This window comes from Pleurodeles waltl, chromosome 2_2 (assembly GCF_031143425.1).
Source record: "Pleurodeles waltl isolate 20211129_DDA chromosome 2_2, aPleWal1.hap1.20221129, whole genome shotgun sequence".
In the NCBI taxonomy this organism is placed as follows: domain Eukaryota; kingdom Metazoa; phylum Chordata; class Amphibia; order Caudata; family Salamandridae; genus Pleurodeles; species Pleurodeles waltl.
The window spans coordinates 488,836,872-488,981,050 of record NC_090439.1 but is presented as its reverse complement, the minus strand read 5'-3'; positions in this window follow the sequence as shown (position 1 = coordinate 488,981,050).

Below are 144,179 nucleotides of genomic sequence, written 5' to 3'. Positions count from 1 at the left end.
GATGGAATAGCTGCCACATTTGTGATGGAGGAAATCCCTCTGTCAAGGTCCTAATAAGGCCCTAAATGTTTTGTCCACTTTTTATTCCTCTCAGTCCAAATAGATTCTGCCAAGGAAAACCCCAGCATATCTCGATGTGAAACAACTTCCTGTGGCAGTCCCTATGAGTTGCCTACGACACTGAGCCCTGAAAAGGAAATAATTGTTCTCCAGGCAGAAACATAGCATGTCGAAAAACACCATGCATTGATCTTATAGAAACAAAGGCTTGTGTCTAAGAAAACACCAACAAGTATATAATATTGGGTTTCCTGGCACATGGCATTTCAGTCATCAGTTAACATTGTCACTGACTATAGACACCACATTACCAATTACATGAGTCGGACTGAAACTATGCAGTGAATAAATCAGCATCATTGAACAGTACCCTAGAGTCACTGGAAGTATATGTGGATAATCTGGGTCCTGGAGTTGAGATCTTCCCCCTCTTCTTCCTCACTATCACTCTCATCATCTCTCTGAGGTTGCTGGGCTGGTTGGACAGCACCCTCCTCTTCCAGAAGGGGGACAGCTTTCCTTAAAGCCATGTTGTGCAGCATGCAGCAGGCCACCATTATCTTACACACCTTGTCAGGAACATAGCACAGGGATCCCCCAGAGAGATGGAGGCAACAAAATCTAGCCTTCAGGAGTCCTATAGTGCGTTCAATCACCCTCCTAGTACGTCCATGGGCCTCATTATAATTCCTCTCTGCATCTGTCCTGGGATTCCTAACAGGTGTCAGGAGCAATTGCAAGTTGGGGTAGCCACAATCCCCTGCAAAAGTGGGTAAAACAGAACTTTAACAAACTGACTTTACATGCATATAGCCTGACTGTCAGCTATGTACACATCCAGTGTCATACACACTCATCTATGAGCCATCTTATGTCCCCTTGTAGTTGTTCCATCCTGTGTGGTACACTGCTACTTCTCAGGACAAAGGAATCATGGACTGAGCCTGGGAGCCTGGCATTGACATGTGATATGTACTGGTCAGCAGTACACACCAATTGTACATTCATGGAGTGATAGTTCTTCCGATTCCTGTACACCTGTTCATTCACTCTCAGGAGTATGAGAGCTATGTGGGTTCCATCAATGGCACCTATCACATGGGGGATATTAGCAAAGGCATTAAATCCAGATTTGATGATGGGAAGTGCAGCCCTTTGGGGAAACTGGACATATGTTTGCAAGTGTTGAACAAATGCATCCAGGAATTTTGACTGGATGAGCCTGAGCATTGGCTTTGAGACCCCTGCACCCATGCCCACTGTCACCTGAAATGAGCCCGTAGCCAGAAAATGGAGTACAGAGAGCACTTGCACAGTCGTAGGGATGGTATGCTGATTTCGATTTACCGGTTTCAGTACAGGATCCTTTAATGCACAGAGGTCATGGATAGTAGCTCTATTGAGTTTGTAGGTGATAATGATGTGACTTTCCTCCATAGTTGCCAGATCAACCAGGGGTCTGTATACAGATGGGGCCCTACCTCGCCTCATGGGTCTGTACCTATGGGGAGGAAATAACACAATCTGAGTGTTAACTTACACTTGCATCCCATGATGTCACTGTATTTTTGTAAGTGTGACACGTAGGTGACACACACAAACGTAAAGTATGAAGTACACCATCAGGCAAATGTGTGCTGAATTAACTCTGTCATAATGGGATCCAAGTGTAGACACACTTCCAAAGATGGGTACATATGAGGATCCTAGGCTCATGTCAGCAAGTGACTAAGGGCAGAGATTTTGAGGCCCTGCATGAGGCCCCTGGCCAGGCTGTGGCGACGTGGTGGTAGCAAAATGGCATCCTCCTTCTATCCAGGTATGCTAGAGTGGAAATGACTTCATTCTGCTGGCGTTAGTTGTCATGGCGGAATACAGTGTTCACCGCCGTGCACCCGATCATTGGATTACATGGTTGTCAATGGGGAACCTGGGACAATCATAATCGCCTCCGCGATAGCTATGCCATTTTGTCAGACCCTTGACACTTGACTCCTGATTGCCGTGCAGGGTAGTACTCAACTGCGTGTGCTGCTGTATCCTGTCTCTGGTCCCTGAGCCGGCGTGTGTTACAGGGGAACGGGCCCCGGCCTTAACTGAGGAGGGGCTGGAGAAACAGGTGGACGGGGTCCTACCCCTGTATGCCAAGTTGTATGGGCGACCAGAGGAGCAGGCGAGTTGGCATCTGTCACCTTAGATGTGTGTGATTGTGGCGGATGCCTGTCTGCATGTGGGTTCAATGTGTAACTGCCCAGCAGTAAACTGTCTGGCATGTACCATATGTGAGTTTATAACATGCCTTTCAACAATGGCCGTTCCATAGGAAACAACATGTCATCTGTATTCGGTGCACACATACTGACGTCTGTTTTTTTACTCTGTTTGTCCCATGCAGGTCAGCACTCATCAAAAGAAAGACCTGTGGCAAGCCATCATCAAGGAGGTGTGGACCTTGGGGCTCTACAACTGGCAGAGCAGCCACTGGAGGAAGCGGTGGGAGGACCTGAGGTGCTGGGCCAGGCAGACCGGAGGGGCCCTGCTGGGGAAGGCCTCCCAATGAGGAAGGGGTGCCAGTCGGACCCTGACCCCTCTAATGGCCTGCATTCTGGCAGTGGCCTATCCGGATTTGGATGCCGCTTGAAGGCAGCACAGCAGCCACAAGGGGTTGAGCACCAACACTGTTGTGATATTGCTTTGATGAATGTATGTTCGTGCTGTGGTATGTATGCATTCTAGTGCCAGGCACTTGGACAAGTGTGTTCCTGCAGTCCTGCCTCCTCAAAGTCCCTGGGATGGTGTGAAGGCTAGTTTGGGCAGTCTCTATAGGCCCATGGGGGGCCCCTTTTCTGCCTTCTGGTACGCTTTGTGGCCTCTTGGACTTGTAAGTGCTTTGGCTGGGCATGGTCTCTCATGGGTGTACTTCACACAGTGTATCAGGTCTGTGTTTCATGTGGGTTATGTGGTGTAATCTGGGGTAATGGGCACTCGTAAGGGGCACAGTCATGACGTATGTTGTATGTGCTGTGTGTAAGTGTGTGACCTGGATGGGAGTGTGTGTGTGCCAGTGATGTACATATATTCAGGTTTTGACAAAGTTCTCTCTTGTTTTGTCCCTCTACCCCTGTAGAGTGTCCTTTGTGTACATCAGCATCATCTGGTGAGGGAGCAGTGGCACCGGCGAATGGGGATGCAGCAGCCCTCGGTTCCAAGGAGGCAGAGTCGACGGACGCCAAGGGGACCGGTGGGTTGGAGGATGAGGGGTGTACCACAGGGGAGGCAAATACCACTTGAGGTAGTGACTCTGATACCTCCTGCGATGGGATCTCCCAGGTGGTGGCAGACCCTAATGGGCACACCCATTCTATGCCATCTTCTGCCACCCCCCATGCCATCACCACCCTCCCAGTTTCTCCATACCCAGTTTCCCATGCTGCTCACCCAGGGGGGTGGGCGTCTTCTTCGCCACAGGCACCTCATCCCTTGCTCCAATCAGCCTAACTGCCCTCACGGAGGAGGCTATTGACCTCCTGAGGACCATTACTGTGAATGCCATCCAGGGACTAGCATCCCAGATGCAGCAATGCAATGCATACCTGGAAGGCATTCACAGTGCCATGTCTGGCCTACGGAGATCTTTTCAGGCTCTTGCCTCCTCTTTGACGGAAGCCAGTGTCCCTGGTCTTTCTGTCCCCCCTCCCACCACCTCCACCCCTTCCAGCACCCCACTCCCTTCACCTATCCCAAGCACATGTACAGACAGCCATGCACACAGATCAACACACAAGAAGCACACAGACAAACAAGAGCACTGCACTTCCCACCACAGGCATCCACACACCCAACATATCAAAGCACACACAACAACACCCACTTCCCCCAGTGTGTCAACCTCCCCCGCCACCCTGTCTGTCACCTCACCATGCATACCCACACTCACTGCACCCTCAGTCACTGCTGCTGCCCCCATTCATGCAGTCACCACAACATCTGGCATCCAGACATTCACCCCAGACACCACCTGCACTCACCGCAACTACATTGACAGACACTTGCAGCACACTCACCAGACCTGCAGACACCGAGACAACATCCATGTACACTGTCACCCTTCCTCTTCCCACTGTGTCCACCCTCCCTTCTCCCAAAACACTCAAACATTTGCAGACATCCACACCACACACATCCACCACACATCAGCATACTTTACGGGCACCTGCATCCACATCCGGCACATCTACCCCTGGTAAAAGCACTCCCTCAACCTCCACTCCCAGACCTGCCTCCAAATCCCCTCCAACTGCCCCTAAGAAGCTTTTCCTCTCCTGTATTGACCTGTTCAAAACCCACTGGCCCACCCCGTCTTGTCCCTAAATGTGCCCATCTTCTTGCTCAGTTCACTCCTTCCACGTCCAAGTCCTCCCCAGTCTGCCCTTTCCATTCCCGTGACCCTTCCCAGGGAGGAAGAAGCCCTATGTTGCCCCAGGTGCCTCTGCCACCCCCAGTCCAAGCCCACTCCCCCTCCTTCCAAGGACAAGCCCAAACCCCCTCCACCTCCAAAACCTAAGCCAAAGTACCCCCTTCCTGACATAAGTACCCACCCCCACCACCCCTGCCCCTGTTCCCTGAGGTGCCTGGCTGCCCCATTGATACCCCTTTCAGGTGGAGTACCCTTTGCACATGTGGAAGCCAAGTTCAGCCTGTTTTGGCCCTTCAGGCTATTTATAATGGACTGGCCAATAGTCTTATTTGGACATGATGTAATGTCTTTGTAAATAAAGTTTCAGTGCCCAGTTGTGCTCTTGGCACAATATGGTGACATTGTACAGCATTTCACTATGAAGGGGTGTACTTTGGTGCAGGTCTTTGTTGGCTTGTTTCTGGTAAGTACATTTTGTTATGGTATGTTTGGCTTGGGCTGTGTGAGGTGGGTGTGTAACTGTGCCCTTTCTTCCCATGTGTACTAGGCTGCTGTACTTACCATTGTGAACTTCGTCGGCGGTCACGGTCCTGGAAGTAAATGGCAAGGAGCAGCACTGACATTATTTCCAACTCTCTCTCCATGTCATATTCACTACATAACATTATAGTTCGGTTGACCTTTTACCCATACAAAACCATAGAAATTCAGCAGTTGTAGTTATACTACGACTTACACTTATGTGAAGAAACTATAACTATAACTCATTGCCTAAAGTTACTTTCTGGCATGAATTATAGTTTCTTCAGCTTAGTATAACTATGAGAGTAACTATAACTGCTGAATCTCTATAGTTTTGTATGAGTAAAACGTCAACTTAACTATAACATCCCTGTAACCTTTGTTTTTTTTCAGTAAATTTCTATGGTTTTTTAACACACATGTTAATATTTGTGTCAGGTTGCAGCAAGCCAATCAGGGCCTTGCTTTTCTCCAGGATCCGAGGAGGATCCTCAAATCTGTGGATCGGCCAAAAAAAGGAGCAATTTTTCACCCATGAGGGGTTCCTAAGGCACCCCTCCATTTATCCTATGGCGTCTGGATACATGTCTCCTGAACCCTTATCTGTTTTAAACTGTTTGTTCCCACTCCCTAGGCAATGCAAGAAACAAAATGGCGGCCACAACTTTTCTGTCAGGTTGCAGCCAGCCATTGCGGGCTTTGCTTTTTCTCTGAACCTGGAGATGATCTGAGGAGGATCCAAAGAGGATCCACATCCCTAAATATCTATAATAACTAGAAAATTACTGAACAAATTTACACCAAATCACAAAAACGTAGCTTCCTGGACCAAGAGCTTGCTTTCTGCCACATTTGGTGTTAGTTGGTCCAGTGGTTCGGCCGCTATTCCTGTAGAAATCTCTATAGAAATTAACATGGAAAAAACACATTTTGGGACCCCCCTTTTTCTTGCCCCCCGCTTGATGGAACACCCCAAAACTTTACAAGCATCAATTTGTTTTGGAAGCTTTCGTGGAGGTTTGTCAACCAGCAACAAAGATATAGGCAGGTTAAAAAAAACACTTTTTCTATAGAAACTAGGTCGCAACAGCCACTATATAGTTATAGTTAGGACCATGTTTCCTTAGAAAAAGCTTTTTTTGACTTGCCTATATCTTTGGCACAGTTTGACGAATCTACCTGAAATGTTCCCAAAACAAGTGCCCGGGAGATTCTTGTTGTGCATTGAAAGTTTCAGGGTGATCTGTCAATCGGGGGCCAAGAAAAAGGGAGGGGTCAAAAAAGCTGTGTTTCCCATGTTAATTCCCATAGGTCCTTTGAACACGCTTACAGCCTGAACCACTGAACAGAATTACACCAAATTTGGAAGGAAGCTAACTTTCTGTATGCAGATTGCGTTTACGCTTATTTGGTGTAAATCTATTGAGTAGTTTGTTTACAAAATGTCGGAAATCTAAATGTGTATATCTCTTGCTGCAATGACTGCAAATAATGGGAGCTCATGCAGAGAAATGCACAGCTCTGATTGGCTGCAACACTTCAAGCAAGAAATGTTGGCTGAAGCAGAGTCCCTCCAAAGAAATGTGAAAAAAAGAAAAGGGGCCTAGGCAGAGACACCCTGACCCCTTAGCTCTGATGCTTGGGTCCCAGAGGGACCCCACCAGCGAAAATACATTTTTTTTTTAACTTTTGCCACAAATTTGTGAAATTCGTAAATTTATGGCAAAATATTTTTAAAAAACAAGTGTGGGCTTGTTGTTTTTTTATGGCCCCGGATGGGCCAAGTCCTGGGGCAAAGTAAAAAAAGGAGGGGACCGACACCTCCCCGGGGCTTATTTTTCATTTAATGCGGGGGCTGCACTGCCCCCCTGCAGCCCCGAGGACCACCACCTCCTCAGGGCTCTAGTTAAATCTTATGAAGGAGATTGTGTGACACCAACTCCCCAGGGCTTGTTTTTACTTGAATGTGGGGGCTGCGGGCCCCCTCGCAATCCCTGGGGACCACCACATCCAGGAGCTCTAGTTAAATATAATGTGCTTCAGCTGTAAGCTCTGAAGTGCTCAGGGAAGAGTGGCCATCGTGACACTTGTAACAGAGTGAGGTGGGATCAGCAGTTTTACTGACCCGATCCCATTCTGTGATCAATGAGGTACTACTGCCTCCTTTCATTGGGTGACCTATAGCAAGGTCAACCAATGAGAAGAGGAAGCACTCCCAATCCTCTAGGAACCACTGAGGCTTGATGTTTGGGGCATGCATGCATGTGTGCATGTATGAATGTATGTGTATTTGTATTTGCATGCAGTAATGGGTGTGTGTGTGTGTATGTGTTTGCGAACAATGGGTGTAGATGTGTGCGCTATTGAATGTATGGGTGTGAGTGAATGTGCATTTAGATGTGTAGGTGTGAATATGTGTGTGCCTGTGTGGCCTGTCCGTCCCCCTGACAATGTACCTTGAGCTGATGTTCTGCTGCCTGTTACATACATTTAGAAACTCCTCCCTGGTGTATGGCAGCTATCCAGAATAATGTATCAACCACACCTTCTACATGCATTTGATTCACAACTGAGAAGTGCCTGTACCTAAATAGTTAAAGCAAGAACTAGAGTACCATTACAACTATCAAATCCACTTCAAGTAGGTCTAGGAAATGAGAGTTCTACCCAAAATTGTGTAAAAAAGAAAACAGTCCTACAACACGAAAACAGAGCTCAATGCTCTCCATCGAAAAGTGCAACGAATGAGAGGGCAATGATGGTGCCCTGTAGTGCTTATACTTAAATAGGGAACAGCCAATCTGCACTTATCTATCCTGAGAACCAAAACTGGAGCATCAGAAAAGCAAAGAATGCTGCTTCAAGTGGCCGCAGGAAATGCAAATCCCACCTAAGCAAACTGAGTAAGCCTTGCTGCAGCAGATACTGAACTAGGTGCTCCCTTTACAAAACACCCATAGTCACATGGGCTAAATCACCAATGTGGATCAGCACCAGAAATTAAGGTAAGGGTCTACATTAATACAAGCACTAATAGCAAAGTGGAGTAATGAGGGCAGAAGGACGAACAGATTAGAGAGTGCAATTAGACTCAGAAATTTCCAACAATGCAGAGGTTTTATTTCTAAGGCAGCACAACTTCTGCTTAGTGCAGAAGTATGCAGGACACACAAATTAGAGAGTGCACCTAGACTTAGTACAAGAAGAGGTAGAGCAATGAAGTCTTTAACTGTTCTGAGGTTTTGGTGTACTAAGGCAGCAAAGAGTAACACATATAGAATGCTTATAAGAAGTCTAGCCTGGAAGACGGCAACTGCAACATCAGCAAAAAAAGTCCATATACAACATTTGGTGATACTGTGCATCTGACAAATTAAGGCCCTGATTACGAGTATGGGTGCTATTTATTGCACCTGATAAATAACAATATTACATGCTACGTTGTTTAGGGGTGCAATAAATAACACATATTATGAGTTTGTGGGGAATAACATGCAGATTTTGCTGTTTAATTACCAAAATCCCCATGGAAATGTAAACACTGTATGCTTTCCCCTGTTAAAGTTTAGCAGGTTTGACCTGACGAAATGTAATGAAGGTTGAGATATTTAATGCATCTGAAAATTATACCTTACAACTCGTAATTCTGATCTGTGCATAAACAGAGATTTACGCAAAGGATCAGAAATAGCCAATAACTATTAATCAGGCCTATAGTCTTTATTTCTGCAGATAAGAAATAAGGAAAAGGCATGGTGGTTATAGTGTTTTTGTTGGTCTTGGCTACTCCTTCTCCGGCCTATTTGGATGTGTGGCTCTGTGTATTGATGCTTCATCCTGGAGGAATAATTACATGTGAGTGTTATGAAGCATATTTGATGCTCACAACATTATTTGAATGTTTAACATTATACCAGGTTCGTGTAGCAATGATTGTCAAAAGGCACATGTTGTGATGTGATATTGAAAGATGATTTTCACTAGATTTCTAAGGTACATAGTTGGCTTTGCAAATTGCATACCAATTTGCAAACCATTCAGTGTGACAATTGCACATCCTGTTTTGCTAATGGTGCATAAGACATTTAGGGCCAGATCTAGCAACATTCAGAATTGCGACCCGCAAATTGTGAGTCAGAGCGACTCGCAATTTGCGAGTCGCAATTCTGAATGTTGGTTGGTGTCCCTGACACCATCTGCAATTCGGAAGAGCGTCGCAAATGCCCACCTCATGAATAATCATGAGGTGGGTCTCAATTTGCGACCCCCTTGAGAATGGCGGCCCTCAGAGGGATGGTGGCCTGCTGCGGACAGCAGACCACCATGTCTGTGACTGCTTTTTAATAAAGCATTTTTTTTTTTTTAATGCAGCCCGTTTTCCTTAAAGGAAAACGAGATGCATTACAAAAATGAAAAATGAAATGTTTTCGTTTCATTTGTTCAGAGGAAGCAGTGTTCCGTTGGACCACTGCCTGCTCTGAAATTTTTTTTGCAGTGCCATTCACAACAGGGAAGGGGTCCCGTGGGGACCCCTTCCCTTTTGCGAATGGGTTACCACCCATTTGACATGGGTGCAAAATGCGATTGGTTTGCGACTGCGTTCGCGGTCACAAACTAATCCTGCGTTGCACTGTGACTCAAAATTAGGAAGGGAACACCCCTTCCTAATTGCGAGTCGTGAACCCGTTTTGCGATTTGGTAACCAGGTTACCGAATCACAAAACGGGGTTTGTGCATTGCGATGTGCTTTTTGCATGTCGCAAACAGCGAAATTCGCTGTTTGCGACGTGCAAAAAGCTTGCTACATGTGGCCCTTAGTGTATACAGGAAGCAGACATACTCTATCATACCTCGCCAGATGCATTCAGTGCAGGCCATTCAAAGTTTTTGGTCCCATCTTCCAAATTCAAGACTATTGTTTAGTACATCATAATTTATTTCTGCAGTGTCACCACTAGCACATTATTCCAAAATGTTCTGGGTCTAAATTTGATATTTTATTTTGTGCTAGATGGAGTTACCATTTTGACATTGTTAGATATCTGCTTTACAAAATGACAGCTAACCATTGTCCCTGGAATATTTTTCAAATTAAGAAGATCCAAACACACTTGTCCAAACATTTTAATGGCATAGAAGTTAGCATATGGTTATTAATTAACCTACAGTTAAAAGCCCAACATAGAAAATAATAAGAGTTTGTAAAATGTTCACGTTTGAGTTATGATGACCCATGTGGCCACCATTCATATTGAACATTGCGTTTTAACATGAGTGTTTTCCATTCATATTAAAGGATGTACTACTGTGAATTTATATGAAAAGTGTCATTAAAAGTATTGTACGAAGATGAATAAATCATACTTATATTGAATTAAATGAATGTTATTATTGCAAGTAACATGTGTGCAGAAAAATAAATGCACATTTAAAATTAGTTCTAACATTGTATGAATAATGTTGGCAATTAAATATTTTGCTTTGCATATACGAATTGTAAGGTGCGCAATAGGTTTATTAATTAATTAAATGTATTAATGTGTGTTAAGGCTTTCTTAGCTTGACTAGGCCTGAAATGATTCATTTTGCAGCAGTAATGGAAAATCATTTGTTCATTCTGTCCCCTCTGACCTGAATTATTTCCCTAGGCTGTTAATGTGAATGCTGAATGTCCTATTGTACTGTAGGCAAGAGACATATTTTAGAAGCAGCAATGTTACACTATTTGTTCTAGCTGTTAACAGGATAGGAAATATGTAGTTCTCATGGAAAAATATTGGTTTAGTTTATTGTGTGCTGTGAGAAAGGATCTCAAGTAACAAACAACTAGAGAATGTAATATTTTGTTAGAAATGTGTGAAATCAATCAATGACAATGCACTTTTCCTGAGAAGATTTTTAAAAGTAACGGAATTCGATGGTGCCATCTGCAGTGTTTGGGTGCTGAAACTGATGTCCGAGGTGAGCCCACATGAGGGACCAATGTATGGATTGTACATACTTATAATTAGTGAGAAACTTTAGAATTGAGAGTTAGTTCTTCTCCTGCCCTGAAGGTGTACAGAACCCTGTTTGAGACTGCTGTCACATTCATTTTTTTTTAATTCCATGCCGAGTTTCCTCATCATAGTCTTAATTGCTCTATTCTGTTATGTGGTTCATAACTAATAAGGCCAACTAATTCTGAACTGCTGATTTGCCCTATGTGCAGCCCTTGTTCTGCAGTGTCCTGATGCTGCTGTCAACTCACACCGGAAGAATGTGACAGTCCTGCCTGATGAACTACTATTGTCTGCTGTCCCATGAGGAGAGGTACAACTAAATGTGGTTTCTTGTTTCCTTTTCAGTTAGGTACTTCCACCAACATATTATTATAGTGGGTTGTGCTAGTTAGATGTTTTTTTCTAAATTATTTTTGTCTTTTGTTTATTTTTGCTTTTGTCTGCATGTGCTAGCCCGCTCCCACACATGCAAGTCCAAATTTGTGTTAGTGTTGGGAATGGCCCAGCTGTTGAAACAGATTTACTGATGTCACTGTCATCTGCTTTGAATTCTAACAATAATGTGCATATTGTATTGTTGCTAATCTACATTATTCTTTTGGAGTGCCTAATGTTATTGATGTTTAGTAGGTTAAATCTTTTTAGACGTTTTGGTCAGCCCATGGTTTCCATGTATCTTTATAACTTAGTTTTGGCCACCATATATGTGACATTGATTTTGGGATTGTAATAAAGCTTTGAAACTTTATTTGGTTTAGAATCTGATTGAGTGATACAATTGTTAACGGTGTTTAGAATTGTTTATAGTATAATGTCATTGATTTGTGTTTGAATGATTCTGACTATTACACTCTTCACCAAGTCCAAAGATTCAGTCGAACTCCATAAGTAAGGATAGTGATGGTGTTTCACCCGTGAGCTGGTGGTTGTTGAACCCAGAAACGGAGAGAAGAAATTCCTTTCTTGGGCACCAGGCGTGCTCCAGCAGTTGCCTCTGTCATGAACAGCTGCACTAGCTCAAATCTGAGCTGAGGGCTTGTACTTTCGACAGCTCACAGGTGTAAATTACAATTTCTCTCTCTTAATGCTTGCACTGCTGACTGTGAAGCTCAGAGAGAGAGAGAAGTAACCAATTCTAAGTGTTTTTCTCTTGTGCTGTCTACATATCATGTATTAACTCTCAGAAATTCTGAGTTATTTGTATGGCACTAAAGTGTAAATGGAAAAAAAAACTGCTTTCAGTTCTCCGACAGCTTGACTGGGGAACGAAAAGCAGGCCTAGCAAAAATGCTCAAACCAGCCTCGCTTCCTTTGGCTCCTTGTGATCTTCCTCTTTCCATCCATCCATTTTATCCATTCTATCTCTCCCCTTCTATTTTCTCCCTATTCTCTCTCTCTCTGGTCACTTTCTTTTTACATATCCCTCAATCCTTCTCTCTTTCTCTCTTGCTTCGAAGCTCCATGTGATTGCTGCTATAAATCTCAGGGAGCTGGGGAAAGTGACAAAGACACAAAGGGAGGGCCTGGGCTTTCAAAATGGCCTACAAGGCTTTAGCCCACTGGAGAAACACCCAACAGAATGAAAGGACTGGCAGACTCTGAGCTCTCCTCTGGTTAGGGAAACTGTTGATGATATAGCATTAGTTAGATCATAATACATAGGATTCTGCATTCCCTATATAAATGTTTGTCTCTAATATCTTTTTAGTTGGTGACTTTCGAAGCACCCAGCCACCCATTATAAGAAAAGACATCAGAACTAGACTGTAATAAGTTATTGCAGCTGAGATCTGATGTCACAATAACTGTTGCCAGAGCCAGCAGCCAAGTTGCAGGGCTGGTCAGGAAACGGAGCAGCTGTTTAAAGCAAAAGAAATCAGATGTTGCATTTCTTTCTTCTGGTCTATTTTTCTAGCTGAGAGAACATAGGCCCTCATTACAACCCTGGCGGCCTTGGACCGCCAGGGTTGTTGTGGCGGATTTCACCACCAGCAAGCTGGCGGTGAAATCCACAGTATTACGACCGCAGCAAAAGTGCCGTGGTCGCACCGCCGGGACCGGCGGTTTACCGCCACTTCAGTCCCGGCGGTTTTGCAGCGCTGCCCAGGGGATTACGAGTCCCCCTACCGCCAGCCTTTTCCTGGCTGTTGGACCCACCAGGAAAAGGCTGGCGGTACGGGGAGTAGTGGGGCCCTCTGACACAGCCCCGTGCAGCTTTTCACTGTCTGCTATGCAGACAGTGAAAAGCGCAACGGGTGCAACTGCACCCGTCGCACAGCTGCAACACCGTCGGCTCCATTAGGAGCTGGCTCCTGTGTTGGGGCCATAATCCCCGCTGGACCGGCGGGCGGAAACCAGGTTTCTGCCCGCCGGCCCAGCGGGGATCTCAAAATGACCGTGGCGGGAGTGCGGCTGCATTGGCGCCCGCCCGGCGGTCCGATCTTGGTGGGCGGCAAGATCGTAATGAGGGCCATAATGTTTTGCATTCCTTGGATAAATATATAAAAGTCTGAATCTGCTGCATGGGTCTAAACATTCTCAACTGCTGCAGCTTTTTTTTTTTTTTAAACAACTTACTTGTATTGAACTGCAATGTCTTTTTGCAACAAATGTCTCACCTGTTTTTTAGGTATTTACATTTTGCACTAGAGGGTCTAATTTTATTTATTCATCCCAATTCAGATCCTTCCTGTCCTTTCCCCAGCGCTGGTGCACGTGGTCTGCCTAGCGTCAATGGAGACACCCTTACACCATAGTGCAAGGGTGCCTCTGTTGCACGTATGATCATATTTGTGCAGAAAGGGGCACCTTCCTGTACAAACACAGTCCCCTGAAATATTTTCCTCTCTCTATGTCTTCTGCAGAATGCAGAAAAAATGAGGCGGAATAAGGATATTTCTCCTCGTTGCAACTCACCGTGGAAGCCATAGGTATTTGGCACGTTCATAGGCCTACCCCGTCTGGTAAATCTGTGTGTGCATCAAAATCCATGGATGTTACATGGGAACAACCATGCAACACCCATTGAAATGCCTCCCCGGTGCAAAGTGAAGCAACACAGGGATTTGCACTGCAATACATTTCTTGGGATTTATAAAGCCACTCAGGACCACGCACGGTGGCCTCATGTGGCTTCATAAATCTCATTTGTCAGATGCGTCGCTCTTCCATCATGTTGCTTGGTGCAAAAGTGACGCAAAGGGGCCCTTACTTTTTACCTTACATTGGAAATGTAACCATTGAGAATGGAAAGGCTGACTTGGTAAATAACACTTAACAATGTAAAGGAGGTAAGAGAATGGGACGGTAATAGAGAAGAGGAAGCAGATGTTTTTTCAAAAATGCCCCTTATAATTGTAATCTAAAAATATGCCCTACTGACCTGAAAACTCCAGTTGAATTGCCTACTTGTTCTGAAACATGGAATGTGTAATGACAGTCATTTGTGTCTTCCTTCCATCTGTCTTTCTTCCATCTGTCTTGCTTCCATCTCAGATGACCTCTGTTGGATCCACTGTGTCAGAGCTTAAGAGAACTCGTTTTTAGGTTGAGCATTCGAGACCTCTTGTATATACTTTAGTATATACTGCTATACTTCTTTGTGGGTTCTCTGTTTTTTCACTGGTTTGTTTCAGTGTCCTTAAAAAATCCTTGCTTGAGAGTGGTTAATCCTTGCTCTTCGTCCCACCTTTTTCACAGTTGTACACTCCCCTGGAGCATGGCCCTAGTACGTGTACCCTTCCACTTGTGCCTATGTAGCATGTGCTTAGGGATTACTTTTTTCAAAGGCTAATAGCATTTGACCAGAGTGCTGGATGTTTCAGTGGCTCCAGTCTGTTTCTGCTCTAGTCTATTACTTATTTTCATCTGCAGTCATATGTGACTTTGTTTATTTCATTCCTTACTCTCGCACATTTTCTGTTCTTGCATTGCAAATGCTTGTTCCTTTTGTCTGTCTCTGTGAGCTCACTGCAGTGATTTGAACCAGCTGCTTATGTCAACTGTTTTACTTTTTATTCTCAGTTTGTGTGGCAAGAAAACGCTAAAAGCTCAAACTCGAGCGAACACGAGACCTTTTACAGTTCATATGCTTGTTTGTATTATTGTTTTCGTGTAAAAACACGAGCGAGATGACCTCTGATTAAAGCAGCTAAATTAACTCTTCTGTTGCCGGCCCCATATCCCAATACTCACAGCTGCTCACTTTTACCCGACCAGGAGCCTGGAAGAGTAACTGCGGTGCACAAGGAACATTCTAGCAAGAGTCCTCTTGGAGGAGAGGATAAAATGCACACTGCAGCTTTCAACATGTACTTGTTTGTTCGACTTTCATGGCGCGCTGGCACAGAGCGTAAAAAGCAGTGCTCTTCTTAAACACAAGTCACTCTGCTCCTGTGCTGTAACACGAACCAGCAGACATCTGATAAAATCTGCTAAATTAACTGCTGCTGCCGGCCACATATATCACTGCTCACAGCCGCTCTTCAGCTTTCACCATTTACTTGTTTGTTCCACTTTCATAGCTGGATGGCACTGAGTGTAAAGAGCAGTGTTCTTCACAATTAACATTTATAATGCTTGTTTTTCTTCAGTGCTTACCTGTCTGCTTTCGGAACGGTGGAAACATAAACCAAAAATCCGAACACGCTACTCATTTTCTTTTTTACTTTAACTTTGTAATCAATATTTATTTACATTGGTTTTCCACAGGGCATCCTGAACGTAGGAACAAGCGAGAAAAAACTTTGTTTTAATCTGTTACTTTAAAACGTACATTTCACTTTGTACGCAAAGAATTGCAACTCAATATTTTCCTCGAAGCAGATCAGTGTGTAAAATGTGATTCCTACAGATCTTGTATAGTTGCCACTACTTTTTTGTAAATCTTCGTGTTTAAGTATGAGTCACAGTTGATTTGTCACCATTCACGATGGCGTTATTCATAGGAAATAGAGATGTTTCTCTTGCTTTAACAAGGTATCATTTTATAGAAATAGGGAGACAATGTATGCTATTTACATGGTAGATGGGCTGAAGTATTATGGTTTCTATTTGGTCATGTTTTTGTTTTTATTGTGCACCATTTCTGTTCATTTTCAGCAGTATGTATGTTAATATACTATGTTCCTACATTAATATTTAGTCTACAAACCTAATCGGAGGGGTATTATGAAAAAACACAAAATAATAATATGAAAATATAATAAATAATGGCAATATTTTCATTTCTTGCTGCAGATAGAGGGAGAAGGTAAATGGAAGTGCTTTAGTTATATGCAGGGCCACTAGAATTATGTGGCAGAGAGGACCACATTATGCTGCATGGCTGACCAATTTATGTGGCAAAGTCCACTTATGCATTTGCAACACCAATAGCTCTAACAGAAGCAAATGCAAGACCTATTGCATTGCAAATGCTTGTTTTTCTTGTAATTTGTGTGGCAAGAAAAGTCCGGTTAGGAGTTTACAACGCTAATAGCTGTAACTCGAGAAAATGCAAGACCCGTTGCATCGTGAATGCTTGTTTTTCTAGCAATGATCTGTGAGCCATTTCCACTGCAAGTGTCAACTGTACTGACAGAATATATTCGGTGCCTTCCATCCATTCTCTGGAGGCTCGATACAATGTGAAAGTCTTCCATATTCAACTGACCCTAAATTCTCTGTGACCGAGCCTCTAAAGAAAACCGATTTTTTGTCGTTGTAGAATCACATGAAATATTTTAGTAAGGAAGGCCTAATAATCCTCATGAATAGCAACAGCCTGAATCTATTGTTTTCTGAGAGATGAATTTCTCATATTGTACTCTCTAAATACTACGACAAAATAGGATATCATCTGTCACCTGAAAACATTTCTGCTCATGATAGACAACTTCATGTCATTATATTCCAATCTGTCTACAAGTCACAATAAAAAACAGCTCTTCAAGGAACAGGTAATCTGATCAATGTGGGAAGCACAACACCCACACATCCACGCACAAATAAACAGAAGCTGAAAATAATAAAAATCATATCTAATTTTCAAGATAAGAAAACACCGAAGAAGCTAAAACAAGGCAAACAGCGCTTTTATGTCATGAAATAGAAATTGCTCCTTAGCATCCCCTAAGTAATGCATTGCAAGTTTGTAAGATAAATCTGTTAAGGTAAAATGAATCGTGCTCCATGTTAAAATCAATTTCACAACTGTTTCTATCTTTTTGCTGTCACATAAATTGTAAAAGTATACTTTTTACTTACTTTTCTTCATTGAAACCTTTGTGACTTGTTTCAAAGCAGATACAAATTGCAGAGTGAATACGCCTGTAATCTTTTTATTTATTATTGTTGTTTAATTTTGTCTGAAGTTTCTTCAAGGATGAGCTCTCAAAATTGGCTTACAAAGGATGAATCATTTATCTTATTTGCAAAATCGTTGATTCATTTTTTTGCAGTAGAAGATTCAGTTATTTTCTTTGGGGGGCATAATATTAGAAATGCCACCTGATATGTTTACCTTTGTGCCATCTCGAATAAAGGACCAGTGGCAGCTGCTACTGAACAGGGGTTACAGGGAGGGGCAGGGGGTGGAAAAAAATTAAATAAAGAAAAAAAAAACTTCTTGAGGAGACGTGTTTGTCTCCCCTATGTCCTCGTCCTCTTGCCGGCTGCACTGCACACAGGCTCAGAGCCAGTCACGACGCTGCTGTCACAAGAATGACAGCAGCGTCCTGATTGGTCTGAGCGGCCTGCTTCACCGCCCAAATTGGAAGTGGGAGCCTGTGCATGTTCTCCACTCTGTTGTGCAATACAGCCGGGTAGAGAACATGCAAAGTGTGCTTGTCTGCTTGGCCGGCCAAACACTTTGTGGTTCACATTCCCCTCCTCTAGCCCCCTCCCTCCAGCCCAGCCCCACCAGGACCCTTCTCCCAGGAAAAATGAAAATTATAATAACAAAGCGTTATTATCATTTTATTTTTCCGTTTTCTAAAATCCAATGGGGCGACGCTCCTCCACCGTAGCTGAGGAGCTGCCCCGGTGCAGGATAGAACAGTCGTTCCTTAAACTTGAAGCTATTATTTATGAATTTTGTGATGCAAAAAACCTTGAGACAGGAGTTGCAGACGGCAGTAGCATCAGGGTGAAGATAAAGGCATTCTGTCAATGGCTTAAACCAAGCACCACAATTGAATCTAGGTAAGTGAGGAAGAATAATGAAGGTCCATAGAAACAACCTGGAACATGGGAAAACATAAAAAGGGGAAAGATAAGATCGAAATAAAAGAGTAGAAAGAGAAAAAACCATGCTGGACAAAAACTGACCAAAACCTTTGTGACGTATCGCAATGGTGGTCACAGTACTTTATATTCTAAAGGGACAGAATCAACTGGAAGGGAAAAAGAGCCATAATGGATTGAAAAAGCCCTCATCAAATTATAAGGAGATGGCTGTGAAGTACTATAAAAAAAACACCTGGAGCCCTGCCCCTCCCACATTGCATTCTCCCTGCTCCAAACAAAACTCTTGGGCCCAGATTTATGAAAAAGTGGTGCATCAACTTTGATGCACCACTTTTTCAGCACACCCCTACCAGCACCTAATGACACCATGGTTGTGCAGTATTTATAATACGATGCACCATGGTAGTAGTTAGATCAATAGCGTCCACATTTTTTATGCTATTGTGGCACTTTGCTACACTAGCATCAAAAATGTTGATGCTAGTGTAGCAAAGGGTAAGGAGGCCCATTGATTTAAATGGGTGTGCCATTTTAACACCTTAAAAAAAAACGCATTAAAAATAACAGAAACAATGGGGCAATGAAATCTGTTAAATTTCACTGTGCAATTTTTTTCAGGCCTCCTGGTGCCAGAATGCCTCCCCCTACATACATTATGCCTGGCGCAGGCATAATGTGGCGCAAGGGTTTACAGAGTGGCACAATGCATGCATTGCACCATTTTGTAAATATGGTGTACATTTTTGCCAACCTAACACCACATTAGCATAAAAAAAAGATGCTAATGTGAGGCAAGGTGGCGCAAGGGGTTCATAAATATGCCCCTTGGTATGGTGGTGTTGTTGTTCCCCATCTGCTATCCACCCGCAAGATGTGACATAATTTCGGTAGAGTTCCAATGGCAGCAGTGATCAAACCAGCATTGTCAGTTGCTCCATTAGTCATACTCAAGTCTCCATGATCCTAGTGGTAGTCCGAAACAGGCGATAAGGCAGATATCTGCGTTCCAGAGTTCCAGGCCTCTGGGAAAGAAAAACCTGCAAACCATGTAAAAAAAGATCTTACTAATCTGAAATGGTCCACAAATGCCATGGCCAAGCTTAGGGGACCCTCAAATGAAAGGAAAACAAGAGGATAGCCAGACTGTATCCAAAAACTGAATGCCTATGCTCAGGACATCTATTACAATTGATCTTGAGCTGCTTGTAAGCTTCTTTTGACTTTTTAGCTGACCTCCTTATAGTGCTGTAGACATTATTCAGCCATTCCAGGGGAAAACCCTTTTGTAAGCAAAAGAAAAGGATCATCTTGGTGGCACTATGTGTGATTTTATTTTATGCAAACCTCACAGAGGAAAAAAGTGGTTCCCAAGTATCAGAAGTTGCACTGCAGGAACACTGTAACACTTATTACAATGTCTTACAATGTCTTATTGATACAGTCTTATAGTCCATTTATTTTGGATGACATGAAGAAGACGGAACATTGGAATTTTGATGGACTGACAAAATAGCTTTCCAAAAGTCAGATACATACTGGGAGCGCTATCAGAAATTACGATGTGAGGTAGACTATGAAGAAGAAACAATTATTTGATGAAGTATTGGCCTGATTCCTTGGCATATGGTAATTTCTTGAATGTAATGAAGTGACCCATAATAGAACAGGCATAAACAGAGGTTCTATAACAAAATATGTAGAGACTGTGTGCCATGGACCTTGGAGTAATAGTAACGGCTTAATTAATCCACTCAGTTTTATTTGAGAGCCTCTATATTGAGCACAAACAGTGCAAAACAGCTACACATCAAATCTTCATCTTGAGTAATAACAGAACACTAAAAAGAGCAAATGACCCGATCTAAGATTTTTATCTTCCCTCATACCCAGCACTGAAAGAATCACACCAAAGTTCCAGAACTGTTCTTTGTAAATTCCAAGTAGGATCACATAAAAATGCCTTTCCCCAATAAAGATTCTCTTTTACATTGAGACCATACTTTTCAAAGAGTCTTTCCAAAGATTCATGTTCAACTGATTGCACCACTATGAGCTGCAAATCCCCAGCTTCTCTGTGCTTGAAACCTTAAAATCACCAGCAGATATAAAATGCTCTAGCAAATTAGTATGTGGCCATTGAGGAGCAAAAGAAGGATAAGTGGAAAAATGGGGAGCCACCCAGAGTTGAACACACCAATTCGAAAAAGGGTGAATTGATTATAATCAATGTACATGCAATAGTATAAATTAAGCGTTCAAATTAAAAGACTGCAAACATACCCCCATAAAAGCAGGGGGTTTCTGGTCATTGTGGAGGCAAGGAGCCTGGTTCAGGGAAAGTTTCCAGAATCCTGCAGGGGTTCTTATTTCGACACATCCAGCACAGCACAAGTACAAAAGAGGAGAACCAGCAAGGGACCAGAAAAAACAGTAAAAGTTCAAAGAGTGACAAGGAGAGTGTTGGAAATTGCACTTTTTGCAGGGTTACCCCGACGTTTTTGCCTTCCTCCTCCCCTTTTTGCTGAATTTGTTTTAGTTGGCTTTAAAACTCTGAGCATGTTACCTCTACTAAGCAGTGCTAAAGTGCACGTACTCTTGTCTGTAAACATTGTAACATTGGTTTAAACCTGTTTGACATATTTAATTTACTTGTAAGTCCCTTTAATGTGGTATACCATATACCCAGGGAGTGTAGATTAAATGCTACTAGTGGAGCTGCAGCACTGATTGTGCCATTCACTTCAGTAACCCTTAAACATGCCTCTGGCCTGCCATTGCAGATCCTGTGTGTGCAGCTTCATTGCCACATCAAGTTGGCATTTAAAACCTCTTGCTGAGACTTAAACGTCCCTTTGATTACATACAAGTCACCCTAAGGTAGGCCCTGGATAGCCTGCAGGACAGGTTGCTATGTAAGTAAAAGGCAGAGCACATACTTTTAAGTTTTACATGTCCTGGTAATGAAACTCCCAAAGTGATTTTTCATTACTGTGAGGCCTACTCATCTCACAGGCCAGCATTGGGAATTCCTTAATTACTCTTAAACTGCAATTCCTGATCGGAAAGGAGTACTTACATAATGTTTCATATCATTTGATCAGCTGGAATGATAATGAAAAATCATCTTTACTGGTGAAGTAGGGTTTATTATGACCCCTTTAGAAATGACACTTTTATAAAGTAGGCATTTCTCTTCTCTCACTGCTGTGTGTGACTGGTAGCCTGTCTCTAATACCTGCCTGGACTGGACTGAGTGACAGCTACATGTGTGCATTGCCTTCAGTAAACCACAACACAGGACACTCAACTACATCTACATACTGATGGCTCTACCTGGGCAGGAAGGATGAGAGAGGTTCAGATTTACATTTCAAAGGGTAGTGGCCTGACCCCACACAAATTACCCCCAACTGATAGTCTGGATCCAGAGATGAAAGGCAGACCTGTGCAGTTCAAGGAACTGCTTAGACGTTATCCACACTTCAAAGTCACTTTTTAGTTTAAGTACTGGGGCTCCCCCCGGAAATCACATCACTACTGTACTTGGAAAGACCTCCGCTAGAGTAAAGACTTATGTGTGGTAAGGATTGCCACTTTTCCTGGACTGACTGATCCAAGGAACTGCTTCTCTGCTTTCCTGAGCTGCTCTGCTGCCTGCTGACCTCTGCCCTGCTGAGCACAAGGACTGGACCCATCCTGCTGAACCAAGAGTGACTCCAAGGGCGTGCTGGCTTGCCAATTGTTCTTCTTCAGTCTCAGACTGCAAAGTCTGCCTGCAACGTTACTGGCGTTGATGGAATCTGTGATATGTTGTCTGCCTGAAGTGCCCCTTCCAGTCCTGGGCCTCAGAAGTGGGTTTTACAGCTGATTTCTGCAAAAACCGATGCATCATCTTGTGTGCAAGAGAAATTCTGCCACATCGCTCCTTTGACACCGATGCAGAGGCTGCTCGACAACAGCGGATTCACAGCATGCGTGGCCCAATGACGATGCTCTGTGCGGCTCAATGATGATTCATCACATTCACTTCAACAAAGTTTGACGCCGACCTCACTGTGAGGATTAGAACCAAATCATTGTGCTCTCAACAGTGACTCTTTGCTCCATCAAAGGTACTGTTTCAACAGACTCTGCATAGGTTCTGTAGCTGGCCTATCCTCCATCTCAGTGGGCCTGAACTTGGGATTTGCACTGGTCCCTCATGACCTCAAGTAACTTATTGACCACTAGTGACTTCAAAGCACTATATTATCTTTAAAAGTTCATATCCCAGCTTCTACTTATTGGCTTTTGTCATTTTGGTCTTGTTTTACTCAGATAAATATTCTCTATTTGTCTAAACCTGTGTGGAGTATTTTTGCGTTACTGTGTAGTTACTGTGTACGTGTTGCACAAATACTTTACACATTGCCTCTTACGTTTAGCCTAGTGCTCTGTGCCAAGTTATCAGAGGGTGAGCACAGGTTAATTTAGGTTGTGTAGCTGACTTACATTGACTAGGACTGTGGTCCCTACTTGGACACGGTGCATACGTCTGCCAAGTAAAGAACCAATTTCTAACAGCCGGGTACAAACTAATGCAAGAGTCAGAAACCCAACAAGGCATGTTTCACATACAGGGAGTGTTTACATCTTGCTGCTTTCTGAGGTGTCTCCGCATGGACTGAACTTGAAGAGGATGTAATTTCATTACCTGTAGTGATAGATGCCATCCTTTATTGGGCATGAGTGTGTTAAAAGTCAGTGACACATAAGCTCAGCCATCTAATTCATGAGAATTTGAAGCTACCTTCTGGAAAAATGTAAATCCAATATTCATTTAACTGCATATTCTAGGCTTTCATTCTCAACTATTTGGGAGGAATCCGTAGAAAACATGAAAGTACAGAGGGAGATGATTGGAGTAAGGAAACATGAACATGACGATCTACAGTACATGCGACTGATGATGTTATTCAGATGAACCACCGCAGAGTTTACAACAGCTTTTATCTGAAAATGGGCCAAAAAGTGAGGGTTTGAGTTTAGTTCCAGGAAAACATAAGTATTTAGTAGGTATGGAGACCTGAGCCAGATGTTAGTCCAGTGCAGACTGTGTCATTGGAATCAAGATATACCTGTCTGATGAGCCCTAAATAGGGCAAAACAGGCCCTGGGTTGCTTGTATTCCAGTTCAGAGGGAACCTAGCCTGGTTGTACGGGTTGAAATGTCCCCATTGGGGCAGGAGGAAGATTGATTTGAATATGGCTAAGTCTAAACTGAGGGGGCATGGTGTGCAAAGTAACAGAATACTGGGAGTGTGGCCATGAGTAATTATCAGCAGCTGAGACTAATTCTAGCATTCCATTAATCACTTTTTTATACTTTAGATAAGCACATCATATCTACAATGAAAGAGATTAAAAAATAAACAAATACAAAGCTGCCTAAGTGCCAGGGTATCATTAGAACATTTAGTAATAATAATAATAATAATAATAATAATAATAATAATAATAATAATAATAATAATAAAATACTGTGGGGTTAAGAGGTTAACTATTTTCCAGTGATATTCACGGACAGTAAACAATACCTTACTAGTTTCAGTGGAGTTGGTACAAAATGCGTGAGAGATTGGATTGAATGATCTATTGAGACAGCTTTGTGTAGAAGCAAAACATAAAAACAATTAAAAGAAATAGAGGAATTGGAAAAAAAAGATTTTAGGGAACTTGACCACCAAACCAAAAACTTTGATAAAGGAGACAAACAAACAGACAAGGAATTCAGAGCCCTTAACCACCAACGAAAAAATCTTAAAATTAGTGAAGGACATTAAACATTACAACAGCAAGAATACATATCCATATCTCAAAGAAAACGCCAATACCTTAGACAATATGGCAGGCCAAAATAGAGAATACCAGGGTATATCTAAGGCTTTCTCTGAAATCTCATCAGAATCAAAAGAAGAAATAAATAGTTTCCAAAATCTAGGATAGATTTTTGAACACTAATTTTCTTTTTTGCAAAGGAGTGGCAAGTGAGGAAAACTTTGACAAAGTTCAAACCTTTTAAACAAGTCATGACAAAATAACACAGTGACAATTATATTGCACGTGACACAACATGAAATTCCTATTGATAACATTTCCATACAACTGGAACAGTCCAGCTTAAACTGCCAAGCCAGGTCCTCCTTGTACTAGAACATAAGGAACCCAGGGTTTTTTCCATCCTGGTTATGAGCTCATCAGCCGAGTATAGCTTGATTCCAGTGGCACACTGTTCACGGGACCCATGGCTGGGTATACCCGTCCCACTTAGGGTGACACACTAAAGTATATGAAAAATGGATGGGATTCTTGAATTAATCTCAGCCACTGTTAATTAATTGAGGTTGCATCCCAGTCCATCAGTATTTTGTACATTGTCATGTCAGTTTGGACCCAGTTATATGTAAATCAGTATTGAATTTGCTCCAATGTGAACAATCCAGCCCAAACTGCCAAGCCAGGTCCTCCCTGACCCAGAACACAAGCAACCAGCACCAGCTATACCGTAGTTATGGGCTCATCAGCTGGGTACAGCTACGTTCCAGTGATACAATGTGCATGGGACTCATGTCGGGGCATATCAATCCCACTTAGGGTGACACACTAAAGTATAAAAAGAAAAAATGGATGGAATGCATGAATTGATCTCAGCCAATGGCAATTACTTGGGTTGCATGCCAATATGTTCTTATTTTGCACATGGCACCTTAGTTTGGACTCAGCTATTTCCAAATCAGTCTCGCCCTGCCTCAATCAGAATAGATTTTGTACATTTTCTAAAAGTGGAATTTTCGGAAGTGTGACTAAAACTTTGATGTTACCATTAAAGACTACACTACTATACTATGCAGATTTCTAAATCGCGTGGCTACCTGTAGGCCTCTCCATGCTGGCTAAGACATATCATTGCATTGGGACATGTGGCAGAAAACACAGGGCTATTAATGTGGATATGGCCATGTTTTTAGCATTTTCCTGAACTGTGCTTCATTGTTTAGACATCTTAATTCTAGGGGGAAAAGTGGTGCAAAGTTTAGGAATGAGAGAGGGAAAAGGACATATCTCCCCATCTAGCCTTGTGGATTATGGGTACTTTCAAGATTCGACCCGTAGAGGATCTTAGGCCCATATTTATACTTTTTGACGCAAAACTGCGCTAACGCAGTTTTGGGTCAAAAAAATTAGCGCCGGCTAACGCCATTCTGAAGCGCCATGCGGGCGCCGTATTTATTGAATGACGTTAGCCGGCGTTAGCCGCCGGCGCCGTCTGGTGTGCGTTAAAAAAAACGACGTACACCAGGCAGCGCCGGCGTAGGGGGATATGGGGCTTGGGCCTGAAGAAATGGGGCAAGTCAGGTTGAGGCAATTTTTTCGCCTCGACCCGATTTGCGCCATTTTTCTTTCACTCCCAACCCCCATAGAAATTACTCCTGTCTTAGCAAAGACAGGAGTCATGCCCCCTTGCCCAATGGCCATGCCCAGGGGACTTCTGTCCCCTGGGCATGGTCATTGGGCATAGTGGCATGTAGGGGGGGACAAATCAGGCCCCCCTATGCCACAAATTTTTTTTTTTTTTAAACTTACCTGAACTTACCTTAATGTCCCTGGGATGGGTCCCTCCAGCCTTGGGTGTCCTCCTGGGGTGGGCAAGGGTGACAGGGGGGGTCCCTGGGGGCATGGGAGGGCACCTCTGGGCTCCTTCAGAGCCCACAGGTCCCTTAACGCCTGCCTTTTGCAGGCGCTAAAAAACGGCGCGAAAGCGGCCGTACGTCATTTTTTTTGACCCGCCCACTCCCGGGCGTGATTTTTGCCCGGGAGTATAAATCCGACGCACATGCCTCGGAGTCGATTTTTTAGACGGGAACGCCTACCTTGCATATAATTAACGCAAAGTAGGTGTCCACGCTAAAAAATGACGCTAACTCCATGGACTGTGGCGCTAGACGCGTCTAACGCCAAAGTAGAAATATGGAGTTAGTTTTGCGTCGCAATTGCGTAAAAAAAAAAACGACGCAATTCCGGCGCAAACGGAGTATAAATATGCCCCTTAGTTTCCTACTGAGGGAGTAGGGAGTTAAAAGTGCCTTTATCATAGCTAGTCCTTGGACGTTAAGCACTCTATGTCTGCCATACAGAGTGTTTTAAATGTTATCCTTGCATCAATAGGGAGCATGTGCAGTGAAGTTAGAGCCAAGTTTGCAGCAGCAATTTCGACCACCTGGAGCCTTTTAATTACACACTTGTGGGAGACTATATACAAATAGTTCCTGTAGTCCAACTGGGAGAGAACAAAGGACTGGACTACAAGAGGGCATTCAATTACAATTCTTTAGACACCAAACTGGACCCATCCACCAACTCCAAACTGGACGTTGCAGCTTATTAAATGTAATAAGTTAACTGCATAGTTATCCTTTGGTAGAGGTAGGGACTGCAGTAGTGAAAACAAAAATCCATAAAAAACCTTCCCAGTTTTGCCTTTGCCTTGTACTTACTTCATTAAACCTACATGCACAAAATGAATGAATGAATCACATGTATCATATATAGATATAGTACGTATTGGTCTTAATTAAGAATATGCACCATATATATTTTACCTTCATGTTTGTATATATCTCTGTAAATCTGAGCATTTGTTGAACAAACACAATCTCCTATGTAACCACCCAATCGGCTTTTATGTCATGTGCCACATTTTTCAAGCTCTAAACTGATATTGTGCTTAGCAAGCTAATTATGATTCAAGAAAACAACAAAGCACATTTTTCATTGGATTTCCATGGCATGAACTTTCTCAGGTAGACATAGCATGTCTGGTCAGCAAACTGGGAATTATCAACCTCAAAAAGTAGCACTGATCATATATTCCCGGTGTCTAAGATCAACTAAATTCATCTATGTTTCTTTTAATGGTTTCTTAAAACACATAATTTTCCTTTACTTGTTCAGAAGAAATCTAATCACAACACAGACATAAGTATCACTTCCATATTGCACCTGTGGGGGACAATTTTTTTAGAAAACAATTTGAAATTAGTTATATAAAATAGTCAACAGTACCTGGAAATGTGTTTTACACTCTGCCTTTCTGAAGTGATCCCAGCATTGTGCACTGTTTCAACTCATGTTATCTAGAAATGCATTACAAGATTTCTGCCTTGAATATAGCAAGTTTACAGTTTCAGGTACTTTAATGCATACAGTGACAGGACGTTTTCATTTAGCTAACTTTAAGAGAAATGAGAAATGTTAGATTGGTGAGACTGTAAGGCAATCTGAAAAGCAATTGGACTCACATAGGACCAGATTGTCGGGAATCAAGAGAAATGTTGGACCTGTTAAACTTAGGGTGGTCTTTCCCCAAACTTTTTGCCCACTTACCTCCAATTTGTGCTGAAATTCATTTTTGTTGGCCTTAGTACTCTGTTCACTTCACAATTGCTAACCAGTGCTAAAGTGTTTGTGTTCGCTCACCTAAACATGGTTTGATTGGCATATACATATTTGGCATACATAATTTACTTATAAATCCACTGTAGAGAGGCACATCATATACCCAGGACCTGTAAAGTGAATGTTACCAGTGGGCCTGCAGCATTTATTGTGCCACCCAGGTTCCAGGCCTACCATTGCAGCCTGAATGCAGTTTTAAACTGCTGTGTCAACTTGGCATTTAAAACCCCTTGCAAAGCCTTAAACTCTCCTTTTATTACATATATGTTACCCCAAAGGGCAGACCCGGGTAGCCCATGAGGCAGGGTGCTGTGTAATTAAAAGGTTGGACATGTACTTTTAAGTTTTACATGTCCTTGTAGTAAAAAAATGTCCTGAATGTGTTTTTCACTACTGTGAAGGAAACATACCCCTCCCATAGGATAATTTTGGGGATCCCTTATTACATTTAATAAGCTATAATTCCTAACTGGAAGAAGGTAGCTATGTCATGTTGAGTACCTATGAAATCGTAATGATAAACCCTCTATAATGGTGAAGTCAGATTTTCATTACAGTTTTAAAGCACCACTTTTAGAAAATTGCCTTTTTCCTGCCTTTGTGCCTGCAGCCTGTCTTGGATCTCATGTCTAGGTTTTTCTGACTGTTGCACTTTGTGAATTCCCCACAGACATTCACACAATAGAGGGATTGGGTGTGCCTCAATGGGCCATCTGCTGGCAGTATGGGTGCGGGGCACAGACCCATATACAACTAAATACCCTGTGCTCTACATTCACACAAAGGGCTGAACAATGTTTTGTTGTCACTGAAACCAGCTCGGAGCCAGAGTAGGGGAGTCAGGAAATTCCATGCACTTCAAATAACCTTTCCAGGAGCTTCTCCGAACTTCCAGGAGGAAGGCACCAGGGTATAAAAGTATGACCTTCACCCCACATCTTAAATTCAATACTGAAACTGGGGATGGACTTTCAGAGGACCGACTGCTGTTGTGTCCTCTGTGTACTCTGCCAGACTGCTACTGTACCCAGATAGGCATCTTTGCTGCCCGGAGCCTGCCCTGATCCCTCAGAGGGCCGCCCTGCAGCTTCATCTGCACCTTGAACTACAAGAAGTAACTCCATGGTGTAGTTTGTTGGCCTCCTGTTCAGAGCCATAGGGACATAAAAACCTCCCATCATCTTGAACCCGAACATGGACCCAGCTGAGAGAGTCCTGAACCTCTCAAGAGTGTCCAAGGAGTCCTAAACCCTTGGTTGTGGTGCTTAAAGTGCCAAAACGGTCAATTCTCAAAACTGGCGACTGGTCACAACTGCTCTGAGAACCATGAGGAAACTGGGACCAATCCGCTTGTCTTCCTGCCTAAGGTGCATCACTGGTTGGATTGATTTTGTGGCTTCTCGTGCTACGTTCTTCTCCACAGCAGCAAATTATTTTCAGCATTCCTTCGTCAAAGGGATATCTGACTTTGTGAAACTGTCTTCGGCTATAGCCCTGTGCCTCATCCGCTGGAGATTTTCAACTTCCATTTCAGTGACTAAGTCCTAACGTAGAAAGCTTTAACCAGAGGCCATCCAACCATGATGCTCCCTCCTTTGACACCTCCTGCAGCATTGCCCTGCTGAACTTTACCTTTTCAGACACTTTTTCACTGAATTTCTTCTAAGTACGAAGGTAACCGCTGACTGAGGCCAATCTACTTCTTGTAACCGCACTCTATTGTGGACTGCCATATTTTTTTACTTTGATTCGATAAAAAGATGTACTCATTTTTTCTACATTGATTTGAGATTTTTTCTTGTGTTGTGCTTTCACTTTATTACTGTTTGTGTGATGCATAAATACTTTCCATATTGCATCTAAATTAAGCCTGACTGTTTGTGTGGCAAGCTACCATGAGTTAAGCACATGTCAATTTAGTGACTTTTCATAGTTCAACCAGCAAGGGATTGTGACTGTTGCTTCATCTGGGCTCACATCCCAGTCAAGCACCAAACCAATTTCTCCCAGGAAATATTAAAGATAAGGGAGATGAGTTGATAGATAGGGGCCAGATCACTTAACATGAACTCTCAAAGTGCTAATTTATGGCACAGCTCCAACAGCTGTTGGCTGATTGGTATATTAAATAGCTCAAGAATTGCAGCAGTGGTAAATGGCTGTTTATTGCTTGGAGCATATTATGCTGCCATAGAATCAAAATTAGCAGCATGTGTTGATTGTTAAAGTAAATAGAGAGCATTAAACAACACAGTAATATAATAAAAAGTAAAAAAACAAATTCACAAAATACAATCAAATCAAAACAGAAAGCAACACAACACCCATATTGCAATACAACACAATGCAATAACAATTCTCTACAGTAGAGACAATAAGGCATCACTACCATAATAAAATGCAACACAAAATAGCAACACTACCACAGCAACACAACTGAAAAACACATTACAATAATGCAGAAGAATACAACACCACTGCACAACATGAAATAACACAGTACACACTTATATTCAGAATACGAACACATAAGAACACATTAGCACAAAAAGCATGCCAGTACTGTACACTGCAGTAACACAAGAGCACTCTTTTAAAAAAGCAATGTGCATCAAAGCAATACAGCAAAACAGAAAAAAAGCTTAACCTGCTTTGATGACCAGGAGGAAACTGGAACCAACCCGCTAGCCCATCCGCCCAAGGCACATTGCTGGTTGAATTGAGCACAAAAAGCACACAACGCCTAACCACAACACCAGAACAATAAAACTCAATTTTAAATATGTGGTATTTATATTTTTTGGTTGGTTTGCTATTTTTTTCTGTTGTGTTGGTATGCTGTGCCAAATTGTTGAGTTCTGCGTTTGTGTTGTAATTGTGCTGTTGTGTTGCATTTTTGTTGTGTTGTATTGTGGTATTGTGTTGTTTAATTTTAATTGAATATTTTTGCACTGCATCGCTTTGTTTTTGTGCTGATTTGCTGTTATTGGGATGTGTATTTGTAAGACGGTGTCACCTTTTGTTGTGTTTATGCTTTACTATACTATAGCTGCAGTCTCTTCTCTCTTCTCTTCTCTTTCTGTCACACACTACCATCTTTAGGAATCTTCTTTCATTTTACAGTAAAAGCTATTAGCACAAAACCATGCCTTATTTACCACTAATGGTTGTAATCCGTTCATTGAGCGCTGCTTGTCCTATTGCCTCCATTCTAAGACCCAAGGAAAAAGAGACACAGTTGCCATTATAGTAGAGCATTGATGAGTTTAATGAAAATGAAATGCAGGATGTGCTATTCTGACTTGGCATAACGAGCTGAACTAAAGACAGAAAATATTGGGTATATCAATTTACTTTGGAAATATAGGTATAGTGTGACCTTTTGAGCAAATTGAGTTGAATTAATCACAATGTTTTGATTTCTGATTTAAATGGTCAGTTTATTTTAGCAATTTCCAAACTTTAAGATATTTAATTTTTACTTTTTTGAAACAATCTTTTTATTCCATTAGATGTGCAGAAAATGTGTCTAAAATGTACATTTAATGAAAACACACATGTAGAAATAAAATTCTCCAGTACAAAAAGGAACTAATGGGTAGGCACAAACAGGAAAATTGCCCCATATTATAATAAATGTGCTGCCCACAGTACAGCTGCAAACTAGTGCTCCCCTCAAGTCACTGAATTCAAGTGAAATACAGAGAGTCTGTTTCAAAGCTGCTCAGTGTTTCACAGTACAGGCAACAACCCACCTGGACTTTCAAGAGGTGTTAGAGTCACTCACTCTACCTACCTGCAGGGGGGTGTCTAGGGACTGCATAGGCCTCCTTTACCCTCCAGGGGCCTGTCCTCAGTGAGCGCACTGCCAATGTGCTGATTTCCTGTATGACACTATCAGTGCCCTCCTAAGGGCATGCCTCTGCACCAACGTCTATAATATGGTGAGTGCCCAGTGGCAAAGTGATTCCCTCATTTTCAGGAGGTTCCCAAGCAAATGAAGCAACACCCTCTCACAATAGCACTGGTGCCACATATGCACCAGCATTATTAGCATTGCTAAATGCTGCGCACAAGTGTCTGTGGCCCCTTCTGTAATACCAAAGTGACCCAAGGACGCACACATTTGCTGTGGCCCGGAGCACATTTTGTTATATGGCCAATGGTGCTTTATGATCAGTGGCTTGATTTCACTTTTGAAATTCTCTCTCCAATTAGCAGTGTGCACTCTTTTCCTAGTTGTCTGCCATTGAAAGCTAATCCTCTGGCTAAATTTTGTTATGGCAAGACATGAACTTAGCTGTGCATTGGGGCTCTTCTGACACTCTTGTAATCATCATTGTGCACAGAGCCAGAGATCCTGGATGACTGTAGAATCCAAACGGGTTTCCTATACTTCCTTTAAATTCCACAGCATCATCTAATTACTGCAGGTCTAGCAAAGGCAAAGTAAACTTTACTCAAGAATCATGTAGAATATTCTTTAGTTGACTCACATCTCACTCTACAGAATGATCCGGATGACAGTAGATACCCAGATACCTACCCATGAGATTTCTAAATGGCACCACAAATCACCACACCAAGCAGTTAAAGATAAGCTGCATTCCCAATTTACTAGATGGAGAGGATTCGAAACTCGTTCCAGGGCAATCATTCTCTGCCCCTAGCTCTTTGAATTCTATAATACAATCACGTGTCCTCCATCCCATTATTTTAGATTAGCTAGCAAGCTAAACAGGCTTCATAATAAAGTTGATACAATCAAACATTTTCTTCCAATCACACATCTACGTAATCTAAAACCAAAAAGGCAGTATCTAGCACAGACAACAGAATGGTTACAAATCCTTACTGGAAACTAATGACAGATCACACAGGCGGTGGGCACTCAACCCCTATTTCAGCTGGGATGAAGGGTAACTACAGAAACAGGAAAACAATGATTTACACCATCTTGCGTGCTGAATTTGGGCAGCTTGCATTCACCAGAAAAAAAGACCTTAACAAGCTCACAAGGGGAAAACGGCGAATCAATAAATTAGGCTGAACACATAACAGTGAGGTGCCCTGGCTTAAATACCTGAAGCATTAAATAAAAAACAATGGACTCCTACTGATCCAAGGTTATGGTGGCACCCATGGGCTGCTTCTTAACCAGCATCAACAGAACACTAACTGCAAATGATAGAAATGTACAATATATGTTTGGGTAATCGCTTCACGTGAGAGACAAACAATGCAGTATCCAGTCCCAAGTGAAAACTTAGTACTCACACCAACAAAATAATCAATCCGCATAAAGCTTTAAACCTAATGAAATAGCTGCACCGGCTCCTTTTGCACAGTGCTGCTTGGAAGCAGGCCATATTTTGCCTGCCACCCAGGCAGATAGATATAGGCCCTCATTACAACATCGGCTGTAAATCCCGCTTACTGCCGTGCAGAAGACCGCCAACACACCACAGCGGCCGCAAAATTCCGCCGCAGCTATTATGACCCACAGCTCGGAATCCGCCAAAATCTAGACACCCACACAAGTCCGCCACACCGAAGGTCAGTGATAAACTGGCGATAACAAAACCTCCACCGTCACGCCAACAGGAATACGCCCACACTATCACGACCCACGAATCCACGGGGCGGTCTTTCAACCACGGTATTCCATTGGCGGTTCACACCGCTGCGCTCAAAATACACACATTTATAAAACACAACCACATTGGACAATTCGAAATACACACACCTGATACGCATACACACACCACTCCCACACACTCAATACAATATAAAGCACACACCCACATTACCCACAAACCCTTACAACTCAATTTTTTTTTTAAGCTGAGAGACAGAAAAGCAAAGACCACACCAGCATAGAGAGGCACACAACACCATCACTCATACACCTTCCACGCACAAAACACCTCACACCCCTAAACATCACCCCACACATCGCAACACACACCACCTCACACATCACCCACACCACCCCATGGCACCGCGAAGACACCCCAGGTTTTCTGAGGAGGAGCTCAGGGTCATGGTGGAGGAAATCATCTGGGTAGAGCCACAGCTATTCATATCACAGGTGCAGCACACCTCCATAGCTAAGAAGATGGAGCTATAGTGCAGAATCGTGGACAGGGTCAACGCAGTGGGACAGCACCCAAGAACATGGGATGACATCAGGAAGAGGTGGAACAACCTACGGGGAAGGTGCGTTTCGTGGTCTCAAGACACCACATTGTGGTTCAGAGGACTGGCGGCGGACCCCCATCTCCTCCCCCACAACTAACAACATGGGAGGAGCAGGTCTTGGCTATACTGCATCCTGAGGGCCTCGCAGGAGAAGCTGGAGGAATGGATTCTGGTAAGTCAAAGTTTTAAATACTACATCCCTCACCCTACCTGCATGCTATCACATACCCCCACCCTCACCCTTACCCCCATCACTCCAACTCCTCACATATGTCCCACTATCACAAACCACACATCCCAACACCAAGCAAAACCTGCATGCAACAACAAAGCATGGCACCCATCACCAATGCATGTCCACTACACATACCCACACAGACCCCTAAACAATTATCACACAAGGTCCTACACAAGAATGTTAGCACTGGGGTACAGGGTCACCCACACATTGCACACCATGGCACACACAGATGCAATAATCATGCCTTTACACCCCTGCAGGACCCCTACCCAATGTCACCGGACAGGAGGTGCCAGACATGTCAACTCCCCCAACAGAAGAGGCCCACAGTGATGACAGCAGCTCTGTCCAACTGGATCTAGATGACGAGCCCGGCCCACCTGGGACCTCGGGACAGTCGGTTCCCCTGACACAGTCACAGGCCACCACAGAGCCTCCCCCCTCAGGAAACACCAGCACAGCACCCTCCCAGCGGGGCCATACCTCTGTCCCCAGGACACGTCAAGCAGAAGTGTGTCCACCACTACAGGGAACCCAGGCTAACCCACCACCCCAAGAACAGCAGGGACCTGGGGGCAGTGGCAGTGGGCACACGGTTCAGGGGACAGAGGCCCAGGAAAACAGGGGAACAGGGAGGTCTGCTGTGCGACAGCGGGAGGACAGGCCCAGGGAACCCACTCTCCACGAGGCCCTCTCCAACATCATAGGAGCGTACCATCATTCCCAGGAGACTATGGCAACGGTACTGGGCAAGTTTCAGGAGACCCAGCGGCTGCAGGAGGAACAGTATTTGGGGTTCAGGGAGGAACTCAAATCCATCAACACCACCCTGGGCAACACTGTAGGAGTGCTGAAGGACCTTGTGAACACCAGGAGGGACACTGTGGCACAACAAGTGGCCCCTGACACTAGCCTGGACGATGAACTGCCCACCACCTCTGCCAGTGCTATTGGACAGGAGGCACTGACACAGGACCACAACACCAGCACCCTACCCCCTGCAGATGGAGAACCACCCTGCAAACGGTCCCTGAAATCCTGGACAACGACAGAGAACAATGCCAAGACCCCCGCCAAGAAATGAGACCACCCTGAATGTCATCCTACTGTCCCACTTTGTCACCCTGTCCATCCTTAAACTGCCCAAGCCCCACTTCCTATGCCCCTTTGGACAATGCACCTGTGAGGCAAATAGACTGGACTCTGTCATGGACATTCATCCACCATCACCCCTGACCATTTTACAAACCCCTCCACTATTTTGCACTTAAATAAACACCCTAGAATCACAAAACTATCTGGAGTCAGTCTGTGTATTTGCAATAACTGAGGGAAATAGCAATGTCCATAGTATTGCAAACGCACATATGTCACACAGCTCTAGTCCATGAGGTAACATAGCAGATGTCACACAGTGGGACCCACATCTGCGAAATTGAAAGGCAAAGTGACAAATCAGGGTCCATACACTGGGTGAAAGTGACAGACAGAGGAGAGGTAGAACAATTATATGAGATGTAGGAGGCATTGATGCCTTCTTACCTGTGTCTCACTGGAAGTATTGCTGAATCACTGTGTTTCTGCTGTCTATGTCCTCTTCTTCTGCCTCCTCTTCTTCACTGGCCACAGGCTCCAGGGCTGCCGCAAGACCTCCTTCTGGACCATCCCCCTGCAGAAAAGGCACCTGTCATCGCAAAGCCAAGTTGTGCAGCATACAGAAGGCCACGATGATCTGGCACACCTTCTTTGTTGAGTAGTATAGGGAACCACCTGTCATATGGAGGGACCGGAACCTGGCCTTCAGGAGGCCGAAGGTTCTCTCTATAACCCTCCTAGTTCGCCCATGTGCGTCATTGTAGCGTTCCTCTGCCCTTGTCCTGGGATTCCTCACTGAGGTCAGTAGCCATGACAGGTTGGGGTAGCCAGAGTCACCTGCAAATGTCGAGGGACAACTGTTAGACACACACTAACCCTTAGGCCCAACCCCAGACCCAGACAACTATTCACACTGCATAGGGTCCATGTCCTCAACTAATAGCCACACACTGTGCCTCTGGAGTTGCCCCATCACAAAAGGGATGCTGCTATTCCTCAGAATGTAAGCGTCATGCACTGAGCCAGGAAACTTGGCGTTCACATGGGAGATGTACTGGTCTGCCAAACACACCATCTGCACGTTCATAGAATGGTAGCTCTTCCGGTTTCTGTACACCTGTTCACTCCTGTGGGGGGCACCAAGGCCACATGTGTCCCATCAATGGCACCTATGATGTTGGGGATATGTCCCAGGGCATAGAAGTCACCTTTCACTGTGGGCAAATCCTCCACCTCAGGGAAAATGATGTAGGTGCGCATGTGTTTCAGCAGGGCAGACAACACTCTAGACAACACGTTTGAGAACATAGGCTGGGACATCCCTGATACTATGGCCACTGTAGTTTGAAAAGACCCACTTGCCAGGAAATGGAGTCCTGACAGCACCTGCACTAGAGGGGGTATTCCTGTGGGATGGCAGAGAGCTGACATCAGGTCTGGCTCCAAATGGGCACACAGTTCCTGGATTGTGGCACAATCAAGTCTGTAGGTGACTATTACATGTCACTCTTCCATTGTCGACAGGTCCACCAGTGGTCTGTACACCAGAGGATGCCGACATCTCCTCACCTGCCCCAGCGGACGTGCTCTATGGATGAGAACAGCGATCAGACGGTCAGCCAACACAGAGGTACAAAAATAACAACTTTCTTGCGCACATTAGTCAATCCGCTATGTGCCTGTCTCAGTGTGTATGCAAGGCCTAGATATCTGTGACACAGTTGAAATTACTGCCATGTGGCCCCCTGAAATAGCGGCTGTCTGACCTGTAAAGTGGGACAAGGGGATATGAGGTAACTGCGCTGGCGTTGTACACCGTCCCGGTAGGCGGTCGCAGACTATGGCGCAATCCTGCATTGGTTAACATTGGAACCTATAGGTCCCAGGAGCCAATGACCATGTACGCCGGTGGGGACGGTACGCACTGCCGCGGACGTGACTGCCATTTTCTGTCTGTTCACTCACTTGAAACCTGATCTTCGACAGGAGAGGACCCACACTGCAAGTGCTGCTGTGACCTCAGTCTAGAAGGGACGATGGCTCAAGTGTCTGGGGAAAGGGCCCCTGTCTTCACTTCGGAGGAGTTTGAAAAACTTGTGGATGGGGTCCTCCCCCAGTACACGCCACTACACGGTCCTCCAGACAAACAGGTGAGTACACTGTGAGCATGCTGTATGGGCAATGCCTGTTTGGAGTGGTGTGGATGGGAGAGGGGGGGATAAGGCGTGCATGATACGACGGTGAGTGTATGTGTGTCAGGGCAAGGGTGGGGACGTGGGCCAATGACTGTGATGGGCCGGACGGTTAATGTTTTCCCTTTTCCCCTGTACTATTCCTCTAGGTCAGCGCCTACCAGAGGAATGATATTTGGCATGCCATCGCCAAGGACGTCCGGACCCTATGGGTCCACCACAGACAGAGCACCCACTGCCGAAAAAGATGGGAGGACATTCGCCGCTGGAGCAAGAAGACGGCGGAGGCCCAGCTTTGGATGGCTTCCCAACGTGGGTGGGGTGCCCGTCGCACCATGACCCCCCTGATGTTCCGGATCCTGGCAATGGCGTATCCAGAGTTGATGGGCGCTTGAGGGCATCACAACAGCCACATGGGGGTGAGTACAGTCACATCCATCTGACTCTGCACGCATTGGAGGTGTCTGGGTGGGGGAGGTGGGCTGTGGGTTCCTCTAGGGCGAACCCTGTAGACAAGGACCCTTTGTGAGGCAGGCCAAGTGGCAGCCCAACCTCACCAGCAGTAAGAGCCATCTACACCCAGTCAGGCTCCTGTGACTTACATGTGTGCATGGCCATAGTCCATGTACCCCATGTCCCTGTGATCAATTAGGGAACTCTAAGTGCATGGCATAGTGCAGAGGGCTGTTGTGTCTGTAGTGTCCGCCAATGGTAGCGGTATTGCATGCACTGAACATGTCTTTCTTCTTTCTTTCCCCCCTTTTTGTGGTCTCCCTGTTCTTGTGTGCATTAGCATCATCAGGCGGAGGAGCTGTGCCACCGGAGCAGGAGGGAGCTGCATCCCACATGGCCCTGGAGGGCGAGACCACAGACTCTGAATTCACCAGTGGGACGGAGGGGAGCTCCCTTGCGGTGGCGGGCCCCTCTATGCCCCCCGTATCAACAGGTACAAGCGCCACCCCCCCATCAGCACCGCCCACCCAGCAGCCCATCAGTGTGTGCCCCGTGGCTGCTCACCCAGGAGGGTGGGCATCTCCCTCACCCCAGGCACCTTAGCCCCTGCCCAAGTCAGCCCTGCTGTCCTCAGTGAGGAGGCCATTGACCTCCTCAGATCCCTCACTGTTGGGCAGTCTACCATTCTGAATGCCATCCAGGGTGTAGAGAGGCAGTTGCAACAGACAAGTGCATACCTGGAGGGCATTCATTCTGGCCAGGCAGCCCAACAGTGAGCTTTTCAGTCTCTGGCCTCAGCACTGATGGCAGCCATTGTCCCTGTGTCCAACATCCCCCCTCCAACTTCCTCCAACCAGACCCAATCCCCTGTACCTCAGCCTATCCCAAGCACACCATCAGACCAGCATGCACACACCTCAACACACAAGGGTAGGTCTGGCAAACATAAGCACCACACATCTCACAGGCACTCACACAAGCATCATACCCATGCAAACATACCAACATCCACTGCCTCCACTGTGTCCCCCTCCTCCACGTCTCCCTCCTCCCTCCCTGTCACATCTCCACTCACACCTGCATGCACTACATCCTCAGCCACTACCTCCATCACCATCACGCCCATCACCACACACCGCTCACATGCACTCATCACCCCCACTGCCATTCACACATCCCCTGTGTCCTCTCCCAGTGTGTCTGTGAGCCTTCCTCCCAAACTACACAAATGCAGCTACACACCGACCCAATAGCCATCCACCTCATGACAGCCTCCAGCCCATGCACCTTCACCCAAAGTCAGTAAACGGACAACTCCTACAAGCACTACCTCTTCCTCCACTCCCAAACCCCCTCCATCTACCCATCCCAGTGTGTTGAAAAACCTTTTCCTGTCAAACCTTGACCTCTTCCCTTCACCTCCCCCACCCCTTCCGTCCCCTAGGGCCCGCCTTTCCAGGTCCCAACCCAGCACCTCAGCCACCACATCACCGGCCACAGTGGTGCCAGCAGTAACTGGCTTCTGGAGTGCGCCAAGCAGCAGGGCTGCCAGTGTCCCAAGGGTGGAGGCCAAGGACATTCCCCCACATCCCAAGCAGAAGACGTTTCCCACATCCTGGAGGGAGAAGGCCAAAACACCTGCCACCAAGGGCTCTACAAAGCCAACAGTTGGGGCCTGAGGAGGAAAGGCAAGTCTCTGCCAATCTGCACAGCGGACAAGACTGCCACCGGCACCGCCACCAGCACCGCCGCTCAGAACACCGCCGTCAGCAGCAACCTCAGTCAGGCCGCCACCAGCACCGCCGCTCAGGACACCGCCGCCAGCAGCAACCTCAGTCAGGCCGCCACCAGCACCGCAGCTCAGGACACCTCTACCAGCACCAATGTCAGTCAGGCCCCTACCAGCACCGCCGCTCAGGACACCACCGCCAGCACCGAGGTCAGTGAGCCTCCCACCAGCACCGCCGCTCAGGACACCGCCGCCAGCACCGAGGTCAGTCAGGCCGCCACCAGCACCGCCGCTCAGGACACCACCGCCAGCACCGAGGTCAGAGAGCCACCCACCAGCACCGCTGCTCAGGACACCGCCGCCAGCACCGAGGTCAGTCAGGCCGCCATCAGCCCCGCCGCTCAGGACACCGCCGCCAGCAGCAACCTCAGTTAGGCTGCCATCAGCACCGCCGCTCAGGACACTGCCGCCAGCACCGAGGTCAGTCAGGCTGCACCAGCACCGCCGCTCAGGACACCGCCGCCAGCACTGAGGTCAGTGAGCCCACCACCGGCACCGCTGCCCAATGAACGCCATAAGCATCACCGCTACTGGCCTGCCGCCAGCACCGCCAGCGGCCATGTCACTTCCTGAACCAGTGGGACCACCGCAGACATGGCTGCCATCCCCAGTGGTCATTCGTACGAGGCTGGTGGTCAGTGCCAGGGGCCTGGCCAGCTTACATGTAGCACCAGTATCAGTGGAGTGTCACATCCACTACCTCAGTCTTTGGCAGGATGAAGCACTCTGGGCACTAAGCCCCCTCCAGAACCAGTGGAGAATCACACCCACTACCTCAGTCCTTGGCAGGATGAAGCACTCTGGGCACTAAGCCCCCTCCAGAACCAGTGGAGAATCACATCCACTGCCTCTGTCCTTGGCAGGATGAAGCACTGTGGGCACTAAGCCCCCTCCAGAACCAGTGGAGAATCACATCCACTGCCTCTGTCCTTGGCAGGATGAAGCACTCTGGCCACAAAGCCCCCTCCAGAACCAGAGTAGAAAGGCATCCACTTGAGAGACTGTGGCATTGCACTCCCAGGATAAAGCAGTGGGCAACCCACCCACTGGAGAGACTTGAGAGACTGTGGCTTTGCACTCCCCAGGATGAAGCAGTGGCCAAACCACCCACTGTAAAGACATGTGAGACTGTGGCTTTGCACTCCCCAGGATGAAGCAGTGGACAAACCACCCACTGTAAAGACTTGTGAGACTGTGGCTTTGCACTCCCCAGGATAGAGCAGTGGGCATACCACCCACTGGAGAGACTTGAGAGACTGTGGCTTTGCACTCCCCACAATAGAGCAGTGGGCCAACCACCCACTGGAGAGATTGAGAGACTGTGGCTTTGCACTCCCCAGGATGAAGCAGTGGGCAAACCATCCACTGTAAAGACTTGTGAGACTGTGGCTTTGCACTCCCCACGATGAAGCAGTGGGCAAACCACCCACTGCAGAGACTTGAGAGACTGTGGCTTTGCACTCCTCAGGATGAAGCGGTGGGCAAACCACACACTGTAAAGACTTGTGAGACTGTGGCTTTGCACTCCCCAGGATGAAGCAGTGGGCAAACCACCCACTGTAAAGACTTGTGAGACTGTGGCTTTGCACTCCCCGGGATAGCGCAGTGGGCAAACCACCCACTGGAGAGACTTGAGAGACTGTGGCTTCGCACTCCCCAGGATAGAGCAGTGGGCAAACCACCCACTGGAGAGACTTGAGAGACTGTGGTTTGCACTCCCCAGGATGAAGCAATGGGCAAACCATCCACTGTAAACACTTGTGAGACTGTGGCTTTGCACTCCCTAGGATGAAGCAGTGGGCAAACCACCCACTGGAGAGACTTGAGAGACTGTGGGTTTCCACTCCCCAGGATGAAGCAGTGGGCAAACCACCAACTGTAAAGACTTGTGAGACTGTGGCTTTGCACTCCCCAGGATGAAGCAGTGGGCAAAGCACCCACTGTAAAGACTTGTGAGACTGTGGCTTTGCACTCCCCCGGATAGAGCAGTGGGCAAAGCACCCACTGTAAAGACTTGTGAGACTGTGGCTTTTCACTCCCCAGGATAGAGCAGTGGGCAAACCACCCACTGTAAAGACTTGTGAGACTGTGGCTTTGCACTCCCCAGGATAGAGCAGTGGACAAACCACCCACTGGAGAGACTTGAGAGACTGTGGCTGTGCACTCCCCAGGATAGAGCAGTGGGCAAACCACCCACTGGAGAGACTTGAGAGACTGTGGCTTTGCACTCCCCAGGATGTAGCAGTGGGCAAACCATCCACTGTAAAGACTTGTGAGACTGTGGCTTTGCACTCCCCAGGCTGAAGCAGTGGGCAAACACCCACTGGAGAGACTTGAGAGACTGAGCATTGGCACTCTCCAGGATGAAGCAGTGGGCAAACCACCCACTGTAAAGACTTGTGAGATTGTGGCTTTGCACTCCCCAAGATGAAGCAGTAGGCAAACCACCCACTGTAAAGACTTGTGAGATTGTGGCTTTGCACTCCCCATAATAGAGCTGTGGGCAAACCACCCACTAGAGAGACTTGAGAGACTGTGGCTTTGCACTCCCCAGGATAGAGCAGTGGGCAAACCACCCACTGGAGAGACTTGAGAGACTGTGGCTTTGCACTTCCCAGGATGAAGCAGTGGGCAAACCACCCACTGGAGAGACTTGAGAGACTGTGGCTTTGCACTCCCCAGGATAGAGCAGTGGGCAAACCACCCACTGGAGAGACTTGAGAGACTGTGGCTTTGCACGCCCTAGGATACATCAATGGACATGGAGCCCCCTCGTGGAGCAGTGGCATCGTGCACTCATCCGGCTGAGGTGCCTGTTTTATTTCGATCTGATGCCCCTTCAGTGTTCCTCCGTTTGGATCGGGTATCTTATGTGGACCTCGACCATGCTTTTTGGGCCCAGTGGTCCACGGACTACAGTATATGGTGCAGTACATGGACTTGAAATGTTGGTGTACATATTTGTTAATAGTGTATATATATTCTTGACTAATGGATTTGTAATGATTACATTCATTCAACTCATTTCCTTTTGTCCTTGCGTTCTTCCAGGTGTTGTTGGGGGATGTAAATGTAATGTTTCAGCATGTATGGGTGTGTGTGTGTTGTGGGTGAGGGTGGGGTGTTGCATGTTGCATGTGTGTGTCACTCTCTTTTCCCTCCTCCCTCCCGTGTGTCGTAGGTGCAGTACTCACTGTGGTCGTCACCGTCGTCGGTTGTGCTCCTGATAGAGGAGCAGGAAGACAATTGCCGGGAGTATCTGGAGTTCCGGCTCCATGGCGTCCTGGTTCCTTGTGGGGTGTGTAGAGGTGAGCGTTTTCCCTTCCAAGTCCTGTTTCTGCTGTGTTTTTCTTCTTATTAAAAACGCCCCTGAAAAGGTGGTGGATTGGTGTGTCATAATGGTGTGGGCGATACATTGTCTTCTGCCTGTCGGTTGGTGGTGACCGCCATGCTGTTTGTTTGTACCGCCGTGGCGGTCGGAGTGTTAAAGTGGCTGTCTAAGTTGGCGGTTTCCGCCACAGTCATGATTCCATTTTTTTTCCGCTGGCCTGTTGGCGGTCTTACCTCCGCTTTAACACCGACCGCCAGGGTTGTAATGAGGGCCATAATCTCTTAAAAGAGAAGACAAACCGGCCCTATCCTTAAAAGACTTAACAGAGCACAGGCCAAAACCTGATGTCAAATGTTGCTACTGACATTCTCCTATTCAGATAGAAACACTGCAGCAATAGAGTACTAAATAATGCTGATTAAAAAAATACCCCAAGCAAATAGGAATCAGAAGGGGCCTTTCCACTGAAGATGTCACCATTTATCATTCTACACTTAGTCAAGAAGTTGAACAGTATAAAGTTCCAAAGATTGCCTGCTTCATAGACAATGTAGTGATCTTAGTTGACAGAACATGTCTCTAGGGAAAGCAACATCACCTTGGAGGGAGAAGCACTAGACAGACAGTGAGGGAAGAAATATTACTATACACTTACTACAGTGTGATGTGGGAGGACGAAGAGTGGGAGAGAAGGACTATGCATGCAGTGATTTGGTGTGACACAGAGAGATATTGGTGAACAAGCTCCTTGCAGACCCTGAATGAAGGAGGTACACTGGCAGTTAGCGGAAGAGAATCATGAGAGATAACCCTCTCTCAATCACAATAATTTATTGCATAGAAACATTAGTTAATGATACAAAAACAGTACAGTGATTTAAAATAACTTGTGTAGCGTTTCCTTCTTTCCAAATGACAAACACTTGGGATTGCATGACATGCATATATGTTGTAACAAGTTTCCAGCCTTACAGAGTTCAGGGTGACACCTCATTCAACTTTCTTGCCCTATCCTATTTAAGTCAAGGAAAGGAAGGCAGCGCTGGCCATTCAGGAAAGGGCAGCAACTAAATGGCTAAATCTGTTAGCTGTGCTTTGCTGCTGGCACTGGATAAGGATTCTGTCCTTTGTTTAAAAATTTGATTGCATTAGTTTATATCCATCATGTAGGATCCTAAGTTTGATACTAAAAACAGCATCTTTTTAAGTCTTTACAAACAAATTAATTCAACTGCCTCAGGAGGCTTATGTGAACAAAGTATTATACATACAGACCGTACCCAAATTCATATCACTTCCTAGAAAATATGAAATGGATCTATTTTGTTTCACAGAAAGATGGTTCTATAACAGTGCTGATAAACACCTGGGCTGACCTCGCCACTCCCCTTTATATCTTGCTGCATGTAGACTAAGAAAAGAGGCTAAGGAGAGGAGTTGCCATTCTTTTCTCATTCCACCTCTTTCTTCAACCATGGCCTACTCTATTTTTTCACTCCTACTGGGGATGCCTTTGATTTATCCTGAATCAATCCCTACAAAGCATGGCTTTGCTGCTCTGCTATAAACCACTGGAATAAAATGCACAGCACAATCAGTCTTTTCTGCACAAATAGCACCTCTGCCTACTCATTTCTTGGCCTAGGAGAAATATTAAATATGGTTGCGAAATCTGTGCAATTTCCAAATGTTGCATTATGTGAATTTCCCCAAAATTCCCAAGATTTCACATTATGCAATTTTGTGTAGTTGTTTGCATGTAATGGATTCGTTGATGCCTAAATTTGGAAATAGGGGATACAAAATCACACTCCATGTGCTCCAAATGGAATGCCTTGCCTAATTTCTCATTGACAATTCCTTGTTGCTAATTTGCAGATTTTAGGGTCCTAGCACAATTGCTGACAAGAGAAAGGACATAGGGCATTGCAAAACCTTCCAAGAAGCCAAACAGCTTGCATATCACATCACTCATGATATGTTGACATCTAGTTCTCTCCCTTTCAAGTGTGTCAAAGTGTAACATGTGGCTCAGACAGACCTGTCACGTAAGATTTAATACTCTGGTGTCAGAGATGCCAAGATCCCCACACTGAACAATCTGCATAGCCTAACATGGTCATACCAGCTTGTTTTTGAAGCTCTTTGGAGGAATTTGACACCTCACTCAAGGCTCAGCTAGGCTGGGCACTGGCGTAGGCTCATGCTACCTCACCGGCAAGTTCAGGCATGTAAAGGGTAGTTTGGCTGCAGTGACATTGTAGCACAACTGCCTAACAAGGACATGATGAAGCACAAGAAAATTCATACTTAATATAGCCACTCTCATTTCCAAACCATGTGAGAGGTCAAGGAATCCTGGGAAGGGTAGGTTAATTGCCAGGCTCTGTTGCACAGTGCATTTTCCACAGATGCAAATTCTTCGTCAAATGGTGCCAGCACTCTACAACCACACCCAGTCCTCCCAATCTTGAAATTAACTTGGAGCATGGGTCCCAGTGCCCTCCAATCCTAATCCTAAATGGAAAGCTATGCATCCTGAGAGTTTTTTAGAACTGTGGATTAAGAGACTGTCACCCTGTGTAAATCAGTCTCATCAGTCTCTAAGAGGATATATTTTTTAATTCCATGACATACAAAGATTGTATATAATTATGGTGAGAAATTGGGTTATTAGTTGAGAAGTGAAGTGTGGAAGCCCCACTTAAATAATAAAGATAATAATTTTCTGTGTGAACCACAAAAAGTCAATAAATTAACCTGTGCTTAACCTTCTTGTAGAATGGCGCAAAAGCAGTCAAGCTCAACTTAGATGTGATATATAAGGTATTTACACAGCACACAAACAATAATAAAGTGAAAATACAACACAAGAAAAATTCCACACCAATTTAGGCAATCAGGGTACATTTTATTAAATGACACCACAATTAATTAAATCCAATCAATAGAACTGCAGTTATGAATTTGTAAAGGTTTTAGTGAAAATATGAACTTTTCAAGTTTCTAGTGAAAAATATAGCCTAAACGATCAAACCACCAACCATGGGTATCTGGTTGCATGAGACCAGGACTAAGTCAGATGTTGAGGGTGACCCCGATGGACTGTAGGTTGACTACAAGCAGCGGATTGGGACCAGCCTTTGCTTACTTTCAGACTTTGAAGAAATTTCAGAAAAAGTTCTGGAGAAGGTGGAGTATCAATGCAGGAAAAAGCTCAAAGCAGCAAATGCTGGATTTCCAGGCCAATGAGCCTGGCATAACTGATAGAGTGCTGGTCGTTGTCTAGCCCAGTGAAAAGTTCTACCTTTAGACTCCAAAGATTTTCTGGAGCTCAAAATTAACACAGAGGAATGAGGCTGCAGCCCGTAGCTGAAGAGGGCTTGAAAAGGATGGGAAGCCCAACTAGGAGGTCCTGCTGAAGAGGATTTGCTGCTGTGGAGAAGAACATAGGAGGAGTTACCACAAAGTCAGGCTGATAGGTGATATACCTCAAGCAGGGTGGCTGGCAGGGTGGTCACTGTCTTCTATTGGTTCTCTGGCCAATTTTGGTGGAAAGTGTCCTAAGCCTCGGATTTTGGATTCTGATAGGAGGAAGCCATGCCAACACTACACCACAGGCCACAGACCTAGGTGTACCACTTGGGGAGGTTAGGACTTACCGTAGCAGAGGCCAGCAGGAGGGTACAAGGCCTCTGGAGCTTGTTATGTCAATGTGACTACATAGGAGGCCAGCCAATTAGCCCTTGAAGTCACTCCGGTGGTCCTGATTTTGAGGAGCAAGTCAAGTCCTCCTTCTTCAAACAGCAGGGAAGCAAGCCAGTCCTTTCAGCAGTGAGGCAGCAGGGTACACCGTCTTCTGATTCTTCCCCAGGTCTAGGAGTGTACTACAGTGGTTCTGGGGCTCCAATATTTATACCTGGTTCTGGCCTTTGTGAGTTTTGGGACATACTGCCCTACCTCCACCTCTGGTTCTGGATAGTTCTTCCCTTCCCCTGTCAAGCCCCATACTGTTTTGGGTCACCAAAAGCTCATGTCAGGTTCTTTTGTGTGCTGGAGGCAAGCCCTTTGAAGTGTAAGTGGGGCAGGGTATGGCTTTACTCCCAGACATCATGGCAGGAAGGCCCATCCTTCTCACAAATAGTCCACTTTGTGTCATTATCTGGGAAGAATACTCAAACCTCAACAAAAGAGCTATTCACAGTCATGTGACCAAGGATACTGACAGAAAGCACAAACTGGTTAGGACAAGAAAATGTAAATTTTCTAAAAGTAGCATTTTCAGAATTGTAAATTAAAATCCGATTTTGCCAATAAAGAGGTGCTAGACATGGGGTCTTTGGTTGGCAGTCAGGTTACCCCCGCCTAGGCAAGGACCCTCACTCTAGTCAGGGTTAAGGAGAATCACACTCAGTTAACCCCCGCTCACCCCCTTGGTTGCTTGGCACTAGCAGGCAGGCTTTGCTCAGAGACAATGTGTTAAGTATTTGTACAGACACACATAGTAATACAGTGATCCACGACAAAGTGACACAACACAGGTTTAGAAAAATGGTAATTATTTTATCTAAATAAACAAGACCAAATACGATAAAAATCCACAATATACAGTTAAAATATGAATTTAGCACTTAAATGCATGAAAACAGTGCCTTGAGGCACAAATCCCAAAATTTTGTATTATGCTGTGTCGTAATGGAGTCATTTCCTACAATGTGACGCCAATGGTGCAGTTTACTGAGTCGTTTGACCCCCAGGTACAGTACCTTAATAAACAAGTAGGAAACAGGCTGGTGCACAGAGTCAGGGAGAGCGGCGTCGCTGGGTCTGATGCAATGTCCGTTCCGGTGCCACAGTGCAGAGGCATAGAGGGGTTGCGCAGCTCCATCGGGTCCCTACTGGAGGGCGGTGGATGTGAAGTGGTGTCATTTGCGAAGTCAGTCCCTTTGTTCCGGCAGATCCAACGTCCGGCGGAGTCAAGATGCTGCGGGTCAACGTCCCAGGGTCACGATGACGTCACAGGACCAAAGGTGCTGCAAATGCATCTGATTGTCACAGGCATTGGACTTACGACACTCTTGGTTTCAGCAAAGTCAGACAGAATCAGCGCCTGCAGCGACACAAGGCCTACAAGGTCGTCGTACTTCTACGAGATCCACAGCCCCGGGGTAGCGGCATCAGCTCGGGCCTCTGGGCAGGTGGCCTCGCAGTTCTGGGCAGCAGCATCCTTTGCGAAATTGCATGGTATCATCCGGTGTTGTTAGACTGTTTTTTCTACAGGAATTCACTTCCAGGGGTCCAGAAACTGGAATGGCACCCTCTGTCAAGCTAGAGTCCACAGCAAGTAGACTCAGGTCTGGTTGGTGAAGCCTTTGCTGTCCCTGAGGCTTCAAAACAGGAGGCAAGCTCTACTCCAAGCTCTTGGAGTTACCACTCAAGCAGGAATGCAACAAAGTCCAGTCTCTGCCCCGTTGCATAGGCAGAAGCAGCAACTGCAGGATAGCCAAACAAAGCACAGTCACAGGCCAGGGCAGCACTTCTCCTCAACTCTTCAGCTCTTTGCCAGGCAGAGGTTCCTCTTGAATCCTTGAAGTAATCTAAAGTCTGGGGTTTTGGGTCCAATACTTATATCCCTTTATGCCTTTGAAGTTGGCAAACTTCAAAGTAAAGTCTCAAGTGTTTGTAAGATCCTTTCTTGTCCAGGCCAGGCCCCAGCCATGCACCAGAGGGTTGGAGACGGCATTGTGTGAGGACAGGCACAGCCCATTCAGGTGTGAGTGACTACTCCTCCCCTCCCTCCCAGCACAGATGCCTCATCAGGATATGCGGTCTACACCCTAGCCACTACGTGTCACTTGTGTCACTGTTTAGAGAGAGGTGCAAACAGCCCAACTGTCAAACTGACTCAAACAGAGAATCCACAAACAGGCAGAGTCACAGAATGGTTTCAGCAAGAAAATGCCTACTTTCTAAAAGTGGCATTTTCAAACACACAGTCTAAAAACCAACTTTACTAAAAGATGTATTTTGAAATTGTGAGCTCAGACACCCTAAACCAGAGATCTTCAAACTGGGTGGCGGGCCCCCCTAGGGGGGCCTCAAGTGATCCCAGGGGGGCCCCCAGACTCTGGCCAAAATAAATATTATACAGATACCAGGCCTTTGTTTTAAGCAGAAGCATGTTATTGTAGTTTTAAAAACGTAACAGTACTTAACTGCAATGTTTAAATAGGTTTACACATATTTGAACATTGCCATGTTTATAAAATAATTGTGAAAAATTCTGAGGGGGTCCCAATGATTTTTATTTTTCAACTGGGGGGGCCGCGGCATTAAAAAGTTTGGAGACCTCTGCCCTAAACGCTATATTTCTACATGTTCCCAAAGGGAATCTGAGCTTTAATAACATCTAAAGGTAGCCCCTATGTTATCTTATTAAAGAGATAGGCCTTGCGACAGTGAAAAACAAATTTGCACCCTGCCCATGGGGCTACCTAGGGCCTACCTTAGGGGTACCTTATATGTATGAAAAGGAAAGTTTAAGCCTGGCAGGTGGGTACACTTGTTAGGTCGAATTGGCAGTTTAAAACTGCCCACACAGACACTGCAGTGGCAGGTCTGAGTCAACAGGGCTACTAATGTGGGTGGCACAACCAGTGCTGCAGGCCCTCTAGTAGCATTTGATTTACAGGCCCTGGGAACCTCTAGGGCACTGTACTAGGGACTTACAAGTAAATCAAATACGCCAATCATGGAAAGCCAATTACACATACACTTTACATAGGAGAACTTGCATTTTAAAACAGAGGCAACAAGTTAGGGGAGACCCCACCAAGGATGCCAAGTCTAACATGAGGATTTAAAATTACAATCCCATTAAGTCAAAACAGCATATCCCTATATGCCCCCAATCTAAAGTTTGCAATTATTAAATGTAGTAAGGTAACTCAGTGATAGTCAATTGGGTAGTCAATGGGAGACATAGGCCTTACCACAATTAAAAATGTCTTAGATGTTTTTCACTGCCAGGACTTGCAAAACATAAGCACACATGTCCTACTTTTTAGATACTATGCACCCTTCCCTACGAGTTGTAAGGGCCTATCTTAGGAGTGACTTATATGTATTAAAAAGGATGCTTTGGGCCTCACAGATGGTTTATTTTGCCAGTTCAAAATGGCAGATTATAAAACTAAAGTACAGCCTGCAGTAACAGGTCTGAGACATGTTTAAAGGGCTACTGGAGAAGCTGGTGCAATGAGTTTTGTAGGCCCACTAGTCAAATTAATTTACAGGCCCAGGATACATGCAGTATCATATGTTGGGGATGTACAAGTAAATTAAACAGGCTAATCAGGTGTATGCCAATTTTACCATGTTTTAGGTAGAGAACACAAGCACTTTAGCACTGCCTCACTAGTAGTGAAGTCAACAAAACAAATTCAGCAAAAATAGGAGAGTAAAGCAGAAGGATAAAATGTCTTGAGGTTTAGTCACTCATATGCCCCACTCAGTAAGGTGATCTCTGGTTCTGAAAACGAATTCTGCTGTTTCTACTAAGGTTGAAGTCACTTATGTACTTTCCCCTTATAGTTGTACCAGGGGGAGGTTTAAGTTATACAGTACACTGTGTCCTTGGAGTTTCCTTAGAAAGTGAAAGATGTTTACCTTCCTAAGTATCAAAGTGTCCTCTCAAATAAGCTTCTTTGCTTTGCAATTTCCAGTTACTAACTTGGCACTTCCTGTCACATTTTGTGAGGATTCTGTCATTTCACCTATACTAATTATGATGTATTTTGTTCTTTGTGTGGCAAATGTAACCAGTTAGATGTAGTAAAAGCAGTAGTTTCCTGTGTTAATGGTAACATGTTATCAATACTACCCATTGTAATAGGGATAAGCAAATACTCTAAGCCAAAGGGTTGAATGGTGACTGCCACACTGAAAGATCATGCTGAGATAGTTGCAGTTGCATGGGTGATGGTTTTTAACAGTCACTGCTCAAACCTTTAAACAAAGCACTAATGGCCAGATGTACAACCATTTTTTAGCAGTCACAAACAGAGATTCGGCCATTGTGTGGCTTCTATAAAAGATGTAGCATGTATCAATCCTATTTTGATTCATGCTACAACCCTTTGGGATTGGGAGTCACTATTAGGAAGGGCCGTACCAAAGGCATCTCTTTATAATAGCGAGTTGCAGGGGGATGTATGATTGTTTTACAAACGGAATTCAGTTGCAAGGCAATCACAGTTTACTGCCTACTGCCAGTAGGTGGTAAGCTAGTTGCAAGTGGGAAGGGGTCCTCACGGGACCCCTCTCCCTTTGTGATTGGCAGCAAAACTGTTTTTAAGAACAAACGGTGGTCCCATAGACCACTGCCTACTCTCAAAAAATGAAACTGAAACATTTCATTTTTATTTTTTAAATGCATCTTGTTATCCTTTAAGAAAAATGGACTGCATTTTTTTTTTTAATTGCTTTATTTAAAAAGCAGTCACAGACATGGAGGTCTGCTGAGCCGAGCAGGCTACCATCCCTGTGAGTGCCGCCATTCCTAATGGGTCACAAATTGGGATCTGTCTCATGAACGTTAATGAAGCAGTTCTCTTGCGACCCATTTGGGAATTGCAAACAGTTTCTGAGACACTGGGCTTAAAGTTCGGTTTTGTGACTCGCAAATTGTGAGTCGCAAAACCAAATGTAGTATAGTGTCAATAACACTATTAGCGATTCGCAAGGGGGTCGCAAATGCCCACCTCATGATTATTCATGGGGTAGGTTTCAATTTGCGACCCCCTTGGGAATGGCGGCCGTCACAGGGATGGTGGCCTGATGGAGACAGCAGACCACCATGTCTGTGACTGCTTTTAAATAAAGCAGTTTCTTTTTTTTTTAAATGCAGCCCGTTTTCCTTAAAGGAAAATGACATGCATTTCAAAATCAAAAAATGAAAAGTTTTTGTTTAATTTTTTCAGAGCAGGCAGTGGTCCATTGGACCACTGCCTGCTCTGATAAAATGTTTTCAGTTACATTCACAAAGGGGAAGGGGTCCCCTGGGGACCCCTTCCCGTTTGCGAATGGCTTAACACCAGTGGGACACTGGTGCTAACTGTGATTGTTTTGCGACCGCATTCGCGGTCACAAAACAATCATACATGGGACTGTGAGTCGCAATTAGGAAGGGAAAACCCCTTCCTAATTGCGAGTCGCAATCCCTTTTTGCGATTCGGTAAAAAGTTTACTGAATCGCAAAACTGGATTTGTACATTGGGAAGTGTATTTTGCACATCACAAACAGCCTGATTTGCTGTTTGTGGCATGCAAAAGCCTTCGTACATATGGCCCACTGTTAATCAATGCTTGTGACTCGCAATTTGCAACTCGCAAACAAAATGGAAATTGCAGTCTCAAACACTGAGGGTTATACATCTGGCCCTCAATTTGGTTGGGCTTTGGGTTCCTACGGTAGACTGATCAGTAATTCCATCCAAATCAGATTACATCTGAGTGTTCCAAATTGTAGTTATACTTGACTTGGTGCACTTAATGCCACTTCTCAATTTCATTTTAATGCTACATGATCAGATTTGCCTACATGTTGTTTGAATCGCTGAGAGCACATTAACTCATTCTTGAGCTATATCTAGTGTGGTGCTTTTGTCAAATGTAACACACTACTTCATGTGGCAAATAGTAAGGGCTGATCATGATGCCACCCCTCCCTTGTATTTAAAGCCAGATTTAACAACTAGTGAGAGGCTTTCAAGCTGTCTGAATTACCGCAGTGTGGCCTTGTTGCTATAAAGAATCGTATGAGAAATCAGACTAGGACATTTTCAATTCACTTCAAGAAAGCTGGTAAAAGCTATTACTACTTAAATTCATCATCATCAATACTTTATTCGGCACAAAGGTAGCCATAAGAGATACTGTAATTATTGAAACATACAAAAAATACATAGGAAGTAACTAGTGCGGAATATATCAACCCCCAGGTTTATCACAAGTGACCGACCACCTGCTCATAGCACCTTCCATGGCCAAAATCATCGACCATTTGCCTATGCCCACAAGAATAACATCAGGCACTGTACTTAACTCGCCATCGTTCTCGTAGATCTCACTGCTGCTTTTTAAAAGGCAAAGAAACCGTGGTAACCTTCGTGGGTGCTTAAACCTTCAAGGTAAAATAATGCGGTCCTGCCTTTTCTAATTCTCAATGGTTTTCAAATCTATTTAACAAATATTTTAAAATAGGTTTTCAAAAAGATGCAAAAAACATGAAGTGCATCACAGACTGCTCTGAATGCCCATCGCAAGGGCAGGCCACCACAGGCATCCCCAGGTGAGCACACATACCTCACATATTCAAAAGCCAAACCGCAGTGCTAACCCTAAAGCGAAAGAGCATGAGGGGTATTGCAAGATACAACACAGAAACCTCCGGTAAAGGAAACACAAGATGCTCTTTTACAGTTCTTTTATTTGTTGTGTATACCTGTTTCTGGAAATAAAATTCCAAAAACCGTAACTTCACCATCTTCTTACCAGATTTTCTTATGGCAAGCAGTGCGCCAAACATATGTGATAATTTCAACGCTTTACAGGTTTTTCGTACATATGCCAGCCAAGGAATTGAAAGAGCATTATCTTATCTCATACAATTCAAAATAATATCCCTATTCAAATTAGCCTTGGTGCTGACCCACACACTAACCCGTGTTAGAAGGGCTGCGAGCTTGGATGTATCTGAGATATACTTGAGACTGAGCCCCGAGTTCGTGGGGGCTAGAGCAGGATCTGCCTACAAATATAGGGTCATATTTACAAGCCCTTGTGCCTCCTTGTGCATTTTGTTTTCGCTAGGAGGGGTTAATGTGGCCCCAACCGTGCGCCATACTTACAAATTGGTGAAATGCATGCATTGCACCACTTTGTAACCCCTTGTGCCACATTATACCTGTGCCAGGTATATAGTATGCAAGGGGAGCGTTCCCATGCAAGGAGGCCAAAAAAATGGCATAGTGAAATTTACAAGATTTCACTCTGCAATTTTTCCTGTCATTTTCAACGTCTGCCCAGGGCAGGTGTTAAACTGATGCTCCCAATATAACGTATGGGCCACCCTGTGCTTTGCTGGACTACTGCCATAATTTATGACAATAATCCAGCAAAGTGCCACAATAGAGACATACATTATGATGCTTTTGTGTTAACATTTGCCATGGTGCACTGTACAGTAAATACAGTTTTCTTCAATCTGCAGGGTATGAACACCATGCTATCCCCAAACCCCTGCACTGTGGAGAGCCACAGACATGTGCTGGACATTGTAGATATTCAGTAGAGGAGATACTGTACCCCTGCCAGCAGCCTGAGACAAGTTAAATTGAGCACCGACCGATCTGCCGAGCTTCAGGTGAGAGTTGCTAATCTGAGGTTGCCAGGACCGTGCACTATTAAAATCATCCTCCAAGTAATTAAAATTGTTGTCACTCCCCAATGAATACCCCCTAATCCTTAATTTGGCCACATGTTTCTTGCCTGGCCGCATGCCATGACATATGATTTTCCATAGTTTGTGACCAAATCCAGTTCACTCATAAAAGATATGAACAATTTCACCAACAATCATAGGATCCCTGGTGTCCCTGCCATAAGTACCTTGTTGTCTGCATAAAGCAGTGCTGGCACAGAAGCTTGTGTGATCATCTGGATATCTCGGGGGTGACTTTAATCAAGGTTGGGCACAAATGATTAATATAAACAACAAAAAGAAGTGGGGTCAGGATACAGCCTTGGCACACCCCTCGATCTGGAAGAAATGTATCAGACAGTTCACCATTCATGCCATACTGGACACTATCTGCCAAATTATCATGCAAACTATACAGGAAATTCACTAGTGCCACCTCCACCCCTAAGTCCAGCAGCATCAACCAGTGCTTTGTTCTATTGATACAATCAAACATGGTTGACAGATCCGTAAAGGCAAGGAACAGCGGACAGCACTTGCTGATGGAGTATTTGCCAATAGTCAAATTCGAATTCCAGCACTGTTCCACTGTACCCAGTCCATAGCAAAATCCGAATTGATAGGGACACATGATGTTATTAGAGTTTGACAAGATTTTAGATGATTGAATACCACCCTCCCGAGGATCTTGACCATGTCATCTATGAGAGAAATTCAGGTGAATTGTGCTCCCCTTTTTTGAAGATCGGGACTATGTTGGAAAGTGACCAAGATCCTGGGATCTTGCTACATAGTGAGTTCTTAAAAACATTTGTTATTTGGCCCCCCCAGAAATCGGTGTTACGCGTAATTAAGGCCATAGGGATCCCGCTCACAACCAGGTCTTTGCTTTTTGGACTCTGTAGACGGGCGTGAGTGACTTCAAAGTAATAATCATGGGTGGCACTCGCATTTTCTGCCAAATACTAAATACTTTTAAAGTCTGAAACCCATTCAGGGTCTAGGACATTACAGCTTTAGAGGGAGTTTGGTGATACTATTTACAGTTTCCCAGAATGTCTTACTGTTCTTGGAGGACGACACACTTTCCAATTGCTCCCAATCCCTGTTGTTCATGGCCTTCTTCCCTAACCTCAGGGTCTGTTCATGTGCTTTGTGGGATTCCCACTCTGCAATGGGATCTTTAGGATTAGCAGAGAAGGCCTTCCTTAGCATACGGTTGGCTCATAAGCAATGGCTGTCGACCCACAAGGAATCACCTGCCCATTCCTAACCCGCTGTAACAATATTTAATGATACTCAGGTTTAGAGTTATAAAATAGTTGGTCCTTTCAGCCACCTGTATGTCATGCACACAATACAGAAAGGTTGAAAGGTGGGACTTCAGCAGTGTGGCCAGTGTTGCCCCCACATCTTTCAGATGTCACACGTGCCTAAGACCATCTCGGATATGTTCATTTATAGGGATTGATATCTCAGGAGACATTGTTGTATGTGCTGGAAATGCCCTTGTAAATACAAGGCATTATGATCACCACATTCCATTGCAGGAATTACACCATGTGAGAAACATGTAGAAACACTACATATTGCAAAATTGCAGTTTATCACTGAAGAACGGCTGAGCTCCCTAAAGGAGGGGACTAGGGTACCATCGACATAGAATGGCTCTACTAAATTAATGAGAATGAATTCAGCAAGATACCTCTCCCCCAATCGGTTGACTAATTTTCCAAGCCTTGCATCTTGTACTTAAACTACAGTTTCACATTAAAATACTCTCAGAGGAGATAATGGAGTTGTGTCAGTTTACAAGGTCCTATTAGCTTTAGATCCACTTAAAAAACAAATAGATGTTTAAATTGACTGCACACAGAGTTTAAGAAATCATTATTATATTAATTAGTTAGATAAAATAGAAACTACAAAGTTCATCCCTGCTAAGCAGGGCCATGAAAACCGAATTTCCAGTCTACAAGACTGAGGCTTTCACTTTCAAGTTAATATTAATCCAGATGGAAAGACCACCCTTGGATCTGGCGCATCAAGAAGGGGTAGCTAGGCAAGAATAACATGCAAAGCCAGGTCAGGATGGATCAGTGGTTTCCCAAGTTACCTGTAATACAAGAAAGTCATGTCTCGTGATTAGGTTTAACCAAGATGAATTGTTAACCTTGTTGTTTAATCCAGCAATGTTTTGGCTAGCAATGTGCAGGAACCCCTCAAACTGGCACTCATGGACCCCTTTAAAGTTAACCTTACACCCAAAGGATTAATTGTACTGTGGATTGTAGGCAACAGGATGTGATTACCAGCATGGGTACCTTCTGAGAGTCAATCCACATTTGAGAGAATGTCAAAATGATTCAAAAGAGGATTAGGGGCCGAACTATGCAAGCAAAACAAGGGGTTTGGCACCCGCACTATCGATAAAACTACATTTGAGGCACTCAATGGTCCACCTTGGACACCCACATTTTTAATTGTAAGCGTGTTGACTGGCTGGTGATGAGACAGTTGTTGGGGCAGAGTATAGCGTCTATAAAAGAAGCCTTGTGACACCAAGGTGATACTACTCCCCACTGACCTATTACTTAGAGGTCCGGACAGAAGACTTTGAACTAGAAAGGCAGATTTAAAATTTATGGTAATGCAATCCCCGCTGGAACAACGGAGACCAGGTCCAATCCACCTAACCCTCTGTGTCATCACAGTGCAATTAGTGAGGGCAAAAGGAAACAATCTTTAGCCTGGCCTGGATAAGACTCTTCCAGCAGTCTTGCAGTACCTGAAGTTGTAGCATAGCGTAGCAAAGGAAGGGTGAAAGATTTGTCCAAGTTTATACCAGACCTTACCAGCTCAAGTTGGCAATGTTGCCTGATTAAGGTCTCAGTTTGCCATTCTATACAACTGAGCCACTCCATGAGAAGGGAAACTTCAGCACAAAAAAGTTCCTTGATTTTGCTGCAGCAGAGTTCGATGTGTGGTTGAGTGATATGGTCCCTAACGTCCCTACCAGAGATGTGGTGAGAAGGGCTGCCAGAGTGGCAGAATAAACTATCCTTGTGGCAAAGGTTTGGGCTGTCTGGGTTACCTGAGCTACCTTATTTATTAAAACTTTGTGTCTGCCACAGGAACCTTGCTTTGGTTTCACAGAAACTGGGGGAGAGGAATTACATGTAAGACAAGGTTTGGTGGTGGATGCATCCAAAGTAAATGCTGTGTTAGTGTTCTCCCTGGAGGTGTTTTGAGAAGGACTAAGGCCCTCAATATGACTTCAGCGGTCAAAACAGTTGTCCGTTAAAGTCTCTTGGCTCTTTTTCAACAGTCTTACTAGGTAATTATAACAACTTGCCATGGCATGACCTAGCTTGTCCTGAAGCAGAACAATCTCTTCTGTCATGGAAAAGATGGAATCAGCTATTTCACTCCTATTCAATAGCAGTTAAAGGAGAGAAATTCTCTCCTGTTAGGAAACAAGGAGTGCTGTTACACAATCTGCGAGTTGATGGTAAAAATATATTTGAAAGTTTAGAAGAATTAGTAATTGGCAATGGTGAAGGTGAAATTAGAGACTTCTGAAATATCAGTTGTTAGACCTGACAGCTTTAGGGTGGTCACCCCTAACTTATTGCCTGCCTCCCTCAACTTTTTAGATATTGTTTTTGCTGCTTTTAAGACTCTGCGCACTTTACTACTGCTAACCAGTGCTAAAGTGCATATGCTCTCTCCGTTTAAACATGGTAACATTGGATCATACCCAATTGGACTATTTAATTTACTTATAAGTCCCTAGTAGAGTGCACTATATGTTCCCAGGGCCTGTAGATTAAATGCTAATATTGGGCTTGCAGCTCTGATTGTGCCACACACTTAAGTAGCCCCATAACCTTGTCTCAGGCCTGCCAGTGCAAGGCTTGTGTGTGCAGTTTCACTGCCAATTCGAACTGGCATTTAAAAGTTCTTGCCAAGCCTAAAATTCCCCTTTTTCTACATATAAGACACCCCTAAGGTATGCCCTAGGTAACCCATAAGGCAGAGTGCTGTGTAGGCAAAAGGCAGGACACGTACCTATGTAGTTTACCTGTCCTGGTAGTGTAAAACTCCTAAATTCATATTCACACTGCTGTGAGGCCTGTTCCCTTCATAGGCTAAGATTGGGGCTGCCCTCATACATTGTTTGAGTGCTAGCTGCTGATCTGAAAGGAGTAGGAAGGTCATATTTAGTATGGCCAGAATGGTGATATAAAATCCTGCGGACTGGTAAAGTTGGATTTAATATTACTATTTTAGAAATGCCACTTTTAGAAAGTGAGCATTTCTCTGCACTTAAATCTTTCTGTGCCTTACAATCCACGTCTGGCTGGGTTTAGTTAACAGCTCCTTGTGCATTCACTCAGACATACTCCAAACACAGAATACTCAGCCTCACTTACATACATCTGCATTTTGAATGGGTCTTCCTGGGCTGGAAGGGTGGAGGGCCTGCATCACACAAAGTACTGCCACACCCCCTACTGGGACCCTGACAGACAGGATTGAACTGAAAAGGGACCTGGTGAACTTCTAAGCCACTTTTTGAAGTCTCCCCCACTTCAAAGTCACATTTGGGTATATAATCAGGGCCTCTGCCCCTACCAACTCAGGCACTTCCTGGAGAGAAAACTTGAACCAGAACCTGCATCCTGCCAAGAAGAACTGCCTGGCTGCCCAAAGGACTCACCTGTCTGCTTTCTGTAAAGGACTGCTGCCTTGGTGTTGCCGTGCTGCCTTGCTGCTCTCTGGCTGAGGTGAAGAAGTGCTCTCCAGGGGCTTGGATAGAACTTGCATCCTGTTCTCTGAAGTCTCAGGACCAAAAAGACTTCTTCTCTACAAGAAGGACTCCTTGTGCGGTGAAATTGAACGCACAGCCTGCCAGAAACGACGCACAGCGTGCACCGCGGTGAAAATTTGGCCGCACGCCGAACCGGAACGACGCAGCCTGACTTCGCAACAAAAAGATCGATGCAGCACCAGTATAGCGGGCAGAAATTTGACGCCCGGCCACTGGATCGATGCACAGCCGATCCGGAATGATGCAGCCCGACTTCCAGAGAGGAATCGATGCAGCGCCTGCCATGCGGTAGAAAATTTGATGCAACGCCCACTGGATCGGCACAGCTCCTGTGACTTTTTCCTGCCAGGGCAGGAAATCAACGCATCAGCCCAGTGGCGTCTGAAAACCCCGCAACCCGAAGAGGATCCACGACCGAGTCCCGGAAATCGACACACAGCAATCCCTGCATGAAAACTAAACGGCGCATCACCGTGTGCGGCCCGAAAAATCAATGCACCTCCTCCTCTGTGCTTCTTTGCAGAGATTTTTCACGCACACCAGGTACGTTCTGCTCGAAAGAGACTTTGTTTGCTTTTGAAAGACTTAAAACACTTTATATCACTTCTCTGTGATATCTCAACATTTACTTATTGTATCTTTAATCGTTTTGACCTGCATTTATCCTGATAAATATTATATATTTTTCTAAACATTGTGTGGTGTATTTTTGTGGTGCTATATGATGTTATTGTTTGATTTATTGCACAAATACTTTACACATTGCCTTCTAAGTTAAGCCTGACTGCTCAGTGCCAAGCTACCAGAGGGTGGGCACAGGATAATTTGGATTGTGTATGACTTACCCTGACTAGAGTGAGGGTCCTTGCTTGGACAGAGGGTAACCTGACTGCCACCCAAAGACCACATTTCTAACATCAGTTAAGATGTTGGGGGATCATTTCTTATCAAAAATTAATGTTGTCTTGTAAAACATACATTTTTTGCAATGTGCTAAAGCAAGACTTTGTAAGTGAGAAATATTATTGGGTGCTTAAATAACATGGCTGATACACATGAGTTTTGGGTTCTCATGGAATCGTTAATTAGGGACCAGCTGGTAAGATGCACCAATAACCCCAAGCTACAGAAGTTGTTGGCAAAAAACCCTAACTTGAAAGAAGCCATTTTAGTAGTTATAGGAATGGAAAACACCACTGGCAGAAAGAAGGTGGTAGTTGTGAAGTAAGTGTGCCTGTTAAAATTGCAATGAAAGGGTGAGGTTTGGAGTATGATTAGCTGGTGAACGGAGTGACATCTTCATGGATAAAGGATGAAGGAGGTGAACAACTAAGAAGAGATGTACCAGGTTTTGCAACTCTGGTGCCATGTTAAATAGTTACACTGCTTTGTCAGTAATGCAGTTAGTAGAAAATAAGGCAATGTGGGCACTATGCGAGGGTGAGAAGGAGATAAGAAATGAACAATGTGGGAGAAGCTAAAGAAGGTTTGAAGAATATTATCCTTTACGTAAACTGATCAGATAGAGAAATAGTTGGTGATAAGGTGATCATGCCCGAAGTCTCGAGAAACACCAAATCCCCAGAAGCCCACAGAAACTTCAGAGCCACTACCACCGCACCTAACCAACTCATCAGAAGCACCAGAAAGAAGGCTATCCAAGACAGGATCTCCTCACAAGCACACAACAGCAAGGAACTCTTCAGTATCATCAAGGAGTTCGTCCAACCCAACAGTGAAACAACGGACACCCCACCCTCACAGGACCTATGTGATAGATTCAACACCTACTTCCACCACAAAAGCAAGACCATCTATGACAGTTTCAACAAGGACAACCTATGCGCAGAACCCCCCCATCCAAACCTTGACACCAACAAACCTACAATCTCCACCTGGTCACCCCTCTCCACCGCAGATACATTGAAAACCATGAAGTCCATACACTGCGGGGCCCCCACAGACCATGCCCCCTCACGTCTTCAACAGAGCTACAAACAGCATCGCCCCCATGCTCCGCCTCACCATCAACTGCTCGCTAGCTGCTGTCACCTTCCTCGACAACTGGAAACATGTTGAGATCAACCCCCTCCTCAAGAAACCCTCGGCTGATCCCACTGACCTCAAAAACTTCAGACCCATCTACTTACTTACATTTCTTGCGAAAGTCATTGAAAAAGCAGTCAACAGCCAACTCACAATGTTTTTAGAAAGCCACAACATCCTCGACATCTCCCAATCCGGATTCAGGTCAAACTACAGCAGCCAAACAGCCCTCCGTTCCGCAACAGATGACATCCGCTCCATACTGGACAAGGGAGAGACGGCAGCACTCATCCTACTTGACCTTTCGGCAGCCTTTAACACATTCTCCCATCACACCCTGATAAGAAGACTCCACAAAGCCAGTGTCAGAGACAAGGCCCTCGACTAGATCCAATCGTTCCTCTCCGGCAGAACCCAACGAGTGAGACTCGCCCCTTTCCTCTCAAAAACCCTACCACCTGCGGAGTGCCTCAAGGATCCTTCCTTAGCCCCATGCTATTCAACGTCTACATTGCCCCACTAGCCACCATCGTCAGAAGCCTCGGAATAAACATCATCTCCTATGCTGACGACACCCAACTCATTCTCTCCCTCTACAACAAACCAGACAAGGCCAGACATAACTGGATGAGAGACAGCTGCTTTCAACTCAACACAAACAAGACTGAAGTACTCATCCTGGGCCATCAACCCAATGCATGGAGTGAATTCGGGTGGCCACCCACCCTCAGAAGCAAAGCAAAACACAAATGATGGACGGAATGCGGAACCAATCAAACATTCACCCCCAGTCACAGATCTGGGTTTAATCCATCAATTATTTTGCTCACCATGCCACCCCAGTTTGAACCCAGCCATATGCAAATCAGTCTTGACTCTGTTCCTCATGGGAACAGTCCAGCCCGAACTGCCAGGCCCGCTCCTCCCTGGACCTGAAACAAGCATCATGGGCCCGGTTTCAGGGTTTCACCCTTCATCAGCCAGGCTAGTACGAATCCAGTGGCCTAGTGAGCCCGGGACCCATGTCTGGGCATACCCAGTGCACTTTTGGCAGCAAAAGCAAAGCAAAACACAAATGATGGACGGAATGGGGAACCAATCAAACATTCACCCCCAGTCACAGATCTGGGTTTAATCCATCAATTCTTTTGCTCACCATGCCACCCCAGTTTGAACCGAGCCATATGCAAATCAGTCTTGACTCTGTTCCTCATGGGAACAGTCCAGCCCGAACTGCCAGGCCAGGTCCTCCCTGGACCGGAAACAAGCATCTTGGGACTGGTTTCAGGGTTTCACCCTTCATCAGCCAGGCTAGCTTGAATCCAGTGGCATAGTGAGCCCTGGACCCACATCTGGGCATACCCGGCGCACTTATGGCGGCAAAAGCAAAGCAAAACACAAAAACCGGCCCATCCCCATCAGCCAAGCCTGCAACCTTGGAATCATCCTGGACTGCGACCTCATTATGAACCATCAGATCAACTCAGTTACCTCCACCTGCTTCTGCACCCTCCGCCTCCTACACAAGACCTTTAAATGGATCCCCCTAGAACATAGAAAGACCATCACACATGCCCTCATCACCAGCAGACTGGACTACGGCAATGCACTCAATGCTGGAAACAATCAAAAACTCACCTGCAAATTGCAAAACATTGAGAATGCAATCGCCAGATTGATCCTCGACCTACCCTGACACTGCCACATCTCGCAACACCTACATACCCTGCGTAGGCTCGCCATAGAGAAGAGAATCACTTTCAAGGACCTCACTTACGCACACAAAGCCCTCCACAACACGGGACCAGCCTACCTTAACCAGTGACTCAACTTCCATGTACCCCACAGGGCCCTACGCTCAGCCCAGCTCTCTCTCGCAGAAGTACCCTGCATCAGGAAAACCAGAACAGGAGGACGCTCCTTCTCCTACCTCGCAGCCACTGCGTGGAATGCCCTGCCCATCCACATCAGACAAACCACCTCTCTCCCCAACTTCACGAAGGAACAGAAGACATGGCTTTCTTAATCTACCTCCGGTACTCGCTACACTCCACCCTTAGGCCCTTGAGACCCTAACTGGAGAGTAGCTGCACTCTATAAACACTGATTGATTGACTGATTGAATGTGGAGTAAACATAGGTGGAAGACTGGTTGGCTTCATACTTTTATTGGGAAGAAGAATTGGGAGATTAAGTTTGAGAATGAGAGCACAAACTGGTTGCCTCCTCATATCAATTCTGAGTGTTATGGTGGCTCGAAAATTGGCTTATTGGTATATGCATTTGTGAAGATTCAGTTCAAGGACAGAGAAACATTAGGTAAATTGTCTGTCACCAAATGAAGTGATAACTTCCAGGATGGATTCATCAGCACAATATGGTCATCACTTTAAACCCAAATTTGGAGGAGTAAGTCATGATAGTGGTGAGATTAAATGGAGATAAGGATGCATTCCAGAAGATTCCTAGAGTTTTGACTGTAGACCACTTTTTTTTAGTTTTTTTTTAGAACATTAAGGCCCTCATTACAACATTGGTGGTAGACCCTGCTTACCGCCGTGCAGAAGACCGCTAACACACCACTGCGGCAGAGGAATTCCGCTACAGCTATTAAGACCCACAGCCCGGAATCCGCCAAATTCCAGACACCCACACACGTCCGCCACACCAAAGGTCAGAGATAAACTGGTGATAACAAAACCTCCACTGTCACGCCAACAGGAATACGCCCACAATATCACGACCCACGAATCCACATGGCGGTCTTTCAACCACAGTAAACCATTGGCGGTACACACCGCTGTGCTCAAAATACACACACATTTACAAAACACAACCACATTGGACAATTCGAAATACACACACCTGATACACATACACACACCACTCCCATCACCCAAACCAATATAAAACACACACCCACAAACCCTTACTACTAAAATTGAGAAAGAAGCCCAGAGAGAGATATCACCAGAAACAACACTAGCATCCACAGGCACACAACACCATCACACACACAACATCCGCGCACCTCCGCCAACACACACAAACACATCCCCTCACACATCACAACCAACACTACCTCACACATCACCCACACCACATCATGGCACCTCAATGACACCCCAGGTTCTCTGAGGAGGAGCTCAGGGTCATGGTAGAGGAAATCGTCTGGGTAGAGCCACAGCTATTCGGATCACAGGTGCAGCACACCTCCATTGCTAGAAAGATGGAGCTATGGCGCAGAATCGTAGACAGGGTCAACGCAGTGGGACAGCATCCAAGAACACAGGATGACATCAGGAAGAGGTGGAATGACCTTTCGGGGGAAGGTGCTTTCCATGGTCTCAAGACACCAGATTGCAGTACAGAGGACTGGCGGCGGACCCCCACCTCCTCCCCCACAACTAACAACATGGGAGGAGCAAATCTTGGCTATACTGCATCCTGAGGGCCTCACAGGAGTAGCAGGAGGAATGGACTCTGGTAAGTCAGATCTTAACTATTACACCCCCCACCCTACCTGCATGCCATCACATACCGCACCCTCACCTTCACAAATGTCCCACTACCACAACCCACTCATCCCAACACCAAGCCCTGCATGCAACACCAAAACATGGACACCCATCACCAAAGCATATCCACTACAGAAACCCACACAAACCCCAAACCAATTATCACCCAAGGTCCTGGACAAGAATGCAAGCACTGCAGTACACGGTCACCCACCCATTGCACATGATGGCACACACTGATGCAATAATCATGCCTTTACACCCCTGCAGGACCCCTACCCAACGTCACTGGACAGGAGGTTCCAGACATGTCCAGTCCCCGACAGAAGAGGCCCACAGTGATGACAGCAGCTCTGTCCAACTGGATCAAGATGACCAGCCCAGCCCATCTGGGACCTCGGGACAGTCGGTTCCCCTGACACTGGCACATGCCACCACAGGGCCCCCCCCCCTCGGGAAACACATGCACAGCACCCACCCAGCGGGGTGTCCCCATGACACGTCAAGCAGCAGTGTGTCCACCACTACAGGGAACCCAGGCCAACCCACCACCCCATGAAAATCAGGGACCTGGGGACAGTGGCAGTGGGCACACGGTTCAGGGGACAAAGGCACAGGAAAACAGGGGAACTGGGAGGACTGCTGTGTGACAGGGGGAGGACAGGCCCAAGGAACCCACTCTCCACGAGGCCCTCTCCAACGTCATGGGACCGTACCATCATTCCCTGGAGATGATGGCAACGGTACTGGTCAACCTTCAGGAGACCCAGCGGCTGCAGGAGGAACAGTATCTGGGGATCAGGGAGGAACTTAAGTCCATCAACACCACCCTGGTCACCATTGTAGGGGTGCTGAAGGACCTTGTGAACACCAGGAGGGACACTGTGGCACATTAAGGGGCCCCTGACACTAGCCTGGATGATGAACAGCCCACCACCTCCGCCGACGCTAATGGACAGGAGGCACCGCCACAGGACCACGACACCAGCACCCCACCCCCTGCAGATGGCGAACCACCCCGCAAACGGTTCCTGAGATCCAGGACAAAGACAGAGAACAATGCCCAGACCCCCGCCAGGAAATGAGACCCCCCTGAATGTCATCCTTCTGTCCCACTTTGTCACCCTGTCCATCGTTCAACTGTCCTAGCTCCACTTCCTATGCCCCTTTGGACAATGCACCTGTGAAACAAATAGACAGGACTCTGCCATGAACATTGCTCCACCATCACCCCTGCCCATTTTACAACCCCCTCCTTTAATTAGCACTGAAATAAACACTCTTGAATCACAAAACAATCTGGAGTCAGTCTGTGCTTTCACAAATGTGTATTTGCAATAACTATGGAATATAGCAATGTCAATTGTATTGTCAACATACTGATGTAACACAGCTCTAGTCCATGAGGTAATATAGCAGAGGTCACACAGTGGGACCCACATCTGTGAAATGGAAAGGCAAAGTGACAAGTCAGGGTCCATACAGTGGGTGAAAGTGACAGACTTATGCTAGCTCAAACAGTAGTATGAGATGTGTGAGGCAGTGACATCTTCTTACCTGTGTCTCACTGGAAATATTGCTGGATAACGTTGAATCTGTTGTCGATATCCTCTTCTTCTGCCTCCTCTTCTTCACTGTCCACAGGCTCCACAGCTGACACAAGACCTAATTCTTGACTATCCTCCTGCAGAAAAGGCACCTGTCGTCGCAAAGCCAGGTTGTGCAGCATACAGCAGGCCACGATGATCTGGCACACCTTCTTTGGTGAGTAGTAGAGAGAACCACCTGTCATATGGAGGCACCGGAACCTGGCCTTCAGGAGGCTGAAGGTCCTTTCGATCGCTCTCCTAGTTCGCGCATGTGCCTCATTGTAGCGTTCCTCTGCCCTTGACCTGGGATTTCTCACTGGGGTCAGTAGCCATGACAGGTTGGGGTACCCAGAGTCACCTGCAAATGTTGAGGGACAAATGTTAGACACACACTAACTCTTAGGGACAACCCCAGACCCAGACAACTATTCACAGGGTATAGGGTTGTTGGCCTCACCTATTAGCCACACACGGTGCCTCTGGAGTTGCCCCATCACATAAGGGATGCTGCTATTCCTCAGAATGTAAGCGTCATGCACTGAGCCAGGAAACTTGGCATTCACATGGGAGATGTACTGGTCGGTCAAACACACCATCTGCACATTCACAGAATGGTAGCTCTTCAGGTTTCTGTACACCTGTTCACTCCTGCGGGGGTACCAAGGCCACATGTGTCCCATCAATGGCACCTATGATGTTGGGGATATGTCCCAGGGCATAGAAGTCACCTTTCAGGTGGAGGCAAATCCTCCACCTGAGGGAACACAATGTAGCTGCTCATGTGTTTCAGCAGGGCAGACAACACTCTGGACAACACGTTTGAGAACATAGGCTGGGACATCCCTGATGCAATGGCCACTGTAGTTTGAAAAGACCCACTTGCCAGGAAATGGAGTACTGACAGGACCTGCACTAGAGGGGGGATCCCTGTGGGATGGCAGATTGTTGACATCAGGTCTGGCTCCAACTGGGCACACAGTTCATGGATTGTTCCACAATGAAGTCTGTAGGTGACTATTACGTGTCTCTCTTCCATTGTCGACAGGTCCACCAGCGGTCTGTACACTGGAGGATGCCGCCATCTCATCACCAGCCCCAGCGGACGTGCCCTATGGACGAGAATAGCGAGCAGAGAGTCAGCCAACACTGAGGTATTATAAAAAGTCATTAGCACACATTTGTCAATCTGCAATGTGCCTGTTACTGTGTGTATGCAAGGCCCAGATAGGTGTGACGCAGTTATTATTAATGCCATGTGGCCCCCTGAAATGGCGGCTGCCTGACCTGTAAGGTGGAACAAGGGGATATGAGGTAACTGCGCTGGCGTTCTACACCGTGGCGATAGGCGGTCGAAGACCACTGCGCAATCCTGCATTGGTTAACATTGGACCCTATGGGTCTGAGGAGCTAATGACGATGTACGCCGCCGGTGATGGTACGCACCGCCGTGGATGTGACCGCCATTTTCTGTCTGTTCACTCACTTGATACCTGACCTTTGACAGGAGAGGACATGCACTGCAAGTGCTGCTGTGACCTCAGTCTGGAAGCGACGATGGCACATGTGTCTGGGGAAAGGGCCCCTGCCTCTTAGGGGATGGGGTCCTTCCCCAGTACACGCTACTCCACGGTCCTCCAGACAAACAGGTGAGTACACTGTGAGCATGCTGCATGGCCAATACCTGTTTGGAGTGATGTGTATGGAGGATACATGGGGGGGCTGAGCCCTGCATGAGCGGATGGTAGGTGTATGTGCGTCAGGGCAAGGGTGGGAACGTGGGCCAATGACTGTGATGTCCGGATGGTTAAAGTTTTTCCTTTTCCCCTGTACTATTCCTCTAGGTCAGCGCCCACCAGAAGAAGGATATTTGGCGTGCCATCGCCAAGGATGTCCGGACCCTGGGGGTCCGCCACAGACGGAGCACCCACTGCCGGAAAAGATAGGAGGACATTCGCGGCTGGAGCAAGAAGACAGCGGAGGCCCAGCTGGGGATGGCTTCCCAATGTGGGAGGGGAGCCCGTCGCACCATGACCCCCCTGATGTTCCGGATCCTGGTGGGGGCGTATCCAGAGTTGGATGGGCGCTTGAGGGCATCACAGCAGCCACAAGGGGGTGAGAACCGTCACATCCATCTGACTCTGCGCGCATTACGAGGTGTCTGGGTGGGGGAGGTGGGCAGTGGGTTACCCTAGGCCAGGGTGAGCTTTGTAGGCAAGGACCCTTTGTGAGGCAGGCTATGTGGCACCCCAACGCCACCAATGGTAAGAGCCATCTACACCTAGTCAGGCTCCTGTGACTTCCATGTGTGCAGCAATCGGGCATAGGCCTTGTACCCCATGGGCATGTGATTAATCTAGGAACTATAAGTGCATGGCGTAGTGCATAGGGCTGCTGTGTCTGTAGTGTTCGCCAACGGTAGTGGTATTGCATGCACTGAACATGTCTTTTTCTGTCCCCACCCCCTTTTTGTGGCCTCCCTGTTCTTGTGTGCAACAGCATCATCAGGAGCAGGAGGGAGCTGCATCCCACTTGGCCCTGGAGGGCAAGACAACGGAGTCTGAAGCCACCAGTGGGACGGAGGGCGAGGGGAGCTCCAAGGAAGGGACAGGAGGTGACAGCAGCGACAGCGACTCCTCCTCTGATGGGAGCTCCCTTGCGGTGGCGGGTCCCTCTGTGCCCCCTGCATCAACAGGTACAGCCGCCATCCCCCCTACCAGCACCGCCCTCTCAGCAGCCCCTCAGTGTGTGTCCTGTGGCCGCTCACCCAGGAGGGTAGGCATCTCCTTCACCCCAGGCACCTCAGGCCCTGCCGCCCCAGTCAGCCGTGCTGCCCTCATTGAGGAGGCTATTGACCTCCTGAGATCCCTCACTGTTGGGCAGTCTACCATTGTGAATGCCATCCAGGGTGTCGAGAGGCATTTGCAACAAACAAATGCATACCTGGAGGGCATTCATTCTGGCCAGGCAGCCCAACAGAGAGCATTTCAGGCTCTGGCCTCAGCACTGATGGCAGCCATTGTCCCTGTGTCAAGCCTCCCCCTCCAACTTCTTCCACCCAAATCCAATCCCCTGTACCTCAGCCTATCTCAAGCACACCATCTGACCAGCATGCACACACCTCAACACACAAGGGTGGCTCTGGCAAACATAAGCACCACACATCCCACAGGCACTCACACAAGCATCATACCCATGCACACATACCAACATCCACTGCCTCCACTGTGTCCCCCTCCTCCACGTCGTCCTCCTCCCTCCCTGTCTCATCTCCACTCACACCTGCATGCACTACATCTTCAGCCACTACCTCCAGCACCCCATCACCACACACTGCTCACGTGCACTCACCACCCCCACTACCATTCACACATCCCCTGTGTCCTCTACGAGTGTGTTTGTGAGCCCTCCTACCAAAGTACACAAACGCAGGCACACACCCACCCAACAGCCATCCACCTCACAACAGCCTCCAGCCCATGCACCTTCACCCAAATTCAGCAAACGTACACCTACTACAACCACTACCTCTTCCTCCACTCCCAAACCCACTCCATCTACCCGTCCCAGTGTGTCTAAAAAACTTTTCCTGGCTAATATTGACCTCTTCCCTACACCCCCCACCCCCTGTCCGTCCCCTAGGGCCAGGCTTTCCAGGTCCCAAACCGGCATCTCAGCCACCACATCACCGGGCACAGTGGTGCCAGCAACTGCGGGCTATTGGAGTGCGGCAAGCATCAGGGCTGCCAGTGTGCCAAGGAGCGAGGGCAAGGACATTCCACCACCTTCTAAAGTAAAAAAGTTGCCCACATCCCGGAGGGAGAAGCCAAAAACACCTGCCACCAAGGGCTCAGGGAAAACGAAAGGGGATAGTGGCAAGACAGCTGCGCCACCATCCAAGGTGGGGAAGGGCCAGAAAATAAAGGGCAGGTCAGGAGAGGGCATGGTGGCACCGACAATGGGACCAGTGTCACACCTTCTGTCCACGTCGACGCCAACCTGTACGGCAGAGAAGACCGCCACATGCACCGCCACCAGCACCGCTGTCATTGAGCCCGCCACCAGCACCGCAGTCACTGAGCCCGCCACCAGCACCACAGTCACTGAGCCCGCCACCAGCACAGCCGCTAGAGAGCCCGCCACCAGCACCGATGCCACAGAGCCCACCGCCAGCACCACTGCCACAGAGTCCAATGCCAGCACCAATGCCACAGAGCCCACCGCAAGCACCGCTGCCACAGAGACCACCGCAAGTACCGCCAGCAGCCCTGCGACCTCCTGAGCCAGTGGCACCAGCGCAGACATGGCTGCCATCCCCAGTGGTCAGTCGTCTGAGCTTGGTGGTCAGTTCCAGGAGCCTGGGCAGCTTCCATGATGCACCACCTTCAGTGGAGAAAGGCATCCACTACCTCAGTCCTTGGCAGGATGAAGCACTCTGGGCACAAAGCCCCCTTCAGAACCAGTGGAGTATCACATCCACAACCTCAGTCCTTGGCAGGATGAAGCACTCTGGGCACAATGCCCCCTCAGGACCCAGTGGAGAAAGGCATCCACTACCTCAGTCCCTGTCAGGATGAAGCACTCTGGGCACAAAGCCCCCTCCAGAACCAGTGGAGTATCACATCCACTACCTCAGTACTTGGCAGGATGAAGCACTCGGGGCACAATGCCCCCTCCAGAACCAGTGGAGAAAGGCATCCACCTGAGAGACTGTGGCTTTGCACTCCCCAGGATGCAACAGTGGGCAAACCACCCACTGGAGAGACTTGAGAGACTGTGGATTTGCACTCCCCAAGATAATGCAGTGGGCAACCCACCCACTGGAGAGACTTGAGAGACTGTGGCTTTGCACTCCCCAGGATACAGCAGGTGGCATGGAGCCCCCTCGTGGAGCAGTGGCGTTGTGCACTCATCCGGCTGAGGTGCCCCCTTTCCCTTCCCCCTGAGGTGCCTGTTTCATTTTGATCTGATGCCCCTGCAGTGTTCTCTCCGTTTGAAGTCTGGTATCTAGTGTGCGCCTCGCCCATGCATTTTCGGCCCAGTGGTCCATGGACAATAATTGGTGCACTATCCGGACTCGTGTAGTTGGTGTACATATTTGTATATACTGTATTTAGAGTTTTGACTATTGTTTTTTTCATGATTACAATTGTTCAACTCATTTCCTTTTGTCCTTGCGTTCTTCCAGGGAGGGGTGGGGGATGTAAATGTAATGTTGCAGCGTGTATTTGTGTGTATGTTGTTGTGAGTGAGGGAGGGGGTTGGGGTTTTGCGTGTTGCGTGTGTGTGTCACTCTCTTTTCCATCCCCCTCCCCTGTGTTGTAGGTGCAGTACTCACTGTGGTCGTTGCCGCCGTCTTTGGTGCTCCTGATAGAGGAGCAGGAATACCATTGCAGGGAGTATCTGAAGTTCTGGCACCAAGGCGTCCTGGCTCATCGTGGGGTGTGGAGAGGTGAATGTTTTCCCTTCCAAGTCCTGTTTCTGCCGTGTTTTTGTTCATGTTGGTTCCGCCCCAGAAAAGGTCTCTCATAATAGTGTGGGCGGTACATTGTCTTCCGCCTGTCTGTTGGCGGTGACCGCTGCGCTGTTTGTTTGTACCGCCGTGGCGGTCAGAGTGTTAAAGTGGCTGTCTATGTTGCCGGTTTCCGCCATGGTCGTAATTCCATTTTTTTTTTCCGCCGGCCTGTTGGCGGTATTGCCGCCGCTTTTACACTGACCGCCAGGGTTGTAATGAGGGCCCAAGTATAAAAAAGTGGTCAAAAAGAATGCTGAACCGGTGGTTCACAAAGTGATAAGGGTTCATAACTAGATGGTTGCACCAAGCATTGAAGTGTTGGATAGGTTGCTGGACACTGGAGTAACCTAGGAAATTCAAGTCTTGTAGTATTCATTAGTCAATAATTCTGGCATCCAATCATAGGGACAAGAGGATTTCCATGTATCCGCAATTTAAATATTGAATCAACAGACAGCTTTTGCCCAATATTGTGGCAACCTTGGTAATGTTGGGTTAAGCCAAACTGCTTAGTCTGATGGCTCTGTTTGCAGCTTAGCATCAAGTGATGTTGTATGAGGAGTCTAGGTGACAAGTGGCTTCTGAGTGTGAGTTAGCATTCTGCAAGGTGAAAGGAGCGGTATGTAAGATGCTGATTGCAGGGCATTTTGATGTCAACCTGTAAACAGTTATATTGATGGATTCCAGTCTCTACAGGTTTTGGAGATGTACTTTCCCACATGATGGGGTAGAAGGCGGTGGCTTTTGCCTCTTATGCCCTTAAGGGAGAAAATATTTTTATTCAGCAGTAGAGAGGGAGTTGCTGGCTTATGCAGGGGCTTTAAGTCATTTCATTTTTTGTGTGATCTTCCTTTTTTTGGTCACGACTGACAATTGACCCTAACTTAACATCTTGGAGAGAATCTGAGAGGGTCACTCTGTGTATCAATCAGCAGATGGAAAGGTTGCAAGAATTTAATTTCACGATGAAGTACTTGCTTGGATTAAAGAACAGTGCTGCAGACTGACTATCTATGTTACCAGTGGAGGAGATGTAGAATAGTAAGGGAACAACCATCTGTTTTGTGGGTGAAGGAGAAATCCTTACGTACTGAAAAATGGGCCCGAAGTAAAGGGTGGTGACGAACTGTGAATAAGATTTGCATAAATGCATTAGGAAGTTGGCCAAGTATTTGTAAATTGTCATAAACAAAACAGAAGTCTTGGAATGTGAGGCATGAGTGGCATATAACCTATGGCAAGTTGAGAAGATGTGAAAGATGGATTCACCACAGGGACAGTAGTAGAAGATTGTAAATCTTGTTTATGAGGGCCAAGTGGGAAGGAATTGGGCGTAGGTTAGGGTCAATGAGCACATTTGATGGCATAGGGTAGATAGCTGTGTTGAAAGAATATTTAAGAACTACATACAATGTGAAGGTAGTGGCAAGGGTGGTCAGGGCTGCTACACTGACACTGGTGGATATTCCTGAAGATCCCTGGAGTGAGGTGGGTTTAGATATCATGGGGCCTTTAGATTTGCTCCTAAGCCCAGAAAGATATTTGATTTTATTGGTTCATTACTTTCCCAAATAGGTTGTGGTGCACTCCATAAGCACTAGGGCGGTCCTCAATTTACAATGTACTGTTTCCTTATAAGGAACCAAGAGTTCCGGCTGGCTCTGTCCATTGCACTCCACAAGACTGCTCTTTGAGCCCCACAGATCAATAGGTTGGCTTACCATATTAACGGAATTAATTAAACCTGTGTGCAGACAGGGCAGTTGACTTGAGACTTCCCCTTAAGGAATATACCATCTGGGCCCATCACAATAGTCCTCACACTGTTACACAGCACTCTTTGAGGCACGTAGGATGTATTCCATAAAGTTGAAACTTAGTCCGTGTCCGTGTCCAATAAGGAGACCAAGGGTTGTGGTCTGTCTTTTATTTCCTATTGCGCTTGTGTGTCTTTGTCTTCAAAAGGTCAATATGTCATTAGAAAAGTATATACTCGAACCGCGAGCCCATTTTCGTGGAAGACGGGATTGCCTGAATATTGGTGGTATCGGATATTTTGCGAGTTGCATGTACTGTAGTGCTTTTGTCAACTTTACGAAACAATTTCACATATCCTTGTGATTATAAGGGATCTTTTTCTGAAAGGGGGGATTGGTTATCAGCAGCTGCTTAATTAGATGTGATTTGTTTTACCACTGTGGCCTCAACTGGTATATCCGTCTGTTTGAAAATCGTAAATCTCTTTTTGTTTGCTGTCATCTGAGTGCTCGAAAGTGAAGCTAGAAATGTAGTATTTTTCTCTTGTGTCTGCTAATTCGCACAGCCTCTCTGTGTTTTCATGAAAGTTTGATATGCCACCTGGTTTACTTTTTTAATCTGGCCACTCGGCTCCAGCTCAGATTCTTCCAGTGATGAAAAGGAGCTTTCCACTCTATGAACTAAAAGAGTAAATATTACACTATGAGGCACGTTAGACAGAGTGGATCTTCCGTTGTAACCATTAGTGGTTTCCTGAGCAGTTTATCATACAGTACCATCTACTGCTCCCAAGCTAACGACTCCTGGCATATTCTAAATTGACATCTATAGAATCAAGGATCTTTAACCCCAGACTTAATTCAAGGGCCTTTTGTTTGCAGAAGTAATTCTATGATTATGGGGTTCTAGTGTGAATCCAGCGATTAGAGAACCTCTACTGTGCAATTATAAAAATGATACAACAGTTGCGTTATTAGAGAACTCTAGATTTCTGTGCTAACTCATGCTTTTATCTCTTGCACCAGTGAGGCAAGCAAGTCTGGTGATGACATGAATGTGCCTAAAAGAGAGGAAAAAACACAGTCCATTTTTTTCTTTTTAATGAAAGGTTGACTAATATTTAGAACTTCTGCCCGTTCGATCCTCTAATAAGGCATGGTGACCAAATGTTGCGTCAGTTGCCACAATGAGTAGTGTTTGTAAAAGGTCAACATAAACTTCAACTTTTTCTGACTGCAAAGGCAGTTCCTTTGCATTACATTTAGCAGTAGAAGTACAGAAGACTTAAAGGAATTTGTGTTTTGCATAATATTGTTCACTGTTTCTATGGCAGGGTGTATTGAACTCATAATTGAACCTTGATTAACTGAGGGCTCCCAGGATGGAGGAGCTGAAGTTCCTATTTCAGGATCCTCCTCATTTTAAATATCTCCCAGCAAAGGTATACTATAACTATAGTTAATAACTGAAACATGACATTCGGAATCCTAGGCAATAAAATAATAGAATTTAAAACAACATCTCTTTTATCTCTTCTATCTCAGCTTATCAGCTGGCTGCCTTGGGCAGTTACACGAGAGAGCTGTTGTTTTTTTCTATAATACAAGTGGATTAGTTTCTTATTAGGGAATTTATTTTCACAAGCATTTCCTAAGTGGATCTCTTAACATGAGATTTTTTCTGGGTGAGGTAAACCCCCAGTTTTGAATTGAAGGTGTAGAAGCTACTGAAAGCTCGAGCCAGGCCTGAGCTTGATGCCTAGCTCTGGCTCAGCTCAAGGTCTGTTTGAAATCTGGAGCCGAAAACGAGCCAAGCTTGCAAGGAAGGCCCGTGACTCAGTGACTACACATACTGACCATGTAATATGGGGAACCGGGTATGAATCCAGGCCTTGGTTTGAAGTAGATCCTATTTAGTTTTAATGGGAATCAGGAGTTTAGTTTAGCCTTCTGGCTTGCAGGCCTGTGTCCTTGACACCTGGTGACTTTTAATCTACTTATCCTGCTCTGTCTTAGGCCATTTATTTTATCATTTCTTTTAAGATGGCTGCCTTTGTTTAGAGTTAGAGCAATGTTTCGATTAGCGTTATCAGTGCCACTATGTGAAGGCATCACTATTAGTGTCAAAAGTAAGTGATGTACGAAGGTATTCACATCATGTCCCTTTCGCACTTACATGTGAAAAGAACATAATGTACTTTTGGTGGGAATTTTTTATATCATTTCCGCCACAAGCCTGCCCTCTTATCTATTGCTTGGGAACATATCGGTGTCAGGGCTCCTACAAGACCGGTATAAGTACATCTCACGCAGACAAGGTTCAGAGGGATTCCTACCATATGCTATCAACACCATCTATGCTGCATGTTGCCTTGATGCAGACCTAGCCTTGGTGTCACCACAGAGTCTGATCTAGAGACCTCATTCCAAGGTATCAAGGGTTGGGGGCGCCTCTCATGGACATTGTACTGGCAAATTAGGTTTAACACACCTAGCTCTCATTAGGTTAGAGATTAGGTTTGAGGGTTTTAGGGACATTTTGCATTTCATGTTTATTGCAAGATGGTGGGGGTCTTTGTATTCATGACTCTCATCTTTACAATTCTGCTTCTTGCAATATTCATTATCCTATTCATTACAGCTCACATATTTTACAGTAGATTGCAGTATTTTAAATAAACCTATTGAAAATGTTCCTGCAGCTCCTTCATTGACTGTGTGTGACTGAGACTTATTGTTAATGTGAGAAAATTATCATTTCAGTTCCACCACGGCTCCCTTGAGACATCGAATTCTATAGTCCATGCATAAAGGCTGACATAAATCACCTTTTTTGTTTGGTTTTGGTGAGGTACTGCTTGTGAGCAGGGAGTTTTGGACCACAGTTGAAATTTGTTGTAGGATTGGCCTGGTCGTCTAGAAACAAAAGTGCTATCACCCCCTAAACCAGCAGTCTCGCCTATGAGCAAGAGCCCAACTATGACAGGTTCTACACCGTGTAAATCCAGAAAGTATCCAGTAAATCTCTCTGTTTCATAAATAAAATATGCAAAGTCGTCTATGTAGCGAAGTATTTGCAATTCTGTGGGAAAGGTTTGCAGTATGTGATACTACTAAAAGGTTTGCACTGTGTGATACTACTAAAAATAAAATAGGAAGTCTACATGCCAACACACATGCTAAGCTACACTCCCACAAATGACGGATAAAACTTCAGCCATTGATGTCAGGAATAGATACTTATCTAATGACTGAATTGTCCAGCATGAAATTGGGACATCTGGGATCAGTTTTCCTTGGTTGACCAAATTGTGTGATCCCAGGTAAATACTGTCTCACTGAGCATCCTTTTTAGTTCAAATATCAGAGCACCTTCAAAACCTTGTGTTTAGAATGCACGTTGTAGAAAAGCATCTCGTGTTTGAAAATAATAAACTATAAATGATTTTAAAAAGCGATATACTTGTTCTCTGTATGATACAAGTCTGCGCCACTGGTACTTAACCTGTGCTCTGGGGACCCCTGAGTGTCTGTAAATACTTTTCAGGGGATGTGTGTCTCCCTAGAAAAATAAATATTAACAACTTTAAAACAAGTATGTAAATAAAGGAACAAAATGTGAAACCTTGACAGGTTCTGTAACTGAAGAAATTTGAAATTTGAGGCTAAATAATAGGTTTGTGTGTTCAGAGTGGCTTGGGGGAGCAGTCAGAACAAGTGCATCAAACAGTATTTAAATTGGACTAATTTTGGACTCTGTTGAATTTATAAATGGTCCAACCTTCCACTAAAAGTGAAATTTTAATTTATTGAATTTGTTTGTGAATTAAATAAAATATTTGAACATTTGTGTGTTACTCTGATGAATACTTGTTCTGTATTATCGTATATTGTTTTGCAGTTCAGATTATCGAAAATGCTTAGGTCAGAGTCCCTGACTTCCAGTAATGACTCAGTGGGGCTCCTTAAATTCCAGTAATGATTGAATTGGGGTCTGCAGATTCTAGTAATGATTATGTAGGAGTCCACAGAAGTCAAAAGGTTAAGAACCACTGGTCTAGGCCACATATGGAGTACACGTGACAAAATACTTGCCCTTTAGATTACTCATTTTTCATCACAGCAGGGGCAGTGATGAAAGCTGATGTATTCAGGTGAAACGTTTTAGTTTGGTAGATAAATATGCTTTTTTAAACATTTTATAGACACCTTTCCATATTCTAACTTGATGTTTGTAGCATGGTTTAAATGCCAAATATTTTCAGGGCTCGGATTCTGAATAGGCACTTAGGGCCAGATGTAGCAAGCCGTTTGCATGTCGCAAACTGCGAAAAATGCAGTTTGCGCCATGCAAACGGCCTCCCGCGATGCTCAGTCACAAATTGCGAGTCGGTACCGACTCGCAATTTGGGAATGCGACTTGCAAATAGGAAGGGGTGTTCCCTTCCTATTTGCGACTCGCATCGCAATTCAGAATTGCTTTGTGCCCGCGAATGCGGTCGCAAAGCAACTCGCAGTTACCACCAGTGTCACACTGGTGGTAACTCATTCGCAAAAGGGAAGGGGTCCCTATGGGACCCCTTCTCCTTTGTGAATGTCAACAAAAATATTTTTTCAGAGCAGGCAGTGATCCTATGGACCACGGCCTACTAGGAAAAAAACGAAACCAAATGGTATCGGTATTTTTTTCATTTTACAACTCGTTTTCCTTTAAGGAAAACGGGCTGCAAAAAGAAAAAAAAAATGATTTATTTAAAAAGCAGTCACAGACATGGAGGTCTGCTGACTTCAGGGACTTGCTATGGGGTCGCAAAATACGACCCACCTCATGAATATTGATGAGGTGGGTCTTTGCGACCCCATAGCGAGTCGCAGAAGGTGTCTGAGACACCATTCTGCATATGCTTTTGCGAGTCTGAAATTGCGAGTCGCACTGACTCGCAATTTCAGACTCGCAAAAGCATATCTTGCTACATCTGGCCCTTAGATCCTAAGCCGGACCTTGGATCAGCTCTGCCTGGTAATCGGTTCGCTCGATCATCTCTAGTTTGACTTCTAGTGCTCATTTTATAGGTCACCCATGTTGGACCTGGTCCTTTTTGCAGGGTCAACCCCAAAATGTTTTCCCTTTTCATGCTACTTTTTCTCACCTGTTTTTGTTGGCTTTAGGACTTTGGGCACTTTGCCACTGCTTACCAGTGCTAAAATGAATATGCTCTCTGTCTAAATTGTATTGGCAATTGGCATTTCCATGTTTGGCATATTTGATTTACCAGCAAGTCCCTAGTAAAGTGCACCAGAGATGCCCAGGGCCTGTAAATCAAATGCTACTAGTGGGCCTACAGCACTGTTTGTGCCACCCATATGAGTAGCCCTGTAAACATGTCTCAGACCTGCCACTGTAGTGTCTGTGTGTGCAGTTTTGCACTGCCAGTTCGACCTGGCAAGTGTACCCACTTGCCAGGCCCAAAACTTCCATTTTACTACAAGTACGTCACCCCTAAGGTAGGCTCTAGGTAGCCCCATGAGCAGGGTGCAGTGTATTTAAAAGGTAGGACATGTTCTCTTGTGTTTTACATGTCCTGAAATACTGCTAAATTCAAATTGCACTACTGCAAGGCCTATTTTTCCCATAGGTTAACATGGTGATTGCCTTTAAATATGTTTTAAGTGCAGTTTCCCATTGGGAGCAGATAGAGATGTGGAGTTTAGGGTCTCTAAACTCGCAATTTAAAAATACATCTTTTGGTAGAGTTGGTTTTTAGATTGTCTGTTTGAAAATGCCACTTTTAGAAATAATTTCTTGCTTATCCAGTCTGTGCCTCTGCTTGCCAGTGGAATCTGTGCATCTGGGTTAGAATGACATTTGGGCTGTTTAGGAATTCCCTCTAGACAGTGATACAAAGGGAGCTGAGGAGTGTCCTGCATATCCTGAAGAATTTCCTGGGCCACAGTGGGGAGGGAGGAGCTGACACTTACACCTGAAATGTCTGTGCCTGTCCTCACACAATGCAGTCTCGAATCCCCTGTTGTGTGTCTGGGGCCAAACCTGGCCAAGGCAGGATCCTGTGAACTACAGAGGCTTTCCTTTGAAGTGTTCCTGCTTCAAAGGCAGAAATGAGTATAAGTATTAGTATAAGTAGTGGACCCAAACCCCCAGATTTTCAGATTACTTCTGGATCAAGAGGAACCTCTGCCTGGAGAAGAGCTGAAGAGCTGAGGAGAAGGGTTGCCCTGGCCTGTGCTGTGTTAGGCTATCCTGCAGTTGCTGCTTCTGCCTGTGCAAGGGGACAGAGACTGGACTCTGCCAAGGAGAAGAGCTAGATGCTTGAGGAGGACCTGCCACTCTGTCTGTTGCTTTGCTGTGCCAACCTGTTGCTGCCTCTTCTGCCTTAAAAGGGAAAGTAATGGACTTGGCTTTCTGAAGTACTGCTTGTGAGGTTTCTCCAAGGGCTTGGACTGAGCTTGCCCCCTGTTAAGAAGTCTCATTGGACATCAAAGATTTCACCTGCTAGCATCTGGGTACTCCTGTTGAGGACCCTGACTTGCCAAGTGGTGCCAATCAAGTTCCAGGTCCATTGGAAGTTAGTTCTGGTAAGAAAACAAGACGTTCCAGGCACCTTGATGACTCCAGAACCGGCACCGATGCACGAACCTGAGCCGCTTCCTGCAACCTAAAGCTGTGGTCCCTGCTGGAGTGCGATGACTCCGACTGACACTGCAGGCCCGGCGCTGCAGCAGCCTCTTTGAAGTTCTGCAACTCCATGAGTCCCAAAGTGCTGTGTCACCGATGTCTGTGACACCCAACTCTGCCACAGTGCCTGCAGCCTCGTGGCATGACCGATACTCCTTGAGGTCGCCCATCGTATCTTGACCCACCGTATTCATCGAGCCTGCCGGATCACCAGGAACTGATGCCTCACACTGACACCGCATCATCTATCCAGCTCTGCAGCGAGGAATGGATGCCGCACTGGATACAGTGATGCCTCACCTCCCGACCCCATGCACTGACTTGTTTCCTTGTTTACAAAGGTACAGTCCCTGGGGGTCCGGGCAAATCTATGACCTGCGCCGGCCTCCTCACAAGTGGCGTCGAATTTCTGGGAACGACTCCATCAACAACGTTGCGATAGCCCCAGTTAGAACTATTGTGTTTCCAAGTACTATATTGAAGTTTAAGCTTTGAAAATTCATATCTTTGCTTGTGTATTTTAGATTGTTGTTGTTCTGGTCTTGTTTTACACAGATATATTTTGGCTATTTTTAAATGATGTGGAGTGTGTTTGTGGTGCTTTCACTGTGTTACTGCATATGTTTGTACAAATACTTTACACATTGCCTCTGGGATAAGCCTGAATGCTCATGCCAAGCCACCAAGGGGGTGAGCAGGGGTTATCCAAGCTGTGTATTCCCCTTACCCTGACTAGACAGGGTCCCTGCTTGGAGAGAGTGGAAACTGACTGCCAACCAGAGATCCAATTTCTAACAATCCACAATTTAGCTTGTTTCCCAGATCAGTGACGCCAGCAACTACTCAGTGGAAGGGCAGGATTCCCAGGTCTCTTCCCACTGCCAGACAGACAGTATGATGGCAATCCATTTTGCACACTTGACGTGTAACATAAATGCAACTATTGTGAAGTTGACACATTTCTCATTTTGTAGATTTATGGAAAGCTTGGCCTATAGGGAACCTCCTTCATGCTCTTGGTTCCTCCCATTCATCTTGCACTCGAATGCCCTTGATTCACAGGAGTTGACTTCTTTGAGGGAGGGTAATGGCCTATCCAAGTTAAGGGCTAGAACCGGGGAACAATATTTACAGTGAACAGTGCAATTTATAACGTAACTGGCTACAAAAAAAGGCTTTCATGTGCCTCTGTGGTTTTAGATTTAGTTTTATTTTGGTCTTGGCCAATTGGGAGCTGACTTCCTGCTCCTGGCTGTGCCCCATCACCTCAAGCGTCACCACCGATGGGTCACTGTGGTCGTACTTCTTCAAACGAGTGCAGCAAGTTGTGGGCTAGACCTGGGGAACAAAACTTAGAGTGCACACTGCAATTAATAAAGTAACCACACACCTCCAGGTGTAGACTTAGGGGCAGATTTACAAGAAAGTAGCACATCGGTCCCAATGCACCACTTTTGTTGTGTCCCTCGATGCCCCCCTTGTGTCACCATGGTTGCACCATATTTACAATACTATGCACCATGGCTGTCGTTATCACAACAGCATCTAAATTTGTTATGCTGTTGTGGCGCTTTGCTGCACTAGCGTAAAAAATGTTGACACTAGTGCAGCAAAACACTGGGAGGCGCATAGATTATTATGAGTGTGTCACTTTAATGACTGGTCTAAGCAGACGTTAAAATGTAAGAATAAATGGCTCAATGAACTCTTGTAAATTTCACTGCGCTATTTTTGTGGGCCTCCCTGCGTGGGAAAGCCCTCTTGCATACATTATGCCTGGGGCAGGCATAATGTGGTGCACAGAGTATTAAAGTGGCGCAATACATGCATTGCACCTCTTTGTAAATATGGTGCGGATGAATGGCCTCCTTAGCATCATAAAAAAGGTTGATAAGGTGATGTTAAGGTGGCACTAGGGACTTGTAAATCTGCCCCTTAGTTTATGGTGGGCTTTTCAATTTGGTAGTCAGCTTCCAGTTATTGCCTATGCTCCTTGGTCTTGTGCTTCACCACCCTGTCTCACCGGGACTGGACCTCTTTGAGGGAGAGCAACAGTCCACCCAAGCCCCAGGCTGGGACTTTCCTTTCAAGTACTCATGGACAATAGGCTTTGAGGTCGCCAAGAGAAACACTGTCTGTGCCAGATCAGATATTCTATAACATCTATGGAGGGAGCAGAACGAGGGGGTCCCTCTCTGTTGAACCTCGAACTGTGTCTGTGGGTCTGAGCATAAGTATCTGTATGCCAGGGCATGCCTGCTAAAGTATAATACACGCCTACAAGTATACATGTTGCTATGTCACATGTGCATGCATGTCTGATCTATATCAGTGTGTGAGTGGGTTTAGTGTGTCAATGTGCATGTGTGCATGAAATACAGTATATCAAAGTCAAACATGTACTTTTTGCTTACGGCTAACGCCATGCTTGAACACACTTAGGTTGGTTCGTAGACAGCAGAGTAGCCTCAATTTCTCTGACTCATTTGCGGAATAAGTGTTTTTTTTGTCCATCCAGGGCGTCCTGGGCGGTCTCGTTGAGCAGCACCTAGTGGCAGGACCTAGGCGCAGGACCTGCTCGGCATTCCTTTGTCTTCCTCAGGACCTGGCGATGCTGCTGCCAAATGCTCGTCCACAGATGGTGGTAAAGTGCCATATTCCGTTCCAGTTCATTTCCTGTCACCGGCATCAACGTATTACAAAGTAGACAGAAACTCGGTCATCTGTAACGTGCCAGTTTTTATAAGAAAAGGGATGACGTTCTAGGTCCTTAACATATTAAACAAACGCTGGTCAAACATTTTGGAGGCTTAAAAAACGGCCAGGTTCACCGTCACAGTTTAATTAGTGTAAATTCCCCACTTTTAAATTAATACCATTCGAAGAACCTCATTATTCACCAAAATAGAGCCCACCTCCGGGAAAATCGTTTTCTGCGTTCACAGAAGAAATATCATTTTTATTTGCTATTTAGTTTCTTAGAAAATATGAAACGCGTATGTCCTGACAGCTGGAAACGAATGCTGGACTTTCCTAGCTACTCGGCGTTTCGATGACTTCACGCTGCTCCGAGCCTTATATTTTCTACATCGTTCAACTTAATATATATGTGGTATGAATTATGAATGGAAATAGACGTTTTATCCTACAAAACGCGAGCTTGCACTCGTACGTTGATTAATATATACATAGTATTACACATTTAAAGTGTAATACACTGTGGGAGTTAATCTCCTGCCTAGGGCAGGGAGTGAGTGTACCAGAGCAGGATTCCTAGGCATAGTTGGTGACTACCATAAATACCTACCACTTGTGAGGTTGAAAATTTCACAACCGCTTTCGGCTCAATAATACAAGAACCAATTTCAATTCAAAGGTAAGAAGGGGGAAGGAATAACATGCAATTTTTGGGGGTGTAAGGCATTCTCATAGTGTAGAAATATTTTTACCAAGTGTGAAAATATTTTCACATAGAAGGAAAATATCAGTACGCACGAATACACTTTGTCTAAGCATTTAATCTGTGCGCGAGAAGGGAGGATGTGGAAATGATTATTCGTGTGCCTATTTAGATAGAATGTGGAAATGCTTATTCAGGAAACTACTCCTAGAAAGGAGTAAGGGTTACATCTTCATCTTTGAGAATTTATAAAAGATGTAAATTTACTCCGACCATAGGTGTACAAGTACAGAACTACATTTACCCTTTTCTGTGAATTATGCGTCTCAGGTGAAAACTGAAGAAACTAATGCACTTCCTATATTTACGGCAGGACTTACTCATGGACTGTTCATGTATAGCTTGAATGCGATGAAAATTAGCGAAATTGCTTTATGGAGGTGTGTGCCCCATCCATTTACGCCTGCTTCGCGCATTACGAATGAGATTTAAATTACATGCCTGAGTTACGACTTTTCCTGGATGTAAGTGAAACTAATATTTGGAGAAATCCTTTGTGAGTAAGGCCTTAAGGGTCGACCGAAACATTTCTAAACCATACGACACTTTAGTTCACCAGAAAGTGAACTACGGCGACATGCCGATTACACCAGCCAAGCCCCTGCTAGCATTTCGTGTTTTAACACTTTCTCATCGTTTATTATTTTACAGCAATATTGTTGCAGTCTCCTGTATGCAGCTCTATTTTTGGCATTTTAATAGAGACAGTGCCAAGACTCAGTGCTGGGCAGCAGAGTGACAATTTCTGAGTCACTACAAAAAATCCATATGGCCTTTGTTCATGCGAGCATGAGAACCTGTGTTCAGCAATGAGTACATTGTGCAGAACTGCTTGTTACAGCTGAGGTTCCCACTCCACCCGCAGACTGGCAGTTCTTTCAAATCCTGAGCTTGTAGCCACATTCCTGCCAATCTCATACGCGGGGATTGTTAAAAACCTATTAATAGCCATTCTAGCATTTCTAACCCCACTTATTTTTTCGTGACACATAAGCTTGGCTGAACTTCATGAGCAGTGACATTTCACACTTTTCTGAGAAAGTAGAACGTATACTTGTAGCTTATCCAAAAGTGACACAGTTTTCATTGGTAAAGCAATGTGGCCCAATTTATCTGAGTTCATTTAATTTTATGACACCTGGTTGAAAAAAAAAAAAAACAGAAATGAAATGTTAGAACTTTATGTTGGGATGAACTGCGGAAAAGGTGCACTAACCAGAAAACGTGGACTGGCAACATTAGCATAGAAAGGATTGAACGTTTTTTTAAACATGCTATTCAAATCAATTTCAACATCACGATCTTGATGGGCAGAAACACCTATTAATATTACTCCAAGCACATTCCATTCTATTGATTTTTATCTCACCTGTGCCGTTATGATAGAAATCAATGATGTCCAAATCATTCTTGGCCCATGCCCTGTGTGGACAGTCCACCCTAAACCGAGTGGGCATATCTATCTGATTAGGGACAACAGCAACCCAGACATGTTTCAGCTTTAATGGGCCCATCAATGAGATGCAGCCTGAGTCCTATAATTGCAGCACACACTGATGCAGACACTGACACATCCAGGCAAACATTGATGCATACAGTAACACATGCAGGCACATGCTGACACATATGCTGACATGCCCAGACAAACACTGATGCATACTCTAACACAGCCAGGTACACACTCATACATACACTGATACACCCAGGCAAACACTGATGCACACACTGACACACACAGGCAAACATTGATGCATACAGTAACACATGCAGTCACACACTGACATATATGCTGACAAGCCCAGACAAACACTGATGTATCCACTAACACAGCCAGGTACACCCTCATCCATGCAGTGATACACCCAGGCACACACTGATGCATACACTGACACACCTGGGGAAACACTGATATAAAACTGACACACCCAGGGACACACTGCTGCACGCACTAACACACCCAGGCACATACTGATGCACACACTGACACATCCAGGTATGCACTGATGCATACACTGAGACAATGACACACCCAGGTGGGCACTGATATATAGATTGACCTATCCAGGGAAACGCTAATGCATACACTAGCACACACAAACACACACTGATGCACACACTGACACACACAGGCACACACTGATGCATACAATGATAAACCCAGGGAAACACTGATATGTACACTGACACAGCCAGGGATACACTGATGCATACACTAACACACCCAGGCACGCACTGATGCACACACTGAAACACCTAGGCATGCACTGATGCATACACTGAGACACTCAGGCAGACCATAGAAATTCACTTAAAAGAACAAAGGTTACAGAGATGTTATGGTCAGGCTCAGATTTTAACCATACCAAACCATAGTAATCCACCAGTTATAGTTAGAGTTATCTCAAGTAACTATAACGCCCCTGTAACATTTGTTTTTTCAGTGAATATGTATGTATATATATATATATATACATATATATATATATATATATATGTGTGTGTGTTCAAAAATAAACATGGGAGTGTGGTCAGACCAAGATGATGGGTGCACTGCATTGCACTCCCGTACCTACCCCACCGCATTGTCTCTTGCCTGCCTATGGATAACTGAGACTTACCTGGCAGTCAGAGAACCTGCTTACACAAAGCCGAGGGTGACCTAGAGATGCCCAGACTCCCAGAGGTCTGCTAGTGGACATGGGGGGCATGGCTGCAGCTGCCAAAAAACCTCCCCCCCTCTTGGGTAGAGAGCACCCTGTGGGTATGGGTTTGAGAGACCCCAAGAGAAGATGAAACTCTGACTTGTAGAAATTACCATACTTTACCAGCGTAGTGGGAGAGAGCTTCATCTTCTGGTTGCTGTCAGTGATGGGATGATGAGTACTTATTAACATTTTCTATATCCTAATGTAATTAAGTATCCACACAATAATGCCCATATTGTTTTACACTGATAGGTTGGGGAAATGCAACACATATCATACAAGTAGTGTGCATAGTAAAAAGCAGTAAGGGGGAGGGTTATGGGTGGGTGACATATTTTTACTAAGTTAGGGGAGTAGAAAGGTTTAAGCCCACAAATAGGAAATGTGGGGAAGGGTATAGCTTATGAAGTATCCTCAAGTTTTCATTATATTGACCTCCATATGTACACACAAGAACACATAAAAAAGGGAAGAGACATGAGATGATCCCCTGGATACATTACCCCATGACAAGTGAAGAAATAGAGCTGCAAGCATTGGAAATCCTCTCATTGAACATTAATGGCTTAACCAATAGAGTCAACATTACTGCATGATACTCATTAACTGATATTACACTGTAGATGCCTATATCCCTGAAGCATGCTGGAAATGGAAAGACACTGCTAACTGCTATGTGGAAATTTAGGCTATGTGGGGTAAACAACCAATACCAATCCTTATTTTTTTGTACCTACCAGACTCCAGCAATGATCCCTTCATGTGATAGGCCATAAATTATTAGAATCTGGTACCACAAGACATATAATAAGAGGCAACTTTAATGATGTCCTTCATAGAGAGATACATAGATCCGCATCTGACACTGACACACCAAATGTGACCACCAGCCTGGCACAATTCACACATACTTTGGGGCTGACATGTATTGAGAATAAAACATCCACCTGACAAACAATACTCCTTTTTCTTTTCATGGATAAGGCAATAGCAATACAAAAGACAGAGTATTCAACCCAGGGTGTCTTGGATCATTTCCCACTTAAAAAGAAAAGAATGGAACACATCATACTTTCACTAAATGCCTGGAAATTACTACACAAAGATGTGGTGAGGGGCTTACAGGCAAACTCCAAGCTTTTCTGTGTTGAAAACATGGGGGACAGTAGACCTCCAATTACCCTCTGGGAAGCTTTCAAATGTGTCCTTAGGGATAGAGCACAAAACCTCGTGGCACAGGGTAAGAGACGTGGGGCTCAGAGAGTTATAGTCTTGAAGATGGATATTATTGAAAATGATGTCCTTTCAGTGGATGTTCTGAGGCACTTAGAGGTCAGGAGAGAGGAACAAATAAATATTACCAACCAGGTTGCCAAAAAGCAATACATAGCCCAACAAAGACAACTATATAAGAAAGAAGACAGATCAGGTTGACTATTTGCTTGGTTGAGCAAAAGAGAGAAAGAACAGAGATGAGTTGGAGAAATCCAACTGACCAATGGGCAGGCAAGTAGAACAGACCAAGGCATATCACAATAGTTTGCAAGAAATGAAAAGTACTATGCACTGGATGACAAGCAATGGTTATGCAAGACATAGCTTATTTCCTTGGTGAGTTACACCTGCTGGTTCTGACTAAAATGTATAGAAAGACTCTAGAGAAGTTGTTCTCTGTTGAAAAGCTTACTTATGCTCTCAAAAGCACACCAAATGAAAAACATCATGGCCAAATGGCTACTCACTCGAAATTTACAAAATGTTCTCCTTGATTGTTGGCACCCACATGTTAAATATGTTCAGGGAGGTTTGTGGGGAGGAGGCACTTCCTCCAGAACGTTCTCCAGAACTCCTTCATGCAGCTATAGTGGTGATATCAAAACTGGGCATGCCCAGGAATATATGTAGTGCCTTTTGACCCATTTCACTTCTTAACACATAGGTGAAGTTGTTAGCCAAAATGTTTGCAAACCACCTTGCATGTGTAATCACCACTTTAATTCACCCACTCCAAACATGCTTTATGCTCCGAAGGATAACTCAGCAAAAGCTTAGTAGACTGCATAATTGTTTCAATTAACTGGGCCAAACTTAGGACGCAATGATCATGTTATCATTAAACACTGAAAAAGTGTTTGACTCCATTGATCAGGCGTACCTCCATCATACGCTGATTGTATTTTGTATTTGGTCCCCTATTTTGTAAATGGATGGGACTGCTACATAACAGACCAACGGAGGCAGTCAACATTCACAGTGTAATGTCATCCCCTCACCCCCAGGGTGATGTACCGGGCAGGGGTGTCCTTTGTCACCCCTCCTTTTTCCCCTCTGCATGGAACTCGTGGAATGTTGGCCAGACTTGGGCATGATTTCTTGATGTGATGGGACAATGTAAAAAGTCTTGTTCCGTGCTAACAATATTTTGCTGTATTTGTCTGATCCAGAGATGGCCTTTACAGTCACTTTATCAATATTCCAATCTTTTGAGAAATACCCAGGATAAAAGATATTTTGGGAAGAATCAGTAGTTTATACTATGGGCACATGGTATTACTTGGGTGATTTCTAAGACATGATCAAGATAACACCAAATACAGTACATTTCCTCGATAGGAAGGTGGATATAGTTAGGTGTGAATATAGGCAGATGCAGAGAGATGGAGATGGTTACCTCTTTCCTTAATGGGGAAAGAGGCAATTAATAAAATGGATATACTTCCAAATCCACTAAATGTCCCACAAAACATCCTGTTCATCATACCAGATTCTAACTTTGTCAAAATAGACAAGATTAAACAGAGTCTTCTATGGGACAGAGGCAAGCCAAATACTGCCCTTCAGTCCCTTCAGAATATAATGGAGGCATTGCATTGCCAGATATTAGGGCATACTATTGGACGGGGCAGCTACAGACAAACAACAAGTGTGGGTTCACCTCAAGAATCGACTCAGCTCTGACACTGGAAAGACTGGGACTAGATGATCCCTCATATATACATTATATGATCAAAGAAGTAGGTAACATCTGCTGCATTCCACCCAGGTAACACTAGACATATGAGACAAAGTACATAGAAATAAAAGTTCCATCAATTACAACATGCACTGCGAGCAGAGAAAATACACCGGGAAGAGGTTCCAAATAGCAGCCACCTAGAGAGTAGGCTATTCCAAGGAAGAGATGACAAGTAATGTAGTCTCACCAATATAATAAATAATAAACCTGATAAACTTACAAAACCTAGGGCATCCTGGGAGAACAACATCGGTCCTATGGAGGAGATAGATGGGAAGGCTGCCCTAATGCACCCCAACGAGGTAGCCACTAAGTATAAATTGAGATTACTTCAGCTGAAATCCTTCTTAGACATAGCTGATTATTGAAAATCGGCAAAATTTAGAGTCCTATTGTTTGTGATGTGGAGTGAATAAATTCACATTCTTACACACTCTCTGGGAATGTTCTCTTAGTGTCAGATAATAGAACACCATTGTCAATGAACTAGAAGAAATTATGGACATGGTCGTCCCGACAGCACCTCAGGGTGTCCTGCTAGCTGTTGAAATTTGAAGGATAATTTATAAAATGCAACTTATGCTCAAAACAAAGCTTCTAGATGATGAGATCACAAGAAAGCTGAAATGAGAAAGCAGCAGGAAGTATACAAGGAGGGCCGAGATCACTTTTCAGGCTCTCAGAGAACCTGGCTCTTTTAGATTCACAAACAAAGACATAGGGAAGGAGTTCCAGGATTTGGCTCCAGTCACAGCTGGAGAGCTACAACCCAACTGGGTAGTGCTGTATCTGGGACAGAGAGTGAAGTGTGCATTAGAAGAGCTAAGAGGTCTGGAAGGAACATGACATTCAAACAGCCTCTGAAAACTAAGGGGACAGTATTTAAAAACTGCCCTATGCAAGTGTGTCAAAACTTTAGATTGAATTCTCCTTTGAAAGAAAAGCCAGTGAAAATCCTTTATTTGAGAAGAAGACACCCAAGAGCTTTTGGGAAGATGAAGAAGAAGCCCAGTTGCTGAATTCTGCACCTGCAGAAGTTCGTAAATCCGAGATATAAGGCATTGGATTAATTCAGCTGGAATGTTATTAATGTATGGATCACCTTCTTTCTGGCCTTGAGGGGATGAAGGTCTAAAACCATACAAAGCATTTTAAGTAGTCTAAAGAAGGTTGACAGGATCTTCTGCTTAAAAGAAACGGACTATCAAATTTCACACCTAAATTCTTCACAACTTGGGCTGGGGGAGGAGATGGGTCGTATTCCTACAGCCACCATAAACCGCTCCGAATGTGTTTATTTTTACCAACTATCAGCACTTCAGTCTTACCTGTCTCAAGCCTTAGAAGGCTTTCATTCATCCAGGATTCAACCAAAAAAATATATTGCATGATTTTTTTCTTGGCCAGATAATAGGTCACTTGTTAATGACACAATCTATTGAGTATTATCTGCATAGGACATCACATCAAACTCAACGCTTCGGGTGAGGACAGCAAAAAGAGACATGTAAATATTAACAAGGGTAGGACTCAGTGACGATCCCTGAGGTACCCTGCAATCCAAAGGAGTGGGATCAGAAGAGAATGGAGGGAGGCGTACAGTGTGGACATTGTTAATTAAAAAGTTAACAATCCAAGTTAACACCAGGCACTGAACACCTATTTGCCTTAATCTATGAATGAGTTTAGAATGTGAAATGGTGCTGAATGCTGCAGACAAATCAAAATAAAATAAGAGTGTCATCTCTATAGAAATAATTTTATGATGCTCAGATACTGACAAAAGAATGTACTCTGTACTATGCGATGAACCCAGGAGCTTATTCACCTCCAGATATTCAGAAACCTGTGCATCAGTGTGTATTTCCAGCTTTTATATATGAGCTAAGAGCAAGGAAATGGCCCCCAACATTTGATTGTAGCGATGGATCAGCATTGATATTTTAGAAAATCAGAGTGATGTGGGCAAGTTCCATGCAATGTCGATCTTACATGACTAATCTGTTATGTAGGTTAGGATTTATGCTAGCAAAGAGGAGGGATGCCATGATGGAATGTAGGCAATAACAACCAACTAACAGCAATTGATTGCAGGCAAAGATATGTGTAGGGACACAGAAAGATTGGTTTATACTCGAGGAGGTTGCCCAAAAAAGTTTGATAACATTTGGGGCAGATGGAGAGAGTACTATGGTCTATAATGGAAAGGTCTAGATGTACTAGCCTGATGTTTAATCTTGCTACATTAATCTGTAGGAGAACTGACACCTCTTTTGCTCCTAGTCAAATCACTCTCAACCTGAAAAACCTAATTTTGACAGCTTCAGCTTGAGTCTCACTAACTTTGCAGAGTGATCTCTAACCTATCTTGGTTTGGAAAAGCTAGGGAACATTGTGTCTCTCTAAAGCTCACCAAGTATGTTAATATAAAAAACCTCCTCACCAAAAACCCAGCTGGATTCAGACGTGGGTTAAATACTGAGTGATCTAATGTCAACATAACCAATTACATCTACTGCATCTTCAACAAGGGTGACTCCTGTCTTTATGTCCTACTGGGCCTGACAGCAGTGTACGACACAATGGATCACTCCAGGCTGCCAAAATTATCTGAACAGAGAATTGGCCTATGCGACAAAGCCCTTAACCGGTTCTAAAACAATATCTGAAAAATACAGAACATTTACTAATCTCTCCCAGAAACAAATGCAATTTGGATCTATCATTACTAAACATATTTTCCCTCAATAACCCCTCTCTTATTCTCCCATTTACTTTAACATCTCTGGCCTTCCTCATCGATAGCTCCCTGCTCTTATCCCGCAGATCATCTACTGACCCTTAATTCAAGTAAGAACTGCAGCCCATTGTCTAATCATATCTTGACTTCATTATAGATATTCAGTTGTTGTGGCTCTCCCAAAGGCCTTGCTTGCCCCTTTGAAAATGGTCTTCCTTGCAACTATTTGTCTGGTCCGTTCTTAATGAAATGTAATCACATAACTCCAGTCCTCAGGGAATGCCACTGCCTCTCCATTAAAACAATAATTTTATTTAAATGTGGATGCTTCATCAATAAGGCCAACCATCTCTAGTCCCCTCCTTACCTTGCAGCTTTGCTCGCCATTTCTGGTGAAGAGATTGAACTCCGGAGAAGGAACACACTCCTTTGAAAACTCTTTCCTTGAATATGTCTCCAGCACTAAAACAATCTTTCTTGGAAGCCATGGCCAGCTTCTGGAGTTCCCTAGCCCCATCCATCAGAACCCAATCTTACTTACCTTCAGGAAACTTTTTAAAAACACACCTTTTGTGCTCTGCCCCGATTCAACCCATACAAGCACTACTGTTGATCACATCCTCTGCACCTATATCTCTTGTATGCTCTCACTGCTCTCTTCTCTCTTGAACTGTTTCTTATTGATCACAGTGTATTTTTTGTATCTGACATTTATATCTTCCTAGTTATTTCTATAGAGTTCCTCCACCTTCTTGGTAAAGTGACTGTGAGAAATTGGATTACTGGTTCAAGAGGGTAAAACCCTACTTAAGCAGGAACCATAATCTTTCTCAGGGTGAGGTACAAGTAAACCCCAAATTAACCTGGCATAAGTTAATGGGGAAAAACACACCAAGGATGCAGGGACTAACTGTGATGCTATAGAAAACTATGAATTAGTAAATGAATGAAGTGCTGAAACAAATTAAAAAATTAGTTACATCATGTCTGCAGTGGAAGGACACAACTCATCCAGTGAGAACTCTGAAACTAAAATGCTCCTAAGCAGAGCAATCAAGACTAGGGAGGAAAGCCATTGAATCAAGATCAGTCACCTTACAGAGACATCAAAGGTATTCAGTCATGACCATGGGGCTGACCCAAAGCCCATTCTAAGTATATGATAGGTTTTGAAAAGGGTATGTCAGCCACTAACTCAGGACTAAAAGGATCATTCAAAAGAAATGGTCTTTGCAATATATTTTTCTTAAGAACAACAAATGCAAGGGACAGTGATTAAAAATGAACACATATCTGAAAGTAGTGCCCACCGCACAACAGTTATGTATAACAAATTCATTTCAGGTGCAGATATTGTGTGATCAACAAAGTTTTAACAGCTATGAATTGATCGAAAGTTATAGTACCAAAATATCATAAACAAAATATTGTCTAACAGAGACATTGTTTACAAGAATATCACTAAAATGAAGTTAATTGTAGAAAATGTAAACATAATAGGATTATATGGATGCAATATTCTTGCTAATGACATTCTGACATACAACTCATCAAGAATCATGTGGTTTACAGTGTTAACATTGAGCTTAAGCACTATGGTATAGACACCTTCAATTTCAGGCAGCCAAACTCATCCTGGTCTATTTATGGTATGACACCTGTCTGATCCCTTCAATATCAATCTGTTAGACATCAAAGCTTACTTTGAACAATTTAACTAGAGCACCCACAGTTTGAAACATGAGGTCATGAAAGACTCGTAATATAGGACAGCGTTTAAGAAGACATATTCTATGATTCACTAAATCCAATACATATCGTGTACTACCTGCTCCCCCATACATTTGATTGTGTAGTAGGTGGAAAAGAAAATATGCTTTAACATGTCCTGGTCATTCCTGGAAGATCGCAGCGACACAACTCATTACTAAAAATAACGTCACATCAGAGCACTGTCATTCCATTTTCCCTTGTGATTGTATTCACATCTATTCTTGGTAGAAGAGGTAACTAATCAAGATATTGAGCACGGTGACAGAATAATTACCAGCATAATGTATCACAGAAGGGGACTTGTTAGAGTTAAAAAAAACTTGACTGACGGTCTTTAAGAAATTAATGATTTTTTTTCAATAAAGGTCTGGAGACATCGCGGACAAGTGATTGGCACAAATTAACAAAGGTATTTTAGAAAACGTTGCTTGAGATCGCTTTATTGGCAGAGAAGGTTGTTTGTTTTATAGTGCCTGGTAGAAGTATCTTGCAATTTGTAAACGTTGCAAGTCATCTTTATTGAACACATTGCAGCAGTTTGCCTTTTCAGATCTATTATGCAGAAGCTATTTTCCCTTTCTGTGAAACTAGAGACATGAGGAGGAGGAACCAGTGGTTGAATTATAGACTTTGTTACTAAGAAACCAGGATTCAATATCCAGCTTCCCCATTAAGCCTTATGGTGATCAGCTAGCCCAAGACGTCTTCCCCTCAATTCCTTCGTTTCCATTACCTGAAAACGTTGAGCTCACTAGATATTTGGTGCAGAAAACTTGCTGTTGAAAGCATGCCTTTTATGGGTATATGGCTTTAACGTTGCTCCATTTTCAGTGTTAACATTAGACCTCCCTGTGCTGTACACCAAAATATACCTGTTCACGGCCCACTCATGGCAATGTCATCAGGGCATTGTTTGTGAATCTAAATTTATTTGTAGTCATTAATAACTTAGTCAATGTAATGGCGTACAGGGTCTGTAAATTAAACATTTAGGCCTAAATTTAAGAGGGCCTAGCGCCTCCTTGCTCCACATTAGCATCCTTTTTATCTCTAATGTGACCCAACGAGGCGAAAACCGCCACAACATATTTACAAAGTAGCTCAATATATGAATTGTGCCTCTTTCTAACCCCTTGCCTAACATTATACCTGCACCAGGCATAATGTATACAAGGGGGGTGTTCCCCCACTAGGGGAACCGCAAAAATGGCACAGTGGAATCTCTTTGATTCCATTGCGTCATTTTTTGAGCCTACATTGAATGCATGCACAGAGCAGGCGTTAAAAGGGGACACACCATTGCTTTTAATGGGCCCCTATGTACTGTGCAGGATTAGCTCCAATATTTTGGTGCTAATCCTACAGAGTACATTAATAGCATCAAAAATGTCAACGCTATTGCCTCTAAATACAGCGCACACATAATGGAGGTAGAGGGCGCTAAGGGGCGAAGGAAAAGTGGCGCTGCATTGGATGCAGCACCACTTTTCTTAAATCAGGCCCTTAGAATGACAAAAAAGTCTAAATAGTTTTCTCATAATATATACACTATGCCGCACCTTTATCCTATTTATGGAGTAGGTGCCTTCCAATGAAAATAGCTAAATACAGCAAAACAAATTATGGGATACAGTATAGGTGACTATGATAAGTGCTCAGGGCACAAACATCCTAGACGATTTGGGACTGTTGTGGGTCGGTTTAGTGGGATATTCATGGTCTGCGAGTTGCTGAACTCTTGCTTCTCCATCAAGACTTACCCAACTTAGCAGACAGTTTTAGTGGGCGAAGGCCGGGTCTAAACATTTGAATATGAAGTGTTTACCCTTCAAACTGTTGTGCTGAAGCTGTCTGCTACCACCAAGCCCTTTGAGGTGAGGGAGGAAGATGCCGTAAATAGATTCAGATGTAGGAGTTTTGCAAGCTGAGGGGCCCACTGCTCCAGAAAAGTTCTTGGAAGAATGGACAGAATATCTAGCTGAGTGTTGTCACCCTGAGATGGAATCGAGAGAGAGCATAGAGTGTTGATTTAGAAGCCCCTCTCCTGGGCACTCCTGCAAACCATGAATACTCATATATTACATTTTCATGACAGAGACACGATCCCATGTGAGGCACGCAAGAAAGGGAAATGGCTCACCATTCACCCCACATCTTGATTTTCCTGAACGATACTAGACAGGTCCAGAACCAACAGAAATCATTTGAGTTAGTTTTAGATGGTGAAATGGCAGATTCGCTCTATGAACATGCAATACACATTGCTCTTTCCCGCCAATATCAAAGTGGTTCATAGTTACAAGACCTATTTTTGACACCTTAGAGGTGCGTGTGAATGGGTGGCCAAGAGGGCAGAACTGAGACACTACGAGGCTCTGCAGCTGTACTCCCAGAGCCAATGGGACCGCCTGCCTATGGATAACTGAGACTTGCCTGGCCGTTAGAGAGCCTGCTTGCACAAAGCCGAGGGTGACCTCGGGATGCCCACACTCCTAGAGGTCTGCTAGTGGACATGAAGGGCATGGCTGCATTTCCGGGGCGGCACCAACGCCATCAAAAGCCCGGCGGAAACAGAACACAGAAGACCAAAGATTCACCATCGGAGACACAGGGAAGAACAATGCCGCCATGGAACTGGCTGCAAGTCTTACCGATGCTCATCTATGCCACGCTCCACTTGGAACACCAACGCCGATGAAGACGACAACAGTGAGTACACCCACCTAGCACACAAGGGAGGGAAGGAGGGAGAATAATTAGAGTGACACACACATGCACAACACACACCGACACACACACACCCCATACACGCAACCAGCTGTAGACGAAAAACAATGGCACACGACACACGGCATAATAATGCAAGGACAACAAGAATGCAGTAATGAGAATGTATTGATTGTGAACAGCTACCAAACAGACCAATTGTCCATAAAACAGATATGTACAAATGTACACAAAGGGCCAATGCCCATTCCAAAGTACTAAGGTTCCACATGGCCACAAGACACAGTCCAAGACCCAACTTGAATCCTGACTTCATCCGGATAGAACTCTGCCAGGGCATCAGTTTGCAAGTGGGCAGGCACCTCAGGGGGATGGTGGCTGGGGGGCACCTCAGCCGAATATGGGAACAAGCCCGCTGGTTCTGGAGGGGGCTCCATGCCCATTTCTCTGTGCTGGGGAGTGCAATGCCACAGTCTCTCAGGTGGGTGACTTCCCCAATGGTTCTGGAGGGGGGTCATGCCCATTACTCTGTACTGGGGAGTGCAAGGCCACAGTCTCTCAAGTGGGAGTGCAAGGCCACAGTCTCTTTAGAGGGTGACTTTCCCACTGGTTCTGGAGGGGGCTCCATGCCCATTTCTCTGTGCTAAGGAGTGCAAGGCCACAGTCTCTCAGGTAGGTGACTTTCCCACTGATTCTGGAGGGGGCTCCATACCCATTATTCTGTGCTGGGGAGTGCAAGGCCACAGTCTCTGGAGTGGGTGACTTTCCGACTGGTTATGGAGGGGGCTCCATGCCCATTTCTCTGTGCTGGTGAGTGCAAGGTCACAGTCTCTTAGGCGGGGAACATGCCCATTGCTTCTGGAGGGGGCTCCTTGTACAACATTCCCTGAAGGGTGGCCTACATGGCTGCCGCTGGTGGTGAGGGCTGCACTTTATCATCTAGAGGTGACAGCTGGACTGTGTCAGCAGGTGAAGTTGCCTCCTGGACAGCCTCTGCTGGAGGTGAAGGCTGCACAGCCTCAGCAGGTGAAGGTGCCTCCTGAGCAGCCTCTGCAGGAAGAGTAGGCTGCACTTCCTCAGCTGGCGGTGAGGACCCGTGACCACTGGTGGTGGTGTCACCCTGACAGCCTCTACTGGAGGTGAGGGCTGCACTGTGTCAGCAGGTGAAGGCGCCTCCTGGGCTGCCTCTGCTGGAGGTGAGGGTTGCACGGTTCCAGCAGGTGAAGGTGCCTCTGGGCAGCCTCTGCAGGAGGAGTAGGCTGCACTTCCTCAGCTGGTGGTGAGGGCCCTGTGACACTGGAGGTGGTGGTGGTGTCACCCCGAGAGCCTCCGCTGGAGTCTAGGGCTTCTTCCCCTTCATAGCAGGAGGTGTTGGATTCTTACCCTTCCTGGCAGGGAGTTGAGGGCTTCTTCCCCTTCATGGCGTAATGTGCAGACTCCTAAGCCTTCCTTGCAGGAGTTGAGGGCTTCTTCCCCTCCATGGCAAGAGGTGCGGGCTCCATCCCCTTCATGGCAGGAGGTGTGGGATCCTTAACCTTCCTGGCTGTTGGAGTGGGATCCTTCACTGACTTGCCACCACAACTAGGTGGTGCCACCACTGTCTGTGTGGACTGTTGGCTGAGGTGCTGGGCTCAGTCGTTGGGACCCTGCTCTCAGGGCAGGATGGTGGGAGGGGGAGGGGAGGGAAGAGGTCAAGTTGGGCAAGGAAAAGCTTCTTAGGGACAGTGGGGCAGGATGAGGGAGTAGGGATGGGAGTGGAGGTTGAGGGAGTGGTTGTTGAAGGTGTATGTCTGCTGGACTTGGGTGCAGGTGCATGGGTAGTGTGCTGATGTGAGGTGGATGGCTGTTGGGTGTGTGAGTGCTTGCGTTTGTGTCCTTTAGGAGGGGGAACAGACAAGGTGGGAGAGGACAAAGCGGAGGTGTGCATGGATGTTGTAGAGATGTCTGCTAGTGAGGTGTGCGTACTGCTTGGTGTGATGATGCTGAGGGTGGATGTTGATGCAGTGCATGCAGCTGTGAATATGGACGTGACTGTGAGGGAGGTAGAGGAGGAGGAGGAGGAGGAGGGGGAGGCAGTGGAGGCAGTGGATGTGGCTGTGTCTGCAACTGTCTGGTGTTTGCTTGAGTGTGTGTGGGATGAAGAGTGATGCCTGTGCTATTATTGTGTGTTGTCTTGTGTGCATGCTCGTCTGTATGTGTGTATGGGATGGGGTGGGGTTGAGGAGACTGGGACTGGGAAGTGGTAGTTGGAGGAGGGACGGTAGGAACAGGGACAATGGCTGCCATCACAGAGAAGGACAGAGCCTGACTCAATCTCTGTTGGGCCGCAAATCCATCTGGGATGCCAGCTCCTGGATGGCATTCACAGTGGTTGACTGCCCCACAGAGATGGATCTCACGAGGTCAATAGCCTCCTCACTCAGGGCAACAGGGCTCACTGGGGCTGGGCCTGAGGTGCCTGGGGCAAAGGAGATGCCCACCCTCCTGGGTGAGCGGGCACAGGCAACTTGCTGAGGGGCTACTGGGAAGGCGATGCTGGCATGGGGGTGGCAGCTGTACTTGCAGCTGGGGTGGTTACAGGTGTGTCTTCCACCACCAGGGAGCTTCCATCGGTGGCTGTATCTGAGTCTGTGTTGTCACCTCCTGTCTCTGCCGTGCTGCTCCCCTCGACCTCCGTCCAACTGGTTCTCTCAACGTCGGTGGACTCTGCCTCCAGGGTCCTGTTGAATGCAGCTCCCTCTGTCGCTGGTGCCCCTGCTCCTCTGTCAGATGATGCTAATGCAAACATGGACAGGATGACAGAAGAAAAAAGGAGGGGAGAGAGAGAAAGGAAACACTGGGTCAATTACTGCACCAACTCCACAGTTGGCATTCACAGCACTGTCACACACAGGGATCAGGATTGAGCACTATGCATTGCACTGCCAGTGATTTGGCTAGATGCCACGGCAAGATGAGGGCCACACAGCGCCAACTGCACCCCTCCAGGTACCCACAAAGCCCTGACTAACATGGAATGCTAACAAGCTAGGTTACCTGCATTTGCCATACACCCATTAGCCTTGATCACTCTGCATCACGCTGCAATGTCTGACCTGGCATTAAAGGGAACCCACTAACTCACACCCACCACCCGGATCCCATGCCACCTACCAAATATTGTAGTAATGTCCACTGTACTCACCCCATTGTGGCTGCTGTTATGCCCTAAAGCGCCCATCCAACTCTGGCTAAGCCACCGCCAGTATGCGGCCCATCAGGGGGTCAGGTTCCAATGGGCTCCCCTTCCTCATTGTGAGGCCATCCCCAGCTGGGCCTCCACGGTCTTCCGTGCCCAGAGTCTCAGGTCCTCCCACCGTTTCGAACAGTGGGTGCTCTGCCTGCCATAGACCCCCAGGGTCCGCACGTCATTGGCGATGGCACACCGTAATACCTTCTTTTGATGGGCGCTGACCTGCAGAGGTAATACAGCCAGGATGACACCATTACACATACAATCCAGCCTGTCACACATATGGCCCACCAGTCCCATTTCAAGATCCATTGGCACACACATCGCCCAGCCCTCACCATGTACACCACCACAAGACACCCCCGATGCTTGCACACACATCTCCATGTATCCTTCCCACATGCATCATTTCCAAGGTGTACTCACCTGTTGGTCTGGAGGCCCATAGAGCAGTCCTTACTGGGGTAGGACCCCATCCCCCAATCGCTCCAACTCCTCCACAGTGAAGGCAGGGGCCCTTTCCCCAGTCACAAGGGCCATGGTAGGTTCCAGTCACAGGTCACAGCAGTACATGCAGTGTAGGTGTTCTCCTGCTGAAGGTCAGGAAACAAGTGAGGAATCAGATAGAAAATGGCAGTCACGTCCGAGGTGGTGTACACCGTCCCCACAGGCACTGATCCACATGGTCACTATACTCCATAGTGCCCCAAATTATCCAATGAGAAATTGCACGGTGGTGCAAGACCGCCTTCCGCCATGATGCCTAACGTCTGCAAAGTTACCTCACTTCCTTCTACCTGTGCCTACATACGGGACAGGCGGTCGCCATTTCATGGTGGCAGACAATGATCATATCAACCTTAACTGCATCACAACCTAGATTAGCACATACCTCGACCATTCCAACTGTCCCATCACATAAATGCACTATGTACACTGAGGTTGTGATTCCATTGTTCAAATTCTGACAGCCTACTCACTCTTGTGTCCCTTAGATACCTACCGCAGTGGATGAATAGGAGGTGGAGACAAACCCCAGTGTAAAGACCCCTTGTGGACTTGGCTACACTGGAGGACAGGCACATTATACTCACCTATAGACAGGGCAGGGCCACAATCACAGAGCTGTGTGGCCAATTGGAGCCTGACCTGATATGTGCTAACTGTCATCCCACTGGGATCCCCCCTCTTGTGCAAGTGCTATCCGTGTTCCATTTCCTGGCAACTGGTTCTTTCCAAGTGACAGTGGGCTTGGCAGCAGGAATGTCACAGCCAATGTTCTTAATCGTGCTGGCAGGAGTTTTGTCTGCCCTGGTGAAACACATGTGCAGCTACATAGCTTTCCCCCAGGTGGAAGATCTGGCCACTCTGAAGGCCGGATTCTATGCAATGTGGCATATCCCCAATATTGTTGGGGCAACTGATAGGACACATATTGCGTAGGTCCCCCCATACCAGAATGAACCGGTGTTCAGGAATCTGAAGAGTTTCCACTCACTGAATGTGGAAATGGTGTGCCTGGTGGACCAGTACATCTCCCACGTCACTGCTAATTATCCTGGGTTGGTGCATGACTTCTTTGTCCTGAGGAATAGCAGCATCCCAAATGTGATGGCCCAACTACAGAGGCACAGAGTGTGGCTAATAGGTGAGCCATGGTCCCCACCCACTGTATATTAGTGTATGCTTTCAGGTGTCATCCCCATAGCATTGCGTGAGGCTAAATGTTGTCCCTCAATACTTGCAGGTGACTCTGGCTACCCAAACCTATCATGGCTGCTGACCCCTGTGAGGAATGCCACGACAGGGGCTGAGGAACGTTATAATGAGGCACATGGGTGAACCAGAAGGATCATCGAGAGGACCTTCGGGCTCCTGTAGGCCAGGTTCAGGTGCCTCCATCTGGTGGATCCCTGTGCTACTCACCCGGGAAGGTCTGCCAGATAGTAGTGGCATGCTGCATGTTGCACAACCTGGCCCTCAGACGGCATGTACCTTTTCTGCAGGAGGAGGAGACTGGAGATGCCCCTTTGGCAGCAGTGGACCCTGAGGACAGTGAGGATGAAGAGGCAGAGGATGAAGACTACCGAACATCAGTTATACGACAATACTTCCAATGACACACAGGTGAGACAGTGCAACTGACCATTCCTCTGGCTATTGATGTTTTCTGTGTGGCTGTAGCATGATGGCATTAACTTCCATTGCATCTCAACTTACTGTCACCTAGGGCTTGTCATTTTACAGATGTTGGAGAGATAACAACTGTGTACTGATTTGATGACTACAGGCAGCTACAGGTCATTATTTCTATGCTCTCACAGTGTTCAGATAATTTGCACTAGATGTGACTGTTTCCGTAAATGCACATTTTCAACACATAAAATTCTAGTAGTCAAGTTGTGTTCAAGGGTGTTTATTGTAGTGCAATGAAATTGAGGGAAATGTTCAATGGCATTGGGTGATGGTGGGGGAAAGTCCAGGGTATTGTTCCTGTCTATGTGTGGCACAGGTCCAGTATCCAAGGGGCCAAAGGAAGGGGAGAAAAGGCAGCTCAAAGTGGACAAGGTGACAGTGTGGGACACAAGTGGGACAATCAGGAGAGTCTCGTTTCCTGGTGGTGGTCTTGGCAAGTGTCTTTGGCACTCTGTCTGGGTCACAGGGAATGTTTGTGGGGTGGTTCACCTTCTGCAGGGGGAAGGGTGCTGGTGGCCTGTGGGTCCTGTGGCGGGACCTCCTGCCTACTAGCTGCAGCGGAAGTGGAGGGCTGGTCAATGGGCTGACTAGTGTTAGGGGCCCACTGGTGTGCTGTTGCTTCCCTCATGATGTTGGCCATGTCTGCCAGCACCCCTGCTATGGAGATCAAGATAGTTTTGATGGGCTGCAATGCCTCCCTGATCCCCTGATACTGTTCCTCCTGCAGCCACTTGTTCTCCTGCATGTCAAGGATCTGGCCCATCGTGTCGTGGGAATGTTGGTAGGCTCCCAGGATCTCGGTGAGTGCCTCTTGGAGAGTCTGTTCCCTGGGCCTGTCCTCCCCCTGGCACACGACGGTCCTCCCAGTGTCCCTGTTGCCCTGTGCCTCCATCCCCTGAACGGTGTGCCCACTGCCACTGACCCCAGGTCCCTGATTGTCTTGGGGATGAGGTGTTGATTGGGGTCCCTGGCAGGTGGGCACACTGCAGATTGACATGTCCAGGAGACAGAGTTGTGGGTACACTGGGTGGGTGCTGTGGTGCTGGATACTGATGGGGGAGGCTCTGTGGTGAACTGTGAGGGGGGTGGGGTGACTGACTGTCCAGTGGTCCCTGATGGGCCAGGTTATTGGTCCAGATCCTGAAGTCCAGAGTTACTGCCACCTCCTCTCTGCTGGGATTGGCTGGGGCACCTGTGGGGATGTAAGTCATGTATTATGCTTCATGTCTGTGACATATTGTACATCCCTGACTTCCCCTCTATCGTTGCTGTTGCCCTGCCACCTTTGTTTGTGTATGGTGATGTATTGTGGGATTGTTAGTTTCCCTATGCTGTGCATGCTTTAGTGATTGGTGTCCACGCAGGGCTGGGAGGGCGTCCATGCATTGGTATGGCATGCAGGATTTGGCATTGGGGTTAGTCAGAGGTGTAGGTGCAGTGTGTGGGATGGACTGGAGTGATGGGAGTCAGGGTGACGGGGTCTGATGATATGTAAGTATGGCGATGATATGTAGTAAATATTGACTTAACAGTGTCCAGTCCTCTGACAACCCTATCGAGTCCCTCAGGCTGCAGTAATGCCAAGACTTGCTCCTCCCATGCTGTGAGCTGTGGGGGAGGAGGTGGGGGTCCACCGCCAGTCCTTTCTATGGCGAGCTGGTGCCTTGCTGCCATGGAATGTGCCTTCCCCCGTAGGGCATTCCACCTCTTTATGATGTCGTCCCTTGTTCTTGGATGCTGTCTCATGGCATTCACCCTGTCCAGGATTCTCCAAAATAGCTCCATCTTCGTGGCAATGGATGTTTGCTGTACCTGTGCTCCTAACAGCTGTGGCTCTACCCTGACTATTTCCTCCACCATGACCTTTAACTCCTCATCAGTGAAACAGGGATGCCTTAGTGGGGACATGGGTGTTGTGCATTTGTGTGTTCATGAGAATGTGTTGAGTAATGTGGTGGGGTGTGTGTGTGTCTAGTTGTCTCTGTGCTGTTCATGTCAATCTCCTTGCATTAATTGTTGTTGGTAAAGGGTAATGTAGGTGTTCATTTTATGGTGTTGTGGGTAGATGGGTGTGGTTTGTGCGTTAGTGTCAGGTGTGTATTTTCAGTGTTGGCCAATGTAGTGTTGTTTTGTACTTGGGTGTCCATTCTTAGCGTGGTGGCGTGTACCACCAGTGGTTTACTGCCATTGAATTTCCGCCGTGGTGATTTGTGGGTCATGATGTGGTGGCCATTGTTTTGTTGGCATAACGGTATGGGTGTTGGTACCACCACTTTAGCAGTGACCTTTGGGCTGGCGGATTTGTGTATGTGGCTGTATTCTGTCGGATTGGTGTGTGTGTGTCATAATATGGGGACTGATATTCGCCCCCACGGCGGTAATGAAAAAGATGCCCTTTGATGTAATACTGACTTAGTGGATGTTCTGAAGCACTTAGAGGTCAGGAGAGAGGAGCAGATAAATATTACCAACCAGGTTGCCAAAAAGCAATATACAGCACAACAAAGACAACTATAAGAAAGAAGACAAATCAGGTTGACTGTTTGCTTGGTTGAGCAAAAGAGAGGAAGAACAGAGATGAGTTGGAGAAATCCAACTGACCAATGGACAGACAAGTAGAAGAGACCAAGGCATAGCACAATAGTTTGCAACAAATTAAAAACACTATGCACTGGGTGACAAACAATGGTTATGCAAGGCATAGCTGAATTCCTTGGTGAGTTACACCTGCTGGTTCTGACTCAAATGTATAACCTGACTCTAGAGAAGTTGTTCTCCATTGAAAAGCTTACTGAGGCACTTAAAAGCACGCCAAACGGAAAAACATCATGGCCAAATGGCTACTCACTTGAAATTTACAAAACGTTCTCCTTGATTGTTGGCACCCACATGTTAAATATGTTCAGGGAGGTTTGTGGGGAGGAGGCACTTCCTCCAGAACTTCTCCAAAACTCCTTCATGCAGCTATAGTGGTGATACCAAAACTTGGCATGCCCAGGAATATATGTAGTGCCTTTTGACCCATTTAACTTCTTAACACATAGGTGAAGTTGTTAGCCAAAATGTTGGCAAACCCCCTTGCATGTGTAATCACCACTTTAATTCACCCACACCAAACATGATTTATGTCCAGATGGATGACTCAGCAAACGCTTAGTAGACTGCATAATTGTTTAAATGAGCTGGGCCAAACATAGGAAGCAATGATCATGTTATCATTAAACACTGAAAAAGTGTTTGACTCCATTGACCAGGTGTACCTCCAGTATACACTGATTGTTTTTGTATTTGGTACCCTATTTTGTAAATGTGTGGGACTGCTATATAAAACACTAATGGAGGCAGTCAACATTCATAGTGTAATGTCATCCCCTCTCCCCCAGCGTGAGGTACTAGGCAGGGGTGTCCGTTGTCACCCCTCCTCTTTTCCCTCTGCATAGAACTCCTGGAATGTTGGCCAGACGTGGGCATGATTTCCTGATGTGATGGGACAATGTTAGCAATATTTTCCTGTATTTGTCTGATCAGAGATGGCCTTTACAGTCACTTTATCAATATTCCAATCCTTTGAGAAATACTCAGGATACAGGATATATTGGGAATAATCAGTAGTTAGCACTATAGGCAGATGGTATTACTTAGGTGATTTCTAAGATATGATCCAGATAACACAAAATACAGTACATTTCCTGGATAGGAAGGTGGATATAGTTAGTTGTGAATATAGGCAGATGCAGAGAGATGGAGATGGGTATCTCTTTCTTTAATGGGGAAAGCGGCAATGGATAAAATGGATATGATTCCAAATCTACTAAATGTTCCACAAAACATCCTGTTCGTCATACCAGATTCTAACTTTGACAAAATAGACATGATCACACAGAGCCTTCTATAGGACAGAGGCAAGCTAAATACTGCCCTTTAGACCCTTCAAAATATAATGGAGGCATTGCATTGCCAGATATTAGGGCATACTAGTGGACGGGGCAGCTTGAGACGGACAACAGGTGGGGGTTCACCTTGAAAATTGACTCCGCTATGACACTGGAAAGACTGGGACTAGATGATCCCTCATATATACATTATATGATCAAAGAAGTAGGCAACATCTGCTGCATCCCGCCCAGGTAACACTAGACATATGAGACAAAGTCACTAGATACTTGCGTTGGCATGGAAAGTTGACCAAGTACACTGCTGTGGAGGGAGCACATGTTAAGGGAAGTCAGGAAGTCAACTGGGTTCTGCCAATTGGATTCTATACGCATCTCCACAACTGGGGTAATATTTTACAAGGGACATTGGAACCATTTGAACTGCTGCAGAAAGAGTCTGAATTGAGATCTACATAGGAATAAAAGTTCCACACATTCCAACATGCTCTGCGAGCAGAGAAAATACAAAGGGAAGAGGTTCCAAATAGTAGCCACCTAGAGAGTAAGCTATTCCAAGGAAGAGATGACAAGTAGTCTCACCAATATAATAAATAACAAACCTGATAAACTTACGAAACCTAGGGTATCCTGGGAGAACAACATCGCTCCTATGGAGGAGGCAGATGGGGAAGCTGCCTTAATGCACCCCAAAGAGGTAGCCACTAAGTATAAATTGAGATTACTTCAGCTGAAAATCCTACATAGACATACTATAAGAGCAGCTGATTATTGAAAATCGGCAAGGCTTAGAGTCCAATTGTTTGCGATGTGGAGTGACTACATTCACATTCATACACACTCTCTGGGAATGCTCCCTTATTGCCAAGTATTGGAACATCATTGTCAATTAACTAGAAGAAATTATGGACCTGGTCATCCCGACAGCACCTCAGGGTGTCCTGCCAGTTGTTGAAATTTGAAGGATAATTTATAAAATGCAACTTGTGCTCAAAACAAAGCTTCTAGATGCTGAGATCACAAGAAAGCTGAAATGAGAAAGCAGCAGGAAGTATACAAGGAGGGCCTAGATCACTTTTTAGGCTCTTAGAGAACCTGGCTCTTTTAGATTCACAAACAAAGACATAGGGAAGGAGTTCCAGGATTTGGCTCCAGTCACAGCTGGAGAGCTACCACCCGCCTGGGTAGTGCTGTATCTGGGACAGATAGTGAAGGGTCCATTAGAAGATTTAAGAGGTCTGGAAGGAACATGGCATTCAAACAGCCTCTGAAAACTAAGGGGACAGTATTTAAAAACTGCCCTATGCAAGTGTGTCAAAACTTTAGATTGAATTCTCCTTTGAAAGAGAAGCCAGTGAAAATCCTTTAATTGAGAAGAAGACACCCAAGAGCTTTTGGGAAGATGAAGAAGAAGCCCAGTTGCTGAATTCTGCACCTGCAGAAGTTTGTAAGTCCAAGATATAAGGCATTGGAATAATCCAGCTGGAATGTTATTAATGTATGGATCACCTTCTTTCTGGCCTTGAATATATCTCCAGCACTAAAACAATCTTTATTGGAAGCCACGGCCAGCTTCTGGAATTCCCTACCCCCATCCATCAGAACCCAATCAATCTTACCTCCAGAAAACTTTTTTAAAAGCCACCGTTTGTGCTCTGCCCCGATTCAACCCATACAACCACTACTGTTGGTCACCTTATTGCCCCTATATCTCTTGCATGCTCTCACTGTTCCCTTCTCTCAAGAACTGTTTCTTATTGGCAACAGTGTAATTTTTGTATCTGACATTTATATCTTCCTAGTTATTTCAATTGAGAACCTCCACCTTCTTGGTAAAGTGGCTGTGAGAAATTGTGTTACTGCTTGAAGAGGGTGAAACTCTACTTAAGCAGGAACCACAATCTTAGTCAGGGTGAGGTACAAGAAATCCCCAAATTAACCTGACGTAAGTTAGGGGGAAAACCACGCCAAGGATGCCAGGACTAACTGTGATGCCATAGAAAACTATAAATTAGTAAATAAATGGAGTGCTGAATACAAAATCAAAAATGAGTTCCATCATGTCTGCAGTGGAAGGACACAACTCATCCAGTGAGAACTCTGAAACTAAAATGCTCCTAAGCAGAGCAATCAAGAATAGGGAGGAAAGCCATTGAATGAAGATCAGTCACCTCACAGATACTGCAAAGGTATTCAGTCATGACCATGGGACTGACCCAAAGCCCATTCTAAGTATATGGTTTTGGAAAGGGTATGCCAGCCACTAACTCAGGACTAAAAAGATAATTCGCAAGAAATGTTTTTTGCAATATATTTTGCTTAAAAAATGCAAGGGGCAGTGATTAAAAATGAACATGTATTTGAATTTAGTGTCCACCACACAACATTAATGTATAACAAATTCAATTCAGGTGCTGAAATTGCATGATCAACAAAGTTTTAACAGCTATGAATTGATCGAAAGTTAGAGTACCAGAATATCATAAACAAAATATTGTCTCACAGAGACATTGTTTACAAGAATATCACTAAAATGAAGTTAATTATAAAAAATCTAAATATAATAGGATGATATTGATGCAGTATTTTTGCTAAGTCTATTGCCTCTAAATACAGTGCATCATGTGGTTTATAGTGTTAACATTAAGCTTAAGCACTATGGAATAGACATCTTTAATTTCAGGCAGCCAGACTCATCCTGGTCTATTTATGGTATGCCACCTGTCTGACCACTTCAATATCAATCTGTTAGACATCAAAGCTTAGTTTGAACAATTTAAGCAGAGTACCCACAGTCTGAAATATGAGGTCATGAGAGACTCGTAATATAGGACAGCGTTTAAGAAGACATATTCTATGATTCACTAAAACCAATACAAATCGTGTACTACCTGCTCCCCCATACATTTGATTGTGTAGTAGGTGGAAAAGAAAATATGCTTTAACATCTCTTGGTCATTCCTGGAAGAGCGCAGTAACACAGCTCATTGCTAAGAACAATGTCAAATTGTTATCAGAGCACTGTCATTCCATTTCCCCTTGTGATTGTATTTACATCTGTTCTTGGTAGAAGAGGTAACTAATCAAGATATTGTACATGGTGGCAGAATAATTACCAGCATATTGTAATACTGAAGGGGACCTGTTAAAAAGAGTTTAAAAAAAACACCTTGATTGATGGTCTTTAAGACGATAATTACATCTTTTCAATAAAGGTTTGGAGACATCGAGGACAAGTGATTGGCACAAATTAACAAAGGTATTTTAGAAAACGTTCCTTGAGATCTCTTTACTGGCTGAGAAGGTTGTTTGTTTTATAGTGCCTGGTAGATGTATCTTGCAATTTGTAAACTTTGCAAGTCATCTTTATTGAACACATTGCAGCAGTTTGCCTTTTCAGATCTATTATGCATAAGCTATTTCCCTTTCTGTGAAACTAGAGCCATGAGGAGGAGGAACCAGTAGTTGAATTCCAGACTTTGGCCCTGATTTATACTTTTTGGTGCAAATCTGCACCAACTCAGTTTTGCACCAAAAGGTTTAGTACCGGATTGCACCATTTCTGTGCACCAGCTGAGCACCATATTTATGGAATGGTGCAAGCCGGTGCAAAGGGTAGGCTAGTGTTTTAAAAAATGACTTTAGTCTGGTTGGCCTAGCAGTAAGGAAGAAGGGGATATTGCACCAAAATTACATTAGGCAGGTTAGAGTAAAATAAATGACTCTAACCTGTCTAGAGTCATTTTCTGACGCAAAACCATCCATACCACATGACTGCTGTCTTAGAAAAGACAGTAGTCATGCCCACCACCCCAATTGCCAGCACAGGGGACCAGGGTCCACTGGGCATGGCCAATGCACCCAGCGCCATGTAGAGGGACCCATTTCAGGGCCCCACAAGGCACTTTAAAAAATTAAATAAAATACTTACCTGTACTTACCTCTACTTACCTGGGATGGTGTCCCCCATCTTCCGCTGTCCCTCTGGTGTGGGTGGGGGTGTCCTTGGGGCCTGGGGAGGGCACATGTGGGTTTATTCCATGGTGTTCCACCATGGAAATAGGCCCACAGATCCCCTAACGCCTGCCCTGACCCACCAAGCTTTGCCCCATTTTTTAACCCCTCCTCCCTCTTGAGCACCATTTTTGCACAGGAATATAAATATGGTGTTAAGGCCAAAGAGTCATTTTTTGCACGGGAACACCTACCTTTCATCTCACTAAGGCAAGGTAGGTTTCCACTTTCAAAAAATGACTTTAACTCCATAAATTTGGTGCTAGAAGGGTCTAGCACCAAAGTATAAATATGGAGTTAGTTTTGCACCAAATTGAGTAAAAAATTACGCTATTTTGGTGCAAACAGAGTATAAATATACCCTTTGTTACTAGGAAACCAGGATTCAATATCCAGCTTCCCCATTTAGCCTAATTGTGACCAGGTAGCCCAAGACTTCTTCCCCTCAATTGCTTCGTTTCCATTACCTGAAAACGTTGGGATCACTAGAAGATGATTGGTGGAGAAAACTTGCTGTTGAAAGCATGCCTTTTATGGGTTTGTAGGCTTTAATGTTGCTCCCTTTTCAATATTAAGATTACTCCTCCCCATGGTGTACACCAAAATATACCTGTTTCACGGCCCACTCATGGCAATGTCATCAGGGCACTGCATGTGAATCTAAATTTATTTTTTGTGATTAATAATACAGTCAATATAATGGCGTACGGGGTATGTTAATTAAACATTTAGGACTAAATGTATAAGAGGGCCTAGTGCCTCCTTGCTCCACATTAGCATCCTTTTTTTTACCCTAATTCGAGGTTAAAGCTGCCACGCCATATTTACAAAGCAGCTCAATGTATGAATTGCGCCACTTTGTAACCCCTTGCGTAACATTATGCCTGTGCCAGGCAGAAGGTATGCAAGGGGGGTGTTCCCTCACTAGGAGGACCGCAAAAATGGTGCAGTGAAATCTCTTAGATTCCATTGCATCATCTTTTGCAGCTACATTTAATGCCTGCACAGAGCAGCCGTTAAAAGGGGACTCACCGTTCCTTTCAATGGGCCCCTATGTACTGTGCAGGATTAACACCAACATTTTGGTGCTAATCCTACAGAGTACATCAATAGCGTCAAATATGTCACAGCTATTGCCTCTAAATACAGTGCACACATGGTGGAGGTAGGGGGCGCTAAGGGGTGCAGGAAAAGTGGCGCTGCATTGGATGCAGCACCACTTTTCTTAAATCAGGCCCTTAGAATGGCAAAAAGAATGAAATAAATATCAACTCTAAATAGTTTTTTCATAATATACACACTATGCTGTACCTTTATCCCATTTATGGAGTAGGTGCCTTCCAATGCAAATAGCTAAATACTGCACAAAAAAAGTTATGGGGCTACAGGATGGGTGACTATGATAAGTGTGTGGGGCAGAAACATCCTAGACCAGTGGTTCCAAAACTTTTGACTTCTGTGGACCCCCACTTTATCATTACTGGAACCCGGGGACCCCCAGTGAATCATTATTGGAAACCGGGGACCCTCCCACTGAGTCATTACTGAAAGCTGGAGATCAAATCTTTTAATATTATTTAATTTTCGAAGCTGTCGCGGACCCCGTGAGGAGGCTTCGCGGACCCCAGGGGTCCCTGGACCACAGGTTGGGAACCACTGTCCTAGATGATTTGGGACTGGTGTGGGTCGGTTTAGTGGAACATCCATGGTCTGCGAGTTGCTATGCGAAAAGAAGTGACAATTTGCATAGGAAGGAGGAAGGGGTCTGTGTTTCTCATTTATGTTACTCTTGGTTTCCAATATTGTGATGTTGTTTCTCAGGGAGCTCTGACTGCCGTGGGAGACTCTTTCCTTGGGAGCCAATAAGGTGGGGTCTTCGTGTGGAATGCATTGTGAATAGCGCAGCATTAACTGAATACAACGCAGGCTGACTGAGAGGAGGCAGAAACGGCGAGTATCAGTGCTTTAAATGAGCCGGTACTGTCCGGTACGGAGTACCAGCACTTTTTTATTTTTAGAGGGATAGTACCTGTACTTCTCAAGAAAAACGTAATACTTTTAATTGGGGAGTACCGGCACTTCCATTTTTCCATTTCGAGGCTGGCGAGTATGATCCTGATGCACTGCTGTGAAGTTTGGATAAGGCGGGATGCTCTGTGGTGGACTCTTAACTAAGAGTTGAGGTGTGATTCTGGCACGCCTTCAGCAAGGGTTTCTTCCATCAAGGTCACAGGTATTCTTACGACTTAGATTACACTTCGATTATCAGTATCAGCCTGGCCCCTGTCTCGGTGTATTTGAAGCAAAAGAAACTGGGAGGAATAAAGTTTATATACAAAGAGCTGCTTGCAGCTAGTAACAAATTCATTTCCTTGTGCCTAAAATCACTCTCCTATAGCCATGTGCGTCGAATCGGACCTGCTGCTGTTCATAAAGGACCTATCTTTCCACTTGTCTTCCACTTGTCAAGACATAAAGAACAATTAATCTGCTCTTTCCTCGCGCATATATTTTTAGGGTCGAGCCTGAGTTGCATGCACTCGCGCATGCGTTTCGCAGCGAGACTCTTTTGTATTTAGAAAAGGTCTCGGAGCCCAGTCAACTTCACCTCAGTGTTTTTTATTGGTTCGTGGGCTTCCCTAATAAAATCTGCTTGCTTTCATTAGTGGAAGGCATGCACACATCATGCCTTTTCCGGTGGCTAGCCCTCCTCGAGCGCAGCGACCAAGTACAGAAAACATGCGAGGCTCGCTGTTTTCCATTGGGCTTGTGGACTACTTTTTCTCTAATTTAGGAGCGCGATCTCGCTTGGCAGAAGTTGAGCGTTTTACATTCTTGATTTCAATTTTTAGTGTTATGTACATAAATGCACTTTTGCCCGATAGGTGAAAAGTCGGGTTAGGAGTTTACAACGCGATCAGCTCTAAAATGAGCAAACTCGAGACCTGTTGCATTGTAAATGCTTGTTTCTAAATGTCCCTACTGTTATGAATGCATTACGATTTTGACTGGGTAGCTCTCTGCAGTTCACGTGGCCATGTCTGTGCAAAAAGACAATGCTAATCCAATAAATTCATATATACTATCACTGCTGCTTGAAACAGACGTCCCGTCCGTAGGGTGCTATGTTGGATCAGTATGTATGGAACAGAGGACATGAATATAAAGGTAGATATGTTTGGTGCACGGCGGCAACAATGTGGCTTGATTGGTGAGGTTAATACTGATTTACTTTATGCCAGAAACTAATACGTACCTTTATCTTACTCTCAACCTACTTCTATCGAGTTGAGGGTGTAATACTGTTGCGATAGCGTTTACACGAAGACATACCCAAGGAAGCAATAAACATATGCACATATATCTCAAGGCTAGTGAATGGAATAATGAAACATTTAATGTTTTAAAATGCAGTCAAGTTTCGGAAAGAAAGAGTGAAGCATTCCCTGCAAATATGGGAGATATAGCATGAATTCTGTGTGCTTGAGCAGTTCAGTGAACCCAGTCAGACTGACAACTAGATTTACTGCACCCGAGGAGACCTGCAGAAGTCGGACTTGAAATCCGCAGGCAAGTCACCATAGGACACAAAGAAATGTTTCAAGCCCTTTGTCGCTTTCATTGGATAAAAGAACATGCTCCCAGGGAAACTATTCACTACCCCCATTCAGAGAACAAAGTACAGTCAGACTCTGTCCTTTGAGAAGAGATCATTCGGTATCCACAGCCTATCTTCTGACATGTTTTCAATAAAAACACCGGGGAGACAGTTGTTTTTGTTTCTTTCGTTTCAACTGCCGCTCAGATACGTCTCAAGGCTGCTCAGAAACAATGTGCATTGAAATAAAAAAATTAAAATCCAGACATTGTGAACCGGTTTTTGTCGTCGAACCGGAGAGAACTCCGGATTTTTTACGGTTGATGTTGATATGTGCATTGATTCCTGCATCACTAATTCAAGTACCGGCATGGGCCACTCAGTCGTTCATCCTTCTGGGGTGGCTTTATAGAGTTCCATTACATTGCTTAGCAGTGACTTCTGCTACGTCCTGTGCAAAAATAAATAAATAAATAAACATCAAGGATGTCCGGATCCGATATCTAGCACAGCATAAAAGCACATTATGACCTCAGTTATTAGTTTCGTGGTAAAAACCGCCAAATTTGGACATTGTGTAAATACCAGTTCCAAAGATTTAATAAATAACACGGGTTAGTTAAATTACACCGATTATGGGGTTTTACTGTACTGTGTACCACGGAACCAGTAGTTAAAGCAAGCGTTAAGTTTCAGGGCGCATATTTAACAAAAAATCATGCAACGCAGCAAGTCATCTTGCTGTGCTGCGCTGCGTGACAGGGAAAGGGCAGGAATTTGCTGTACTGATCATTGTACAGCGCATTCCTAGCTTTTCCCTGTGCTGGTGCACAATGTGCTGCCTAGCCCCAATGCAGGCCCCCTTGCCTTTTTTAAAAGCAGGATTGTTTTTGTGCAGGATGCACAATGCAGCACACATAGAAAATGGAAGTACCAAAGAAAAATAAAGATATTTCTCCATGTTATGCCTCACCTCCGGGAAGCGTAGATTTGACACATTCCAAGTTCTACCAGTAATGGTAAATCTGGAAATGAGACAAAAACCATGTGTGTAAGCACTAAGGCTTTACCCATGGACCTCCCACTCAGGGCAAAGTAATGCATTACAATGATTTACACTTTGTTGTTTTACTCTAGATTTATCAATTCAGGCAAGACCATGCAAGGTGGCCTTGCGTAGTTTAATAAATCTAGCTTAAGAGTTTCATCGCTGTTGCACTCCATTGCATGGTGGAAGAACAACGCAACCTTTGATAAATATACCCCCAAATACGTACCATATACAGCATGTGGTAAACACCACACCAAATAAATGGCACATGCACAAAAACATTAGGCAGTGCTAATTTACAGATACTGGGAGATCATGGAGTGGGAAGTTAAACCTTAGAGTGCACAACCAGCCAGAGCAAGACACAGTGGGGAATCAGTACACCATCAAGCACACCAATAATTGTTTCTGGTTGCAAGTGTGCAGGTATTCATTTTGTGTGGACAAATCACCTGGAAACAAGACAAATGGTATCCATTGCCATCCTCTGATACCACTCAGTCATCACAAGTAGAAACCTGCCAATCTCCTTCATTATGGACCCCAACAGGGAAAAGAAGTAAAAGGTTATGGCCTGTGAGCTGTAGATCCTGGCAAAGAACGTTGTAAAACACCATGACCATCTCATGTGCCATCTAATGCGGAACATGCCAGCAAAAACAAACAAGAGCACGTCTGTGTGGAAGGAGATATAAAAAAAATCAATAGTGCATCAAGATGATGTTGAGAACATTAAAGGCAGGTACTAAACGGTGAAATACTAAATACTTTAATGAGTTGCCAAGCACAATCACAAAAGCATCGCCACTCATGGTAGATCTCAGCATCAACTCTACCTCGAGCAGTGGGAAGAAAAAATTATGGCCATCCTTAGTATGTCTAGAGTGAAAGATGAGAAAGAAGATTCCAAGGCCATCAAAGGCATGAGACATAAGAGTTGTAATGGAAGTACACTTGCTCATTAAAATGTTGATTTGGCAGAAAATCATCTGGATTGTGAAGAGTGACCAATGTAATCTGTTATGCATATTCATATTGATCCATGTATTTGCTGCCTGCAGCCTAACAATCCCCTAACCATACTACTGACATGCATTTAAATAGTTGGACTTCAAAAATCATAATGCATTGCAATCTTCATGATGAAGGGTTGATTTGTCTGCCGAGTACATTGAGGGCGATGTGTAATCATAGTATGTCTAAAGTTGCTTTTCAGTAGGACAATGTCTTTGTGGTTTAATTAACAGCACCTAACACAGCAGTCCATTATGCACAGGCCCACATAATTCATTATTTGCACATTAATAGCGTGCTTCATTTTATGGTTTCAGCATTCTTATTCCTGTGTACATGAGGCCACCAAATGTATATGAGTGCAGCAAATTGACCCTTGGGTGTGCAGAAACCCTTCCGTAGCATAGATGTTTGCTTTGCTAGCATTGGCTTAATGGGTGTCCAAGTGGAAATGTATATGCTTTCTACTTACTCTCGGCAAAGCATCCATCATGTAACAGTATTTTACTCAAGGTTGACAGAGAAATACAATTCACCAAACCTACTGTCCGCTCTGTCATGCTTGTTGCAAAGAATTCTAGCACTGCTAGCATATTCTGAAAGGGGACTGGCAGTGGATCCCTATCTTGGGCACTAGGGTATCCATAATGGTGCAAATATATTGTGCATGGTGCATTTATCATAACTGAATATCTTCTGGATAGCAAGATGACCCCTATGGGCTACAGTTAGTGCTCGGTTTGTAGAAAAGTAAATTCCAGAGCTCAAGGTGTTTCACGGGAGCACAAAGCAGCGTGCACCTCCCACAGCCCCACACAGCACTGCCACATGGCAGTGCTATCAATACCTACTAACCATCATAGCCCATAAATGTGCTCATTTTGATGATTCTTTGCCACCCAGTAGAAGTACCGGGTCGCTCAGGATGTAAGATTGACTTGGTATATATATATTTTTTTTACGAATATTAAATTGCTACACACTGTTGTGAATTTCACAAATGGACAGCGCTTCCATGTGGTAGACTGTAAAAAATAAGTGCCAACGTTATGAAATAAGTGCTAAGACATGCACCAGCACACATCGAGCACTGGTTCCAGCCCTACTGTGTCAATCTTGGCTCTCCTGCTTTGCTGCACTATTTGAGGTCAGTGATTGGTGCCATGGTTTCCATCCTTGCTCTGCATAGTTTATTGTTGGAGAACGTAGATCTGCCATTGTATGGTATAGTGGCTTAGCATTGCCGAATCTATGGTGGTGTACTGAGGGATAGAAGTGTGAGCTTCAGCAATCAACCTTGAGATCTTCACTTGTCCATGGCAGTTTATGTAGTCGGGTCCTATGTGCAGGTGTGTATGTATGTGATTTTATTTCTTTAGCTCAAACAGTTCATGAACTGTATCCTTGCATTATTGCATTGCTCTTGACTTTTTGTATAGTTTCACATTTCCAGGATTATTACCAAGTGCTTTTATCTTCAGGTATTTTAAGAAAATTCTTTCCACTGGTTTTCATTCACCTCTCATACTTGGGTGTTATTTATCCCATGCTTTGTTTCTCGCATGTGTAAGCATCGCATGTGGTAAATAGCCAGGGCCACTGGAATTATTTGGTGAGTGAGGGCAAAATTATGCAGCAGAGTTGAATAAAATATGCTGCAAAAGAAAAATAATGCAGTGTTAGAATGGTCAGCCGTAGATTAGTCTTTTTCCCTTTATCCTCTGATTTGTCCTGAATATATTTTTGTTAGCCTTAAGACTCTATGCACTTTATTAATGCTAACATGCTAAAGTGCTTGTGCTTTCTCCTTTAAACATGGTGAAATTGGCTCACACCCAATTGGTCTATTTATATACTTGTAAGTCCCTTATAAAGTGGTACTAAATGTGCCCACGGCCTGTAAATGAAATGCTACTAGTGGGCCTGCAGCACTTATGGTGCCACCAACATAAGTAGCAGTATTACACATGTTTCAGGTCTGCCATTGCAGACTGTAGGAAGTTTTAAACTGCCATTTTCACCTGGCAAAATAAACCCTTTGTCAGGCCTAAATCTTCTGTTTTATTGCATTTAAGTCACTGTAAGGTAGGCCCTAAACAGCCCATAGGATACGGTGCAATGTATTTTAAAAGCTAAACATACAAAATTTAAGTTTTACATGTCCTGGTAGTGATAAAGTCTTACAATCATTGTCACTCTTGCAAGGCCTTAGACTCCAATAGGACAAAACTTGATTACCTAATACAGTTAGTAAGTGGTAACATTTGATAGGGAGCAGATAATAAAGTGAAGTTTGGTGTCTGAGAAATTGTAATTTAAAATCCTCTTTTGTGGTAAATTCAGATTTTAAGTCATAATTCTGAAAATGCCACTTTTAGGTAGTTGGCATTTTCTTATCCTAACCATTTGGTCACTGCAGCCTTTTCCAGGCTCACATGACTCAGTGTAGTTAGCATTTAGCCTTTGTGTATTCCTCCCAGACAGCACACAATAGAGGGTCTTGGTGTTGGCAGAGGGGGCATCTCTGACTTGGTAGGGGTCACCTACAACACTTGCACTTCTCTGAGCTATGCCCTGTTTTTGCCTATTGCACCTCCAGACAAACTGAGACCAGGGCAGAGAGACAGGAAATTCCAGATACATCTGTTAGCTCTTCCAATTCAAAGTGGGCACCAGATGTGAAAAGTTGACCCTCAGACCCAATCCTCAGATCCCTTCTGAACCTGTGGACTCCACCAGGAAGCAGGACTGTGAAGCCTGAAGTCTGCCCTGCAGCCAGGAACTGTTTTGCTGCCCAAAGTTCTGCTCTGCTGCTCTGGGACTCTTCTGTTCTGTGGCTGTTGACTGCCTAACTGTCCAACCTGCATTCCTTGACCCAGGAACTTCAGAGTGTCTCCAGGAGTCAGTTAGCTGGCTTACCATTCAGAGCTATGGAATATAACAGGCTCCTCAACTTCAATGCAAGTCCACGCATCTTAATGCAGTGTGGCGTAGCTTGACACAAACCCAGCATGATGCATCTTACCCTCGATGTTGAAGAATCGCAGCCTAAGTCTTCGCAGCCCTGGGGGCTTTTTTGACTATGACTCATCTCATCCTCAGTGGTGATGCATTGTAGCGCAAGTTGTTGTAGCCCAAGTGGCTTCTTCTTTGATGACAGGGTGTGCCCTGGTTTCGAACCCAGACGTCCTCTGAAGCTCCTGTTGGTAGGTTCATCAACTTCACCACTACATGATCCACCTTGACTCCGTACCTCGTATCACAGATCCTTGGTGACAATTCCTCAGTGAATGCCCACACAGCACAAATCAAGGACTGCTCATCTCACCACCCAGGCCACAAAATACTTTGTCAGTTTACTGAACTTAGTCTTATTCTGGCCCGTGCTCAAGTGTGGTTGGCTTAAATTACAGCTTGGCCCTAGTCCACCACAATCAGATAACCACAGTTGTTTTTTTTAGCCTCTAAACACTTGTTTTCTTCAAAACCTTTAAAATTGAATAACTCAGCTCTAGTAATTGGATTTCTGTCATTGTGGGCCTGAATTCCCTATTACATTTTACTCTATTTTGTTGGGTTAGTGTGGAATTTTTCTTGTGTTGTGTTGTCACCTTTATATTGTGTGTTAGTTCAACAATTAGTTCACACATTGTTTCTAAGTTAAGCTTGACTGATTTGTGCCAAACTACCAGGGAGATCAGGACAGGTTAATGTGAGCTTTTCTGGTGTTTCACCCTGACAGGAACTGTAGCTGCTACTTGAGCAGCGTTTAACCCCTGTCAACCAACAACCCAATGTCCTATATGCAGTATAATGCAACACATTTTTTCATTATTTTATCATTTTAACACTGTCAGCACAAATATTACACCTCAATAGTACATGTTGAACAACCAAATGTGGTAATAAGCAATTGAAAAATGACTGGCCAATTTTCCCAAAGTGCCTTCCACTGTGGCAGCAAAAGGTCACTGTGTTTTTGGTAACTTCTGATCTGTTTGAGCTATAATTTTGTTGTTGTTAAAGTATGCAGATTATGAGGTAGATGATGCTTTATGTGCAAATATATAATTGTGAGTAAAATACTGCAGCTGGAGAACCACGTAATGCTAGTGTTCCTGGAAATAGCACATGAGGGAAACAGCACATGTGGACCACTGACACACATTTATTAGCACTAGTGATGAATATCATGTGCGTTTTTTAACTCATCATCAGAGGAGTCTGTAAATTCATGTGCTATTTACCCTAGCATGTAGTAATTAGGGTCTATGTCCCCCAATTACAAGTTTGGCAGTCGGAAAACTCCAAATCGTCAAACTCGCTGGCGGGATGCAGTCGTCATACCAGCTGCCTTCCCGTCCCGGTCGTATTACTGTTTTCCCATCGGGCTGACCTGCAGTAATATCTTATTACAACATTCCCAGCAGTGAGATCGGCAAGAACAGTGCTACGATATTGGTCTGTGAGCAAGCTGAGGCCAATATTGTAGCACTACAGTATCCTTAGAATGAGCGCTGCCTGTAAAGAAGACAGTGAGCATTCCGAGGGTGCTGGGCAGCGGGGGTCCCTACACTGTGCCAATCTTTCCATGGAAAGGCTAGCAGAAACAGGAGTTGTGATCAGTACGGTGGCTCCGAGTTCAGCGCCACTGTGGCTGACCATGAGTCCGACCTCCATCAGCCCATCATGAATCTTGTTCACCGCGGAGACGGTGGTCTCCAGGAGGTTCAACTGCCAGTGTTGTGATGTGGTGGTCAGAATGTCTTGGGTGCAGCGGTCCAACTGCCACTGCCACTCTGGCAGTCCTTGGACTGCCAGACTCATAATGAGACCCTATGTTTAGCAGGGTCTATGTTTATTTGTATTATTTACCATGTAGTTTTGTGTAAGACATATTTGAAAACAGTTAAACCATTTAGTGAACAGATGCTCATTTAGGTAAACTGCTAATATATGCACTGTTCAGAGCTATCCTTTAGAACTTAATCACTCATCTACTTCAATAGATGTACAACTCAGGTCAAATTAATATTACTGTGTTAGTGTATTAGCAACAGTTACAAGCCTTCTTTCACCTTATGGTTGCCCGTGCAGTGTCTACTGGGCCCTGAGCTACTTCACAAAAATTATGAGATGATTTTTGAGCATTTTATGAGATGAACTTTCAGACAGCCATGTGGAAAGTAGGAAATCCATATGGCCCACCTTATGGTACTCTACCAGGATACTACTGACACATTTAAGACCACTACATGTTTGATCCTAAAAATGGTAGAAGCTATGAGATCCAATAGCACCCTACCATGCTGGTTATTAAACATGGAATTAGACTTACTGAGGGGCATCATTACAAGCAAACTTTATATGACAAGTGCCCTTTGAATATGGAAAGTCTAATAGTCAGATGCTCTTCAAAGTCTGCAGAAGTAAACTGCACTAGAAATGAGAGTAAAAGTTCTATGTTCTTTGCCAACCATTTAAAATGTACTGTCAGAAGCGTCATCATGTACCTTTTGAAGGGCTTTTCAATATTTCCTGTTTAAACAGTAAAATCTAATGAAGATTGATCTCACTTGATAATATGTATTGCAACTGGGGTCAATTTAATTTATGTGTGATGCCTAATGAATCAATAAATAAACAAATAAATAAGGAAATAAATAAATGATCAATTGTATTGGTATATGTAATCACTTTTGAGTGATGGTTGCACAAAATATTGAATAAAAGATATTGTGATACATAAATATTGCTTTAAGAATATTGAGATGACAAAAATTTGTATCAATAGGACTATCAAAGGCAAGAATATTATTTGATATGCTATTTTTAATATTGTTGTAAGAAAAGCATTTGTTTAACTATTGTTGTACATAATATCTTTTTATAGGTTAATTTATAAGTATTTTCTTCTAAAGCTTATTATTTATGTTCGGTTTTGTGTTAGTATGCGTTGTCAATTTGTTTAGGTATTTCTACAAATGTACAATTTCTTTGATTTACATAGTTTAGTAATGTTTCTATTTAAATCATATGTTAATACATTATAAGTGTGGGATGATGGGTTCTTAGGGGAAACGAGTGGAGAGATTATGGTTATTATTGATTTGCTTCTATGTTAATTTCCATAAAATACCATAGAGTATTTGTATTGTAAATTATGTTTAATTAAAACATAGTTGAATTATAATACATTTCTTAGATTTAAATTTATGTAATGTTTCCTAACTTTAAAAAAATATGTACACTTTTTCTGTATAATTTAATAAAGTTTTAAGTTTTGGAAGATAATTTGTATTTTTTATATAAAAAAAAATAACATATGCTTCAGAATGTATGGTGTTAGAATTGTTCCCCTGATATGGATTGTACATTTGCCTCATGTGTGGGATCTCGAGTTTTGTTTGTCCATACATGGAGGGCGTTTAATTGTGCTAGCTTCCTTTGCATTAGGCTGAACATGTGTCCATCTTCCTGTGTGTACCTTGCAGCTACTTCATCTAGATGCATGGCCCATGCTGTTTCTGTTGTTTGTGTGTTCTTGACTTGCACTTACACATTATGCAGATAAGCATGTCACTTGCCTCTACTGTTGTTTGAGCCTGAGAGGAGATGCCTGAAGGTCTAGTTCCTGTGTAAATGTTGTTTTAGGGGCACGTGCAAAGTGTACTGTGTTCCAGGGCTCATACCCTCACACCTCTTGTGACAGTGGGCGCCCTGCCGGCTGTGGACCCCCGGGTCTGCACCTTCCAGATGATGGTTCTCCAAATATTCTTCTACTGATGGACGTTTACCTGTATGGATGCAGACTAATCAAGCGTCTACAATTACAAATTTTTCCCAAAGGGTTGTGTCACACACGTCAGAAACAGCAAGCAAAACATTGTCAATTTGTCAACACACCACAAGTGTAAAGCACACATGCCAATAAGTATAGGGACATGACTGCATACTTTTGTGTCCATCGGCAGACTAACTCACTACCATGCTCATGGCCTACAATGACTAAGCAAGCCTACTCACCTCAGGTAGCTCAGGCTCCAGCAACATGTGCCGTGATGTAAGTCACAATGAAACACTACCCACCAATGTGGCTTCTGAAGGGCAAACTCCTTACGCCTCAGTCCCTACAGGCAACTTCCATTGTACAGACTTTACCCTTACACTTGAGTGGCATGGTGGGTATGGTGGGTACAGAAAGTGTCTTCCCTGTGCAAATGCAACCTACCAGATACAAACTCATTTCACTTCATGGTGGGTTTCTGTGGTATGTACCTGTACCACAGAACACTCCTTTGGACATATGTGTCTCAGATATAGTGACAGCATCCAACATACAAAGGTATGCATTGTACAATGTCTGCTATGTAATCAAGCTACTGAGTCACATGTCATGGCCTCACAGTTATCTACACACTGTCTGCACTGTGGGTTGGCATTTGTGAAATACGCCCATACAAAACAAATATGACTTCTTCAAAGGTGACAGCAATGCTGTGGGAGTAAGGGACCTGTCATGAGTCAACAACACATTGACAATGATGCAAAATGCACATATAAACTGAGATTTACCTCTGTACCCATTCCTAATCTATTCAATGGACTGAGACATTCAGGACAAGTTTTGAAGCTGGAACCTCATATTGACCACCTGCCAGGATCTGCTGGTGCTTAGGGAGAGGGCACAATGCTACAGTTGCATAGCCATAGTGACTCTCCCACAGCCTGGACTATGTCCCATACTGGGAGATAAATTTGACAGGCCCTGGTCTCTGCATGCTGAGCATACAGACCCTACATGAAATTCATATTTCCATCACTTGCATGCGTGACAGTACATCATGTGGCCATCAGCAATGTGGCTTGTGTGGAAACCTGAAGGGCACAGTGAGCCATGATATATCTTTTAGACAACCGTTTGACAAAGCCAGATGTGGGGTGAAAGATCTGTGGTAAAATGCACATTGCTTAAATAAATCCACAAATGACCCAGAAAAGATGCAATTACAGCTTGTACAGCCATGCACATACTTGTTGCCTAACATTTACAACCATCAAACACAAAGAAATGTCATTGGATGGAAGTAAAGTCCACTTGCTCATTTATGTGCATCCAACATAAGGACCCCAAAAAACATCACACCACACAATGTGAATAAACACAACATATAGTACTGGTCACTTATACCTGCACCATGAACATCCCATTGATACCACACAGACTGCAACAACAGGCACACAAGAAGTTTGACTGGCACACATGTGCACATTGTAGGCTGTGAGGAGGTAAAGGTTGGTGATGAACAGAGTCAATTGTACCAATGAGGCACTTGCTTGCTCCTCTGGTGAGCCATAGATCTCTCCATACAGAAGAAGGACCTCACTCACAATACTCCCCAGCTCCTCTGGAGAGAAGGCAGGGGAGCTTTCAACTGCTAGACATGGCATAATTGCTCCCAGAGGAGTCACACAGCAGCTAAGTAGTGGAGGTGATTCTGGCAGCAGTGTCAGGAGTCAAGTGACTGATTTTGCACAATGCGGCATACATGTATGCCACATTCGTGATTGTCACCACTACCATTGGGCCGAGACTGCCATAGGCAACAACTTTAGCCTATGGTTGGGTCCACTGTGGTTGGAACTGCCTACTACATGGATGACTGCTGCCGGTAGAGGCGACCTGTTACTGATTTCCATTGGAGTAGGTCAGGAATCAGAGCTTCAAATGCTGTAAATGGCTCTGTAAAATGTGTCACAACAACAATATAATATTTATAATTAGAAACATCCTAAATCTGTCTTGTTGTGTAGGTCTGACTACAAATCCACCACTATAGTCTGTTGGAGGGTACAGATGGCATTTGACAGCAGTGCATGGTTCACTACCACTGACTGTATTTTTGGTGGTCAGAAAATACAGTTACATTTTGAGAGGTAAATGTGTAGCAGATAGTTGGGTGTTGATGGAAACCATGTTGTGGACACGTGTTGATGACCATGGGGCTCACATTTGACCCTGTATAGTTGCCAGCTGTGATGTGAAATGGGGGTCATGTCGATCCAGTCAGGAATGCTTTGTCACTTGATATTGTTGGCATGCATCATGTATGTTGCTGTGGACACACTGACTAATGTGACAAATTATGCCTTGTCATGCATAGTTACCCTGGGAGAGGGAGGATGCAACAACCTCCTGTCTAGCGCCCACTGCCAGAACTTCAGACCATGGAGTAACACCACATCATCCAGTTATACAGTCTGAATAGGGAAACAATTGTGGACTTATGCCATCAGTTGCAGCCAGATCTTATGCCAGCTAACAGTAATCCACCCTGCAAACCACCAATTGGACACGTCATGTTAGAATTGTGCTTCCTGGCCGCATGGTCCTTCCAACATACAGTGGCCCTATTTGCTTGTATGTCTCAATCTATGTTCAGTCTGGTACTGAAGGATTTCTAGTGCAGTCACCCCCATCCTCCGCTGCCAGCACCCTCAGAATGCACACTGTCTCCTATTGTTAACAGTGTGCATTCTGAGGGTGCTTGTGTGTGACGGCATGGGACTTAGCTCCTTAATGGGACTTTTTACACATGACATGGTGGACAAGAAAAAAGGGTGACTTGGACTTACTTAACAGGGGACGTGTAATTGTGTGAGAATGGACACATGTGTGTGCAAGGTGTTCTATGGGATGGTAGAAAAAGGGCTAATTTATGTAAAAATCAAAATGCACTGGTTGTGGTTCTTTGGCTCCGTGTGGAAATGCAAAGGATTGTAGTCTGTGAAGGGGCGTGTTTTATAGTTAGCTTTGCAGGTGTATCCACTTGGTCAATGTGTGTCAGCTGTGTTGTTTTTTAATTCATTTAATGTGTACTTGTCTCTTACTTTGCTGACCACAAACCACAGTGGTCGAGGGCCATTGGCTGACTGCCATGAGGGGACCGCCACGGTGCTTGTATGATTGTAATATGCTTGGTGGTTGGGGGAGGTGCTGACGCACTGGAGGTCAGACTGCCTAGATACAAGTCACCTTGCCGCTGGGGTCTGCCTCTTTTGCTTGGCGGTCAGCAGTTCTGTTTGTGTAACTCGTAATATGGCAGTCTGGGGGACCACCGTCCTTGCAGTCTTTTCAGGGCCGCCATCATGGCGGTCTGTAGATCCATCCGTCAAACTCGTAATCAGGCCCTTTATTTCAATATATAATGTTATATTGTATTTATAAATGTTTTTATGTGTTAAATGGTTATTTTGAAAAGATAATTAATATATATATTGACATACATGTATCTGTAAAAATTAATATTAATTTTAATTTTCATCATGTTTTAAATTTAGTAATTTTATTGATTCTTTTATGTCCTCAAGATATCAGCATATGATGGCATGCACCCGAATTCTGCTGCTGTCATATTACAGTCTGTTTGCCAACATGCTGTAAGATACCAAAAATGTCTTTTGTGGTATGAAAGGGGCGGCACTCCTGACAAGTTATTTAACATCAAATCTTTATTACAACTTGCACATCCACATCAATGCAGTTTGGCCATCAATGGCCTTGGTCATAATAAAGTTTTAATGTCAAATGACCAAAGCGAATGATGGCTAAAACGCATTGATGTTGATGTGTGAGCAGTGATACAAGTTAAAAAATAACTGTCTCTCGATGGAGAAGTGCCCCATTTACAAGATAAACAAATAGGACATTGACCACTGAGGTTTATTAATTGTGGTTTAAAATTGATTACTATCGTTCACACAGTCTAAAGGACTGACAGAATCATACAATCCATATAGGCCCTGAGCCCTACGGAATAGCATTCTTGCAAATTAAAACAGAGACTTTATGGCTTATGATTAGATGTTCCAAGGTGAAAAAAAATAAAAAGAATACTAATCATCTTAAAACATGGACAATCTAGATATGCAAGACACTGTAACCATTAACCAATTCTGTGCCGGGGACGTAATGGTTACGTCCGCCAGCACAGTGCTGCTGTGCCGAGGACGTAACCATTACGTCCTGGCATCTGAGCTCGGAGGGAGCGCTATTGCTCCCTTTGTGGGCTTCCCTCCCACTCCCCAGGGCAGGGATGGAAGGGGAAGCCCTTCCCCTTCCACCCCGACTCCCCCCAGTGACGTCTGATGACATCAGTGTTCGATCGCGCGCTGACCTCATCAGAGGCCACCTCCCATTGCGCTGGAAGCTGGGCTTCCATCGCGATCAGAAGAGAAATGCTTTGCTTTGCATTTCTCTTCTGATCATGTGATGGGTGCCTGAGAGGCTTCAAACGGAACAAAAGGAATTTCCTTCCCTTTGAATTCTAGAAGAACATTTCAGCAGCCAGATCATGAAGCGATCTGGCTGCTGAAATGCCCACTAGATACCAGGGAATATTTACAAAAAGGAAATTGGCATAAGGGAAGCGTCCCCTTGGGCAAGGGTCACTCACCAGTGGGGCAATTATTTTCAAGGCCTTTTCTGCCCCCCCTTGGGGCAGATTGGCTTATTGTTATTAGGCCGATCTGCCCCCAGGGAAGGGGGAGCAGAAAACTCTAGGAGCCAGGGATAATTTTTTTGTTTTTTTTGTTTTGTTTTTCTAATTTTTTAAAGGTGGGGAGAGACCCCTAAGGCAAGGGTCACTTCCCTGTGGGGCAAGTTATATTTAGGCCATTTCTATTTTTATTAGGCCAAACTTCCCCCAAGGGGGGGCAGAAACCACTAGACACCAGGGAGGTTTTTTTTTAAGGTCAATTTCAGGCAAGGGTTGCTCCGGGGGGGGGGGGGATTTATTATAGGCCATTTCTGCCAGATCGGCCTATTTTAATTAGGCTGATCTGCCCCCAAAGAGGCAGAAACCATTAGGCACCAGGGAGTTTTTTTGTTTGTTTGTTTTACAGATAGATGGGGAGCGACCCCTTAGACAAGGGTCGCTCCCTTGGGGGGCAAATTATATTCAGGCCATTTCTGCCCCACTTGGGGGCAGATCGGCCTATTTTTATTAGGCAAATCTGCCCCCAAGAAACCACTAGATACCAGGGATTTTTTTTTTATACTTGCACTCAAGGGGAGTGGCTCCTTGGGCAAGGGCCGGACCTCAGGGGGGCAAAATATTTTTAGGCCTTTTCTGCCCCCCCGGGGGCAGATCGGCCTATTACACTTAGGCCGATCTGCCCGGAGGGGGGGGCAGAAACCCCTAGACACCAGGGATATATTTTTGTTTATGTTTACTTTTGTTTTTTATATATGGAGAGGCACCCCTTAGGCAAGGGTCACTACCCTGAGGGGCAAATTGTATTTAGACCATTTCTGCCTGGGAGGGATTTATTTTACACCATTTCTGCCCCCAAGGGGGGCAGATCAAGCTATTTTTATTAGGCCATTTCTGCCCCAAGGGGGGCAGAAACCGCTAGACACCAGGGATCTTTTTTTTTTGCATCAATTTCAAGCAAGGGGAGTGACCCCTTAGGCAAGGGTCACTCCCCTGGGAGGCAAATGTATTTTAGGCCATTTCTGCACCCCTTGGGGGCAGATCGGCCTATTTCCATTAGGCCGATCTGCCCCTGGGGGGGCTGAAACCACTTAGGCACCAGGGATTGGTGTGTGTGTATGTGTGTGTTTTGTTTGGGGGGGCAGCCCCTTGGCAAAGGGTCACTCCCCATGGGGGCACATTACTGTTGGCCATATCTGCCCTCCTTGGGGGGCAGATTGGCCTCTTTTTGGGAGGCCCATCTACCCTCAAGGGGGGAAGAAAGCCCAGCAGTGACCAGCCCTACCCCCACCCCAAATAAATGGGGCCAAAGATGTTCTGCCCACCAGTGGGCAGAGGGGGCAATTACCCCTGATCCACAATCCAGGGGAAGAAAGTCTACTAGATGCAAGGGAATTAAAAAAAAAACATAGTGGGGTGGTGGCTACCAACCAGTATGGGCCTGGTTATGCCCCATCCCAACTTAAGGGGGTAACAGTCTTTAAGCTCTCCCCCACACACTAAAACATCTTATCCCACGGCAAGCAAGAGGACATTTGATTATTTTGGGTTTTGGTTTTACATTTTGGCCATGAGAGCTTGGCTAACTCTCAAACTCATCCCACTTGGAATGGTGAGGGCTGCCCTTTCTGGACTTTGGGATGCTGCCATGTAGAAAAATCCTTAAGACCTAGACATGTATGAAAACTAAACATCTAGGTGATTCGAGTGTGGTGTGCTTCACATACACCCCGCACCATTTTCTTACCCACAATTCCCCGCAAAACTCCAACTTTGCAGGAAATCACACATTTTTACCAAAGTTTTGTGATGGAACCTTCCGGAATCTTCAGGAATCCTCAAAATTCCTACCACTCAGCATTGTCTCATCTATACAGATAAAAATTCTGTCCCACTTGTCAGCCTAAAATTTTTTTTTTTCAAAATGCCCCTTTGGACCCGCTTTGGTTCCCCCCCTCAATTGCAACATGTTTCTGGCTCTTCCCTGTCACAAGCATTGGGCCACATACACAAGTGAGGTTTCATTTTTACCTGGAGACTAAGGGGAACGTTGGGTGGTAGGAAATTTGTCCCGGTGCGGTGATCCCACACAGAAATGTGGGAAAAATTAGATTTTTTTAGCTAAAATTGAGGTTCGCTGAGGATTCTGGTTAAGAAAACATTGGGGAATCCACACAAGTCACACCTCCCTGGACACCCTCTGGTGTCTAGTTTTCAGAAATGTCTGGGTTTGGTAGGTTTCCCTAGATGGCTTCTGAGCTCAGGACCAAAAACTCAGGTGCCCCCCGCAAAAACAGGTAGTTTTGTATTTGATAATTTTGATGTGTCCAGGTAGTGTTTTGGTGCATTTCCTTTTGTGGGCAGTAGGCCTACACACAAAAGTAAAGTACCATTTTTATTGGAAGACTTGGGGCAACGCTGGGTGGAAGGAAATTTGTGGCTCCTCTCAGATTCCAGAACTTTCTGTCACCAAAATGCGAGGAAAAAGTGTTTTTTTGCCAAAGTTTGAGGTTTGCAAAGAATTCTGGGTAACAGAACCTGGTGAGAGCCCCAAAAGTCACCCCATCTTGGATTCCCCTAGGTATCTAGTTTTTAAAAATGCTCGGCCTTGGTAGGTTTCCCTGGGTGCCGGCTCAGGTAGAGGCCAAAATCCACAGCTAGGCACTTTGCTAAAAACACCTCTGTTTTCTGTAGAAAAATGTGATGTGTCCACCTTGTGTTTTGGGGCATTTCCTGTTACAGGCGCTAGGCCTATCTACACAAGTGAGGTACCATTTTTATCGGGAGACTTGGGGGAACACTGGGAGGAAGGACATTTGTGGCTCCTTTCAGATTCCAGAATTTTATGTCACTGAAATGTGAGGAAAAAGTGTTTTTTTGCCCACATTTTGAGGTTTGCAAAGGATTCTGGGTAACAGAACCTGGTGAGAGCCCCACAAGTCACCCCATAGATTGCCCTAGGTGTCTAGTTTTAAAAAAGGCTCAGGTTTGGTAGGTTTCCCTAGGTGCCGGCTGAGCTAGAGGCCAAAATCTACTGCTAGGCACTTTACAAAAAACAGTCAGATTTCAATGTAAAAATTTGATGTGTCCACGTTGCGTTTCCTGTTGCGAGCAGTAGGCCTACCCACGCAAGTGAGGTACCATTTTTATCGGGAGACTAGGGGGAAGAGAGAATAGCAAAACAAGTGTTATTTCCCCTTGTCTTTCTCTATATTTTTTCCTTCCAAATGTATGACAGTGTGTAAAAAAGACATTTATTTGAGAAATGCCCTGTAATTCACATGCTAGTTTGGGCACCCCGGAATTCAGAGATGTGCAACTAACCACTGCTTCTCAACACCTTATCTTGTGCCCATTTTGTTAATACAAAGGTTTTCTTGATACCTATTTCTCACTTTTTATATTTCACCAAATTAATTTCTACATGCCCAGTATACAATGAAAACCTGTTGCAAGGTGCAGCTCCTTTATTGGCTCTGGGTACCTAGAGTTCTTGATGAACCTACAAGCCCTATATATCCCCACAACCAGAAGAGTCTACCAGATGTACCAGTATATTGCTTTTGAAAATATGGCATTGCAGGAAAAAACTACAGAGTAAAATGTGGAGAAAAATAGATGTTTTTTCACCTCAATTTCAATATTATTTTTAATTCAGCTGTTATTTTCTGTTGGAAACCCTTGTAGGATCTACACAAATTACCTCTTTCTGAATTCAGAATTTGGTCTACTTTCCAGGAATGTTTAGCTTTCTGGGATCAAGCATTGGATTCAGACCCATTTCTGTCACTAACTGAAAGGAGGCTCAAAGCACAAAAAATTGTACAAATGGGTATGTCCCAGTAAAATGCAAAAATTGTGTTGAAAAATGTGGTTTTCTGATTCAGGTCTGCCTGTTCCTGAAAGCTGGAAAGATGGTGATTTTATCACTGCAAACCCTTTGTTGATGCTATTCTCAGGGGAAAAAACACAAGCCTTCTTCTGCAGTCCCTTTTTCCAATGCTTTTGAAAAAAACATTTTTTTTTGCTCTGCTTTGGCTAATTTCTTGGTCTTCTTCAGGGGAACCCACAAACTCTGGATACCCCTAGAATCCCTAGGATGTTGGAAAAAAGGATGCAAATTTTGTGTGGATAGCTTATGTGGACAAAAAGTTATGAGGGCCTAAGCTCGAACTGCCCCAAATAGCCCAAAAAAGGCTCGGCACAGGAGGGGAAAAGAACTGAAGGGGTTAATATTGTGTATACATATATATATATATATATATATATATATATATATATATATATATATATATATATATATATATATATATATATATATATACATATATATATATACATATATATATATATATATATATATATACATATGTATACATATATATATATGTGTGCGTGTGTGTGTGTGTGTGTGTGTGTGTGTAACAGCTGCCTATAAAAAGAATGTGGAAACTGACTTTGTATAATATAAACTATACCTCTAATAATGCCTCATTATGGGCAGGATGGGCTTGTGTATATATAATTGAAATATTTGATGGACTCATTTATCACGAGAAAGACCTGAGGGTCAAAACGCATCAGTGTTTGTCAGAAGATGAGCAATATTAAAATTAAGATACTTTCATTTCCTGGAGTGCAGCGTATATCACAGTTGTGTTATAAATGTGTGTGTGTGTGTGTATTTGTAATTAATACATGGTATATTAAATATATAATAATATTAATATTTTCAATGTGTTAAAAAGAATATTTATAGTTTTATTTTGACCTTATGTAATACATTTTTAGAATTAGGTCTAGTATCAAATGCCATCTGTAATTATTTTAATGTTATACATAATAAATAATTATTTCATATGGTAATTTTCAATGTTGAGTATATAGAAAGTATTTATTAAGTAAGCGTGTGTTGTGTGAAATGTTTGTATTCAATTGAATTTTTTTTTTTAAAATGTTTTATTATGGGGTATGGATACTAAATGTAACCCCTTTAGTGTCCAACACCGTCCCCAAAATGATTCAGATTAGAGTGGGAATTTCAAATAACCCCATTAGTGTCCAAGACTGTCACCAAAATCGTTTAGATAGTAATTGGTTTTGCAATTTTCACATACATAATTATTATTTGTAATCTTTACAATAATAAAGGCACATTACAGAGTTTGCAATTTAATTTAATAAGCTTGTTTTATTACATACATATTTTGCATAAAAGATATCATAGTTATATTTACAAAATATTTTATTTCTGCTGTAATGTAAATATAAGATGTAAACAATATTTAAACAGTGTTGTACATTTCTAAGTTTTATTTCAATTTTGTAAAATGTGGAACGTTTAGGTTTTGTACATTAATACTGTTGTTTCACATAAATGTTAAACAATTTTTACATAGTTTCCAATTATAATTTAAATAGTACATCTTTATAGTGCTATTGGTTTTATACTTTACATAATTTGTTAATGTTTTTATATCAGTTTTTGACAACTTCTACATTATTTAAATTGTTTTGACATTGTAAACTTTTGTAAATTAAATCCCTATTGTTTTCTATGGTGAGATAGTCTTTTTTTTATTTATTAGGCAGCCATGTTTTATGGCTAACTTAACTTTTGTAGTCTATTTGTCTCATTTGTGGTTTACGTACCTGGAAGTAAGTTGTGCGAAGGTCCTACTGTTGGTTCAAGCAGGTTAGACTGTTTTAAAGTTTTCTTATAGGCATTTGAGGGTAGGGGGATGTAGGGGGCACTAATGCATAATAGTTTTGGTATTGTTTTGTGGTTTTTGAAAGGTCCATTGGCACTCGGGTAATTTTGTTTACTAGTGTTATGTGTTAGGGTTAGGTGGTGTTTGTTAGTGATGTTATGTTATATGTAATATTATGTTATGTTATGTCTTTTGTATATATTAATTGTGATGTTTATGTTACATTTGATAATAATGTTTTTTTGTGGGTGGGTGTTATATTTTATTTACAGATCAGAAGGTATCCCATTGGTGTTTGGACTTTACATTTTCATTTTTCAAAGAAGACATTTTGGGTTCCACCAAGCCAATATTTTCAATTTTGCATCCTTTGATTTTTCGGGTTTCCAGAAGTATTTATTTTGTTAACAATTTTTTGGGGTTTCCATGTTTTTGGGCTTTTTTTAAATACATTTTTCTATTTTCCTAGATTTGAATACAAAGGGAGAGCTACAGCCATCGAACATTAAGGGGGTCATTTCGAGTTTGGCCGACGGAAGCATCCATATGTCAAACTCCAGATGAGGAGATGGCCACAGTGCTTATGGGATCCCCAGCAGCCCCATTACAACTTTTCCACTGGGTTTACCAGCAGAAACAAAGGTTTCAGGCAGTTAGCCCAGTGGGAAAGGTGCAGCAGCATTGTACCTGCCTCATATTTGAGCTGGTAGAAATGCTGCCGCACACAGGGTGTACGAGCACCCTTGAAATTCCCCTGTTGCCCCCTCCAATTGTTATCCGCCAGCCCTTTCATAGCAGTCAGACCGCCATGAAAAGACTGGCAGAGAACAAGGTTGTAATCAGCACGGAGGTGCTGACTTCAGCACCGCCGTGGCTGATTACAACCACAACTGCCGTCATTGATCATGGTGGAGAAGGCAGTCCTTTGGCGGTCTGACTGCCAAACTCTTAATTTGATGGTGAGCCTATGAAAGCCACAGCGGTCCAGACTGCCACCTCATGTCTGGCGATCTAGTGACCGCCAGACTCGTAATTAGGCCATAAGTTATATTCAAGAGTTTTTTTGGGTGGGGAATTATGCATGTGTATTTGCTGAGATGGGTACTTGTTTTATTAAAGTTTATGTGTTTTAGTTATTTTTTCTATTTGATTTCACTTTTAATTTTAAGCTTTCTGGGTGGTGACTTTTTAATTCTTTCTACAATTAATATACATATTAAATTTATTGTTCAGTCTGATATGCAATTTTAGCTGTATATTTTTGACAAATGTATGTAAACACATTGGTTCAATATTTTCTCAAAACACATATGTTAGTTTTGCTGGTAAGGGTTGTTGTTTTATTTTATTGTGTGTTGTCTTCACATTGTAGCATGTTGTGCATTGTATTGGTTTGCTTGCTAACTTTAGGGTTACTGATTGTTCCATTCATAGTTCTTGGTAACTTTGGGCCTAATTATGAGTTTAGCGGTCCTTGGACCACCATAAAGGAGGGGCAGTCCAACTGCCAGAATACAAGCAATACAGTCAGGCCCCACAGAAATGCCTTCACCACCAGATTTGGAGATGCTGCAGCATCAGCAGTGGAGTCCACTGTGGTCAATGTTGGCAGTGCCAGCATTAGGACTGCCGGGGTATTGTGACCTGCCTAACTGCCGAGCTGTCCATGGCAGGGGCCCCACCATGAACAGCTCAGCGGAAAAGCAGGTAAAGGGCCCAGAACAAGGGCCCCAGGGGGAATGACTACATGTAGGGTGAGGCAGGGGCACATGCGAGTACCCCCATGCCTGTGACATCATTGGGAGCACTGTGTCCCATGCACAATGTGGTGCATGGGAACAGTGTGTCCGACATGCTGGCAGCAAGATAGTGTGCCCAACATCAGCCGTAGGCTCACTCCCATAGCTGATCCATGCCACCATCATACCTTCCCCTGCAGACGCACCACCAGCCCCCTGGGGAACTCATAATCTGGTGGTCATGAGATAGGCCTTGTGCCCTTCAGCAGACCACCGTCTTGGTGGTGTGGCATTCCCACTGCCACTCGTAATCAGGCCCCTTGTTCTTTCTGTAGGGCTTCTATAAATTTGTACATTTTTTGGGGGTTCTGCCTAACGTGGATTGAAAGGCATTATGCCATCATTCTACTGCATTGTTGGTTTTGGCTTCTTGAGTCATGGTGCAGTCTTGGGCTTTCAACCATGACATTTATAATTTAGGTTGGTGTCTGTGTCCAAAGCAGTACACAGTCACCAGCGCAGCTATCTTTAAAATAGTTTTTTATGGGGACTTAGTTTGTGTTTGTTTTCTTGGTAGAAAGGAGGTTAGGTACCACAGTGACAGGGACATGGGCTAGTGCAATCATATTTTTAATTTCACAGGCAAACTTGCTCTTCATTGCATACTCTTCAGTAGTGGTGATAGTTGGAAGTGTCTCCAAATGCTTTGATTAAAATGGTAGTAACACCCTTGTATGGACATGTGTGGGTAAAGATATAGAATAGTTCGAATCATTTCTTATTTAAGTCTATGGGCCTCATTATGAGTTTGGAGGTCGGCCCGCCAGATCACCATGTTGGCGGACCTAAAACAACCACCATTACGTAGGTCTTTTAGACTGCCCTATTACAAGTTATACAGGCAGGACAGCTGACCAGCAACCAAAAGAGACATAGATTAGGCACCTCTTTTTCACCGTCCCATTGAGCACCCTGCACACACTTTTGGCCATTCACACCTTACTGCACTTCCCCTGCTTAGTCAGTCACTGTCACCTTTTTTGTTCCACCATGTCACGTTCAAAAGAACCATGTTTTAATGAAGATGAGTTATGACTCATGGTGGATGAAATCATAAGAGTAGAGCCACAGTTGTTTTGAGCACAAATTTAACACACTGCTCTAAGTAGGAAAATGGAAAATGGAAATGCAGGACAGGAGAGTCAACAGAGTGAATGCTGTAGGCACCACCCTTAGCACAAAAGAGGAAATTAGAAAGAGGTAGAATAAACTCAGGGGCAAGGTCCTCTCCCTAGTGTCCAGGCACCAGCTGCAGGCAATGAAGACGAGCGGTGGACCTCCCAGTGCTCCATTACAACTCTTTCCCTGGGAAGAGAAGGTCCTGGCCAACCTGCATCCTGAGGGCTTGACAGGAATACCTGGGAGTGTGGAGTCTGTTAAGTCACAACACTAAAATGTCACCAAAATGCCAGGTCATGCAGCCTCACAGCCCACCTTTTGCCACTTTTACTGTCTCTCCCCTCACCAGCCCAGTGTTCACCATCCAAAGAACTCTATTTGGCAACTCACAGTTGAAGTGTGCTCACCTGGGGGTATGACATTTGTATAGTGTGTGTAGTACAGGGACTGACATGACTCCAACTCCCAGCAGTTACTGTTTCCATAACTTCAAACTCCAGACCAGTGGCCACTTGTCCAAATACCCACCTCTGTTACCTATCAATTTCAGGTACACACCAGGGGAGATAACATTTGACAATTGTGTGTAGTACATGCACTGACATGACTACAACTCCCAGCAGGCAGTAGTCCTGTAACTACAAGCTCTAGCACAGTGGTCACATGCTACAATTCATCTGTTAGTGAACTCTAAATTGAAGTATACTCACCTGACTGCAACTCACAGGAGGCATGGTTTCAGCAACTCAAAACACCAGAACAGTGTTTACTTGTATGAAGACCTCTGTTTGGCAATTTCCAATGTAAGTTTACATATCTTGGAGGATACCATTTATCAAAAGTGGGAAGTGGATGGACTGACGTGGCTACTAAGGCTGGGAAGGCTGTGTCTGCAAAACCAACCACCAGCCTAGTTTTCTCTTGTCCAAATACCATTGTTTGGTAACTCTCAATTGAAGTATATTCACCTGGGAGGATACCACTGGCATAGTGTGTGTACTAGCGAGAATGACATGACTGCAACTCCCAGCAGGCCCTGTAAGTGTTACTCTAAACACCAGCACATTGGTCACTTGCCCGAATACCCCTGTTTGTCAACAAAAAAAAAGTACATTCACCTGAAAGGATACCATTTGTATAGTTTGTGCGGTACAAGGACTGACATGACTGTATCTTATAGGAGGCTATGTTACTGTCACTCCAACCACCAATCCAGTGTTCACCCTTTTTTGGAAACTCTCAAATGAAGCGTACTCACCTGAGAGTACAGCATTTGCTAAGATTTGGGAAGTAGAGGAAGTGACATGACTTCCTTGTCCAGGAGGCTGTGTGACTGTTACTTCACTCTCCAGCTCAGTGTCCTCTTCTCCAATTACTTCTGTTCGGGAACTCACACATGAACTGTACTCACATTGGGTGCTAACATCAGTATACAATAGTGTGTGGGAGAGGATATAGAGCAGCAGTCAGAGCAACCACCTCAGGAGCTGGAGATCCAGGTTCAACTCTCGGCATCAGTGCAACGTCCTGTGATTCTGGGCAACTCACTTCATCTCCCCCTGCCTATGGACAGCACCTAGAGACCCTCATGGGTGATAAGCTGCACTATACAAATCTACATTTCATTTTATTTCACTGTAGTACAGGGACTGACATGACTGCAACTCCCAGCAGGAACTGTTTCTGTCACCATAAACACAAGAGCAGTGGCAAATGCCGAAATTCATATATGTGTGAATTTTCAGATGAGGTTTACGGACCTGGGAGTGACCAAGATACACATCATGGTCAAATCTGAGATGTGTCTGTCTACCTAGCTCCATCTTGACCTGCTAACCCAAGATGAAATTCTTGAGGCAGGATGGACAGCTTAACCAGTGTGCAAAACAATGATCCTAAAGGCCTCAAGATGCATATCCAAAATGGCATTGGCAGCAGATACATTCACACTGCACTGACCACATGATAACTCCAGTCACATATAAAACAAATGCCTGGGTTTGCCTGCATCACAATCAACTAGGCCTCAAAAACGGCCAAATACATATCTTGCCTAGCCACTGTTTTGCCTGCACTGGTGGCAAGATGGCATTCTCAGGCCTTCCCCCGAAGTGCCAATGATATACACATTTCAGCAGCTGCTTGACTTAAATGGAATTGTCATGCTTTTTAAATGTCATGTCAAAACAAGCAATACCATGGGTACTTGCCACAATAGGATTAACTGCAATTTAACTTTGTACAAGTCTATGCTTAGTGTAACACTAAACTGTTGGAGGTAGATGTCACAATACAACCAGTAACATTTTACATTTAACATAAACAGGTTGAGCTGCCACTGGGCAAACAGAGGACACAGAAGAGATTGCACTACTGCGCTGGATAAAGCCCTCAGTGAAGAAGACAATTCTGGACGACTGGGTATGGATGACAGTTCTGCCCCATCTGGGCAACCTGATCAGACACCAACAGTGAGTCTGACAGTAGCCACATCAACAACTCCAAGCCTGTTAGCCTCCTCGTCACAGACAACCATTCGCCCCACAACCTGTATACAAGCATTGGGGGTCATTACAACCCTGGCGGATGGTGTTAAAGCTGCGGTAATACCGCAAACAGGCCGGCGGATAAAAAAAGTGAATTATGACCGTGGCGGAAACCAGACAGACGGGAGACAAAGTACCGCCCACAGTATCACAACCTACCAATCCGCCACCTTTTCCGGGGCGGATTCACTGTGGATAAAAACACGGCGGAAACAACTTTTGCAATGGGAAAACGCTCACCTTAACACACTCCACGAGGAAGGAGGGCACCTTGGAGCCCGAACTCCAAATACTCCCTGCGCTTGTCTTCCTGCTCCTCTACGAACATCAGCAACGGCGGCGCCGAAGACAACGGTGAGTACTGCACCTACGACATAGGGGAGTGAGGTGGCAAAAGTCAGGGACACACACATGCAACACCCCCACCCCGAACCTCACCCACTACAACACACACACCAATGCATATCCAAACATCACAGTAACAACCCACAACCCCCCCGGAAGAATGCAAAGACAAAAGGGAATCAGTATAACTATTGTAATGAATAAAAATACAGTAAGCTCATATATACAGAAATATATACACATTCCAAATATATACATCACGATTAGTAGTGCAGGTATGCACAATTCAATGTCCGTGGACCACTGGGCCCAAAATGCATGGGCGAGGCCCACACACGATACCTGTCCAGAAACGGAAAGAACATTGCAGGGACATCAGATAGAAATACAACAGGCACCTCAGGGGGAAGTGAAGGGGGGGCACCTTCACCCTCTCCCGTCGGGCACTGTCCAACTTCTGGTGCTTTACAGGGGGTGGACTGGCAGTGCTTTGGCTCCGTGTCACACTGGCTGCCCTGGTGGCTGGTGCACTCCACATACCTCTAACACGCACCACTGGTACCGGACTTTTTTTGGCTGAGGTGCTAGTACGGGACCTATGAATTGGAGGTGTTGGGGTAGTGGGACAAAGGTCAAGGTTGCTCAGGAAAAGTTTCTGACGAACACTGGGATGGGTAGCGGGAGGGGGTCTGGGAGTGGAGGAAGAGGAGGTGGTTGTAGGAGGTGTAACTTTAGATGATTTGGGTGCAGGTTCTGTAGACTGTCGTGAGGTGGATGGATGTTGGGTGTGTGGGTGTCCGCGTTTGTGTACTTTGGGAGGGGGCGTCACAGACGCACTGGGAGAGGACACAGGGGACGCATAAATGGTAGTGGGGGTGGTGAGTGCAGGTGAGCGGGGTGTGGTGCTGGGTGTTCTGGTGCGAGTCCTAGTGGCTGTAGTGGTAGTGCATGCAGGTTTAGAGTGTAGACGACACTGGGAGGGAGGAGGGAGAAGACGACGAGGGGGACACAGAGGAGGCAGTGGATGTTGCTGTGTCTGTATGTGGGTGATGCTTGTGTGAGTGCCTGTGGGATGTGTGGTGCCTATGTTTGCCTGAGCTGCCCTTGTGTGTTGAGGTGTGTGCAGGCTGGTCTGATGGTGTGCTTGGGATAGGCTGGGGAACAGGGGATTGGGTCTGGGTGGAGGAAGTTGGAGGGGGGAGGCTGGACACAGGGACAATGGCTGCCATCAGTGCTGAGGCCAGAGATTGCAGGGTTCGATTATGGGCAGCCTGACCAGAATGAATGCCCTCCAGGAATGCATTAGTGTGTTGCAACTCCCTTTCTACACCCTGGATGGCATTCACAATAGTAGACTGCCCAACAGTGAGTGACCTGAGGAGGTCAATGGCCTCCTCACTGAGGGCAGCAGGGGTGACAGGGGTGGGGGCTGAGGTGCCTGGGGCGTAGGTGATGCCCACCCTCATGGATGAGCGGGCACGGAGCGAAGGCTGAGGGGCTGCTGGGAGGGCGGTGCTGGTAGGGGGGGTGGCGGATGTACCTGTAGCAGTGGGGGGCACAGATGGTGCCCACCACAAGGGAGCTCCCATCGGAGGACGAGTCCGTGTCGCTGTTTGCTGATCCGGTGACCGACGTGAAGCTCCCCTCGCCCTCCGTCCCACTAGTGTATTCTGTGTCCTTGGTGTGGCCCTCCATGGCCATGTGGGATGCAGCCCCCTCGTGCTCCGGTGCCACTGTTCCTCCGCCTGATGATGCTGATGCACAAAAGAACAGGGAGAGCACAAAAAGGGGTGGGGAAACAGAAGAAAGACAGGTTGAGTGCATGGCTTACCGCTACCGTTGGTGGACAATACAGACACAGCAGCCCACTGCACTACGCCGTGCTCTTGGCCTCTACAGATGCAGTTCCTGGGATATGGCCTACATGTCTATGAGTGTCATCTACCCACATAGATAACACAGGGGCATGTATACCTGTACTTGGCACTCTACAGAGGTGGGGTGGAGTGGCACATGACCTGGATTCCAGAGGGGCCTAGCCTACGGAACTCGCCCTGGCCTAGGGAAACCCACAGCCCTCCTCACCCACCCAGACCCCTCCACTGCGCGCAAAGTCATGAGAATGTGAGTGTACTCACCGCCTTGTATCTGCTGTGATGCCCTCAAGCACCCATCCAACTCAGGGTAGGCCACCGCCAGGATCCGGAACATCAGGGGGTCATGGTTCGACGGGCACCCCTCCCACGTTGGGAGGCCATCCCCAGCTGAGCCTCCACCGTCTTCTTGCTCCAGCGGCGAATGTCCTCCCATCTTTTATGGCAGTGGGTGCTCCATCTCTGGTGGACCCCCAGGGTCCGGACGTCTTTGGCGATGGCCCGCCAAATATCCTTCTTCTGGTGGGCGCTGACCTACATGACATGTACAGGGGAAGAAGAGAAATCATTAGCAACAGCACCGTCGAAGTGAGTGGCCCACATCCCTGCCCTTGCCATGTGGCACATGCAATCACACTTCTACATGCTTGCAGGACTCTGCCCCCTTCCCACTGCCATCCAGCCCTCTCCACCCAGGCATAGCCCATACAACGTGCTCCCTGTGTACTTACCTGTTGGTCTGGAGGACCGCAGTGTAGCGTGTACTGGGGGAGGACCCCGTCCACGAGCCTCTCCAACTCCTGTGCAGGGAAGGCAGCAGCTCTTTCCCCAGACGCACCAGCCATTGTCTCTTCCAGACCGAGGTCACAGCAGCACTTGCAGTGTAGGTCCTCTCCTGTCGAAGATCAGGTATCGAGTGCTTGAACAGCTAGAAAATGGCAGTCACGTCCGCGGCAGTAATGTCGGAGGCGGTGCGTATCATCACCACCGGCGCACTTCGTCATTGGCTCCTGGGACCCATAGGGTCCAATGTTAACCAATGCAGCATTGCGCCGCGGTCTTTGACCGCCTACTGCGACGGTGTACAACGCCAGCGCAGTTACCTCACATCCCATTGTCCCACTTTAGAGGTCAGGCAGCCTCCATTTCAGGGGCCCACATGGCTTCATTTACAACTGCGTCACACATACCTAGGCCTACACGCAACACACATACAGGAAGGATATTGTATTTAGTGTTGTGTTCTGTGTAGCTGGGGGTACATACCTCCGAATTTATTGACTCTGTGGTCGCTGTTGTCCTTCCTAGGCACCGTCAGCTGGGACATGTGAGGAGATGGCGGAATCCTCCGGTGTACCGACCGCTGGTGGACCTGTTGACAATGGAGGAGCGACATTTAATCATCACCTACAGGTTTGACCGTGCCACAATCCAGGAACTGTGTACCCAGTTGGAGCCTGACCTGATGTCACCAATCCGCCATCCCACAGGAATCCCCCCTCCAGTGCAGGTGCTATCAGTGCTCCATTTCCTAGCAAGTGGGTCATTTCAGACAACAGTGGCCATGGCATCAGGGATGTCCCAGCCTATGTTTTCCAACGTGTTGTCCAGCGTGTTGTCTGCCCTGCTGAAACACGTGAGTAGCTACATCGTTTTCCCTCAGGTGGAGGATTTGGCTACAGTGAAAGGTGACTTCTATGCCCTGGGACATATCCCTAACATCATAGGTGCCATTGAGGGACCCATGTGGCTTTGGTCCCCCCCCACAGGAGTGAACAGGTGTACAGGAACCGGAAGAGTTATCATTCGATGAATGTACAGATGGTATGTTTGTCAGACCAGTACTCGCAGGTAAATGCTATGTTCCCTGGCTCAGTGCATGAGGCCTACATCCTGCGGGATAGCAGCATCCCGTATGTGATGGGTTAACTCCAGAGGCACCGTGTGTGGCTATTAGGGGACTCTGGTTACCCCAACCTGTCATGGCTATTGACCCCAGTGAGGAATCCCAGGACCAGGGCAGAGGAACGCTACAATGAGGCCCATGGGCGGACTAGGAGGGTGATCGAACGCACCTTCGGCCTCCTTAAGGCCAGGTTCAGGTGCCTCCATATGACAGGTGGTTCCCTATTCTACTCACCAAGGAAGGTGTGCCAGATCATCATCGCCTGCTCGATGCTTCACAATCTTGCTTTGCGACGCCAGGTGCCTTTTCTGCAGGAGGATGGTCCAGATGACGGTGTTGTGGCAGCTGTGGAGCCTGTGGACAGTGATGAGGAGTGTAAAGAAATGGCTCCCTGTTGCAGTTACCCCCCACTTTTTGCCTGATACTGATGCTGACGTAACTGAGAAGTGTGCTGGGACCCTGCTAACCAGGCCCCAGCACCAGTGTTCTTTCACCTAAAATATACCATTGTCTCCACAATTGGCACAACCCTGGAACCCAGGTAAGTTCCTTGTAACTGGTACCCCTAGTACCAAGGGCCCTGATGCCAGGGAAGGTCTCTAAGGGCTGAAGCATGTCTTATGCCACCCTAGGGACCCCTCACTCAGCACAGACACACTGCTTGCCAGCTTGTGTGTGCTGGTGGGGAGAAAATGACTACGTCGACATTGCACTCACCTCAGGGTGCCATGGCAACCTCACACTGCCTGTGGCATAGGTAAGTCACCCCTCTAGTAGGCCTTACAGCCCTAAGTCAGGGTGCACTATACCACAGGTGAGGGCATAGGTGCATGAGCACTATGCCCCTACAGTGTCTAAGCAAAACCTTAGACATTGTAAGTGCAGGGTAGCCATAAGACTATATGGTCTGGGAGTCTGTCAAAAACGAACTCCACAGCTCCATAATGGCTACACTGAATACTGGGAAGTTTAGTATCAAACTTCTCAGAATAATAAACCCACACTGATGCCAGTGTTGGATTTATTAAAAAATCCACACAGAGGGCATCTTAGAGATACCCCCTGTATTTTACCCAATTGTTCAGTGCAGGACTGACTGGTCTGTGCCAGCCTGCTGCTGAGAGACAAGTTTCTGACCCCATGTGGGGAGGGCCTTTGTGCTCTCTGAGGACAGAAACAAAAGCCTGCTCTGGGTGGAGGTGCTTCACACCTCCCCCCTGCAGGAACTGTAACACCTAGCATTGAGCCTCAAAGGCTCAGGCTTCGTGTTACAATGCCCCAGGGCACTCCAGCTAGTGGAGATGCCAGCCCCCTGGACACAGCCCCCACTTTTGGCGGCAAGTCCAGGAGAGATAATGAGAAAAACAAGGAGGAGTCACTGCCCAATCAGGACAGCCCCTAAGGTGTCCTGAGCTGAGGTGACTCTGACTTTTAGAAATCCTCCATCTTGCAGACGGAGGATTCCCCCAATAGGATTAGGGATGTGCCCCCCTCCCCTCAGGGAGGAG